This window comes from Somniosus microcephalus, chromosome 5, assembly GCF_052327205.1.
Source record: "Somniosus microcephalus isolate GS21.2 chromosome 5, FLI_Smic_1.0, whole genome shotgun sequence".
In the NCBI taxonomy this organism is placed as follows: domain Eukaryota; kingdom Metazoa; phylum Chordata; class Chondrichthyes; order Squaliformes; family Somniosidae; genus Somniosus; species Somniosus microcephalus.
In genome coordinates this window covers 53352843-53497021 of record NC_140991.1, presented here as the reverse complement: position 1 = coordinate 53497021, position 144179 = coordinate 53352843, and the positions used below count along the sequence as shown (strand labels likewise).

Genomic DNA, 144179 nt, shown 5'->3' with positions numbered 1-144179 from the left:
CTTCTGCCATGGTGGTGAGTGAGCCGATCAGCACGAGAAGCAAGTTGGCCACGGTGACTGTGAGTAAAGGGAAAATAAAAAAAATAAACGGAGGATAAGGGCGGTGAACTCGACCACGGTCGGGGGAAAGGAGCCGGACAGAAGTCGGGCCCAGAGGCGCTGAGACTGGGGCAGCGTGGAGCACGGAAGCCGCGGTACAAGCGGGCTGGGAGACGCAACGGCGTCGTGAGACAGCTAGACCGCAACCGGCGAAAAAGGCCGGGCAGCTACCGAGGCCACGAGGCGCTGCGACCGGGATCGTAAGGCGCGGGAAGATATAAAAATAAATAAACCGCAGTGAACTCAGCCGCAGCCGGGGAGGAAAGCACCGGACTGCGAGAGGGCTGGGAGGCGCGATTGGAGTGAAAAAGGCCGGGCAGCGACCGAGGCCACGAAGCGCTGCGACCGGGATCGTAAGGCGCGGGAAGATATAAAAATAAATAAACCGCGGTAAACTCAGCCGCAGCCGGGGAGGAAAGCACCAGACTGCGAGAGGGCTGGGAGGCGCGATTGGAAGCCGCTGAGGGAGAGACAGAGCCCGAGCGAGCGGGAGAGACAGCGCCCGAGCGAGGGAGACTGAGCGAGATCCAGCCCAGCGGCTGAAACTGTTCGCCGTCAACGGGTTGTACCCAGCGCCGGTTGCCCTGCCGAGAAAAGGGAACAAGGAACGCACTGAAGCCGACGCGCAGGCTGCGAACCCCGAAAGCCAGCGGTCGTCGCCCGAGGGAAAAGCTTACCCCTCCCGCCAGGGGAAGAAACGCGGGAAGCCGCCAGTAGGCGGGGAAGAAGACAGAAGCGGGAAACCGCCATTTTGAAAGTGGGCGGGGAAAGAAGACAAGCGCGGGAAACCGCCATTTTGAAAAAAAAAGTTAAAGAAATATTTCGTTGGTGTTTCTCAGGAAGAGTGTGAAGATGCCTAAGCGTAGTAACATCAACGGTTTCGATTCCGATGTGGAAGATTGGGCCACGTATGTAGAACGCATCGAGATATATTGTAAAGTCAATAAGATAGCAAATTATGACAAAGCTCTAACCTTACTAAACTCAATGGGTGCGAAGACATACGGGTTATTGAAGCATCTTCTATCACCAGCTAAACCGACGGATCAGTCTTTCGCTAATATTGTTGCTGTCCTGAAGGATCATTTTAACCCCGCACCGCTGATGTTAGCGGAACGATCAAAATTTTACGTGAGAACGCAACGAAAAGTGGAAAGCAACGCGGAGTACCTGGTTGAACTGCGTAGGCTAGCAAAATACTGTCAGTTTGGGGTAAATCTGACAGAGGCACTGAGAGACAAGTTCGTGTGCGGGATGTCGAAGGAAGGAACACAAAAACGACTGCTCGAAGAGAACGATCTTACACTTGATAAGGCTGTCCTTATTGCAGCATCGCACGAAGCTGCAGTGAGAGGCACGGCGGAAATGCAGCGGAAGACAGCGGTACTCAGTGTGGATCAAATGACTTCGGGTACAACGAAATGTTATCGTTGTGGGAAGACAACACACGACCAGAACCAATGCTGGTTTAAAAACCAGGAATGTAGAAAATGTGGCAAGCTTGGTCACATAGCTAAGGTATGCCGGTCAGGAAAGAAGACCAGCAATAATAAGTCACCACAGAAGAAGTACAGAAAGGTACATAAGGTGACTGGGAAGAGTCCAGATGAACAGAATTCGGACTCAGACTCCAACAGCAAGGAACTGGGTAGTCTGAGGATTCACAATGTGAGTAAAGAAGCTGACCGACAAACTATCTGGGTCACACTACAGATTGCAAAAGTCCAAGTGAAGATGGAAGTGGACACCGGATCGGCGTTGACGGTCATGAATAAGCAAGATTACAAAAAGTTATTCAAACATATTCCCCTACGGGGTACGGAGATAGTATTGCAGACATACACGGGGCACAGAGTATACCCCATCGGAAAGATAGAAGTCAAGGTGAGATACAAGGACAAAGATCACCAAGGGATGGACATGTATGTGCTGCCCAAGGGAGGTCCACCACTTCTGGGATGGGAGTGGATCAGGAAAATAAAGATAGACTGGCATTCACTAAACACAATGACGGTAGATTCCGGAAAGGAAGATGTCAAACCTGAACGGTTGTCCAGAATATTGGACGAAGCTAAAGAGGTATTCCAGCAAGGACTGGGAACACTGAGAGGAATTAAAGCAAAAATCAAGATTGCAGAACATGCAAGCCCAAAATTTTTCAAAGCCAGATCGGTACCTTACGCGATACGACCTGCTGTGGAGGCAGAACTGGAGGAGCTTGAACGTTCAGGGGTACTGTCTAAGGTGGACTGGAGTGAGTGGGCCACGCCGATTGTTCCCGTCATGAAGTCTTCATCAAGTAACAAGCCAGGGGGACCGGGAAAGGTCCGCATCTGCGGAGACTTCAAGATCACAGTTAATCCGGTGCTTCACACGGTACAATACCCGCTCCCGCGGATTGAGGATATCTTTGCTTCATTGTCTGGCGGGAAACACTTCACCAAGATAGACCTGGCACAAGCATACTTACAAATGGAAGTCGAGGAAGAGTCGCGCCAGTATCTCACAATCAACACGCACAGAGGCTTGTATCGTTATAATAGACTGGTTTTTGGAGTAGCTTCGGCTCCAGCAATTTGGCAGAGGGCCATGGAGCAGGTCTTACAGGGTATTCCAAGCACGCAGTGTTACTTGGACGATATCCTGATTACGGGAGAAGACGAGGAGGAACACCTCACAAATTTGAAACTGGTGCTCACCAGGTTGAAGGAATATGGCCTTCGAGTTAATCGCCAGAAATGCGAGTTCTTCCAGAAACGGATCTCGTACTGCGGTCATGTCATTGACCAAGAGGGGCTGCACAAGTCACCTGACAAGATAGAAGCTGTCGTGAAGGCCCCCGCTCCGGAAAATGTATCACAGTTGAGATCGTTTCTGGGGTTGATTAATTATTACCACAAGTTTCTGCCAAATCTATCCATGGTGCTGCATCCGCTGAATGCTCTGTTGCGGAAAGAAGTACCATGGAAGTGGAGCGAGGACTGTAAGAAGACCTTTCGCAGAAGCAAGGCGTTGATTACCTCTGAGGAAGTGTTGGCTCATTTCAACCCAATGTTACCTCTTCGTCTAGCTTGTGATGCTTCCCCTTATGGAATTGGAGCAGTACTTTCACACAAGTTACCAAATGGCTCGGAAAGGCCAGTCGCATTTGCGTCCCGATCATTGACCTCCGCTGAGCGAAATTATGCTCAGATAGATAGGGAGGCCCTCAGCCTTGTGTGGGGAGTAAAGAAATTCAATCATTACCTGCAGGGCAAGAAGTTCACATTACTGACAGACCACCAGCCGTTGGTGTCCATATTCAACCCTAACAAGGCCGTTTCCACTATGAGAGCGCAAAGGCTACAGAGGTGGTCCGTGTTACTTGGGGCACACCAATATGACATTGAATACAAAAGGTCCAAACAGCATGGAAATGCTGATGGGTTATCGCGCCTACCGTTGCCAGTAGTAGAAGAAGCGGCTACAGTGGACCCGGTAGAGATGTTCCACTCATCCATAGTGGAATGTCTACCAGTAACAAATTCGATGATCGAAAATGAAACAAGAAATGACCCGACTCTCTCACGAGTCTACGATTTAACAGTGGAGGGATGGCCAGCACATGGCGAACCAACGCTGCCCGCATTTTCGCAAAGAAAAGAACAACTGTCAGTGTGCCGAGGAACCTTGATGTGTGGATCTAGAGTGGTGATTCCACCCAAACTTCAGCAGAAGGTGCTAAAGGAGCTTCACGAGGGGCATCTGGGTGGAGTGAAAATGAAGAACCTAGCAAGAGCGTTTGTGTGGTGGCCAGGTATTGATGGAGACATCGAAGAAATAACCAAGAGCTGTCTAGGATGCCAGAAGGTCCAAAACGCGCCACCACAAGCTCCTCTGCATCCATGGGAGTGGCCCTCATCTCCTTGGCAAAGGGTACACGTCGACTTTGCTGGTCCATTTATGGACTCAATGTTTCTAATCGCGGTGGATGCACACTCCAAGTGGCCGGAGGTAATCAAGATGTCCTCTACCACCACGGAAAAAACCATCACAGTATTAAGGACCATATTTGCCAGGAATGGGCTGCCGGAACAGATCTGTTCTGATAATGGACCGCAATTTGTGTCCGAAGAATTCAGGAAGTTCTTAAAAAGGAATGGGGTCAAGCACTACACGTCAGCCCCATACCATCCCGCCACCAATGGATTAGCTGAAAGGTTTGTCCAGACCTTCAAGAAGGCCATAAAGGCCATGGGTAATGAAGACATCAACCTACAACATAAGGTAGATAACTTCTTGTTGGCGTACAGGAATGCAACACATGCGGTCACAAACCAAACTCCCGCCATGATGTTTTTCAATAGAAGACTAAGATGCCGGCTGGATTTGATTAAGCCAAACATCAGAAGGGATGTAGAGAACCGGCAATTTCAGGGCATGAATGAAAGGCCAACTAGATCCTTTCAGATAGGTCAACAAGTTTTGGCCCGGGACTACCGTACCGAGAAATGGCAGCCTGGAACTATTGGGAAAAGGCTAGGGCCGCTGATGTATACCGTGGACATTGGTGACAGCATAATAAGGCGCCATGTTGACCAGATCATAGGGTCATCCACAAAGGACCAACCTACTCCACAACCTTACACAGCTAATGTTGAAGCAGAGGTACCCAGAGCACCTACCTCCAATCTGGTAATACTGGAATCAGATGAACCTGACACTGTCCTTCAAGCCGAATCGACCTTGCCAGAAGAACCTACTACCCCGCCGAAAACTACTACACCACCGAGGCGTTATCCGGACAGAGTCAGGAAGCCTCCAGAGAGACTGAATCTGTGAACTGTTTTGCATAAGTTGTATATATGTTATGATGTTATGTTAATGGGGAATAAGTATGTTGTAAGCTAAAAAGGGAGGATTGTAGTGTATGTAACTGTTCTACCTTTAAGAGAACTATTGTATGTAACCGTCCACCTTTAAGAAAACTATTTTAGGTGTGGCACTACTTTATCTTGGCTGCTGTATACTGTAATACCGACGGTGACCACACCGGTATATAAGTGCTGTGTCAGGATTTATTGGGCAGATTCGCCCTGACCTTCGAATAGTAAAGTCCTGTTAAAGTTACTCTTGTAGTCTGTGTATTAATTCGCCATAATACCTACAGACTTTACACATAGAAATATTAATTGACTTGCAGTGGCAGGCTCAGTAGGGATGGGAACAGGCTCCATTAAATTTAACTGCAGAAGGTGCCAACCACAACATATTGTGAGAAGCAAGGTTTTAGAGCAAGAATATCAACTACAAATCCATTGAAATAATGGCCCTGATATTTACGGGGAGACAGGGAGGGTGCGGAGGAATCAGTAGCGGTTGGAAAACCAGGCAAGGCCAGGGATGTGGAGGCCTTGCCCATCTTATCGGCAGGACCTCATTAGTGTACTGTAGGGCTGACAGCCTGGCCTGGATAGTACACTCGCAGCAGGAGCTGACGACTTTTGGGGGCGGTTCCCGGCACTGAGGAGGGAGCATTGGTTCTGAGCCATGATCGCGAGGGCTGGGGAGGGGTTTGAGATCAGGGTTGGGGGAGGCCAAACGCTTCCTTGAGGGGCCTTCCTCCTGGCCCACAAGTAGTGCTGAAAGAGCCAATTACCTTAGGGAGCTGGCAGCTCCTGCCTCAGATCAACTGCCGGGAATCCCATATGTCGGGCCTCACTTACTGTGAAATTTATGTGGCGGCATCGATGGCCATGAATTTGGTGAGTGAATTAGGCCCCTACTTGCCTTTTGCAGGAGCTTCATCCATGGCCTGATTTCTGCACTTTAAAATTTAAAGGGGGCAGGGGGAGGATGGTGGTTAAAATTGAGTCCAATATTGCTGGAAAAAAAGTCCTCAATTTTAGAAGGAAACAATTAAAACTTCTCCAAAAAGAAAGACCTGGGAGATAAAAAGTGAGCATTTCCACATGGCATCTATAAAGTTTAACATTTGCTAGCTAAAACACAGGGCTCGGATTGAGAAAGGGCCGTTTGGCCCTCCTAACTCATTCTTATTTTCTAAATAGATTACCTGAATCTCACCAAACTATTTTATCACACCTATAAAGTGGAGAGAGTTGCAGCATCAGAACAATTTTGAAAGCAACAAATAATGTAGCTTTGTTTTAATTAGTTGCCTGTTCATTCAGAATTACAACTTACATGAACGAGCTACCTCTTTGACCAAACTTTTGCCCACCTGTTCTAATATCTCCTTGTGTGGCTTGGTGTCGAATTCTATCTGATAACAGTCCTGTGATGTGCCTTGGGATGTCTTACTACGCTGAAGGTGTAGTATAAATGCAAGTTGTTGTTGTTGTGTTCTTCCCAATAGAAAGAATGCTTACGTCCATCAGTGTCAGCTGTGGCTCAGTGGGTAGCACGGTTCCCGCTGAGTCAGAAGGTTGTGGGTTCAAGTCCCACTCCAGGGACCTTGAGCACATAAAGCTAGGCAGGCACTCCAGTGCAGCAATGAGGGAGTGCTGCACTGTTGGAGGTGCTGCCTTTTGGATGAGACATTAAACCGAGGCCCCGCCTGCTCTCTCAGGTGGACGTAAAAGATCCCATGGCACTATTTCGAAGAAGAGTAGGGGAGTTATACCCGATGTCCTGGCCAATATTTATCCCTCAACCAACATAACAAAAACAGATTATCTGGTCATTTTCACATTGCTGTTTGTGGGAGCTTGCTGTGCGCAAGTTGGCTGCCGCGTTTCCCACATTACAACAGTGACTCCACTTCAAAAGTGTGTTGTTGGCTGTAAAGTGCTTTGAGACGTCCAGTGGTCGTGAAAGGCGCTATAGAAATGCAAGTCTTTATGTTTTAAAAAATCTGTTCCCACCTGCTTGCCTTCCATCAATCACGCTAACCTCCCACCTTCGTCTCCCCATCCTAATTTACAAAGGCACCCTTCTCTCTTTTCCCACTCATCCAATTTACGGAAACACTCTTCTCTTGCCACCAACGCCCCCCTCCCCTCCCCACCTAGTTTACAGAACCAATCCTCTTCCTATTTCTTGGCAACTCCTTCCTGCAGTTTTGCTCGTGGATCCAACTCTGCTGCCCACTGTGGCCACGAATTCCTGCTCTCGCAAAAACCATGGTGGGATCAGGAATTTGCGGCAATGTTGGCTCCCCAAGCAAAGCCTGCAGTGGCAGGAAGCAGTCAAGAATGGTGGTGAGTGGTGACTCGAGGAGCAAAGGTCGATGATTTTTTGTGGGTGGATTTTCTGGTGCAGACTTAACACTTTTTGGTCTGGCTGAGTAATCCAGATCTGTTGTTTTTTTAAACCCAAGCTTAGTGTCACCTAATCATTATTTCCTGATTTATCGTCTGCTGTTTTCAATCTTAATGGTGTCTTGCATTTACGGGGCTTGGCCTTCACCCAGCATGGTCAATAAAAAAACTTGTCAAATGCAGTATAATTGAAATCACCTTGTTTTAAGGCTTTTCATAGAATCATAGAATCTTACAACACAGAAGGAGGCCATTCACCTCATCGTGCTCGTGCTGGCTCTTTGAAAGAGCTACCAATTAGTCCCATTCCCCTGCGCTTTCCCCATAGCCATGCAATTTTCTTCCCTTCAAGTATTTATCCAATTCCCTTTGAAAGTTGCTATTGAATCTGCTTCCACCACCCTTTCACGCAGCGCATTCCAGAGTATAACAACTCGCTGTGTAAATAAATGTCTCCTCATCTCACCTCTGGCTCTTTTGCCAATTAAATCTGTGTCCTCTGGTTACTGATGTTCCTGCCTATGGGAACAGTATTTACTCTGTCAAAACCCATCATGATTTTGAATGCCTCTATTAAATCTCCCCTTAACCTTCTCTGCTCTAAGGAGAACAATCCCAGCTTCTCTAGCCTCTCCACGTAACTGAAGTCCCTCATCCCTGGTACCATTCTAGTAACCCTCCTCTGCACCACTTATTTCTGTCGCAGCTTAGCCATTTTGAGGTCCAGAGTTGCTGGTACATTCACGGAGTACTCTTTCAATCAATCATTGCACAAATATATGCAGTTCTTTCTCTGAGAAATGTGGCATTGCTGTAGCTTTTTAAATGAGCAAATATTTATTGCTAGTGTATAAACAATAGTGATTAACGAAGGTCAGGTGAATCATTTCTAGTTGTTAGGGAGATGGACCAGAATAAGTTCATCTGGTTTATCATTGGATATCCTAACTTACCACTGGCAAAAAATTATCATGTAGGAATGCAGGCGACACCTTTCCCACGATCAAATTGCGTGCATATTTACCATCGAAAGTGCCTTGCTACCCAACGGAGAGTGCTTTCCCTCCAGTGTTTTTATCTGTTCCCTTATTATTTTCTAACTGCAGTGCCACATGCAGGCTTCAAGTAAATACTCGTTTCTGTATGGCTGAGGTCTAAGGTGCCCTGGGCGAAAATGAAAATGATTGCTAACGTTGCATGACTGAAGTGCCTCAGGTGAAAAATCAGACGAAAGTAAAACATGAAGAAGACAGATATGCAAAGTATGCCGCCTGACAGTCATTAATAATCCAAAGATTAGAGGTTTACAGTGAGCCAGGTCACAGAGCGTAACAGCAATTATTCAAAAATTTGACTAATAATCCAAAGCATCAGCCCAGAAATGGCACCTTGTGTGTCAGTTACAATTCAGGTCCCCAAGCCAGCTTCGCGCACACCTAATGATAAAGTGGCGCAGCACTGTGCTTGTACAGCTACAGGAGCTGCTGCCAATAAAACTTAGGTGAAGGGTCCATAACTGAATATTTAGGTTAACCCCTCATATGCTACCCGATCAGCATTCGAAATATGAATCTCTTTTCTTTATGATGAAAATTTCTTTTCTTTTTTTTACAGAAAAAGGAAGGTTTGGTGAATTTTTGTCCTCACTTAGTTAAGGGACATCAGTGCTGTAATGATCAGTAACATGTCATTCTAGAATGGTACACTAGGTGAAGCTGTATGTTTAGTAGTGGGCTACCCACAAGGCAGTATTCAAGATGGATGTCTGTACACTAGTCCACATGGCTGAATAAATGACTAACTCAAGCTAGCTATTCATAATGAAAACGTCTATATATTTATGAACATAACATGGTACCAGGATTGGTAATATCTGCTGAATATTGTGAAATGCGACATGGAGAATTTGAAGCCACTGGAGGGTTTGAAACTCACGGGGAATGTTGACTGCAATTGGCGGACCTTCAAACAACAATTTGAACTCTATATTGCTGCCATCGGGTTTGGTACGAAGCCAGACGCAAGGAAAATAGCATTACTGCTCATGGTTGCAGGCCCGCAGGTGATAGAGGTATTTAATACATTTGTATTTGATCAAGAGGAGGACAGAGAAAAAATGGACGATGTGCTAAAGAAGTTTGATACATATTGTTCTCCCAAAAAGAACGAGACTTATGAGAGGTACGTGTTCCGTTCACGGACACAGCAGCAAAATGAGACTTTTGATAGCTTTGTGACCGATCTGAAACTGAAAGCACAGACATGTAATTTCTCTGAACTGAAATCATCCATGATTCGTGACCAGATTGTGTTTGGTATTCATGATAAAAAAGGTCAGGGAATGTTTGTTGAGAGAAACCGAACTAACATTGGAGGATGCTGTGAAAATATGCCATGCCAGTGAGCTAGCTCAACAGCACGCAAAGACTTTCAGTGAAATTAATAATGATGTGACTGTAATGAGTGACTGTGCTGCTGTCGGTGCTGTGTCCTACAAAGGGAAGAAACATGGGCAGAACGGAAATGCAAAGCAATCGGCGGATGGCATTTTTAATTGTAAACGCTGTGGTTACCAGCACCAGTCAAGACAATGCCCAGCGTTTGGGAAAATGTGCACAAAATGTAATGGAAAGAATCACTTTGCCAAACAATGCTTTTCAAAAGTAAAAACAAAGGGCAACAAGTCAATGTGATTGAGGACACTGATTTAAGTGAGACATTTTTTGCAGGAATGGTGTCATGTGACAATATAGAAAAGGATACAGAAAATGTGCAGCCCTCAGGAATGGACAATGCTGAACATAAAGTTAATGCAGTAAAAGAGGACAAATGGATGATGCCACTGCAGGTAAATGGAGCATTAGTTACATTGAAACTAGACACTGGGGCAAAAGCAAACTTAATCAGTATGAGTGACATTAAAAAAATGAAAGAAAAGCCCAAAATACAGAAAAAGTCAGTACTACTGAAGATCTATAATGGACAGAAAATAGATAGCTTATGTGTATGCAGACTTAAAGTGATAGTCAAAGACAAAGTGCATCATCTCATGTTTTCTGTTGTGGCTGAAGGACTTGATTCATTACTGGGTAACAAAGCTTGTGAGGATTAGAACTGGTCAAGAGAGTCTACCGTATAAACTGTGCCATAAGCAGACCAGATGACTTGGTGGATTCTGTAGTGAGTAATTTCCAGGATGTGTTCAAAGGATTTGGAGTTCTACCATTCACTTACAAGATCCAGCTAAAGGAGGATGCTCAGCCAGTGGTACATGCTCCATGGAGAGTTCCAGCACCCCTGCGTGACCGGCTCAAGAAAGAACTGGACAGAATGACCACACTAGGAGTCATCAGGAAAGTCAAAGAGCCAACAGACTGGGTTAACTCCATGGTATGTGTAAAGAAAAAGAACAATGATCTAAGAGTATGCATGGATCCAAAGGACTTAAATGCAAACATAAAACGTGAACACTACCAGATTCCCAAGCAAGAAGAAATCACCAGTGAAATGTCAGGTGCCAGATACTTCACAAAGCTCGATGCCTCACAAGGGTTTTGGCAACTAAAACTGGATGAAGAGAGCACCAAATACTGTACCTTCAACACACCATTTGGCAGGTATTGTTTCCTCAGAATGCCTTTTGGGATAATATCTGCATCTGAAATCTTTCATAGAGCAATGGAATACACAATTGAAGGTCTAGAAGGAGTTCGGGTCTATGTTGATGACATCATCATCTGGGGCTCCACACTGAAAGAACACAAAGAGAGACTGACTAAAGTGCTACAGAGCATACGCCGGAATGGACTGAAGCTCAACGAAGCCAAGTGTCAGTTTGGCGCCCAGGAAGTCACTTTCCTAGGAGATAATCTATCTGGTAAAGGAATAGAGCCAGATATGGAAAAAGTAAACGCCATACTCAAAATGCCCCAACCCACTGACAAAAAAGGAGTGCTACACATCATGGGGATGATAAACTTCATTGGAAAGTTCATTCCTAACTTGTCAGCCAAGACAGCCTGTCTGCGAGACCTGCTACATAAAACAAATGAGTTCGCATGGACAGAAAGACATGAACAAGAGTGGATGAACCTTAAAACAGTGCTGACAACCACACCTGTACTCACCTTCTTTGACCCAACAAAGAGAATCAAAGTGTCAACAGATGCATCAAAAGATGGCCTAGGCGTGGTCTTGCTACAAGCAGAGGGTAAAGATTGGAAGCCTGCTGCCTATGCCTCCAGGTCTATGACTGACTCTGAGTGTCAATACGCCCAGATTGAAAAGGAATGTCTAGGCTTGGTAGTTGGACTAGAAAAGTTCCATGGCTACATATATGGACTTCTCACCTTCACAGTGGAGGCAGACCACTGCCCACTGGTTGCCATCATAAAAAAAAATCTGAATGAGATGTCTCCAAGGATTCAACGACTCATGATGAAGCTGCAAAGATATGACTTTGAACTGATCTACACACCAGGCAAACACATAATGCTAGCAGATGCACTATCCTGAGCACCCACAATGAGTCATGTGAGCTCTACTGAGGAAGATGTGGATGTTCATGTGAGTATGGTCACTGCTGCGCTGCCCGTGTCAGACACAAAATCAAAGCAAATAGCAGAAGAAACAGTAAAAGATACAGTGTTACAAACAGTAATAGAGAACATTCATCATGATTGGCCAAACGGTTCCTGTCCAAAGTACCATCACATCAGGTCAGAGTTAAGTGTCGCAAGTGGACTATTACTAAAACAGAAAAGAATAGTCATTCCACAGGCTCTACGTCAAGACATGCTCAAAAGGATTCATGAGGGACACCTCGGAATTGAAAAATGCAAAAGGAGAGCAAGAGACACTGTTTATTGGCCTGGCATAAATAAGGACATTGAGAACATGATAGGCATATGTGAGACATGTCAGAAACACCAAAACAAACAAGCAAAGGAACCAATGATAGTAGCTGACTTACCAACAGCACCATGGCAAAAGGTTGGTATGGCCCTCTTTCATTTGAATGGTAAAGACTATCTATTAGTAATTGACTACTATTCTAATTATCCTGAGATGGCGCTGCTCTCAAGCACATCAGCAAGCAGTGTCATAATGCATGTTAAATCCATCTTTGTCAGACATGGGATTCCCAGGATTGCCGTTAGCGACAATGGTCCGTGCTTCAACTGTAAGGAGTGGCAACAGTTTGCAGCACATTATGACTTTCAACACATCACATCCAGTCCTCTGTATGCTCAGTCAAATGGTAAGGCAGAGAAAGGTGTTCAAGTTCTCAAACAGCTACTGAAGAAAGCAACAGAAAGCAAGTCTGATCCTTATCTCGCCCTGCTGAGCTACCGAGCCTCCCCTTTAGACTGTGGTTCTTCACCTGCTGAACTCCTAATGGGTCGCAAGTTGCGCACAACGCTACCCTGCTGTGCAAAAGAAAAGCAGAGTAAGGAACTGAGACAGAGACTTCAACTGTTAAAGCTGAAACAGAAATCACACTATGACAAGTCATCCAAAACTCTGAAACCATTGACAAGGGATGATGTTGTCAGGATTCAGGATCCAGGTGCATGGAACAGGAAAGCTACAGTTCTTGAGGAAGTAGGACCACGGTCATACACTGTTAGAACTGAGGAAGGACAGATTCTCAGGAGGAACCGCCGTTCCCTCCTGAAAACACAAGAAACTATCCAAGAGCAAATCGATGACAATGCCGCAACTGAATCTTGTCACTCGCCACCAGAACAATCTAACACAAACACACATACAGGCTCTCATGCAAACACATCAGACTTACCTGTGCTGAGAAGATTCACACATGAAGTAAAAAAGCCTGATAGACTTAATCTTTGAGTACAAAGAAAACTATAATAAAAGAATGAAAAGCTTAAGAGTTCAGAAAGTAAAGCTTTGAAAATGTGTTGACTGCTGTGAAGATGTTTATGTCGTTATGATTGATTGATATTGATTGATATTGATTTTGTTTAACCTCTAAGGAAGGGGGATGTAATGATCAGTAACATGTCATTCTAGAATGGTACACTAGGTGGAGCTGTATGTTTACTAGTGGGCTACCCACAAGGCAGTAGTCAAGATGGATGCCTGTACACTAGTCCACATGGCTGAATAAATGACTAGCTCAAGCTAGCTGTTCATAATGAAAACGTCTATTTATTTATGAACATAACAAGTGCTAGAGACTGAAACCCTTTTACAGGGTCAGCGTCGAGCACTCCGTGTTCAGATACAGCACAGGCTAGATGGAGAACAATGTTCTACCTGTACCCTTCCAGAGCAAAGCCTTATGCTACTGCGGGAGGACAACCTTTTGGAGCAATGGCTGGACCTTTGTGACACAACCAGTGATGGGCTGCATCTGATTAAGCTACTTTTGAGCCAGGCAAATGATGACCTAATCCCATGTCCAATGCCCAATCTATTTTGCAGTTCTCTGCAATCCTTGAACCATGCCATTTACACATGCTGCATTTCTGTTCTGCCCTCACTTTCTCCCATCTCATGTGGTGCTGTTGGTCCATGCTACAGTACATTGGGTTCCTGAGGCAGAACTTCACTTGAGGGGGAGAGCAGCACTCCTGGGGGTGGGAGTCATGTGTTACGTGGTGTGCTTCTGTTGAACAAGCCAGCACCACTATTTGAAGCTTTTTTCCCCCTAAAATGCCTGCAACTCCACTGGCAGATCAATTGTTTCTGTTGGTGGGGTTTCAGTGATAAGAACCTTTGCACCCAAGAGACTTGAGTGCAAAATCTAGGCTGACACTCCAGCGCAGTACTGAGGGAGTGCTGCACTGTCGAAGGTTCCATCTGCCCTCCCTGGTGGATGTAAAAGATCCCATGAAAACTATTTCAAAGAAGAGCAGAGGAGTTATACCCAGTCTCCTGGCCAATATTACCAGCACAGATTAGTTGGGCCAAATGGCCTGTTTCTGTGCAGTATATTCTATGTATAGTCTATGTAATTATCCCTCATACAACATGACAAAAACAGATTACCTGGTCATTATCACATTACTGTTTGTAGGACCTTGCTGTGTGCAAATTGGCTGTTGTGTTTTCTACATTACAACAGTAACTACACTTCAAAAGTACTTAATTGGTCGTAAAGTGCTTTGGGATGTCCTGAGGTCATGAGAGATGCTTTATAAATGCAAGTCTTATTATTCCTTCTTTTTTAGCAGTGATCACCACATTTATTTGTGGCACTGTGTAGGAGGGATCAGATAGGCAGAATATTACAGGCCAAATAAAATTGGGGAGTGGGCTGGATTTGGCCCATGGGCTTTGGGCTGGACATGCCCAAAAAACTACATTTACTTAAAAACTTCCAGAGTTCGGAAGCACTTGAACATGACTAAGGATTACATTTCAGCACAAGTGCTGGGTGTTGGCACCCAATATTTTAGCCTCACTTAGTTTGTCTTCATTAGTCATTCTTGTGGTTTTCCTAAGGGAGGCAGACAATTTAATGCTGAATTAGTAATGAATTATAGGTGGTCTAGTGCCACGATTTGGACCAGTTAGAATTTGAACAATGCAGCAGATACGTTGTACGTTTTGATATTGGTCCAGTGTCGAGCTCTTTTGATGCAAAAGTACCGGTGCTGGCATCAACTGATACCAATGTAAATGGACCACATCCAAGATAAGGTTTTGCATCATTTTTGTGTTGCCTTGGCCGCAATACAATTTTTATTTGAAACTCAAATAGCCTCCTGCACCATCGTTCTACCTCCATTGATTGATCGAACAGCGATAGCTTTCCTATAAGTTCTACGTGTCAGCTGTGGCTTAGTTTGCCTTTGAGTCTGAAGGTTGTGGGTTCAAGTCCCACTCCAGAGACTCGAGCACAAAAATCTATAGCTCTATTTTGAAGAAGAGCAGGGGAATTTTCCCCGGTGTCCTCGCCAATATTTATCCCTCAATCAGCATCACTAAAAACAGATTATGTGGTCATTATCACATTGCTGTTTTGGGACCTTGCTGTGTGTAAATTGGCTGCCACGTTTCCTACATTACAAATGTAACTACACTTCAAAAAGTACTTCATTGGCTGTAAAGTGCTTTAGGACATGGTCATGAAAGGTGCTCTATAAATGCAAGTCTTTTTTTCTTTTCATCAGCGCTACATTTGCATCTATGCAATGAGTAATTATAGCTGTGGATGTCTGTTAAATGAATTTTTCTTAATTTGCCAAGGTGTGTCTAAATTTCTCTGGGGTAGAAATTCGGTATGTTAGCGCCTCCTGTTAGTGCCTGACAGGGGTGCTAAGGGGTTATCGCCCGGGCACGGCGAATGCAGCGACGCCCACGAACTTCAGTGCCGGTTAGCACCTGGGGCTCTAGCGCCTCCCAGATCATGACATCATAAAGTGCGCAGTGCCCCGCTAACGCCCCAGATGGAAAATTGGCTCTCGCCCCCTGCTTTATCTCCTCGTGCCGACAATGCCAGCAAGAGGAGGCATTGTGAACTCGGGAGCGGTAATTAAAGGGAATGCTTTTCAGCTAGCGCAAACTTTATTATTTGCACCAGTCTGGTGCCTGCGCAAACTTTGTACTGTTTCATTGGTGCAAGATGTCCAGGCCCTCCACTTTGTGAGAGTGTTTGGGGCTGTACTGGCAGTTGCCCAGGTTGCATTACAATACAGAACTGATGACAACTAGCTTACATAAGAACATAAGAATTAGGAGCAGGAATAGGCCACTTGGCCCCTCGAGCCTGCTCCGCCATTCAATATGATCATGGATGATCTTGGGCTCAAAGCCACTTCCCTGCCCGCTCCCCATAACCCTTCACTCCCTTATCTTGCAAAAATCTGTCTATCTCCACCTTAAATGTATTTAATGACCCAGCCTCCACAGCTCTCTGGGGCAGAGAATTCCACAGATTTACGACCCTCTGAGAGAAGAAATTCCTCCTCATCTCAGTTCTAAAAGGGTGACCCTTTATTCTAAAACTGTGCCCCCACATTCTAGATTTCCCCACGAGGGGAAACATCCTCTCTGCATCTATCTTGTCAAGTCCCCTCAGTATCTTATATGTTTCAATAAGATCACCTCTCATTCTTTTAAGTTCCAATGAGTATAGGCCCAGCCTGTTCAACCTTTCCTCATAAGTCAACCCCCTCATCTCTGGAATTAACCTAGTGAACCTTCTCTAAACTGCCTCCAACGCAGTACTCGAGGTGTGGTCTCACCAATACCCTGTACAGTTGTAGCAGGACTTCCCTGCTTTTATACACCAACCCCTTTGAAATAAAGGCCAACATTCCATTTGCCTTTTTAATTACTTGCGGTACCTGCATGCTAACTTTTTGTGTTTCATGCACAAGGACCCCCAGGTCCCTTTGAACTTGAGCATTTTGTAATCGCGCTCCATTTAAATAATAATTTGCTTTTTTATTTTTCCTGCCAAAGTGTATAACCTTGCACTTTCCCACATTATATTCCATCTGCCAAATGTTTGCCCACTCACTTAGCCTGTCTATATCCCTTTGCAGATTCTTTGTGTCCTCTGCACAACTTGCTTTCCCACCCATCTTTGTATCATCCGCAAACTTGGCTACATTACACTCGATCCCTTCATCCAAGTCATTAATGTAGATTGTAAATAGTTGAGACCCGAGCACCGATCCCTGTGGCACCCCACTAGTTACCTTTTGCCAACCAGAAAATGACCCATTTATCCCGACCCTCTGCTTTCTGTTAGTTAGCCAATTCTCTATCCATGCTAATATATTGCCCCCAATTTCGTGAGCTCTTATCTTATGCAGCAACCTTTTTGTGGCACCTTATCAAATGCCTTCTGGAAATCCAAATAGACCACATCCACTGGTTCACCTTTGTCCACCTTGCTCGTTACCTCCTCAAAGAACTCCAGCAAATTTGCTAAACATGATTTCCCTTTCATAGAACCATGCTGACTCTGCTTGACTGCATTATGATTTTCCAAATGCCCTGCTATTGCTTCCTTAATGAAGGACGCCAGCATTTTCCCAACGACAGATGTTAGGCTTGTGCAGCATCATTGGCCCTTCCCTTTAAGTGAGGGAAGCAGCCTCTGTGATGAAAGAGTGCCGTTCACAATGCGCTCGAAATTCCTTAGTGCTCTGCTGCTACCATCCCGCTCTTGGACTTTAGCGCCCTAAGAGAAGTGATTTAGCGCTCCACTTCCCTCTTGGAGCCCTAAAAGTGAATTTTGTGGGAGTTGAGAATGATTAACGCCTGGCGCTAATTTTTCAACTTTCAAAGTTTTAGCGCTCCAAACGGGGCTATACCGAATTTCTCCCCCTATTATTATTTCTGCCAGGTAATGGTGATGAGCAGGTAAAAGTGCAGGCTCGATGGGCCGAAATGGCCTCTATCTGCACTGTGGGGTTTCTGTGATTCTGTGAATAGTTACCACTGGAAAGAGACAAGTTGAATAATTAAGTTGTATGTCAGAATTACCGACTTATATTGCATGCCGTAAAATGCCAATGTAGATAATCCACTTGGTAGATGTATTTTCCTGATGGTCCCTCCCTCCTCTCCAATTCAGCTAATGTCCTCTCCTTGGCAGTCCTTTCAAGTAAGAGCTGGGGAGTTTCAATAAAGAAGTCAACTGCTGAAACCATGCCTCTACTTAGCTCCCCACCCAGACTTTCCACTTAGCAGTTGCTGCATTTCTGGGTAACCGGGACACCAACTGATAGATATTTCAATATGATGATTACTGCAGTATATGGTCAGCAGGTCGATTGGTTACCAGCAATAATTAATTGTTTGCCAGTCACTTTTGTACAAAGTGTTGCGTGAGTTGTGTTATTTCTCTAACATGGCAGAGTCACAACCTGGAATGTTCACTTTCTGCAATGTCATGATGTACATTGGAAATCTTGCACAACAGAACTTTCAGAATGTTTCATTACGAATTCCAAATAAATTCATACTCTTGATGAGCCAGTTGCTTGTGGTGAATATGTTCCTTGGTTAAGAGGAACCAGCGACACTGGGCCAGCTCAATGTAACCAGCAACAATCGGGGAGTGATCCCAGTGTAGCGCACGAGCCTAATGAGGTCTGTGGCAGGAACACGGGAAATTGGTCCGCTGGCCTCACTTGTTTATTATCGGTGGTCGCCAGTCAACGGTCATGGCCCCAGAGGTCCCGGGAGGCACTAAGATTGGTTGGCTCAGACATTAGGCGAGGTCGCAGGAAGAATCCGCAAGTGGGGGAGGCAATCAGAAGCGGGGTGAGCAGTTGCTGGCAGCGGCCCACATATTTAATGTGGAGCCAGGAGGAGCAGGAGCGCTTCTCCCGGCTCCACAATAAAGAGAGTAAAAAAAAATGTAAACTTAGCCTACCCTTTAAGGACCGCTGGTTGGGCTGCTATGCGCCTGAGAATACTGAGCGCAGCTTGCATGGCTCGTGATGCGGTCAGTCACTGACAAATTTTGCAAAGTGAGCCTCAAACAGGCTAGGCTCTCTATTTGTGTATGTAAAGGGACTAAAGTCTGTTTCAGGCACGAGCCCTGGACGCCTTTACCAATATGGTGGGCACGCACTTCCAGCATGGAACGAATTGGTGCACGCTGCCTGCTATATTGGTTGCTTAGGCATCCGTCTTATGCCTGTAAAATGGGCACCCCACCATCAAATTGCTAGGCCACTTCAGATTGCAGCACCAAATGGCATCACCTGAAAACAAGGCCCCGAGAAATGAACGTTCCAACATTTTTATTTTAGTTGTTTTTGCACCAGAGCTTTCTGACAGGTTGAACTACAGGACATTAACAATTAAAGGATATGTTTGAGAGACAATGATCTAACCACCCAGCTCGAAGAGGAAATTGTTGCTTTGGGACCTCGAGTTATAGGAAAAGATTTAGGATAAAGTAATAGCCCACATGATCACTGTCAGTGACTGGTGATGATAGAACGAAGCAGATGCACGCCAGAGTGCAGCCGCAGGATGTTCCATCTGCTGTCATTTTGTAGCCCTTTGAGGGCCTTTCTAACGTTCCTAGATCAAAATACAGGGGGCATTGAATTAAAGGGGCACCAGCTCTCTGGAAAAGAATTGTTTGGCTGCAGTTTCTCAATTTTCTTACATAAATCATATTAAAACAAATCTTGTCACTCGTGCTGGGATGGTTTGCCAGGCAGGACAGCTGAGGCCTGGATTCTGGACTCATTTAAGGCAGCTGGAAGCTGTCATGTGAAGAGGGTAGTGGTGGTGTTCCTCAAAGATGCAATCAACTGGTTCGAAGCACCTTCTCTATTATGTCGGTGTGTAATTGAGACACGGACTGCAGGAGTTGGTTATAACAGGTCTTTACTGAGTGGAGACAACCTGGAACTACAATGCAAAAGTTACTACACAGGCTTATATACAGGGGTGGTCACTACTGGTACTGCAGTATACAGGGGCTGCAGAATATAGTTCCTTCTGCAAAGTACATACACTACAATTCCTCCCCTTTTAGCTAAACAGTACATAACATTCGATCAACAATTAAATAACATATTTACAATTACAGTTGCTAGATACATTAGTTGAAGTTAAGCAATTATAAGTTCAGTCTTTGAGGAGGCTTCCTGATTCTGTCTGGATAACGCCTCTTTGGGGTATCAGGTTCTTCTGGCAAAGTTGAGTCAGGATCAACGTCGTTGTTTGGTTCGTCTGCTTCCAATATCACCGATTCTGAGGTAGATGCAATTGGTACTTCGGTTTCATCACCAGGTGTATCAGATCGTGGTGTGGAGTTGACGTTTCCCAGTGACTCTAGAATCTGGTCAGCATGGCATCTTACAATGCTCTCTCCAACGTCCACGGTATACATTAGAGGTCCTTGCCATGTACAGATCGTTCCTGGCTGCCATTTCTCTGTGCGGTAGTCCCGGGCCAAAACTGGTTGACCTATCTTAAAACTCCTGGTCGGCCTTTCATTCATATTCTGAAACTGCCTGTTCTCCACATCTCTTCTGATGTTTGGCTTAACCAAATCCAAGCGGCATCGTAGTCTTCGATTGAAGAACATCATGGCTGGAGTTTGGTTGGTAACCGCATGTGTCGCATTCCGGTAGGCAAACAAGAAGTTATCCACCTTGTGTTGTAGGGGTATATCTTCATTACACATTGCCTTGATAGCCTTCTTGAATGTTTGAACGAATCTCTCAGCCAATCCATTGGTGGCTGGATGATATGGGGCGGATGTGTAATGCTTAACACCATTGTTCTTTAAGAACCTCCGGAACTCTTCAGACACAAACTGTGGTCCATTGTCGGAGCAAATCTGTTCAGGCAGCCCATTTCTGGCGAATATGGTTCATAAGACTGTGACAGCTTTTTCTGTGGTGGTTGAGGACATTTTTATTACCTCTGGCCACTTTGAATGTGCATCCACCACAATTAAAAACATCGAGTCCATAAATGGTCCAGCAAAATCAATGTGCACCCTTTGCCATGGAGATGAGGGCCACACCCATGGATGTAGAAGGGTTTGTGGTGGGCCGTTTTGGACCTTCTGGCATCCTGTACAGCTCTTGGTCATCTCTTCAATTTCTCTATCGATTCCCGGCCACCACACAAACGCTCTGGCTAAGTTCTTCATTTTTACCCCTCCCAGATGACCCTCATGAAGCTCATTGAGCACTCTATCCTTCAATTTGGGTGGAATTACTATTCTGGATCCACACATCAAGGTTCCTCTGCACACTGACAGCTGTTCTCTTCTCGGCGAGAATGCTGGCAGCAGTGGTTCGCCATGTGCTGGCCATCACTTCACCGTTAAATCATAGACCCAGGAGAGTGTCGGGTCATTTCGTGTTTCCTTTTCTATGTTTGCATTCATCACAGGGAGACATTCGACTATGGTCGAGTGGAATATCTCCACTGGATCCACTGCAAGTTCTTCTTCCACCGTCGGCAACGGTAGGCGCGACAATCCATCAGCATTCCCATGCTGTTTAGTTCCTTTGTACTCGATGTCATATTGGTGTGCCCCTAGGAAAAGGGACCACCTCTGTAGCCGTTGTGCTGTCATTATCGGGACGCCCTTCTGAGGGTTGAAAATGGAGACAAGAGGTTGATGATCAGTTAGTAGAGTAAATTTCTGACCGTGCAGGTAGTGATTGAACTTCTTCACCCCCCACACCAGGCTGAGGGCCTCTCTGTCAATCTGGGCGTAGTTACGCTCGGCTGAAGTTAACGAGCGTGACGCAAAAGCTATCGGCCTCTCTGAACCATGAAGGAATTTATGTGACAGTACTGCTCCAATGCCGTAGGGAGACGCATCACACGCCAGTCTTATCGGTAGTGATGGGTTGTAGTGAGCCAATACTTCTCTTGAAGTGATTAGGTCCTTACTTTTCTGAAAGGCCCGCTTACATTCATCGCTCCATTTCCATGCTACTCCCGTTTGTAGTAGGGCGTTCAGTGGGTGTAGAATTGTGGACAAATTCGGCAAAAACTTATGGTAGTAATTCACCAATCCGAGGAATGACCTCAGTTGCGACACATTTTCAGGCGCTGGAGCCTTAACTACCGCTTCAATTTTGTCAGGGGACTTATGTAACCCCTCTTCATCAATCACGTGGCCACAATACGATATCTGTTTCTTAAAAAACTCGCACTTGGGGCGATTGGCTCGTAGCCCATGTTCACTTAGTCTAGTGAGCACCTGCTCTAGGTTGGCAAGGTGTTCACTGTCATCTTCACCTGTCACTAGGATGTCGTCCAAGTAACACTGAGTCCCCGGAATCCCTTGCAGGACTTGTTCCAGCACTCTTTGCCATATCACCGGAGCTGATGCTACTCCGAATACCAGTCGATTATACTGGTAAAGACCTTTGTGAGTGTTTATCATGAGATACTTCCTAGAGGATTCTTCAACCTCCATCTGCAAATATGCTTGCGTTAGGTCAATTTTTGTAAAACGCTTCCCTCCAGATAGTGAGGCGAAGATACCTTCTATCCTCGGAAGAGGATATTGTACTGTGTGAAGGACTGGGTTCACCGTCACCTTGAAGTCCCCACAGATGCGAACCTTCCTTGGCTCTTCAGACTTATTGTTTAACATTTTGTTCATGACAGGAACGATGGGTGTCGCCCACTCGCTCCAGTCTACCTTAGATAACACGCCTGCATTCTCCAGATTCTCCAGCTCTGACGGTTGGGCGAATTGCATATGGTACTGGTCTTGCTTTGAAAAACTTGGGAATTGCATTCTCTTCTATTTTTATCGAGGCGGTTACGCCTTTAAGAGCTCCCAGTTCTTGTTGAAATACCTCTTTGGCGTTAGCTAAGATTGTTGACAATTGTCCAGGAGTGATGTCGTCATCCTTTTTACCAGCCACCGTCAGTGCCTGAATGGAGTGCCAGTCTAAACTTATCTTTCTGATCCATTCACGTCCCAATAACGGTGGTCCACCATCTTGCAGTATGTACAGATACAATTTCTGTATTTCCTTGCCGTTGTATTCGACAGGCACCCTTATTTTTCCTCTGGGGTATACTTTTTGCCCCATATACGTCTTCAAGACAATGGATGTCTCTTTCAAGGGTATGTGTGAGAATAGCCGCTCGTAGTCTCGTCGATTCATGATGGTTAGAGCTGATCCTGTATCCAATTCCATTTTGACTTGGGACCCTGCTATCGTGAGGGTGACCCAAATGGTTCGGTGATCCTCTTTTGCGATTACGTTGTGAAGTTTGAGACAGCTTAGCCTCTTGTTCTCGGATTCACTATCACTCATCTGGTCTTCGGAACTGCTGTCCGTCATCTTTTGTACTTTCCTGTACGGTTCCTTAGTAGCCTTTTTGTTGTCGTTGGTCTTCTTCCCAGACCTGCAAACTCGTGCAATGTGTCCCATCTTTCCGCATTGCCTGCATATTTTGTCCTTAGACCAGCAGTCCTTCTGGTCATGGGTTGTTCTGCTGCAGCAATAACATTTTTCACATCCCCGTGTCATTTCGTGGATGCCATATTCCTGTGGCTTTTGCCGTATTTCCGCAGCTCCCCTTGCTGCTGCTTCGTACGATACTGCCACGCTGAAAGCCTTATCTAGCGTCAGCTCTTTCTCTGAGAGTAACCTCTTCTGGGTTCCTTCACTCAGGAGTCCACAGACAAATTTGTCCCGTAGGGTATCTGCCAGTCCTGTTCCGAACTGGCAGTGCTTTGATAGCTTGCGTAGTTCCGTAAGGTAATCAGCATTGCTCTCATCTTTATGCTGATTTCTCCTGTGGAATTTAAATCTTTCTGCTATCAGCAGCGGTGTAGGATTTAGGTGTTCCTGTAGGATAGCAACAATTTCGTTAAAACTCTTCGCCTTCGGTTTGGCTGGAGTAATCAGGTCCTGCAATAGGCCGTACGTTCTTGCGCCCATTAAGTTTAGCAGTACCGATGCCTTTTTCTCATCGGCTACTTCGTTTGCCTCATAATATACCTCGACTCTTTCCACATACGTGGTCCAGTCTTCTATTGCATTATCGAAGGCAGTGATATTGCCAGTCTTCGGCATCTTGGAAATCTAAGATGGCGCCTCCCGCGCTTTGCCTTCTGCCCCGATTTAACAAAATGGCACCTCCCGCGCTTTCTGTCTTCTCCGCTGTTGCTAGCGCTGTTGCTGGCATTTTATGCCTTGATGACGATGCCCTATGGTCTTCGCGCACTTCCCCCCCGCGCTGCTGCTAACGCCGCTCTCCGCGATTCCCGTGGCAAACTGCAGCTCCTCGCGGTTTTCTGCGCTTTTAATTTTTTATTATTTCCCCGTTGTCGGAACAACCCTGCGGGACACTTGCCTCCCTCTTCTCGGGTCTGTACGCTGCCCGGGTTCGTAGCACCGGCCGCGCCCTGTGTGCTCCACCCTCTCTCTCTCTCCTCTTCCCGACAACACTGCTCGGCCCCGTTGCAAGCCACCCGATTGAGCTCTAGACTGCCGCAGCCCAAGAAGGCTCAGTGTACTACCTGCCACCAGCCCGATTAGCTGAAGCACCATCAGCAGGATAACCAAGCCCCGCTCTCGACAGCCTCTCCTGCAAATCTTCAACTCCGATGAATCAGAGGCGGATGCCCACGGTCGATGCCCGTTTCTTCTGTTTCTTTCTTTCTTCTGGCCTCGACCTCTGATAACTTTGCTTCAGGGATGGATCCCCATGAGGTGCTGCAGACTGTAGGTAAGTTCGGATCTGCTCGTCGCCAGTATTATGTCCCTGTGTAATTGAGACACGGACTGCAGGAGTTGGTTATAACAGGTCTTTACTGAGTGGAGACAACCTGGAACTACAATGCAAAAGTTACTACACAGGCATATATACAGGGGTGGTCACTACTGGTACTGCAGTATACAGGGGCTGTAGAATATAGTTCCTTCTGCAAAGTACATACACTACATTCTCCTTCAAAACATACCTCGTGATCTTGTGACATTATCATAAGGAATGGTTGTTTTGGCTTTACCCTCTTCCCAAACATAAGGTTTTCCAGACAGATGTTCATTGGTTCTGTTTGGGTTTTTAAAAATTATTGTTTTGCCAACTGTTTTCCCTTTTTTTCCCTTTCTATCCTGAAGGTGCTGACTGTTACTGTGGAATGGTTCCAAGGCACCTGCAGCCATCTGGCACCACCTCACCCAAGTACCCAAGTGGGCCTAGACAGTAAATAATAGCAGGCTGCTTGACTGCAGAAAGGATCCTAGTTGAGCCCAATCTTGCTCTCGCTCAAACATTCACAAACATACATTTTCCAGATTGAGCTACTGAATAGTGAGGAGCCTGGCTAACATTTCCTCTCCCTTGCCCAGGGCGTTGAAGTCAATTGTAGAGCTTCAACTGCTGCTCTGGGTGGGATCAGCTCACTCAAACATATCAGAAATCAAACCTGGGTGTGGTCTGTATTGTTAGCTGGCAATGACTTTACTCACTGGGGCACCAGGGGAACAGTTACTGTACTGTTTTCTACCAGCACTGTACTTGGGTAGGAAACTCTTTGTGGACATCTTATAAGATTCTTTTATTGGATTAACTACATATTAAACCTGGTATTAAAAGAAAATGGGCTAGAAATTGGACAACTTAGTGCCTCCCGTTATCGCCTCCAGGGGGCGATAATGGGGCGCTAATCACTTACCGACTGGGTGAGAAGATTGACTCCCGCTATATTCGGCGGGAGGTTTGCGGCGGCGGTATGGCGTTGCGCCCCGATCTCCTTCACCCGGAGATCGTGACGTCATCGCCGTGCGCATCGCCCTGGTAGCGCCCCAGACCTGAACTTCAGTTCCATCCCCTGCAGCATCGCCGGACGAAAAACCGGCAGCTGTAGGAGGTGTTCATCGAGGACCGGGTAAGTTTTTTCCTTGCAGAGCCTGCAGCGATGGCCCTTCCCTTTAAGGGAGGGAAGGAGCCTTCCAACACGGCAGTGCTGCACGGCCTATTGTGCAGCGCTGCACACCTACCGCCCTCCGCCTGCTGCCTGTTGCGCTCCAGGAAGGAAGTGGAGCGCTTGATTTAGCGTCCCACTTCCTTCCTGGAGCGCAAAACCAAATTTTTTAAAAGTTGAAAAACATTAGTGCCTGGTGCTAATTTTTTCAACTTTTAAAAGTTAGCGCCCTAAATGGGACGATACCGAATTTCTCCCCCAATTATTCTTTTGCACTTGTCCCAGCAGATTGAACACGTTTGTTGCCAATGGTGTATCCTATGTGCAAATGCTGGGGGCAGTAGATTGTGAAAATGAATTCAAAAACTCTGGCAGCAGAAAAAATAGCCATGAAACCAAATGGGTCGCTCATGTCCTTTCAGGAAGGGAACCTGCTGTCCCGGCCTGGACTGCCCTACATGTGACTTTAGTCCTAGACGATGTGATTAATTCTTAATGTGCTCTGAAATGGTCTAGCAAGTCATTCAGTTGTAAAAACAATTGCTTTAGGGTAACTCAGGATGGGTGATAAATGTGGCCTTGCCAGCGGTGTCCACAATCAGAGAACAAATAAAAATTAAGTGACCATAAAAATTCTCTTTGAAAATTCAGTGTAATTCATTTATTTCTGCAGATGTGTCTTGCACTAAGAATGCACACTGCAAGAATTCAATTCATATAATTATAATGCAAGTACTGGTTTGAGTCCATTACTCGTTTAAAGCAATGCAGTACTGAGTTAAACTGATTGCACTGTGTTTCTAGTCAGGAAAAACAGACAGATCTCTATGTACGAATGCAAGGACTGCTTCGCATCAGTGCTAAATGTGCAGTATAATTGGCCTTTTAGCCGATATATTTATAAAATTGTTTTCCCTTCAGTACTGATCATTTTTTAAATGTCAGTGAGTCTACACTACGAATCTATCAAATAAGAGCTTCAACTCCAATGGGTTCACTAGGGTTTGCTTACTTGTTTCTTTAAAAGTCAATGATGTCACGGCAGTGCAGTGGAGCAGTTTCAGGCAGATAACATTTTCACAACTCAGTACCTAGGGAAGCTCAAAGGATCACGGGAAGCACTTTTACTTCTGAGAACTGTGAACTGTCAACGGGTAGCCAGAGGGAGAAGGAGGAATCCATTAGACTGAGCTTGAGATGGGCATAATGTGCGGATACAGTCGGAGCTCTGTGACGGCACTTCATTATTCCCTGGCAAAACAGAGAATGCTGACAGAAAAGTCGGTCAGCAAAAAAGCCGAACATTTCCAGTGACGAACCTGCACATGTATGTTTGTCTCAATATGCAAACCAGGCTGTGTGAAGGAGCGCACAGTCTGTGTTAATGAGGCTCCGCTCCAACCCTGCAGCAAGGGAGCTAGTTCACAGCTGTACAGGAAGAAGCTCCTTCAGGCACACACAGCTTCTTCAGGAAAAGATTTGTTTCAGGCTCAGGCATGTTAATAATTTCTTCTTTAATTAAATGTTAACGACACTGGAACAGTTCATTTCAAGTATCTGTTTTTATTTCTTAAATTTCTACTGTGGATCCAACTAATCTCTATCCAAAAAAAAGCACTCTTATCGTTAATCCTAAAATCTTTAACCCTTTTTTTCTCCTAAAGGTTTTAAGAATTTTTTCATTGTTTTAATAAGAATTGCCCATCTGACGTTGGCTCATTATTTACTTTAAGGATTAACTGTCTCGAAATATCAGTTATCCATTTCTAAACCAAACCCAACAATTATTACAGTCACAGCCTATCAAATTAAAGAAAAAGAACAAACAGGATCTCATAAGTCTGCTAAGTGCTTTCTACCGCATATCCAATGCTCTTCCAATTTAGGTAATCCTGCAGATTGTCTTCTCTGGAGGTGGCATAAGCCTCTCTTTTGACTTAGTACCACTAACCTGCTTCTTCCTTCAACATTTGATGTGTGTATGGTCTGTGCATAATTCTATAACTAAAATCCATATGTAACAAGTAGGACAAGTGGCAGACAGTGGTGTGATCTTTTTTGCTGTAGGTGTATTATAGCTGCTATCAGACTCAGTTACATAAGGCCACATGCAGACACGGCCATCGAAAGAGAAAACGTGGAAAAGCACAGCAGGTCACTTAGCATCTGGACGAGAGAGAAAACATTTAACTATAAAGGTGACATTTTGGCTAAGCCCCTTTATCGGGATGCTTTCATTTTTCTGATTAAGAGGGTCCCATCCAAAATGGCAACCTATCTTTCTCTTTCAGAAGCTGACAGGTCTACTGTGCATTTCCAGCTACTTCTGTTTATATTTCTGATTTCTACCATTGATTCCAGCATCTCCTCCAATTGGTGAAACTACATTTCAGTCTAAATGTATAGGTTTCTCTTAAACAGGATATAAAACAAATGAATGTACCATTAACCTTTTTAATGAAGCCTATAGTGGTTGTATATATCTATTTGTGTATCACCACATATGCAAATAATTTCCAGCTTGGGAAAGTAACTGATCTGAGCACTTACATTGTGCGTAGTGCAAAATAAGATTTTTGTATGGATCTTGATGGTTCCTGGCGGGGGGGAGGGTGATATTCGACTTGGGCAGGGGGCACAGATTGGGCGGAGTCACATCTGCTGCCAATTATATGCCCTGCTATTGAAGTCAATGGAACGGGGCATATAACGTGCGGCAGGTGCGATACCACCTGTTTTACATCTGCGCCCAAGGCGCATTTCATCCCCTCGGTATTTTGAATTTATTAAAATATGGGAAAAAGGGTTGAAAATTTGGCCCGGTACAGGAACAGCTCACAGCAGTGACACGAGTACCTACATTTGCACCTGTTAGTAAGCTTGCCCAAGGGCTATAGATCACAGGGATAAAATCAGGAGATACAGGGCAGAGCATTGCTGGCACAGCCAGAGGTAGGACCAGGAGGCTGAGAAGGAGTAACATACAAAAAGTTCAAATGTCCTGTTACATTAGGGGGAAAAATTCAGTATCGCCCCATTTGGGGCGCCATTATCGGCCTTGCGCAAAGTTTAGCGTCTGGCGCTAATTATCGCCTCCGACGGCAAATTTGGCTTTTATCGCCCCTGGAGGTGATTGGAGCACTAAATCAGGCGCTTCACACCTGTCTTAAGGCGCAAAGGCCGAGCAGCAAGGCGCTACCACAGAGCGCTGGCGAAGCAAGGAAGGGCAAATCAAAATGAACCTGCAAAGTGCTGCTCAGTACTCAAAACCTCTTCACACAGCGTTGAATCTCTCCAGAAGTCTCTCTCTCTCACTCTCAGAACGTGGTGCAAAAATGTCACCAACAAAAAAAGGCAGGAAGTGGTCACCTCTAAATAGCGCTCCCCCAGTCCCTTCCTGACTGCAAAACGCTCCCCTCAACCTGTTGTTGCTAGCGGCAGGTGGTAAGGCAGGGGGCGCCACTCAATATCTGGTCCTGGGCGCTACCGGGGCGTTGCGCACTCGACTGACGTCACGATCTGCCGGCACAGGAGATCGGGGCGGTAGTGTTTAGCGCTACCGTAAAATGTCTAGTTAATTTTGCGAGCTCCGCAAATATCGCCACGCCCGGGCGCTAGTTGCTTTGCGCCCCATTAGCACCCTCTTAAGGTGCTAACGGGAGGCGCAAACCACTGAATTTTCCCCCCAGACTTCCTTTATTACAGTTAGAAAGATTTGAAGAGAGAGACTTAATGGGACCCACAGATAATACTTCAGTGTAGACTGATGGGGGTGAAATTGGTTTTGGACAGTAACACAATATAGGCGATAGCGAATTTTCAGCCTGTTCCACACCCTGTCTGATTTTCTTTTGCATTGGCATCAATAGGAAAAAAAAATTGGGTGGGGTGTAAAGTGGGTTGCCATTCCCCTTCGCCCATTTTGGGCTATTGCCCAAGACCAATTTCACTTCCACAATGCCTTTACATCGTTATATGGGCCCTGGGGGGACATCATTCAAAGAGATTCACAGCTTCTGTGTGTCACTCATCCCTATTTACTTCCTGCTAACTCTCCAAGCAAGGCCCGTTGGAAACTGGAGACTCAGGATTCCCATAGCTAAAAGGGTGAGAATCTGGATCTACTTGTTTAGTTATAAGTGGAAACCCAACAGTCGCTCATGAGACCCACAAAAAATCTGCCTCCCCAGGCAGTTACCGTGCATCTGCCTTCAGTGAAAGATGACCTTGATACTAACTTAGCTTGTCAAACGGATACTGTTGAGAACATGTTTAATATGCTTTTTAGTGCCTTGGCAAGCTGGTCTATAAACTGATTGCCCAATTGAAGTAAGAGCTTCTCACGCATGGGCCTACTCAACACACCCCGTGTTTTGTTTATTTTACACTGAGGACTGGATTCGCCTTTGAATTCTTGCCCATTTTGGGGTGGATTTGGCAACAATATTGGCGCAGAATGGATTTTCAAAGATTATTGCCTTAACACTGCCACTAAAATACTGCACCTGAATTATCTTCCAAAAGAATTATCAATTCTCTTTAAGGCCCACTGGTGTTGTGTATGTAATATGTGTGCTACTTTGAACCTATGGACAGGACTGCACTACTTGTTGGGCGTAGTGATACGCAGTACCACTCCTGGCCATAGGGGTATAAATAGTACTGTGGGTACTGATCTCCCCTCAGTTCCCGCCTGTGGGCATGAAGTAAAGACCTATGTATAGTCCCTACCTCCAACCAGTAAAGACCTGTTTGAGTTATACGTTTAAGTCTTTGTGTTAATTGTTCAATACAATACACATACTTAACACTGGCGACGAGTCAGGTTCTTACCCTGCGGCAGTTGAAGAGAGGTTTCAAACATCACCACCCCACTAGAAGCGACAGGCTTTAGGACTCTGAAGCCTCCATCAGCGACTGAGCATTGGAGTGCAGCAAACATCCTGACAGCTTCCAGCGACTGACAGAAGTCTTTCTGCAGTTTCCTTGTTCAACCTAGGTGGTGGGGTAAGCCGTGCAGTGTTGGCTGCAAAGACAGGGCTGGGGAAGTTGGAGAAGATAAGGGCGATCGCAATCCCTGATAAGAGCCGCGGTGAAACGCGCGAGCGGGTAAGCCAGAGCCCGGGAGGGAGCGAGCAAGCAAGAGCCGCGCGAGCGGGTGAGCCAGAGGCCGGGAGCCGCTTCAAGTGTGAGGCGCAGCGCGGGCCAGCGATCGGGACCAAAGATAAGGGCCGCACTCGGGGGCTGAAGGGAGCCGGCGTCGGGGGACGGGTGAAGACTGCCAAGCGCGGGAAAACCGCCATTTTGTGGGCGGAGGACGATGGCAAGAGCGGGAAGCCGCCATCTTTGATAACAAGTAAACAAAATAAAATCTGAGAAATTGCAAATCTACAATGCCTAAACACGGGAATATTAGCACCTTTGATAGTGACCTCGAAGATTGGGCCATATATGTTGAAAGAGTAAAAAATTATTGTAAGGCCAATAAAATTCATGACCAAGATAAAGCTTTAACATTATTAAATTTAATGGGTGCGAAGACATACGGGCAATTGAAACACCTGTTATCACCAGATGAACCGGCGGATAAGACGTTCGATGAGATTGTTACTGTCCTGAAAGATCATCTAAACCCCACGCCGCTGATGCTAGCGGAACGATTTAAATTTTACGACAGAAGGCAGCTACAGCATGAAAGCAATGCTGATTATTTGCTGGAATTGCGTAAATTAGCGAAATATTGCCAGTTTGGAACGGGACTGACAGAGGCACTTCGAGACAAATTTGTGTGTGGTTTATTTAAACAGGATACACAAAAGCGACTGCTCGAGGAGAATGAGCTGACGCTTGAGAAGGCGGTCACTATGGCAGCAGCACACGAAGCCGCAGCGAGAGGCATGGCAGTAATGCAGCTACGGTCACCGGAGCTCAGTGCACACAAATTGGGTGTGAGTTCTGGCAAATGTTATCGTTGTGGAAAGACAACGCATGATCAGAACCAGTGTTGGTTTAAAAACCAAGAATGTAGAACTTGTGGTAGGCTTGGACATATAGCTAGAGTATGCAGGTCAGGGAAGAAGACCAGCAACAAGAAGTCACCGCAAGGAAAATACGCAAAGGTACACAAGGTGACCGAACAGGAGTCCGATTCAGACGCTAGCAGTAATGAACTGGCTAGCTTAAGCTGTAATGAACTGGCTAGCTTAAGAGTACTCAACGCTGGTAAGGGTGCAGACCTCCAGACAATTTGGGTCACTCTTCAGATAGAAGGAGTCCAAGTAAAACTGGAATTGGACACTGGATCGGCATTGACGGTCATAAATAAGAAAGATTACGGAAAGTTATTCCAACATATTCCCCTACAGGATACGGGGATTATATTGAAAACATACACGGGGCAAAGAGTGTACCCCATTGGGAAAATAGAGGTTGCAGTGGTCAACAAGGGCAAAGACAGTCAAATAATGGACTTATATGTGATATCTGAAGGAGGTTCTCCACTACTAGGACGGGAGTGGATTAGGAAAATGAATATGGACTGGCATTTCCTACAAACAATAACGAGTGAGAACTCGGTGAAGATAGTCGGCCCAGACTCTGGAACGGATGATGGTAAGCCCAACTCAGGTGCAAAAGACAAAGTTTCAGCACAGAATTCCACTGAGCAACAACAACATAGTTTAACTGTGGATTCTGAGTCTGGCAAGTCTACTGATGTGCCCATTTCTGAGGGACACCGGGCTCGAACTCAACTCCATTTCAAACTACAACAGCAATTAGAACAAATGCTTCGCCGTTGTGAGCAAGAGTTGAATGCAACAAAAGAGTTCTTTGATATAGAGTTGGAGAATCTGGAAAGACAACAGAAGCAGCTGATGGAGAAAATGGAGCAGGAGCACACAAAACGTCTGATGTCAGAGGAGTTAACGGTCAGCCAACTCCTGCATATGCTGAAGGACAGGACTCTGAAATGGGAAAAACTTGAACACGAACTTCAATATTCAAACGAAAGGGGTTCGGAGCTCTCAAAGGTTATTGGAAGAGCTGAGGTGGCAACACAGACTGAGATGACTGCAACAGAGCAGCCCTTGGATGCCAAAAGTACGCTGACTCACGTCAACGTAGAACAACAGACCGCTGAAACAGCTGCTCCGGTAGAGGGATTGAATAGTCCGATCAATCAATCTCCAAAAGAAGTTGAAGTAGTAAAATCTCAAATGAGGTCATTAGTAAACGACTTGCTGAAAGCCCAGAAAAAGCTGAATGAAGAGGTACGCATGAAGAAGTCTCTTCAGGAAAGATGTCTGGACTTGGAACAAAAGCTGGCTAACGCCCAGCTGGGTATGGAGGAAATAGAAGACCCTCTCGCTGGCCTAGATCAGGACGACACCGAATATTACTATGTCCTGTCCTGCCCAACTTGTAACTTCGACTCCCACCATACAGAAATCATGGAGGAGCACCGAAAGTCTACGGAACATCGGGAGAAGGTGGCTCTACTACGGAAAAAGGAGGGAGAGAAGGAGGAACTGCGCATGCAGCTGGCAGCTGACAGTGGAGCCCAGAGAGTCTCCAAGAAGCAGAAAAGGAAAAGTCGAAACAGAAGATGACCCATCTGAACCATTATTACCTCTATCAGATCACACACGTGGTCCCTCCGAACGGAGCCAATTCAGTTCGGAAGTTCAAACTGTTAAATCCATGGAAGGACTATTGAATGAGTCACTCCAGCAACGTGAACCGACTCCACCACAGAGATTGAATCTGTGAACTGATTTCCGCAGAGACTGAATCTGTGATCTGTTTTGACATGAAGTTATCTATGTATCTATGTTATTCTGTTATGTAAACCTGAAGTTATATATGTATATATGTTATTACGTTATGTTAAATGGGGAGATGACTGTAAAGCTAGGAAGGGAGGAATGTTGTGTATGTAATATGTGTGCTACTTTGAACCTATGGACAGGACTGCACTACTTGTTGGGCGTAGTGATACGCAGTACCACTCCTGGCCATAGGGGTATAAATAGTACTGTGGGTACTGATCTCCCCTCAGTTCCCGCCTGTGGGCATGAAGTAAAGACCTATGTATAGTCCCTACCTCCAACCAGTAAAGACCTGTTTGAGTTATACGTTTAAGTCTTTGTGTTAATTGTTCAATACAATACACATACTTAACAACTGGGATCCTGATCCACACGTGTAAATGAGGATGAAGGGGTGTAGCTAACTCCTCTGACCCATTCCCCCCAACTTTCATATCAAATAATAATCACCACAATGTGAATGGCAATATGAGCTGCAGGAACATATCCCTGAGGTGGATACCACATTGGGGAGGCCATTTTGTGTGCTGCTGCTGAAGATTGGTGATACTTTTCCTGCATATTGATCTCTTGCATACTCTGGCGATTCAGTCAGGACTTTTAGTGCCACTTTTACTTAGCTCTGTTTTGCACTGGGACATGGATTTCCCAATGAGAATCCCTCTCTTCATAAGCCATGTAGAGGAGGAGGAACCTGAGGACATGGATGAAGCTAGTTTGGAGACTCTTAAAATAAGGCATTGCAGAAGGCATTTCTTCCCTACATACACCCACTCACCAGGCTCTACAGACCAAGAAGGTTTTTTTAGGTTTTTCTGACCATCAGTGCCTTAGAAGGTTGGGCATCGCTGAAGGTTAGTGGTGAAATATGCCAACTGTTGGCTGGAGACCCGCAGCCCACCTCCAGCAGGAGAATAGCACTGTCTGTCCCAGCCAAGATCATAACTGCCTTGAATTTCTTTGCAACTGGCTGCTTCCAGACAGCAGCAGCTGGTCTTTACAACACTAGTTCGGCCAGTCTGTTATGCCAATCATCTTATTCTGTCCGTCAATGTCAGATAGCCAGAAAGCTGCCATGATGTTTTCATCGTATGACAAAATACTATGCCAACCCTCATAACCCGGGGCCATGTGTTTGTGTGATTGATTGGCGATCACGGTTATCCCCGACAGTCATAACTTATGACTCAAATAAGGTTTCCACAGACAGAGGGGGACAACAAATGTAATGAGGTCAAATCCACTACAAGAAATAGGATAGCGTGGACCATAGGCATTCTCAGGTCTCATTGTGGGTGAAAATGAGACCTGAGAATGCCTATGGTCTGCTCAGTGAAAGTCTCAGAAATCATTGTGACATCCTGTGTACTCCATCATATTGTGATGTAGAAATGCTTTGCTGCTTCCGGAAGCTGGAGATCAGGATGATGAAAAGGGGATGGAAGGACCTCTCTGCCCTTAGCATGAGGAGGGTGCACGGGAAGGACTGATGTGAAACAGAAGAGTCAGCAGGCAGAGAAAGGACACAATTGATAGCTCAGTAAAATCACTTCACACCTGCCTGTTCTCCACCAACACCCTCACAAAGTCCCTCTCTGTCAAAGACTTCTGCCAAGTTCTTTCAGAAGACAGAAGTCTACATATCCCATCACCTCTTTCTGTCTGTTTGCCTAATGCAATGCCTTCTTCCGACAGACTGAGGGTTTTGAGTGATGGCCGAACTCCTCCCTAAGGTGCATGTCTCATGCAATGGTTATGGCTAAGTTTTTCTGTGAGTGAAGACAATGGAAATCCAGCACTCTCTTTCCCAAAAAGCGGTTGAGGCTAGGACAATTGAAAATTTCAAAACTGAGATTGATAGATTTTTGTTAGGCAAGGGTATTAAAGGTTACGGAACCAAAGCGGGTAGATGGAGTTAAGATACAGATCAGCCATGAGGGGCTGAATGGCCTAATGCTGTTCCCAAGTTCCTAAGACTAGTGGACGATATGTACTGGCACCAGTGTCTAGACTTACCGTAGGCCACTGAACCTCTTTCAGCACTGAGTGGCAGTGCTTGGGATAGCGGAGGTAAAACAGACGGACTTTGCCACTTACCTCCATTCAGCCTTGGGTTTCCTGCACTCAGTGCTCAACAGACTTGCTCTATTGACCCTCATTTCATCTGGAAACACCTCCACAGATGCATCAGAAAACCTGGGAGCCTTTGCTGCTGCTGACGCCCCTCCCTCACTGCAGCGTGTCGCCTCATCCAGTGTGGCATTACAGCTCCAAAACTAACCCCGCATGATTGATTAAGACCCTGGAAGGAGATGGCAGTTGGTTAGCGCTGAATTCACGCGGACAGGCAGCATTCCTGCTCCACCGCTAAGAGCATAAGAACATAAGACGTAGGAGCAGGAGTAGGTCATTTGGCCCCTCGAGCCTGCTCCGCCATTCAATAAGATCATGGCTGATCTGATCTTGGTCTCAACTCCACTTCCCTGCCCACTCCCCATAACCCTTGACTCCCTTATCGTTCAAAATCTCTCTATCTCCACCTTAAATATATTCCATGACCCAGCCGCCACAGCTCTCTGGGGTAGAGAATTCCACAGATTCACGACCCTCTGAGAGAAGAAATTCCTCCTCACCTCCATTTTAAATGGGCGACCCCATATTCTGAAACTATACCCCCTCGTTCTAGATTCCCCCACGAGCAGAAACATCCTCTCTGCATCTACCTTGTCAAGCCCCCTCAGTATCTTATATGTTTCAATAAGATCACCTCTCATTCTTCTAAACTCCAATGAGCATAGGCCCAACCTGCTCAACCTTTCTTCATAAGACAACTCCTTCATCTCAGGAATCAACCTCGTGAACCTTCTCTGAACTGCCTCCAATGCAAGTGCATCCCTCCGTAAATAAGGAGACCATAAACTGCACGCAGTACTCCAGGTGTGGTCTCACCAATACCCTGTACAGTTGTGGCAGGACTTCCCTACTTTTATACTCCATGCTACTTGCAATAAAGGCCAACATTCTATTTGCCTTCCTAATTACTTGCTGTACCTGCATGCTAACTTTTTGTGTTTCATGTACAAGGACCCTCTGATCCCTCTGTACTGCTGTAGGAATTGACGAATTCCTAACTAATAACTGAGGTTGACTCAGGAGATCAATCAAACAGGTCTTTAATGTAAAACTAAACGAGTTCAAACAGTTTGATGAGATCGATACAGGAGAGCTACGAAAACAGGTCTTAACAAGATGGAGATTCCACGAGGACTGCCCGGGCAGTCACGTGGTTTGCGGCGTGACGTCATCGCGTTTGCCCGCGTTTTCCCACGCTCTTAAAGGGGCCACGCCCCATGCATACAAACACTATATACAAAACGAAATAATGTCTAACACAATGGCACAGGCTTAGGCTGGTGTTAGAACATTGTTAAAGGGAATTATGTACAGTTGCCCAGAGTCGTTCAGTGGCTCTGCCACATGTGCCCCCCCAGAATTCACTTTAATGGACAAAGTCAAACGGCGAGGGGGTCTGATGAGCCTGTCAGAACGACTCCTGTACTCCTGAGGTGGAGGCTGCTGGGCGGCTGGCGGTCTGGCGGGCGGTTGCGCTTGGTCTGCCGTAACGGCGATGGGTGGCCGACCTCGTCTCGGCGGTTGTGCTGTCTCGACGGGGCGGTCGAGGTCCAGATGTGCTGGCTTTAAGCGATCGACTGAAATGTGGTCTGTTTACCACTGACATCTACTGTGAAGGTTTTGTCCCCGGCCTCCTACACGCGGAAGGGGCCAGTATGTGGGGCCTTGAGTGGATCACTATGAGCATCGTGGCGAATAAAGACGTATTCTGCCTTGTGAAGCTCCATTGGAACGTGCGAACTCTGCAGCCTGTGGTGCGAAGTGGGCACCGGCGCGAAACATCTGGCCGCCTCTTGGTGACTAGTAAGCTGGTCAGACGCGGACCAAGGCTTTGTCGATTCTGGTAGGAAATCCCCTGGGACTCGCAGCGGTTGACCGTACACCAGCTCTGCAGATGATGAGTGAAGGTCTTCTTTGGGGGCCGTGCGAAGGCCCAACAGGACCCACGGTAGCTTGTCTGCCCATCCAGCGTCCTGGAGGCTGGCCTTCAGGGCAGCTTTCAGTGACCGGTGGAAACGTTCACAGAGACCATTCGCCTGTGGGTGGTAGGCTGTGGTGCGGTGTAATTTGACATCGAGTCCTTGGGCCACTGCATTCCACAGTTCAGAGGAAAACTGTTGTCCCCTGTCAGAAGAAATATCAGCGGGCACTCCGAAACGGGCGACCCAGGTGGAAATGAATGCCCTGGCCACGTCCGCCGAAGTAGTGGATGATAGGGGAACCGCCTCTGGCCATCTGGTGGTGCGATCAACCATGGTCAGGATGTGTGAAAAACCATGGGAGGGTGGGAGTGGACCCACCAGGTCCATATTGACATGGTCAAACCGTCGCTCCGGAACTGTGAAGGTGGCCAAAGGAATTTTGATGTGACGCTGTACTTTGGCTTTTTGGCAGACCACGCAGGTGTTGGTCCAGTCGCGGACATCCTTGTGCATGCTGTGCCATACGAATTTCGCTGACATCAGCTTCTGAGAGGCCTTCATTCCTGGATGTGACAACCCATGTATGGCGTCGAACACTTTGCAGCGCCAGACGGCCGGTACGACAGGGCGAGGGTCCCGTACGGAGACATCACACAAGAGCGTGGTACCTGTCGCATGGAACTTGATGTCGGCCAACTGGAGGCCAGTGACGGTGGTTCTGTAGGCCTGGACTTCTGGGTCTGAGGCTTGATCCGCTGCCATGAGGGCGTAATCGATGCCTAAATGAACCGTATTGACGGTCGCGCGGGAGATGCAGTCAGCCACCAGGTTGTCCTTACCGGCCACGTGCTGTATATCCGTGGTGAACTCGAATATGTAGGTCAGTTGACGTTGCTGTCAGGATGACCACAGTTCGGCGGTCTTGGCCATGGCGAAGGTGAGCGGCTTATGGTCCACGAAGGCGGTGAAGGGACGTCCTCCCAGGAGGAAGCGAAAATGGCGGATGGCCAGAAAAAGAGCGAGCAACTCCCGGTCGAACATGCTATACGCTCTCTCGTTCCGCCGTAGTTGACGGCTGAAGAATGCCAACGGCTGCCACGTCCCGTTCACCCACTGCTCTTGCACGGCGCTGATTGCGTAGTCTGACGCGTCGGTGGTGAGGGCGATGGTGGCTCCTGGTAGCGGGTGCACCAGCATAGTCGCATTGGCCAAGGCGCTTTTGGTGTCGGCAAATGCCCGGGCCCTGTCAACCATCCAGTCTATCGTATCTTTGCCAGTCTTGCCCCTGAGGGCCTCGTACAGGGGCTGCATGAGTAGTGCTGCCTTAGGCACGAAACGGTGGTAAAAGTTTACCATGCCTAGGAATTCCTGCAGGGCCTTAATGGTTTGCGGGCGTGGAAAGGACGTCACCGCCTCTACCTTCCCTTGTAAAGGAACCGCTCCCTCTGAAGTGATGCGATGCCCCAGGAAATCAATTTGTTGCAGGCCAAACTGACACTTAGCCGGGTTGATAATCAGGCCGTGTTGGCTGAGACGCCGAAAAAGGGTGCGAAGGTGACAGATGTGTTCTTCTTTAGTGGGACTGGCAATGAGAATATCGTCCAGGTAGACGAAGGGGAACTTGAGGTCCCGCAGCACGGAGTCCATCAGGCGTTGGAAAGCCTGGGCGGCGTTTTTTAACCCAAACGGCACTCTTAAAAACTCGAAAAGGCCGAATGGGGTGATGACTGCAGTCTTCTGTATGTCTTGGGGATGAACGGGGACCTGGTGGTAGTCCCGAACGAGGTCGACTTTCGAGAAGACAGTGTTCCCTGCCAAATGGGCGGAGAAATCCTGGATGTGGGCGATCGGGTACCGATCAGGAGTGGTGGCGTTGTTTAGGCGTCGATAGTCGCCGCATGGCCGCCATCCGCCGCCAGGCTTCGGGACGATGCGGAGGCATGAAGACCAGGGACTATTCAACCGGCGAATAATCCCTAACCGTTCCATGATCGCGAACTCCGCTTTTGCGACCGCCAGCTTGCCAGGTTCCAGGCGCCGGGCCCATGCGTAGACCGGGGGGCCGTTGGTGGTGATGTGGTGTTCCACACCATGTTTCGTGGCTGTGGAGGAGAATGTGCGTCTGGTCAGGTCGGGGAATTCGCCGAGCAGGCGAGCGAACTCATCCGGAGCTGGAAAAGCACAGGCGACGGTGCGCGACATAGTGTTACTGCAGTAACAAGGGATAGAATGAAAAGTTCCCGCATTGATCAACCGCCAGTTCCTCACGTCAACCAGGAGACTGTTGGTGGACAGGAAATCCGCGCTGAGAATGGGTTGCGAAACCTTGGCCGTCACAAACTCCCAGTAAAAACGTTGGCCCTGAAACACAACTGCACCCGCCGTCTGCCAAAGGTCCGAATCGCTCCGCCATTGGCCGCTTCAAGGGCGAGGCCGTGAATCCCGGTCTGCACATCGAGGGCAGACGTGGGTAATATGCTGCACTGCGCCCCGGTGTCGCACAGAAAACGACGACCGGAGAGAGTATCGGTGATAAACAGCAACTTGCCCGCGTTGCCAAACGCCATCGTGGCCGCGGGGCGCCCATTAGACCCGTTCCTCGGTGGTCGTAGTTGTTTTTTTGGGGGGGAAGCTGCAGGGAGGGCGGCAACGCCTCGCTTTCGCGATGAACTGCGCGTGGTAGAAACACAGCCCAGCAGGCTGACGAGCTGGGGCGGCGTCTGTGGGGGATGGGCGCCTCGTGGCGGCGCAGTCCTGCTGAGTATCCGCGAAAATTTTGTCCGCCTCTGCCGCGAGTGCTGCGCAGTCCTCAACTTCGGATCTGGCCAGGGCGGCTTGCACCTGTTCTGGTAGCTGGCTGAGGAATATTTCACGGAATAGGAAGCATTCCGGTTCGGAACCGAGGAGTGTGAGCATTTGGCTCATTAACTCCGAAGGCTTGGAGTCCCCGAGCCCGGGCATAGCGAGCAATCGACGGGTGCGTTCCGCTTTAGTGAGCCCGAAAACTTGCAGCAACCGCACCTTGAGGGTTTCATACTTGCGATCTGTTGGAGGGTTTTCGAGGAGGCTGACGATCCGCGAGGCGTTAGAGCTGTCGAGTGCGGAGACCACATAGAGATATTTGGTCTGATCCGCAGCGATGTCCCTCAGGGCGAATTAGGCCTCGACCTGAATGAACCACGAGGTCGTTTGCTGCTCCCAGAACTGCGGTAGCTTCAGCGAAACGACGTTTGCCTCCATGCTGTGTCCTTTTTGTGAAAAACGTTCACAAAAAACGGGGTCACCAATGTAGGAATTGAAGAATTCCTAACTAATAACTGAGGTCGACTCAGGAGATCAATCAAACAGGTCTTTAATGTAAAACTAAACGAGTTCAAACAGTTTGATGAGATCGATACAGGAGAGCCACGAAAACAGATCTTAACAAGATGGAGATTCCACGAGGACTGCCCGGGCAGTCACGTGGTTTGCGACGTGACGTCATCGCGTTTGCCCGCGTTTTCCCGTGCTCTTAAACGGGCCATGCCCTGTGCATACAAACACTATATACAAAACAAAGTAATGCCTAACACAATGGTACAGGTTTAGGCTGGTGTTAGAACATCGTTAAAGGGAATTATGTACAGTTGCCCAGACTCATTCAGTGGCTCTGCCACACTGCAGCATTTTATAATCTCTCTCCATTTAAATAATAATTAGCTTTTTTATTTTTCCTACGAAAGTGGATAAACTCACATTTTCCCACATTATACTCCATCTGCCAAATTTTTGCCCACTCACTTAACCTATCTATATCTCTTTGCAGATGTTTTGGGCTCGATTTTGCCAGGCCCGAGGAGGCAGAAATGGAGGCATGTGGGGTGTTAAAATTGCAAAAAGTGGCGGGCGGGCCCGACAACGCCTCCATCCCTCCTACAAGCAATTTTCCCAAATGCGTGGTTTCTGATCCCGTCTCCGTCCCGCCTCCAAGAGGCCTTTCTGATTTTAATACTTTTCCCACGTGATGCACGCCCCCTCTGAAACACGATGGTGAAACCTGGCGAGAGCACAATTGGATTTCTGACTATCAGCTGCAGCTCCACCATTAAATAGGAGATTTGATCAGTCATCATTTGCAGGTGGCAGGACTTTGTTGTCTCAGGTCTGGGGGAACTTTTAGCAGGCATAACCATAGCTGAAAAGTTTGGAGCCTGTCACCCATCTCCAGTGTGACCTCCTGGGAAACCCCTCTTGTCACCTTGACTGAGCACTTCCTCAACTGAGGCATATATCAGAAGCATGGGAACCATTTATTTCCTTTCCTCCTGGACATTAGATTCGGACGAAGACCAGCTGTGGCAGCAGCAGAGCCATGAACAGCAGCAGCACCAACAGCAGCAGCAACAACAGGAGCGCCAACCTGCTGCTCACCCACCTGAAGCTGCACAGGCCAGAAGGCACCAGCGCATGGAAGCCCATCGGCGCAGGATTTACCCCCCAAACAGGGTCTGCAGACAGAGGATCAGCTACCTCAACATGACTGAGCAGCAGTGCCAAAGGCGGCTCCGACTTTCGCGAAAGGTAGTGGGTGACATCTGCGCAATGGTGCAGCAAGACCTGGAGCCCAGAGGAGCAGGTGGACACCCCTTACCAGTGGCTGTCAAAGTCACCACCGCACTCAACTTTTTTGCCTCAGGTTCATTCCAGGGATCAGCAGCAGGCATCAGCGGCATCTTCCAGGCGGCCGCACGCACTTGCATCACGCAGGTAACCGATGCCCTCTTTGCCATCGCACGCAATCACATCCATTTCTCCAAGGATCAAGCAAGTGTCACGGCGCGTGCGGTTGGATTAGCTAATCTGGCAGGCTTTCCAAGGGTGGAGGATGTCGTTGGCTGCACACATGTGGCCCTTAAGGCTTCCATCGCAATCTAGGTATTTTTGTCAATCGCAAGGGCTTCCACTCCCTCAATGTGCAGCTGGTGTGTGACCACAAGAAGGAAATTTTGCATGTTTGTGCCAAGTACCCTGGCAGTTGCCATGACTCCTTCATACTGCACCAGTCTAGTGTGCCTCCGCTCTTCAATCCGCCAGACCAACTTAACGGATGGCTATTTGGAGACAAGGGCTATCCCCTGAAGACGTGGCTAATGACGCCATTCAGGAGCCCATCCAATGAAGCTGAGGAGCGCTACAACTCCAGCCACATTGCCACCAGATCCATAATCGAGCAAACCATCGGCTTGCTGAAGATGCACTTCTGATGCCTGGATAGATCAGGTGGAGCCCTACAGTACTCAGCAGCCAAGGTCTCCAGAATCGTCGTGGTTTGCTGTGCACTTCACAACATGGCACAGTGTCGTGGCTTGCAGATTCCTGAGGACCATGTGGCTCCTCACATATCCTCCTCAGATGAGGAGGAGGAGGAGGAGGAGTGTGAAAACGAACATCTTGCAGAGGCCCATCAACCAGCGGCAGCAGTATGCGAGAACATTGCTGCCCGGGATGCAAGGAACGCACTCATCTTGGCCAGATTTGCTTAGCCTAGCCAATCAAGCACTTTTGCCTCGCAGCTTCTTACCAGAGCATCGACAATGGCCAAGAACCAGTGGATTCCTAGCACTCTGACCACCATACTGACAATTGCAAGTAATCCTAAGCCCTCAATGTGGAAGTCCCATTAGCAAAATGACACACGCCACAACTGCAACAGTTGCCATCAGAATTTTTATTTACAATAACCAACTGATGGCTTTTCAACATTAAACATCACATTTCACCCAAGTGACTACCATTGTGCAGTATCTTTCTCTTACGCGTGCTCCTACATAGTAGTTCCCCCTTGGCATCAGCAGATGTGGAGGCCCTTTGCTCACTTTCTTGCTGCTCGTGTCTCGACACCTTTGGCGGGCGTCCTCTGGGGTTGTGAACCTATGAGGGCTCGGCAACAGTCTGCTGCTCCTGCGGCTCTGCAGGGGTTGAGACGCCAATCTCAGTTGGGTGGGGACTCTGGTGGGGCTCTGACCGAGGACTTGGCAGTGGCATGGAAGTGTGAGTGCTTGGAGAGGAGCCCCCACTTCCTTGTTCTCTGCCACCAACATCCCTCTCATGGGTCAGGTCCACCTCAGCGCTTGCAAGTGGCTTGAGAGCACCTTGCTGCACATCAGGGGGGCCATGGGGACCCGTATCTGCACTGGCAGTCCTACTCAGAAGGACTTCCATGAAGGTCTAGTTTGTCTGTTCAATAGCTGACCATCACTCCTCCAGAGATGTCAGTCTATTCTGAACACTCACAATGTTTTCTACACTCTGGCGACTTAACTTCTCTATGGTCGTAGCCATTCTCTCGTCTACTATAGCCATCCTTTCCACGGAGGTTGCCATCCTTTCCGTGATGCTGCGTTCATGCGCCAATGACTCCACAAAGGCTCTGCTCATGTTCACGATGGACTCCTCCATTCGCTCCACACTCACAGCGACCCTGGAGACAAAACCAGCCAGAGACTCCTGCATCTGTTCCTGGAGTTCCAGCATCGCTGATCTTATGGATGGACCCAGAAGCAGAGGGTCGACATGCTGCTGAGCTGAGCTGGCAGAGTCCTGCGCCCTCCAACTAGGACTCTCCACTGCTGTCCCTGTCTCCACAATTTGCTGATGCTCACTTGTGAGCTGTGATACACCAGGTGACAACACTACTCTATGTCCCGAAGGTCCCACCGAGGTGTGAGTGTCTGCGCTGGTGCTGGGTGCGCTGAATTCTGCTGACGCTGCGCCCTCAGAGGTTGCAGCATCCTCTGAGGAGTCTGGAGGCTCAAGCTGTTCCACTTGGGTAGTGGAGATGGGTGCTTGCGATGGTCTTGTGGGGGAGTAAAGGAAAAAGTCAGAGATGTGATGCCAAGGTTACATGCACATTGCATATTGCAGATGATCATAAGTCCATCTGTTAGAGCTTCAGAGTCATTATCAGCGACTCATGCAGTGTCAATGAGAGAGATGGAAAACTATTCTGTCACCAGCTTTCTCTGATGCACCCGTCTGTCCGTCCCCCACTTGCGCATCATCCTCAAGTCCCACTATCTCCAGGACCGCCTCCTCCCAAGGGATGAGGTGGGCTACTGAGGGTGGCCCTCCTCCTGTCCTCGCTCTTTCCCTCTTATTGTGAGCTCTCTTTTCCTGCAATGAGGGAGACAAGTGGAGTTTGAATGAGAATGAAGGAGTGAGTGTAGAGAATCCATAGCATAGATGCTTAGAAGAAGACAAAGATGGAGTGAGGTGGCAAGACCAATGGTCCTCCCTGTGTTTTGTAAGTTGTTTTCATAGCATCACAGTGATAGGGAGTGTGAGGGCTGCATAGTCGAATAGTTAGTTGAATGTGACCATAGAGAGAGAGGGAATGGGTAAGGGTGCAGGGATGTCAGTGTCAAGTGGGATGTGGAGGAAGAGGTTGCTAAAGCTGAGTATTGGTGAGGAGAGGCAATGGGGGTCAGATTGAGAGTGATGGGAAAGTCATACTCACTTTTCCAGTGCGCAGATGGTCATGGTCAGGTTCTGCGGATCAGCGACAATGAGTTGACCTCCTGGGCCACCTGGATCCACACAGCCTTCAATCTGCTGGGGAGGCTTCTTCCTCCCTGAAGATGGGAAGAGCACCTCCTTATTAGCTCTTGCTCCCTCCACCAAAGTTTGCAGGGCGACGTCATCAAATCTGGGAGCAGACTTAGGTCTCCTGCTGCTCATTTTGCCTCCAGGTCCCTCTCACAGCAAAGGCCAAAAAGTTGGCAGTCTGCAGAAGAAGCAAGGCTTGTTGCAGACCTTAAATGCAGCAGCAATGATGACGTCATCGGAGGCAAGTTTCAGACTGAAAAAACTAATTGGGCCATGGGTTCCCACACGCTGGAACTCAATTGCCCATTTAGGTGAAAATTGCCTCATTCTCCCACAGCGATTTGGAATTGCTTGGATAACACGAAAAGCTGATGACATGACCCCAGCCCGCCCCATGACAAAATTGAGCCCAAAGGTTTGTGTCCTCTTCACAACTTGCTTTCCCACCTATCTTTGTATCATCAGCAAATTTGACTACATCCAAGTCATTAATATAGATTGTAAATAGTTGAGGCCCGAGCACTGATCCCTGTGGCACCCCACTAGTTACAGTTTGCTAACCAGGAAATGACCCATTTATTCCGACTCTCTGTTTTCTGTTAGTTAGCCAATCCTCTATCCATCCATGCTAATATATTACCCCCAACAGCATGAGCTCTTATTTTGTGCAGTAACCTTTTATGTGGCACCTTATCGAATGCCTTCTGGAAATCCAAATACACATCTACTGGTTCCTGTTTATCCACCTTGCTCGTTACATCCTCAAAGAACTTCAGTAAATTTGTCAAACCAGCTAACAGGTGGAGAATTCAACACAGAATGACAGAAATATCCAACGCTATTTAAAAAAAAAATCATTTATGGGGATGTGGGTGTCGCTGGCAAGGCCAGCATTTATTGCCCATCCCTAATTGCCCTTGAGAAGGTGGTGGTGAGCCGCTTTCTTGAACCACTGCAGTCTGTGAGGTGAAGGTACTCCCACAGAGCCCTATAGGTAGGGAGTTCCACGATTTTGACCCAGCGATGATGAAGGATCGGTGATATACTTCTAAGTCAGGATGGTGTGTGACTTGGAGGGGAACTTGGAGGTGGTGATGTTCCCATGCATCTGCTGCCCTTGTCCTTCTAGGTGGTAGAGGTTGCAGGTTTGGGAGGTGCTGCCGAAGAAGCCTTGGTGAGTTTCTGCATTGCATCTTGTAGATGGTACACACTGCAGCCACGGTACACCGGTGGTGGAGGGAGTGAATGTTTAAGGTGGTGGATGGGGTGCCAATCAAGCAGGCTGCTTTGTCCTGGATGGTGCCGAGCTTCTTGAGTGTTGTTGGAGCTGCGCTCATCCAGGCAAGTGGAGAGTATTCCATCACACTCCTTACTTGTGCCTTGTAGATGGTAGAAAGGCTTTGGGGAGTCAGAAGGTGAGACACTCACCGCAGAATACCTGGCCTCTGACCTGCTCTTGTTGCCACAGTATTTATGTGGCTGATTCAGTTAAGTTTCTGGTCAATGGTGACCCCCAGGATGTTGATGGTGGGGGATTCGGCGATGGTAATGCCATTGAATGTCAAGGAGTGGTGGTTAGACTCTCGCTTGTTGGAGATAGTCATTGCCTGGCACTTCTGTGGTGCGAATGTTACCTGCCACTTATCAGCCCAAGCCTGAACGTCGTCCAGGTCTTGTTGCATGAGGACATGGACTGCTTCATTATCTGAGGAGTTGTGAATGGCACTGAACACTGTGCAGTCATCAGCGAACATCCCCATTTCTGACTTTATTTTGGAGGGAAGGTCATTGATGAAGCAGTTGAAGATGGTTGGGCCTGGGACACTGCCCTGAGTAACTCCTGCAGTGATGTCCTTCATTCATTTTAGGAAATGGATCCTCGATGGTATCACTTTTTAAATTAAATTTGTCAGCAGAACAATTAATTTTATGACATTGGGTAATTCGGTCAAAACTCTGTTGAGGGGGCGGGTCGGCTAATGGAAGAATAGTAACATGGGCTGCCAGTGATAGAGAAAAGGAACAGGAAGATCAGTTACTAATTACATTGATTTCCTGTTGACATCATCAGCTGGTATGTTACTTGTTTATTTCATTAAAGGTTGTGGTTGTATTGCTGGTCGACTGCTGGCCTGAGACCGATAGCTGCGGAATGATGCTAGTCGGCAAACACCTGTGATAACACCTGGCTGATAATTGCACTCTGACGGCTGTAGGGGGTGGTGTGTGGGTCAGCTTCCCCTCTGACTTCTGAGCGGTTTGAATCGCTCCCACTCCCTTGATTCGAGACCTTGGGCTTATTTGGGGGTTGTGACAAAAGTGCAGGAGACAACTGGTTTTGGTGCAAGAAACATTGATCTTTATTCAAGAAAGAAAATATAACACAGCAATCTTCTACTCTAATAAAAATGGGGAACACTTCAATACATACGAGGGAAAATACAGTCGAGAAATACTTCACCCCTCCCAATCACACTTCCTCGCTAAGTTAGACTCTAGAGGATCAGGGATAATGCTCACAAAAACAAATCCTTCACAGTTGAGCTGGTTCACGGTTTTGGGGTTTGCTGGATGTGTTGGTCAGTGTCTGCCATACCTCATACGTGGTAGAGGACTTCGACTATCTGCTGGTCAGTCTTCACGAGTCCGCTGATGCGGTAGGGTGCGTTTTGGATCTATGGGGTGAGTACCCACTTTTCTTCGGTAGAGATAGGGTTTAGAGTTCCTTTTAAGTAAAAATCTTACCCGGGGTAAGTCAGGAATAGATTGTAGAGTGGAAACTTTTGAATCTTTGGTTTTTCTCCTGAGTTGTTTTTCTTTGGTCGAGGTGGCTCAATATTACCGGATTGGTTGGTGGTATTATTTTGTTGGTAGTTTCGTAAGGCTCTTGTTGCCACGAGGTGTCCGATGATGTCTTCGGTCACTGAAGCTGTTGAACTTGGGTGTACGGTAGAATGCTGCCCCATTTCGATGCTTCGGTTTCTCTTGTGTGTTGCTTCTGGGGCGAGCTTTCTGAGAGAGAACTTCTTGAGTTGTCTCGAACTTCTGGAGAGTTGACTTTCTTTAGAAAACAGGCCTTTAATTATACTAATTGGGGCCTCCTAATCTGCATGCCAAATCAGTCCCAGTTTATTGTTTGATTTGAGCGGGCTCGTTAAGGTAACTTGATTTAAAAAATGTGAAAAATGGTTTTGGGATGTTGTACTGTTTAGTCAATGAGTTGTTGATCGCCTAGTTCATTGTCATAGTTATATTCAGGTTTCGAGTATCCTGTCTGAGCCTGAGATTGGAGAGGTGATTTGCATTATGCATGTTTTGGATGGGTCCTGTGTTTTGGGTGGTGACTGCTCCTTCGTGGATCGATTGTTAGGATGAATTGAGGTTACACTGTTCCCCAGAAAATTTGATTTACTCCAATATCCAAACTGTCTTTACAGAGGTTGACCCCATTTCTTGTTGCAGCCTTTTCTCCCTGTACAGGTCCAAACATGCCTTTTTTATTTTATCATCCTGAAACTTGTTTAGAAAGAGTCCAATGTCATTTTCTTTAGGGTTTTCTTCTAGCTTTGGGGGATCTGTGAATTTTGAGAATCTTACATGGCCACAAAGGACTTCTGTTCTTGCTAATAATTTTGCCTGATAATAAATTGGGTCTGTGGGCGGGAGAGTCTGGTTTCTCAAAATACTCTGAAGTAAGTGCATAAAGTGTGGGAGATCTCCACGAATTGACATTAAGTTGGCAGTACAACCTAAAACATATCCACTGATTTAGAGTTTGAAAGACTCCGCTCCTGGCATCCGGCCTCTCTAGATGGGATTACTGTAAAGTCTGTAAGTTGTGCAGTAAATAACTTCAGAGACTTTAGGAGTACAAACAAAACAGGTCTTTACTATTCAGAGGTCTGGGCGATTTCTGCCCTAGTTAACGTATCACAACACTTATATACTGGTGTGGTCACTATCGGTATTACAGTATACATGAGCCAATAAATAGTGCCACCCTGAAGTAGTGCTCTTAAAGGCGAACGGTCACATTCTATAGTTCCCTTAAAGGTAAACGGTTACATACACAACACTCCTCCCTTCCTAGCTTATTACTTACAGAATCCCGTTAAACATACAATCTTCAATTTTATATAAACAGGTTGCAGATATACTCTCGATGGAGTCAACGTCATATAACAATTTACAGATATACTCTCGATGGAGTCAACGTCATATAACTTCATGTTTAACATAACATAATAACATATATAACTTCATGTCAAAACAGATCACAGATTCAATCTCTGTGGAAAACAGTTCATAGATTCAGTCTCTGTGGAAAACAGTTCATAGATTCAGTCTCTGTGGTGTAGTCGGTTCACATTGCTGGAGTGACTCATTCAATAGTCCTTCCATGGGTTTAACAGTTTGAACTTCCGAACTGAATTGGCTCCGTTCGGAGGGACCACGTGTGTGATCTGGTAGAGGTAATCATGGTTCAGATGGGTCATCTTCTGTTTCGACTTTTCCTTTTCTGCTTCTTGGAGACTCTCTGGGCTCCACTGTCAGCTGCCAGCTGCATGCGCAGTTCCTCCTTCTCTTCCTCCTTTTTCCGTAGTAGAGCCACCTTCTCCCGATGTTCCGTAGACTTTCGGTGCTCCTCCATGATTTCTGTATGGTGGGAGTCGAAGTTACAAGTTGGGCAGGACAGGACATAGTAATATTCGGAGTCGTCCTGAGCTAGGCCAGCGAGAGGGTCTTCTATGTCCTCCCTACCCAGCTGGACGTCAGCCAGCTTTTGTTCCAAATCCAGACATCTTTCCTGAAGAGACTTCTTCACGTGTTCCGCTTCCTCTAACTTTTTCTGGGCTTTCAGCAAGTTGTTTACTAATGACTTCATTTGTGATTTTAATACTTCAACTTCCTTTGGAGATTGATTGATCGGACTATTCAATCCCTCTACCGGAGCAGTTGTTTCAGCGTTCTGTTGTTCAACCTTGACATGAGTCAGCGTACTTTTGGTATCTAAGGGTTGCTCTGCTGCCATCTTCTCAGTCTGTGTTGCAACCTCGGCTATTTCAATAACTTTTGAGAGCTCCAAACCCTTCTCCTCTGACGATTTAAGCTCATGTTCATGGCCCATTCTTACGGTCTCTGTGTTTCTTACAGTTCCCTTTTCTTCCACTGAAAAGATTTCCAGTTGCATCTGTTCTTCAAGTCGTTGGACCTCGGCCATTGCCGCTTCATATTTATTTTGTGTTTCCTTTAATAATTTAACGAGTTCTTGGACACCCTGTATTCCCTGTTCTGGTATGTCTTCCACCACTAATTTTTTTCCTATGGATTGAATCCCTAACGATGAGTCAGCCTTGGCCTGAAGCTCATCAAACATTTCCTGCAGACTTTGTAATTCTTGCTTATGGTCAACCTTTAGTCGTTCATGTTCTTTCACTAACACGAGCTTTTCGGAAGTTGCCAAGTTAACCCCTTCCAGGATTGTAGTCCGAGCCTGTTCATACTGTTCTTTCAACTCGTTACACTCTGCTTGCAACAAGTCGTAGAGGTGAACTGGAATACCATCCTGACTTCCTGAAGATTCCTCTTCCTTTGGATCGTTCTGTGTATATTCTAGTTCCTGAACAGCCTCAGGGAGATGTGATTGGTACTTGGCCACGATGGCTCTATGGTCGCTCTCTGCTTGAGCGAGCTGTCTCTGTTGTCTTTCCAGGGACTCCCATTCGGTGTCCCAGAACTTTTTCACCTTTTCCATCTCTTGTAGGAGACGGGCACTCAACTGTTCTAATTGTCGTTGTACTTTGACATAACGTTGAGTTCTAGCCCGGTGTTCCTCCGTAATGCATCTGTCTGTAGCTTGAACAGACTCAGAATTCTCTGTCTTTATGCACGCCATCGATTTCCCAACCTTAGTCCGTGAGTTCATGTTAATCTTGTTTTTCATACATAAGCTGGACTTATCGTCTTCCGGCTCGGAGTCTGAGCTGCTTGTCTGCACCGAGTCCTCACTCGTCATTGCTTGTCGGTAGTGCCATTCCATGTCTATTTTCTTGATCCACTCCCGTCCCAGAAGTGGTGGTCCTCCCTCAGGTAGTACGTACAGATACATTCGTGGGTGTTCTTTACCCCTATCTCTCACCTTGACTCGTATTTTTCCCAGGGGGTATACATGATGCCCCGTGTATGTCTGTAATACGAATTTGGTATTTCTTAAGGGTATGTGAGAGAATAGCCGGTGATAGTCCTTTTGGTTGATGACGGATACAGCTGATCCCGTGTCCAGCTCCATTCGTACTTGGACTCCCGCTATTTTTAGTGTGACCCAGATCAACTGTAGATCAGTTACTTTACCCACATGGTGGATTCTCAGACTATCCAGCTCCTGGCTGTTTGGGTCTGAGTCTGAATTTTGTTCGTCTGAACTCTTTTCAGCCACCTGATGCACCTTGTTGTACTTTCCTTGTGGTGGTGGCTTCCTTTGCTTGTTGGTCTTCTTTCCGGACCTGCATACCTTCGCGATGTGACCCAGTTTGCCACATTTCCTGCACTCTTGGTTCTTAAACCAGCACTGATTCTGGTCGTGCGTTGTCTTTCCACAACGGTAGCATTTGGGAGTGCTTGTTGTAATTTGGTCCACCCCGAGTGCCGCCGCCTTTAGCTGCATTTCCGCCGTCCCTTTCGCTGCGGCTTCGTGCGATGAAGCTATGAGGACAGCCCTGTCCAGTGTGAGGTCGTTTTCTTCCAGAAGTCGCTTCTGCGTTCCTTCTTTGGCCAAGCCGCATACGAACTTGTCCCGCAGCGCCTCTGTCAAATTCCCTCCAAACTGGCAGTATTTCGCTAGCTTACGCAGTTCGACTAAGTATTCCGCATTGCTTTCATCTTGCCTCTGGGTTCTGGCGTAAAATTTAAATCGTTCAGCCAGCATCAACGGTGTGGGGTTCAAGTGATCCTTCAACACTGTTACGATCTCTTCGAAGGTCTGGTCCACTGGTTTAACTGGTGCTATTAGATGTTTCAAAAGCCCGTATGTTTTTGCTCCCATCGAATTTAACAAAGTTATTGCCTTGTTGTCATCCTCAATTTCGTTGGCTACGCAATATATTTCTATGCGTTCCACATACGTGGCCCAGTCTTCTATTTCTGCATTAAAGTCATTAATATTTCCTCGCTTAGGCATCTTCTTCTCTTTTTGAGAACAGTACAAGTATTACTTTACTTATTATTAATTTTCTTCTCTCTTCTTGAGAACACACCAGCCTTTCTGAAAAATCTTATTACTTTTCTGAAATTCTTAATAATTTCCAAGATGGCGGTTTCCCGCTTCTTCCTTCTTCTTCGGCGGTTTTCCCGTGAAAAATGGCGGCTTTCCCGCGCTTCTCGGCTCTCCCCGCCCACTTTAATGGCGGTTTTCCGCTTCTTCCCCTGGCGGGAGGGGTACACTTTCCCCCGCGGGCGACGGCCGCTGGCTACCGGTCCCCAGCCTGTGCGTCGGCTTCAGCGCTCTCCGCTGGCTTTCAGACCCCCAGCCCGCGCGTCGGCTTCAGCGCTCTCCGCTGGTTTTCAGATCCCCAGCCCGCGCGTCGGCTTCAGCGCTCTCCGCTGGCTTTCAGATCCCCAGCCCGCGCGTCGGCTTCAGCGCTCTCCTTCCCGCGGCAGGCAACCGGCTCCGGGTACCCCCGATGACGGCGGACAGTTACAGCCTCTGAACTGGCTCTCGGCCAATTCCCGATTTCTCGGCTCTGTCTCACCCGGCCTGCTCCCGGTCTCAGCGCCTCTGGACCCGACTTTGTCTGGCTCCTTTCCCCCTCGACCGTGGTCGAGTGTACCGCCCTTATCCTCTGGTTTTACTCCTTCCTTATTTTCTTTTACTGTTCCCTTACTCACAGTCCGTGGCAGCCTTGCCTCTCTTGTCGATCGGCTCGCTCCTCACTGTGGCAGAAGGGACCGTCAGTGCCTGTTGCAGATGGAAGTTTTCAATGCCAAAATCTTCCTCTTTGCTATCGCTGCAGCCTCGAGTTTTCACCCAGCAGAACGACGAGGGCGGGTGCCTCACTTCGACGCTCCTTAGTTGCTTAGGAACTACTGTTGCCGCAGGGTACGATCGGCCTCGTCGCCATTGTAAAGTCTGTAAGTTGTGCAGTAAATAACTTCAGAGACTTTAGGAGTACAAACAAAACAGGTCTTTACTATTCAGAGGTCTGGGCGATTTCTGCCCTAGTTAACGTATCACAACACTTATATACTGGTGTGGTCACTATCGGTATTACAGTATACATGAGCCAATAAATAGTGCCACCCTGAAGTAGTGCTCTTAAAGGCGAACGGTCACATTCTATAGTTCCCTTAAAGGTAAACGGTTACATACACAACAATTACAAGTTAGGAATAGGACCAGAATACTATAGGGCCAATTCTGTGACCTGTGCTCTCAACTTGTAAAACTCCAAGTTATCCATTATATTGTGAATCAAAGCATTGATGAGTAACATCTTAACCAGTCAACTTCCCATTTAGATTCAAAGATCCAATCGGATCAGTGGATTTTTGATTTAAACACCGTTGAGACAGATAAGCAGATTTTCATACACCTCCGGCCAGGGTAAGATGCTATAGAGCACATATTGACATAGTAGCGGTTCATATTGAACATAATCAAAGCTGCTGACAAAGAAGGTGCTATTGCTGTTTGGTAGATCGACATTGGTTGAAGCCGAACACTAAGGGTGCAATTTTGCCAGCCCTGGGGAGGTGGGTATGGAGGCGGGACTGCCGGGAAAATGGCAGAACTTGGGGGCGGGTGCCCATCCTGCCCCCAACCCGCCTCCGTGCCATTATCCCAGGAGGCGGGTAGCCGACCCGTGCCGGGTCCCATCTCCTGGAGGCGGGATGGGGATTACAGCCATTTAACTGCCTGTTAACAGGCAGTTAAGAGGATTATCCCCATTTTTCCAATAGAGGCGGGGCTTCCTGACATCGGGAAACCCCGCCAGGGTCATCGAGGCGAGCAGTGGGTCTGCGGGGGTCGGAGGGGTGCAAAAGTGCACTGTGAAGGTCAGTGATGGGTGCAAGTGTGGCGAGGTAAGTATGTGAGGTGAGTGGAAAGTGATAGAAAATGTTTACTTACCTTTGTTTCTTCCTGCAGGTTTCAAGAGTTGGGGATGCGGAGAGTCTCGCATACCACTGGCAGAGATGACAGATGGCTGCTACATTCTCCGATGCAACAACCATCTAATTTCTGCTAAAGAAAGAGGTTTGATGAGTCTTGAATACAAGACCTCATCAAACAACATAGAATGTCACTGTTTGACAGCAATTCATCTGTCAAAAATTGTTGACGTTCTCTGTAACCGGCTTCCCCTTAATTGGCCTGCTAAACCCACTGAGCGGGCTTAAAAAGGCCGAACAAGGGAAAATAGCATGGGTTGGCCAGAAGTCGATGGAGGCTGGACTAAAACCTGACAAGCAGTAGTCCCACCTTCAACTCACCCCCATTGGCAAAATCGCCCCCTACCTTTCTGATATCCACTTACTTTCTCCAGATAAAAGATTTGCTATGGAGACCAGCAAACATCCCAGCTATGCCTGTCTTTTGGTAGGATATGTGAAACACTCTGTTCCATTCCTACTCAGGTGCCCCATCGAGAAACTAGTCAGTGTTGGGCCTGCCCGGCTCAGGATTCTTCATCCGCCCCAACTTTAGGCTTGTTGAAAAAAAAATGGTGTTCTCAAACATCATGTGGAGCAAGGAGGAGTCGGAGGCTTCTCTAATTCCACAGGAGTCGGGATCGTCAACCCTTGTAACCCGCTCCAATCCCATCTCCCGGGATTTACCTGAGGGCCTCTGCCAGAGAGGCAGCTGGTCCGGCATTGGGGTCTTCACTCGGATGAGCTGCCTTTCAGGAGGCGACCAGCGGTGGAAGCTCTTGCCGAGGATGTTGATGAAGCCCCAGGACCAATTTTGATCGATCCTCGGGTCTCTCGGTTCAGGTGGGGGCTGGTCGAGTCTGGGCCTGAAAACGGGCCTAGACTAATTTCTGGTCCATGAGTGCAATTTGCTCCCGGATCACCAATTGTGCCCAAAGCGGAAACTCTTAGCCAAGCAGCTTTTCCTGCCTTTCTGAGGACTGTGGTTGAGGCACAGTATTGAGGCAGAGTAGAGGGAGCTTTACTCTTCATATAACTCAACCTGAGAGTGCTTGGTGCTGACATAAATAAAAGTTTCAAAAGTGTTACAAAAATGCGTTTGTAAGCGGTTTGTGTAAATAAGGAAGAAATAGCTGAAATAAAAATGGGAAAATGCTGGAAATACACAGTATTTGTGTATCAGTAGCTGTAAAGAAAATAGAGTTTTGAGTGTGAAGAAATCCTTTGTCAGAACTGAAAAGGGATTTTAATCAATTTAGAAGAAAATAGACTGAAATAAGGGGGAGGGGAGGGAGAAAGGTGAAGTGTCAACAGATACACAAAAGGGAGTAAATGGGTTGAACGGCCTGCAAACTGCTTAATAGATCGCTGTTAGATGATATTAAAGATCATCAGTGAAATGATGAAATGAAAAAAAAGACAGAATAATGTGCACGGTGAAGGGCAAAAAGACATGAGAGAGGCCCACACAAACAAAAATGTGAACCAATAGGAAAAATAGAGAGATGGAAGAAAAAGCAATATGCAAAGGTCACCGATCTGAAATTAAAACAGCAAATGCCATCAAAATACAGTATTGCACTTGTTTCCCGAATTGAATTTTTTGCTCAAGTTTCCACTCAAACTAACTTACATATTGCCGAACGTAAAATCTTCCTTGAACCAGCTGTTTTAGAACGTTACTTCATTACTTCATTCAAAAAAAATTGCATTAAAAAATATTCCGTGATATATTTAAGAGTGGTAACCAGGTGCAGTTTTATTAATACAGCTGAAAATGGGTTTATCAACAAATAAGCATTTTTAATAACAGTGTCAATCCACCACCTGTGAGTAACCAGATTTTAAATTACTAAAAATTACTTTACAAAAACTATACAGAAGTATTTACTACTTGCAACTGTACTTCTTCTTCTTAGGCAGTCCCTCGGAACCGAGGATGACTTGCTTCCACATTAAAAATTAGTTCTCAGGTGACTGAAGAGTCTAATACGGGACCTACAGTCTCTGTCACAAGTGGGGCAGATGGTGGTTGAAGGGGCAGGTGGGTGGGGTGCTTGGGTTGACGTGCGCTCCTTGCGTTGCCTGCGCTTGGCTTCCGCTTGCTCCCGGCGAAGAGACTTGAGGTGTTCGGCACCTTCTCGGATGCTTCTCCTCCACTTTGTGCGGTCTTGGGCCAGGGATTTCCAGGTGTCGGTGGGGATGTTACACTTCTTCAAGGAGCCTTTGAGGGTGTCCTTGAAGCATTTCCTCTGCCAGTCTGGGGCTCTCTTGCCGTATCGGAGCTCCGAGTAGAGCGCTTGTTTTGGGAGTCTCGTATCAGGCATGCAGACAATGTGGCTCGACCATCGGAGCTGATCGAGTGTGGTCAAAGCTTCGATGCTGGGGATGTTGGCCTGAGCAAGAACACTGACGTTGATGCGCCTATCCTGCCAATGGATTTGCAGGATCTTGCGGAGGCAGTGCTGGTGGTATCTCTCCAGTGCTTTGAGGTGCCTGCTGTACATGGTCCATGTCTCTGAGGCATACAGCAGGGCGGGTATCACTGCTGCTCTGTAGACCATGAGCTTAGTGCCGGGTTTGAGGTCCTGGTCTTCAAACACTCTCTTCCGCAGGCAAACAAAGGCTGCACTGGCACACTGAAGGCGGTGTTGGACTTCGTCATCGACGTCTGCCCTTGTTGACAGTAGGCTCCCAAGGTATGGAAAGTGGTCCACGTTGTCCAAGGCCTTGTCGTGGATTTTGATAATCGGGGGGCAGTACTGTGTAGTGGGGGCAGGTTGGTAGAGGACCTTTGTCTTACGGATGTTTAGTGTAAGGCCCGTGCTCTCGTACGCTTCGGTAAAGGTGTTGATGATGGTTTGGAGTTCGACATCCGAGTGAGCGCAGACGCAAGCATCGTCTGCATACTGTAATTCGACGACAGAGGATGGGACGACTTTGGATCTGGACTGGAGGCGACGGAGGTTGAACAGTTTCCCGTTTGTTCTGTAAATTAGCTCCACTCCAGCGGGGAGCTTACTAAGGGTGAGATGGAGGATTGCAGCAAGGCAGATCGAGAAGAGCGTTGGTGCGATGACACAGCCTTTCTTGACCCCAGTTCGTACGTGAATTGGGTCTGTGGTGGATCCGTTCGTCAGGATCACAGCTTGCATGTCATCGTGAAGCAGGCGGAGGATAGTGACAAACTTTTGAGCGCAGCCGAATTTGAGGAGGACACTCCATAATCCCTCATGATTGACAGAGTTGAAGGCCTTTGTGAGATCAAAGAAGGCCATGTACAGCGGTTGGGGCTGTTCCCTGCATTTCTCTTGTAATTGACGTGTGGTGAAGATCATGCCCATTGCGCCCCTTAGTGGGCGGAATCTGCATTGCGACTCTGGGAGGAGCTCTTCGGCCACTGAGAGAAGGCAATTGAGGAGGATTTTTGCAATGACTTTCCCTGTGGCAGACAGCGGGGAAACTCCTCTGTAATTACCGCAATCGGACTTGTCACCTTTCTTGAAGATGGTTACAATTACGGCGTCTCTCAGATCCCCTGGCATGCTCTCCTCCTTCCAGATAAGAGAAATGAGTTCATGAATTCGCACCAGTAGTGCTTCTCCGCCATGCTTTAGTGCCTCGGCGGGGATTCCATCTGCTCCTGAGGCCTTGTTGCTCTTCCATTGTCGGATAGCCTTTTCAATCTTATGCCAGGCTGGCGTTGTGCTGAGGTGGTGGCAGGTAGCATGCTGCGGGATGGAGTTGAGGACACTCGCATCGAAGACAGAGTTGCGGTTAAGGAGATCTTCAAAGTGCTCCTTCCAGCGGGCACTGACTGCCTCTCTGTCCTTGATGAGTACCTCTCCATTCTTGGCCCACAGTGGGGTAGGGCCTTGGGTGCTTGGGCCGTAGATAGCCTTGACTGTGCTAAAGAATCTACGCATGTCATGGTTGTCAGCTAGCTGCTGGGTCTCCTGCGCTTTCACCACCCATCATCTGTTCTTTAGGTCGTGAGTTTTTTGTTGGACCTCGGCCTTCAGGCGTCTGTAGAGCTGCTTTCTTGTTCTCGAGTTCTGTTGCTGTTTCCAGATCAGGAATGCCTTGTGCTTGCAGCTTATTAGCTCCTGGATCTCCTGGTCATCCTGGTCGAGTGACCGAGCATCTCTTCACAGGTGCTGATTATGGAGGCCTTGAGTGCAGATCAGGTGCTGTGGGCACTCTGTGTCTCTGCATCACTGGGAGTTGTCAGGTTGTTTGTGAGGCGCAGGCTGAATAGGGCTTTCTTAGAGGGGGCTTTGAGTGCTCCAGCGTTAATTTTCCTGCGGCATTGTTTCTTTCGCTGCCGCTGTTTTGGGGTTACATTGATGGAGATGACAGAGCGGATTAGGCGGTGGTCTATCCAGCAGTCATCAACTCCTGTCATGGCGCGGGTGATGCGGACGTCCTTGTGCTCCCTTGCGGGTGAAAACAAGATGGCTCCAGTGCTGGCAGCTCCCTAGGGAGCTCCTTTGCCATCCTTGGCCATCCGTTGCCATCCTTTGCTCTTTTTTCCCCCCGTCTCCTCTCTTCTGCTGTTTAAGTTCCCCTGGCTCTAATAGTGGATGCATTTCATCCCTAACTGCAAGTTCAAGCTGCAAGGTTAAAGTTACCTGAGCCCACTGCCCATCCCCTGACCATGCCTGTTCTTTGTTCTCAGTGAGCACTGGCTCTTCACTTAAACCTCGCTCCCAAATTCCCAGACCTCTCTGCCATCAAGACTACGCTTCTCTACTAGACTAGTGATCTAGTGACTAGTGGATTGCATGTGGAGTTCGGGGCCAGGGATCACGAGAATATCAGTGCTAATTTGATCCTGTGAGAGACAACATCATTCATGTCCGAGGCCGGGACCCAGGAGCAAGGACGAGGCCAGCAGTGAGGTCAATGCCCAGGAGTGGCGCAGCGTGGACCAGCAGCGGGGTCGGGGCCCAGGGAAGGTGCGGCACGGGCCAACGGCGAGGTCGGGAGGACCACAATGCATTCGACGAAACCCAGGCAGAGAGGACCTGCGGGAAGGAGGGAGGAGGACAGTAGCATTATGTTTGTGTGTGTGCTAGGCTGTTGTAGCAGAGCCTGGTCTCCAATCGTCTTGGATCGCCTTGCCATTGGATCAAGACCTTGCTCTGTCAAGCACGTGTCGTAGTTGGTGTGCAACGGCCACCCTACGTTAAAAGAATTCACGCACAGGCATCTTCCACCCTTTAAAATGAAGTTTGGGACCTGGAACATCAGGACCCTCATGGACAACCCCAACGGTGACAGACCAGAACGCCGTACTGCTATCGTTGCCCGGGAGCTCAGACGTTTCGACATTGACATCGCAGCCCTAAGTGAGACCCGGTAGGCAGCGGAAGGCCAGCTCAAGGAGCAAGGTGTTGCTACACCTTCTTCTGGAAAGGCAAACCTGAGGAAGAACGCCGCCTCCATGGGGTTGACTTCACCATAAAAAATGAACCGGTTGGGCGTCTCAGAGACTCCCCTAGTGGTATAAATGAGCGCCTCATGACTCTTCGGCTCACCCTAACCCAGAACCAGTGCGCTACGGTCATAGAAACATAGAAATATAGAAGATAGGAGCAGGAGTAGGCCATTCGGCCCCTCGAGCCTACTCCGCCATTCAATGACCATTGGCTGATCATCCAAACTCAGTACCCTGTCCCTGCCTTCTCCCCATATCCCTTGATCCCTTTAGCCTTAAGAAATATATCTAACTCCTTCTTGAATATATTTAATTAATTGGCCTCAACTGCCTTCTGTGGTAGAGAATTCCACAGGCTCACCACTCTCTGGGTGTAGAAATTCCTTCTCATCTCTGTCCTAAATGGCTTACCCCTTATCTTTAGACTGTGACCCCTGGTTCTGGACTCCCCCACCATCGGGAACATCCTTCCTGCATTTAGTCTGTCTAGTCCTGTTAAAATTTTATAAGTTTCAATGAGATCCCCTCTCATTCTTCTAAACTCCAGCGAGTATACGCACAATCGACCCAATCTCTCCTCATACGTCATTCCTGCCATCCCAGGTATCAGTCTGATAAATTTTCGCTGCACTCTCTCCATGGCAAGAACATCCTTCCTCAGATAAGGCGACCAAAACTGCACACAATACTCAAGATGCGGTCTCACCAAGGCCCTGTACAACTGTGGCAAGAATCCTTGTTCCTGTACTCAAACCCTCTCGCTACAAAGGCCAACATACCATTTGCCTTTTTAACCGCCTGCTGCACCTGCATGCTTACCTTCAGCGGCTGGTGCACAAGGACACCCAGGTCTCGTTGCACTTCCCCTTCTCCCAATCTATTGCCGTTCAGATAATAATCTGCCTTCCTGTTTTTGCCACCAAAGTGGATAACCTTGCATTTATCCGCATTATACTGCATCTGCCATGCATCTGCCCAATCACCCAATCTGTCCAAATCATACTGGAGTTCTCGGCATCCTCCTCACAGCACACATGCCCACCCAGCTTTGTGTCATCTGCAAACTTAGAGATATTACATCTAGTTCCCTCGTCTAGATCATTTATATATATTGTGAATAGCTGGGGTCCAAGGACCGATCCCTGTGGTACCCCACTAGTCACTGCCTGCCACTCGGAAAAAGACCCATTTATTCCAACTCTTTGCTTCCTGTCTGCCAACCAGTTCTCTATCCAAGTCAGTACCTTGCCCCCAATCCCATGTGCCTTAACTTTACACGCTAATCTTTTATGCGGGATCTTATCGAAAGCCTTCTGAAAGTCCAAATACACCACATCCACTGGTTCTCCCTTATCTATTCTACCACTTACAACCTCAAAAAATTCCAGTAGATTAGTCAAGCACGATTTACCTTTTGTAAATCCATGTTGGCTTTGTCCGATCCTGTCACTATTTTCCAAGTGCACTGCTATTACATCTTTTATAATGGGCTCTAGCATTTTCCCCACTACCGATGTCAGGCTTACCGGTCTATAATTCCCCGTTTTCTCTCTACCACCTTTTTTGAACAGTGGGGTAACATTAGCTACCCTCCAATCCATGGGTACTGTTCCAGAGTCTATAGAATTTTGGAAGATGACCAGCAATGCATCTACTGTTTCTAGGGTCACTTCCTTAAGTACCCTAGGATGTAGATTATCAGGCCCTGGGGATTTATCGGCCTTCAATCCCATCAATTTCCCTAACACCATTTCCCTACAAATACTGATTTCATTCAGTTCCTCCCTCTCATTAGACCCTATGTTCCACGACATCTCTGGGAGGTTATTTGTGTCCTCCTTTGTGAAGACAGAACCAAAGTATGTATTTAATTGGTAAGCCATTTCTTTGTTCCCCATTATAAATTCCCCTGATTCTGACTGCAAGGGACATGTGCTTGAGTTCACCAATCTTTTTCTCTTCACATATCTATAGAAGCTTTTACAGTCAGTTTTTATGTTCCCTGCAAGCTCACTCTCATACTTTATTTTCCCCCTCTTAATTAATCCCTTTGTCCTCCTTTGCTGAATCCTAAACTGCTCCGAAGCCTCAGGTTTACTGCTTTTTCTGGCCAATTTATATGTCCTCTCCTTGGATCTTATGTTATCCCTAATTTCCCTTGTTAGCCACGGTTGAGTCACCATTTTTGTTTTATTTTTATGCCAAACAGGTATGAGCAAATTTTGTAGTTCATCCATGTGGTCTTTGAATGTTTGCCATTGCCTATCTACCATCAACCCATTGAGTAACATTCCCCAATCAATCCTACCCAACTCACGCCTCATACCATCATAGTTTCCTTTATTTAAATTCAGGACCCTAGTCTCTCAGTCAACTACTTCACTCTCCATCTTAATGAAAAATTCTATCATATTATGATCGCTCCGCCCCAAGGGGCCTCGCACAACAAGATTGCTAATTAATCCTTTCTCATTACATAATACCCAGTCTAAGATGGCCTGATCTTTAGTTGGTTCCTCGACATATTGGTCCAGGAAACCATCCCGTATACACTCCAGGAATTCCTGCTCCACAGCATTGTTACTAATTTGGTTAGCCTAATCTATATGTAGATTAAAGTCACCCATGATAACTGCTGTGCCCTTATTGCACGCATCTCTAATTTCCCGTTTGATGCCATCCCCAACCTCCGCAATACTGTTTCGGGGTCTGTATACCACTCCCACTAACGTTTTCTGCCTCTTGGTATTTCTCAGTTCTACCCAGATTCCACATCATCAGAGCTAATATCGTTCCTTACTATTGTGTTAATCCCCTCTTTAACCAGCAATGCTACCCCACCTCCTTTTCCTTTTTGCCTGTCTTTCCTGAATATTGAATACCCCTGGATGTTGAGTTCCCAGCCTTGGTCACCCTGGAGCCATGTTTCCGTAATCCCAATCATATCATATCCGTTTACCTCTATTTGCACAGCTAATTCATCCACCTTATTATGAATTCTCCTTTCATTAAGACACAAAGCATTCAGGCTTGTTTTTTTAACACTCTTAGACCTTTTAGAATTGTTATTTACTGTGGCCATGTTTGATTTAAACCCTTGATTTCTCTGACTGCCACCTTTGCTTTTCTCCTTCCTGTCTTTTGCCTCTATCCTTGTTTCCCTTTCCTCTGTCTCCCTGAACAGGTTCCCAACCCCCTGCCATTTTAGTTTAAACCCTCCCCCAGAGCACTAGCAAACACTCCCCCTAGGACATCGGTCCCGGTCCTGCCCAGGTGCAAACCGTCAATTTTGTACTGGTCCCACCTCCCCCAGAACCGGTTCCAATGTCCCAGGAATTTGAATCCCTCCTCCTTGCACCATTCCTGTAGCCACGTATTCATCTGAAATATCCTTTTATTTCTACTCTGACGAGCACGTGGCACTGGTAGCAATCCTGAAATTACTACCCTTGTGGTCCTATTTTTTAATTTACCTTCTAACTCCCTATATTCAGCTTTTAGGACCTCATCCCATTTTTTACCTATATCGTTGGTACCTATATGCACCACGACAACTGGCTGTTCACCCTCCCCCTCCAGAATGCCCTGCAGCCGCTCCGAGACGTCCTTGACCCCTGCACCAGGGATGCAACATACCATCCTGGCATCTTGTTTGCGGCCGCAGAAACGCCTATCTATTCCCCTTACAATAGAATCCCCTATTACTATAGCTCTACCCCTCTTTTTCCTCCCGTCCTGTGCAGCAGAACCACCCATGGTGCCAGGAATTTGGCTGCTGCTGCCTTCCCCCGATAAACCATCCTCCCCAACAATATCCAAAGCGGTATATCTGTTTGAGAGGGGGATGGCCACAGGGGACCACTGCACTACCTGCCTGCACCTACTACTCTGCCTGGCGGTCACCCATTCCCTTCCTGCCTGTGCAGCCTATACCTGCGGTGTGACCAACTCATTAAACGTGATAGCCACGACGTCCTCAGCATCGCGAATGCTCCAGTATGTATCCATTCGCAGCTCCAGTGCTGCAATGCGGCCTGTCAGTAGCTGCAGCTGGATACACTTCCCGCACACATAGTCGTCAGAGACACAGGAAGTGTCCCTGATTTCCCACATAGTGCAGGAGGAGCATACTACGGCACCGAGCTGTCCTGCCATGACTTACCCTTTAATTAATTCAAATTAACTTAAATCAAATCAATACCACCAATTAAATGATATACTCAAGGGCCCTTGGTTACTAGCACTAGAAACTATAACCACAAAAAATTAAGACCATCTAAACTTCATAAACTATGAACCTTAACTGTCAAACTAACCTGGCTGTATTCACCCAATCAGCTGCTCCCTCCTGCCTGCGTCACGTTTTGAATCATGACGTGGCTCTGGAACGCCGCCGCCGGTCTGAAATTGGTAAGCTTTTCTCAGAAAAAGCCCACGAAAGTGAGTTTAAATACTCACCGGGCCTCGGGTCTCTGGTCTCACCGCTCCCACACTAGCCTCTGTAAGAAAAAGCCCGCGAAAGTGAGTTTAAATACTCACTGGGCCTCGGGTATCTGGTCTCACCGCTCCCACACTAGCCTCTGTAAGAAAAAGCCCACAAAAGTGAGTTTAAATACTCACCGGGCCTCAGGTCTCTGCTCTCACCGCTCCCACACTAGCCTCTGTAAGAAAAAGCCCATATGTACGCCCCAACACTGGAAGCCACAGACGAGACCAAAGAGGAATTCTACTCCAGCCTCAAACAATCCCTGTCCCGAGTCCCAACGGGTGACAAGCTGATCCTCCTTGGAGACTTTAACGCCAGAGTTGGAAAGGACACTGACCTCTGGGGAGGTGTGAACGGCAGAGAGGGGGTAGGGAAAGCCAACTCCAACGGTACCCTCCTCCTGTCGAAATGCTTAGAACATGGCCTTGTCATAACCAACACCTTGTTCCGTCAGAGAGACAAGTACAAGGCTTCATGGCAGCACTCTTGCTCCAAGCATTGGCACCTGCTGGACTACGTCATCGTCCGAGCGAGGGACCGCAAGACCACAACTGTACAGGGCGCTGGTGAGACCACATCTGGAGTACTGTGTGCAGTTTTGGTCTCCTTATTTAAGGAGGAATATACTTGCATTGGAGGCAGTTCAGAGAAGATTCACTAGGTTGATTCCTGAGATGAAGGGGTTGTCTTATGAAGAAAGGTTGAGCAGGTTGGGCCTATACTCATTGGCGTTTAGAAGAATGAGAGGTGGTCTTATTGAAACATATAAGATTTTGAGGGGGCTTGACAGGGTAGATGCAGGGAGGATGTTTCCCCTCGTGGGGGAATCTAGATTTAGGAAGCATCATTTCAGAATAAGGGGCCGCCCATTTAAAACGGGGATGAGGAGGAATTTCTTCTCTCAGAGGGGCATGAATCTTTGGAATTCTCTACCCCAGAGAGCTGTGGAGGCGGAGTCATTAAATATATTCAAGGCAGAGATAGGCAGATATTTGAGCTACAGGGGAGTCAAGGGTTATGGGGAGCGGGCGGGAAAGTGGAGTTGAGGCCATGATCAGCTCAGCCATGATCTCATTAAATGGCGGAGCAAGCTTGAGGGGCCAAACGGCCTACTCCTGCTTCTATTTCTTATGTTCTCATGTTCTTATATTGGTGTACAGTAGTCAGTTTCTTAGTAAATGAACAAAAAAATATATTTGAAAGCTTTTATAAGGTGCCTATTAATACCCTGGCGCCTAAACATCAGCTTAATTTTAAGAGCCTCTTCGAAGGCCCGCAACTGGGCGCAATTAGCTGAAAGTTGCCATGGTGATTAATTCGAGCGGGGGGAGGGGGACAGTTTTGTGGGAGGGGCTGGCTCCCAGCATCAATGTTTTTTAAACCAGCGCAAAATATCATGGACGCTCGATTTGCCCTGGACGGAACTTGCACTTGAAGTTCCTCGAGCTTTTGTGTTTGTTTGGCCAATTTTGGGCAAATTGTGCCAGTGCAATCGAGCGGAAACTCTATGCCCTTATGTTTTGTTTTAACTTTCTTGCCATTCATCTGGAAAATGAATATAATCAAACTTATAAACAATAGCACAGCACAAATTTCACAGAATTACTTACACAGATTGATGTAAGAAAACTACTAAGCATTTGGTTTGAGTATAAAACAAGGCTTTAATCAACTGTTTCACAACCATGAGTTCTAGTTACATCACTAGTTCCTGGTTACAAAAACGTCCTGAGCAAGCTGGGCCCACGCCCGAGTATTTATACTTTTCTTGGATGGCGCCACCAGCTGGCCGCCCAGTGTTATCTCATGAGTCATTTCTACATGAATGGTAAGATTCATGACACAGATTGCTATTAAATTTACAAAACGAGGGGAAATAGCTCTCCCACTGAATAAAGGCATTATCGTTCCACTTTTCTACCTTTAATTATTCTCTCACAAATACTTTTCATTTCAATTAACATTTATCCACAATCCAACCTTTGATAATGCAGGCTTTGGAATGACCTGAGACAATTTAAATAATATTTACACCTTTTCACCAGTGTGTGTGGTTTGACTTGATTAGCCAGAATCCTTGTTAATCAAGTTTATTTTGGCTTCATCAGATGTGGTCAGACTGTGGAGTCAGCAGTCTGCTTCAGTTGTGAATCCTTCTGAAGATTGCTATAAATATAATGGAATACTCATGGCTTTGCTACAAGAATTATAGTTTTCATAATCAAAATAGTCTATGAACCACAATATATTAGCAATTAACTCATGGAGGAAAATGGCCCTTTTCCTGGTTTACCAGCCATGTCTGACATTGGTTCTAAAATGTGACATAATTCTACGACAGTTTAAACTTGCATGTTATTTCAATGTATGAATAGCTGCAACCCCTAAGAAAAGGGAAGCAATCTAACTCTGCTCCTTTCATCATTAAATGGGATTACATTTCACTAAAACTGCTAATTTTTTTTCTCCTGTTAATCAATTTGCTGAATAATTCCCTTACAAGCTTTGCTCTTGTTGAGGCAAAGAATAAATGAGGTGCCGAGACATTTTTCGCATTCAGGTGAGGATGAGCATTCCAGGTCAGGGTTCCTTTCTTTTGTTTCTTTGCCTTATTCCTTCTCTGCTGAAGGAGATAATTTGAGCTGGTGTTATGGTTCCTTGGATAGCACTGCGGCCCTCTGGTACCTTGTCTAAGTGGTCTTCCTTCATTTGTGATTCATTTATAGCAAGTGTTCTCAGGCATGCCTGGCCTTGTGTTCAACTGGCATCTAGCAGGACCTGCTGGACAGTAATCATGGGTCGGCACCCTCTCTGACTGGCTCTCAGCACAGAGCAGAGATGGAAGTCAATGGAAAGGAAAATCGCTCAAGGTGTATAAAGGGCGACCAATCCGCTACTGCCCATTTTGCACCCCTGACGAAGATGAATTTTACCCCCGCTTGGTCTATATGGCTCAATGGTGCATTTGCTCATTAAGGCACCTGTGGGTGAGCGTTAGTGCAGACTATAAATGACACTAAACCGTCTTATAGAGAGAAATACTGCCATATACTAGGTACTTATTTTACCTCTTAATAACTATAGTTATGATTGGCCTACCTAATAAGCCTTTTGAAGCTGAACAAACCAGTGTGCTGTTCACTGAAAGCACCAGATTAGGGGTTGGAAATTCCTTTAGGCCCGTTTTCGGGCCTGAAAACAGTACCACGCACGGAGCTTGAGCCCCAAACTGGATGCCCAAGGTTGCCTCAAAATTGGGCCTCGGACCTTGTTAACATTATTTGGGCGAGCTGCCAGTACCTGTCGTGCCCATTTTATGAAGATCAATGTTGGGCACTTGCCTCGCTGGCGGTGGCCCAAAGGTAAATTGCGCAGGGCGGGGGGTGGGGAGGCGTGAGGAGAACAGTAGCGGGGGGAGGGTGTGCAGCGGGGGGGGTGGGGGGCGGGGCGATCACAAGCCAGCAATGGCCCTCAGGAGTGCTGTGGGGCAGGGGAGAATACTCCTGCTCCTCCTGGCTCCACATCAACACTGGAGAAAAAGTAACTCACCTTTTCAGTGGCAGCCGCTTGCAACCGAATGGCAGTAAAAATAAATTGAAGAGTGCAGCTCCAAGAAATTCCTTTCCCACAGGTGAAAACCTGGTCGGTTTTTGATGCACGTTTTAAGTAAGTGAGCCAAGGCCACTGCTTGTGTGGTGCAAGAAAACTGGAATTTTACAGGCTTCCCATTTACAGCTGATTTGCATTGTCTTAGATTTGAAATGAAGCTCTCTTACATTCACTAAGGCAACCAGTTAGGGATATTAGCACAAGCATGGAACTACAGCAACAACTTGCATTTTTATAGTGTTTTTAACATGGAAAAATGCCCCAAGGCGCTCCACACGAGCGGAATCAGACAAAAATCAGGCTGGCAGTTGGCAAGTTTTCTGCCCTGCTCACACAATTCCTGCCAACAGGAGCACCTGTTTTGCACTAATTGCTGTTTCTAATATTAACACCGTTGAGACAGAAGGGGAGAGACAGACAGAGAGAAAGATGCAAACAAGGCAGACTGGGAGTTATTTTTCCTTTATTCCAATTGTTATCTTTTAAAAAAATCACATTTTGAAAGGAAATAAAACCTCTTTGGGGGAAACAGGTAGGTGGTGGGAGGTGAACTAGATTGACCTTGGTCTGTTTTTTTTTGACTAGTAATTCCTATTTTTCATTGTTCATTAACTTCTTTAGTCAAAGGCCTCAGCCTCACCCAAAGGCATGGGCATGGACTTAATATTTTTGCCCAGAGACCCTTACCCCAGTTTCAGTGCAGTGCCATCTGCTTTAAGGAGACCCGTGGACAACATCCAGCACAGAAATGACCTCAACACTGGCAATCATAGAATCATACAGCGCGGAAGGAGGCCATTTGGCCTATCGTGCTTGTGATCCCAGCTCTGAACTTTTGGGGGCGATTTTGCCAGCCCTGGGGAGGCGGGTTTGGAGGCGGGACTGCTGGGAAAATGGCAGAATCTGGGTGTGGTAAATGTAAAGTCTGTAGGTATTATGGCGAATTAATACACAGACTACAAGAGTAACTTTAACAGGACTTTACTATTCGAAGGTCAGGGCGAATCTGCCCAATAAATCCTGACACAGCACTTATATACCGGTGTGGTCACCGTCGGTATTACAGTATACAGCAGCCAAGATCAAATAGTTCCACACCTAAAATAGTTCTCTTAAAGGGGGACGGTTACATACAATAGTTCTCTTAAAGGTAGAACAGTTACATACACTACAATCCTCCCTTTTTAGCTTACAACATACTTATTCCCCATTAAACATAACATATATTCACTTCATGTAAAAACAGTTCACAGATATAGTCTCTGCGGAAAACAGTTCACAGATTTAGTCTCTGCGGAAAACAGTTCACAGATTCAGTCTCTGCGGGAAACAGTTCACAGATTCAGTCTCTGTGGAGGCGTCTCCTGTGCTTCTTGACTCGGTCCGGACAACGCCTCCGTGGTGCAGCAGTTCCTTGTGGTGTAGTCGGTTCACGTTGCTGGAGTGACTCATCCAATAGTCCTTCCCTAACTTAACAGCTTGAACTTCCGTCACTTCTGAACCAGCATTGTTGACTTTTACAAACAGCTAGATTGCCTTGGGAAGTTTCTCTACTTCCCAACTGATTTGGCTCCGTTCGGAGGGACCACGTGCGTGATCTGGTAGAGGTGATAATGGTTCAGATGGTCATCGTCTTCTGCTTCGTCTTTTCCTTTTCTGCTTCCTGGAGACTCTCTGGGCTCCACTGTCAGCTGCCAGCTGCATGCACAGTTCCTCCCTCTCATCCTCCTTTTCCCGTAGTAGCGCCACCATCTCCCGATGTTCCTTAGACTTTAGGTGATTCATCATGGTTTCGGCACTTTGGGAGTTTTCAGCACAAGCTGGGCAGACCAGGTCATCGTAATATTCAGTGTCGCTCAACAGGTCATGGTAATATTCGGTGTCGTCCTGAGCTAGACCAGCGAGAGGGTCTTCTATTTCCTCCTTACCCAGCTGGACGTTAGCCAACTTTTGTTCCAAATCCAGACATCTTTCCTGAAGAGACTTCTTCATGCGTTCAGCTTCATCCCGCTTTTCCTGGGCTTCCTGCAAGTTTTTTACTAATGACCTCATTTGTGATTTCAATACTTCAACTTCATTTGGAGATTGATTGATCGGACTATTCAATCCTTCTACTGAAGTAGCTGTTTCAGCATTCCGTTGTTCTACATTGACGCGAGTCAGCGTACTTTTGGCATCCAAGGGCTGCTCTGCTGCAGTCTTCTCAGTCTGTGTTGCCACCTCAGCTATTTCAATAACTTTTGAGAGCTCCGAACCCCTTTTCTTTGAAAATTGAGGCTCGTGTTCAAGTTTTTTCCATTTTAGAGTCTTGTCCCTCAGCATATGAAGGAGTTGGCTGACTGTTAATTCTTCGGCCATCATCCGTTTCCCATTAGCTGCAGGGCTGTTTATAACCTTGCCCTGCGGCTCCTTTGCTGTTTCTACTTCGCCATCATCCGCAGCCTCCACCATTCGAATTTCCACAATTGAATCGTCCGGTGATGCTGCACCCAACTTCAGTAGAAGCTCGGAAGTCATGTCGACCAACTCAGCCTTTTCTGCCTGCAACCTGCTAACAAGCGCCTTCAGTTGCTGAACATCATGTTCCACCAGATTAGAGTACGCACCTTCAGAACCCGAATCAGCTTTGATTCGTTTGGCCTCCTCGCGCAGACGGTTTGTGTGCTCCTGCTCCCTTTTCTCCCTCAGCTGCTTCTGTTGTCTTTCCAGATTCTCCCATTCGGTGCCCAAGAACTTTTGCATTGCTTTCATCTCTTGCTCGAGACGGCAACTCAATTGTTCTAATTGCTGTCGTAATTTGCAATGGAGTTGAGTTCGAGCTCGGTGTTCCTCAGTAATGTATATGTCTGTAACCTGGACAGACTCAGAATTCGCTGTCAAACTATGTTGTTGTTGTTCAGTGGAATTCTGTTCTGCAACTTTGTTCTCCTCTGGGGCATAAGCATTTATGCACGCCTTCGTTTTTCCAACCTTAGTCAGCAAGTCCATTTTAGACTTGTCTTTCGTACTTGGGCTGGTCTTATCGTCATCCGTTTCAGAGTCTGAGCTGATTGTCTGCACCGAGTCCTCACTCGTTATTGCTTTTAGGTAGTGCCATTCCATGTTTATTTTCTTGATCCACTCCCGTCCTAGAAGTGGTGGTCCTCCCTCAGGTAGTACATATAAATCCATTCCTGGGTGTTCTTTGCCCCTGTCTCTCACCTTGACTCTTATCTTTCCCATGGGGTATACTTTATGCCCCGTGTATGTCTGCAATACAAACTTAGTATCTCTCAAGGGTATATGTGAGAATAGCCGGTTGTAATCCTTTCGATTTATGACTGATAGGGCTGATCCTGTGTCCAATTCCATTTTCACTCGGACTCCGGCTATTTTTAGCATGACCCATATAGTTTGTAGGTCGGTTTCTTTACTCACATTGTGAATTCTCAGACTACCCAGTTCCTGGCCGTTTGGGTCTGAATCCGAATTCTGTTCATCTGAACTCTTCTCAGCCACCTTGTGTACCTTGTTGTATTTTTCCTGCGGTGGCTTTTTTTTGTTGTTGTTGGTCTTCTTCCCTGACCGGCATACCTTAGCTATGTGACCAAGCTTGCCACATTTTCTACATTCCTGGTTTTTAAACCAGCATTGGTTCTGGTCGTGTGTTGTCTTCCCACAACGATAACATTTCGATGTACCCGAAGTAATTTGATCCACACTGAGTACCGCTGCCTTCAGCTGCATTTCTGCTGTGCCTCTCACTGCGGCTTCATGCGATGCTGCAATAAGGACAGCCCTATCAAGTGTAAGATCGTTCTCTTCGAGCAGACGCTTTTGTGTTCCTTCCTTCGACAACCCGCACATGAATTTGTCTCTCAATGCCTCTGTCAGATTTTCCCCAAACTGGCAGTATTTCGCTAGTCTACGCAATTCGACCAAGTATTCCGCGTTGCTTTCCTCTTTCCGTTGTGTTCTCGCATAGAATTTGAACCGTTCCGCCAACATCAGTGGTGTGGGGTTCAAATGATCCTTCAGGGCAGTAACAATATTAGCGAAAGTCTGATCCGCCGGTTTAGCTGGTGATAGAAGATGCTTCAATAGCCCGTATGTCTTGGCCCCCATTGCGTTTAATAAGGTGAGAGCTTTATCATCATCTGCTATTTTATTGGCCTCACAATATATCTCAATACGTTCTACGTACGTGGCCCAATCTTCCACCTCGGAATCGAAGTTGTTGATGTTACCATGCTTAGGCATCTTCACTATCTCTCACTATCTTTCTGCGAAACAACAACGAATTTGTTCGTTAACTTTTTTTTTCCAAAATGGCGGTTTCCCGCGCTTGTCTTCTTCCCCGCCTACTGGCAAAATGGCGGTTTCCCGCGCTTGTCTTCTTCCCCGCCTACTGGCAAAATGGCGGTTTCCCGCGCTTGTCTTCTCCTGGCGGGAGGGTAAGCTTTTTCCCTCGGGCGACGACCGCTGGCTTTCGGGGTTCGCAGCCTGCGCATCGGCTTCAGTGCGTTCTTTGTTCCCTTTTCTCGGCAGGGCAACTGGCGCTGGGGACAACCCGTTGACGGCGAACAGTTCCAGCCGCGGGCTGGATCTCGCTCAGTCTCCCTCGCTCGGGCTCTGTCTCTCCCGCTCGCTCGGGCTCTGTCTCTCCCTCAGCGGCTTCCAATCGCGCCTCCCAGCCCTCTTGCAGTCCGGTGCTTTCCTCCCCGGCTGCGGCTGAGTTCTCCGCGATTTATTTATTTTTATATCTTCCCGCGCCTTACGATCCCAGTCGCAGCGCTTCGTGGCCTCGGTCGCTGCCAGCCTTTTTCACTCCAATCGCGCCTCCCAGCCCTCTCGCAGTCCGGTGCTTTCCTCCCCGGCTGCGGCTGAGTTCACCGCGGTTTATTTATTTTTATATCTTCCCACGCCTTACGATCCCGGTCGCAGCGCCTCGTGGCCTCGGTAGCTGCCCGGCCTTTTTCGCCGGTCGCGGTCTAGCTGTCTCACGATGCCGTTGCGTCTCCCAGCCCGCTTGTACCGCGGCTTCCGTGCTCCACGCTGCCCCAGTCTCAGCGCCTCTGGGCCCGACTTCTGTCCGGCTCCTTTCCCCCGACCGTGGTCGAGTTCACCGCCCTTATCCTCCGTTTATTTTTTTATTTTCCCTTTACTCACAGTCACCGTGGCCGACTTGCTTCTCGTGCTGATCGGCTCACTCACCACCGTGGCAGAAGGGACAATCAGTGCCTGTTGCTGATGGAAGGCTTCATGTCTGAATTCTTCCTTCTTCCTTGCTCTGCAGACTCGAGTTTTCTCTCAGCAGAACGATGAGGGCGGGTGCCTCTTCTCGACGCTCGTTAACTGCTTCGGAAGTATTGTTGCCGCAGGGTAAGATCGAACTCGTCGCCACTGTAAAGTCTGTAGGTATTATGGCGAATTAATACACAGACTACAAAAGTAACTTTAACAGGACTTTACTATTCGAAGGTCAGGGCGAATCTGCCCAATAAATCCTGACACAGCACTTATATACCGGTGTGGTCACCGTCGGTATTACAGTATACAGCAGCCAAGATCAAATAGTGCCACACCTAAAATAGTTCTCTTAAAGGGGGACGGTTACATACAATAGTTCTCTTAAAGGTAGAACAGTTACATACACTACAGTAAACCACTGTTATTGTTGTTGTTGTTGTTGCACACTGTTGTACCTATGCATGCCTCAGCATGTCTCTGCTGGCTCCGCCCCTGGCTCCACCCACTGGCCCAGGTATAAAGGTGACCGCTCGGCAGCCCCCTGCCTTCTTGGAACCCAGTCAACCACAAGAGACATGCTCTGTTCTTTGCTAATAAAAGCCTTTAGTTACTCTCTTAACTCTCCGTCTTTTATGAGTAATTGATAGCGCATCAATTTTATTAGCAAAAACAAAATGTCGACAACAAACGCTGAGCAGCAGGCTGCTGCACCAAACGCTGAGCAGCAGGAGCTGCTGCGAGCCCTCAGACCAACATGCCTGGACCTAGACCCCCAAGAAGCGGGTTCGGCTACCAAATTCGCGCATTGGCTGCGTTGCTTCGAGGCCTACCTGCAAGCCTCAACTGTGACCCTGGACGAAAACAAGTTGGAAATCCTGGCCTCAAAGGTGAGCCACCAAGTTTATACAATAATCCAGGACGCGACGACCTACGGGCCGGCTATCGATCTGCTAAAAGGGCAATACGCATGCCCGGTAAATACGGTCTATGCCAGGCACCTCTTAAGATCCCGCAGGCAGCAGCCCGGGGAATCGGTGGAGGCCTTCCTACGGGCACTACGGATACTCGGCCGAGGCTGCGATTGCAAAGAAGTATCAGCCGCAGCACACACGGAGGGACTGATCCGAGATGCTTTCGTTGCGGGTCTAAGGTCCAACTACTCCCGGCAGAGACTGTTGGAAAAGGGAGAAATGGACCTGAGAAAGGCAGTGTCCCTCGCGCTCTCGCTCGACGCGGCCCACAGGAATATGGACGCCTTCTCCCCTAACCGCTCCGCAACGTGGACGCCACAACCTTGGGTCATGGGACCGCCACCTTCAACTGCTGCTGCGATGTCCAAGGCAGAGAAATGTTATTTTTGTGGCCAGGCAAAACACCCCAGAGCACGCTGCCCGGCGAGAAACGCTACCTGCTCCGGCTGCGGGAAGAAAGGACACTATGTCAGTGCCTGCAGCGCCGCGTGTGAACCGTGAGGGCAGCCATCTTGTCCGCCATCTTGGGCTCCCCCAGCCGCGTGGGGATCGGGATCATGGGCGCCGCCATTTTGTCCGCCATCTTGGACGTCTCCAACTTCAACCACGGGGGACCCGGACTCAACCACCGCCTCATCTGACGACCACATCGACTCGCTTGACCATACGCTGGCCTCCATGACGCTGGACCAATCTCTCCCTCATCAACTGTCCAGGTCCATGATGGACATTACGGTAAACGGCCGCGCCACTACCTGCCTTTTTGACAGCGGGAGCACGGAGAGCTTTATGCACCCCGACACGGTGCGCAGTTACTCTCTCCCGGTCCTGCCGACGCGCCATCGGATCTCTTTGGCTTCCAAAGCCCAGTCAGTGGACGTCGGTGGCTACTGTGTAGTGACCCTTTCAGTAAGGGGCACAGAATACAAAAATTTTAAACTCCTGGTCCTGCCCCATCTCTGCGCTGCCGTTCTACTGGGGTTGGATTTTCAGTGCCACCTTCAGAGTGTCACATTAGCGTACGACGGACCCCTCCCCCCACTCACAGTCTGCAGCAAGCAGCTTTTAAATCGCCCGCCGCGCACCATTTGCAGCCTCTCCACCCTTAAAGTTCCCCCCCCCCTCCTTGTTCGCTAACCTCACCCGCGACTGTAAGCCCATCGCTACCAAAAGCAGGCGTTACAGTGCCGGGGATAGGAGCTTCATTAAATCCGAGGTAGCGAGACTCCTGAAGGAAGGGATTATTGAAAGTAGCACCAGCCCATGGCGAGCACAAGTGCTGGTAGTGAAGACTGGCGAAAAACAGCGCCTAGTTATTGACTACAGCCAGACGATCAATCGCTACACCCAGCTAGATGCATACCCACTCCCCCGCATATCTGACATGGTCAATCAGATAGCACAATACCGGGTGTTCTCAACGATTGATCTAAAGTCGGCATACCACCAGCTCCCCATCAGGGCTGAGGACCGCCAGTACACAGCTTTTGAAGCTGACGGTCGTCTCTACCACTTCCTCAGAGTTCCCTTCGGCGTCACCAACGGGGTTTCAGTCTTCCAACGGGAGATGGACCGGATGGTTGACCAGAACGCGCTCCAGGCCACTTTCCCCTATCTAGACAACGTCACCATCTGCGGCCGTGACCAGCAGAACCATGATGTTAACCTAGAGAAATTCCTCCGTACGGCCCAGCGGCTGAACCTAACATACAACAAGGACAAATGTATGTTTCGTACCAAGCGCCTTGCCATTCTTGGCTGTGTAGTGGAGAACGGAGTCATCGGCCCCGACGCCGACAGGATGCGCCCCCTTATGGAGCTCCCCCTCCCCCACTGCCAAAAAGCACTGAAGAGATGCCTAGGGTTTTTCTCGTACTATGCTCAGTGGGTGCCCAACTATGCGGGCAAAGCCAGACCCCTCATCAAGTCCACCTCCTTCCCCCTGGCAGCAGAGGCCTGTGCAGCCTTCACTCTCATAAAAAGAGATATTGCGAGGGCCACGATGCACGCAGTGGATGAGTCCATCACTTTCCAAGTGGAGAGCGACTCATCCGACTTTGCCCTAGCTGCAACCCTTAACCAGGCGGGGAGACCCGTGGCCTTTTTCTCAAGGACCCTCCAGGGCCCCGAGATTCGACACTCCTCTGTCGAAAAGGAGGCCCAGGCCATTGTGGAAGCGGTGCGACATTGGAGGCATTACCTGGCCGGAAAACGATTTACCCTGCTCACTGACCAGCGCTCAGTAGCTTTTATGTTTAATAATAAGCAGAGGGGCAAAATCAAGAATGACAAGATCTTAAGGTGGAGAATCGAACTCTCCACCTACAATTACGATATCTTGTACCGGCCCGGGAAACTCAATGAGCCGCCAGATGCCCTATTACGTGGTACATGCGCCAATGCACAGGTTGATAGACTGAAGACCCTCCACAATGACCTCTGCCACCCGGGGGTCACCAGGTTTTTTCACTTCATCAAATCCCGTAACCTGCCCTACTCCATTGAGGAGGTCAGGACCATGACCAGGAACTGCCAAATCTGTGCCGAGTGCAAACCGCATTTTTATAGGCCAGACAGAGCAAGCCTGATCAAAGCCACGCACCCCTTTGAACGGCTGAGCGTCGATTTTAAAGGGCCCCTCCCCTCCTCTGACCGCAATGTGCACTTCCTCAACATAATTGACGAGTACTCCCATTTCCCGTTTGCCATCCCTTGCTCAGGCATGACCAGTACCACGGTAATTAAATGTCTGAATGACCTCTTCGCCTTGTTCGGTTTCCCTAGCTATATTCATAGCGACAGGGGCTCATCCTTTATGAGCGACGAACTTCGTCAGTACCTGCTCGTGAGAAGTATTGCTACAAGCAGGACCACCAGCTACAACCCCCGGGGGAATGGCCAGGTGGAAAGGGAGAATGCGACGGTCTGGAAGGCAGTCCTTTTAAACTTGAAATCTAAGGGCCTTCCGACCTCTCGCTGGCAGGAGGTCCTCCCTGCGGCGCTCCATTCCATTCGGTCACTGCTCTGTACAGCCACCAATGCCACCCCTCATGAGAGAATGTTCTCCTTCCCCAGGAAGTCCACATCGGGGATCTCGTTACCGACATGGCTGACTTCTCCAGGACCCGTCCTACTGCGGAAGCACGTGAGGTCCAATAAGACGGACCCCCTGGTCGAGAGGGTGAGCCTCCTCCATGCCAACCCTCAGTATGCTTACGTGGTGTACCCGGACGGGCGGGAGGACACAGTCTCCATATGAGACCTCGCACCTTCGGGTGCCCCCGAAACACCTCCTTCGCCACCCACCACTACCCACGCCTACCCCCAGTACGCTTACGTAGCGTACCCGGACGGGCGGGAGGACACAGCCTCCACACGAGATCTCGCACCTTCGGGTGTCCCTGAAACACTACCATTGCCATCCACCACTACCCACAACCCAACCCCGCTAGACGGCATGCCGCAGCCTCAGGACCCGTCATTGACCACCCAACCACTCAATGAGACGCCTGATTCAACGTTGGATGCTGCACCATCACCGCCGCCACCACGACGATCAGGACGGCATACAAGGCCACCTGATTGACTTACTTACACGAACCTTTAGTACACTTCACCCCGCCGGACTCAATTTTAAACAAGGGATGAATGTGGTAAACCACTGTTATTGTTGTTGTTGTTGTTGCACACTGTTGTACCGATGCATGCCTCAGCATGTCTCTGCTGGCTCCGCCCCTGGCTCCACCCACAGGCCCAGGTATAAAGGTGACCGCTCGGCAGCCCCCTGCCTTCTTGGAACCCAGTCAACCACGAGAGACATGCTCTGTTCTTTGCTAATAAAAGCCTTTAGTTACTCTCTTAACTCTCCGTCTTTTATGAGTAATTGATAGCGCATCACTGGGGGCAGGCACCCATCCTGCCCCCAACCCGCCTCCGTGCCATCTTCCCAGGAGGCGGGTACCTGAGACGGGAAGGGGATTAGTGCCAATGAACTGCCTGCTAACAGGGAGTTAACAGGCAGTTTTTTGGCTAATCCCTATTTTGAGCCCTGAAGTGTGGGCTTACCGACAGCTCCGAAACTCGCCAGGGTCAGCGAGGCGGGTCGTCAGTCTGCGGGGGTCGGAGGGGTCGAAATGTCCGGTGTGCAGGTGAGTGATGGGTGCATGTGTGCAGTGGTAAGTGTGTGAGGTGTGTGTAAAGTGTTTTAATAAGTTTTACTTACCTTTACTTCTTCCTGCAGGCTTCCTCCCTTCATGTCTCGGGAGGCCCTCAGCTCACCGGCACAGAAAGCAGAATGGCCGCTGAACTGTCAAAAGCTGCAGCCTTCTGCTTTCTGGTCAGGAAAGCTTTCTAATTGAGTCTTGAGTAAAGACTCAACTCAGAAGACAGATTGTCGGTGTTTGACAGCTTCACAGAGCTGTCAAACGTTGACATTTCATCTGTCGATAGCTCTTGACAGATGAAATGTCAATCACTGACATCACCAGTAACCAGGTGTCCCTTAATTGGCCTGCTGAGCCCGCTGGGCGGGCTTAACAAGGTCAATCAAGGGAAAATAGTATGGTTTGGCCACAAGTCGATGGAGGCGGGACTAAAACCCGAAAAGTGGGAGTCCCGCCTCCAAAAGCTCCCAATTGACAAAATGCAGCCCAAATGTCTGGCTGTTTTCAGACGAATGCGGGGGGAACATCAGCAGAATCAGACAATTTACTGTCCACAGATGTATGAAACGTGGGATGCATTCGTCTGTAGTGCCAACACCTTCATCTCCATTCCCACTGAGCAGCAAAAGCAGCAAGCTGACCAATTTTACAGCACACTGGATTCCCCAAGGCACAGTCATTAACGGGACCAATGTGGCCATCAGGGCCCCTAGGTCTCCTTTACCTCGTTTCGCCCCAACATGACCTCAAGTGCAGTGTCTGTGAACCTGGACATGCGTGTGCATGGACCTTTTATTTTGCAGGAATTTGGCAGATCTAACCCCATCCCCTTGTCTTGCAGGTGAGAATGCAGCTGTTTGAATAACTGTTGCAGCCCTTTAAGTTCCTGGCAGCTGCGGTCAGTCTGCGAGCAGTCCTCTGTGCGGGTGGGAGCTCGCAGAATGGATCATTTATTTGGGAAAAAAAGAACTATTGCGTGAGTACAGTCCGAATTAGCAATTGCATTGCGCCCTTTCAGCCCAACTGCACGTGATCAGGAATTTCTACCCTCAAAGTGCAGATGGATATTTTTTAATTCCTAAAATTAATTCTAAGTAAAATGTAGCAGAAATAAAAGAAAAACTTGCATTTATATAGCGCCTTTCATGACCTCGGGACATCCCAAAGCGCTTCACAGCCAATGGATTACTTCTGAAGCGTAGTCTCTATTGCAATGTAAGAGTCATTACCGTCTCCTTCAGCCTGTCTGTCTGTACTGAGTTAGCTGATCGCAGCTGCAGTGGCAGTTAGGGTGCTATAATTAACCTGAAATAGGGCAGATGAAAATCGACCAGAATTCTTGTTCTTAGTGGCTTCTGCTGGACAGTGCACATATTTAGATGACAGATGTGGACAAGCTAGAGCTGGGCTGTGAAGTCCCCATTGGCATTCATTACCACTCACTATATAACAACAACTTGTATTTATATAGCGCCTTTAACGTAGTAAAACGTGCCAAGGCGCTTCACAGGAGTATTAGAAGACAAAAAATTTGGCACCGAGCCATATAAAGATGAAATTAGAGCAGGTGACCAAAAGCCTGGTCAAAGAGGTAGGTTTTAAGGAGCGTCTTAAAGGAGGAAAGGGAGGTAGAGAGGCGGAAAGGTTTGGGCAGGGAATTCCAGAGCTTAGGGCCTAGGCAACAAAAACCACGGCCACCAATGGTTGAGCGATTATAATCAGGGATGCTCAAGAGGGCAGAATTAGAGGAGCGCAGATATCTCGGGGGGGTTGTGGGGCTGAAGGAGATTACAGAGATAGGGAGGGGCGAGGCCATGGAGGGATTTGAAAACAAGGATGAGAATTTTGAAATCGAGGCATTGCTTAACCGGGAGCCAATGTAGGTCAGCGAGCACAGGGGTGATGGGTGAAAGCTTACACATGAAGAATGGTCACTTGATTGAGGTAATAGCAGGATGCCAGCATGAGTCAGTACCTCAGCAGAGGAGTAGAGTCAATACCTTAGAGGAGGAGGAGGAGTGAAAACCATAGCAAAAGTTAAAAAATCCCTCCATTATCAGCCACGGTCTCAATAATAAATGATGCAAGTCACCTCTCCATTTAATCAGTAGTTATTTATTGCCTGGTATATTGCTGACATAAAGAGATTAGCATTTAGTTAACCTTTAACTCACGATGCTGGGTATGAATGCCAATATTATTTGGTTTACACTACTCTCTGCAAGGTCAATATAAAAATAACTTACAAACACTAGAGTGAGATAATAGGTGTTACATTTTTTGTGGTGGTGAATAAAGTATCTGATTTGCATTAAGCTTTAGACCAATTTACTGCCTGGTAGAAACTGGTACATTTAATGTGGAACTTCAATTTGGCAGGAAATATGCTAGTTTGCAATTTCCCGTGGAGGTTTAACAAGGTGATATGTCTTTCATGCTGCTGTCAAGAAAACAGTAATTTAGCCAGTTACTGGGGAATGGAGTCAATTAATTTGAGACGTGCTGCTGTTTCCACCTAGTTATAGTTGTAGGAATCTGGAGATTAAGTACACTTGGACAAAGTGTAAACTGTAACCCAATGGTGTAAAAAGTCCCAGACAAAACAATGGAAGCACATCTCTCACTGACTGCAGCCTCTGTGTTCTTCCTACACTGTGGAGCCCAATATTGCACTCAGTATCTAACTGAGGTTCGATTAGCATTTTACATTTGCTCATCATTACCTCTTAGCTTTTATATGCTATGTTTTTTGAGATTAAAACCTCGATTTCCGTTTTTTGAGACGTTATCAACTTGAGGTGCTGCCTTTAATATCCGGTGAACTTGTACCCCCAAATCTCTGCTCCTCAACATCACTGAGCCTATTCAGAGTATGATTACTGCTGCTATTGTTTTTAAATGAAAATGTATCATTTGAAACTTACTGACATTGAATTCCATCTGCCACGGTTTAGCCCATTCCACCATCTTATCAATATCCCCTTGCAGCTTCCTTTAGTCTTCCAAAGAATTAACTATGTCTCCTATTTTGGTATCATCTGCAAATTTTGACATCATACAATCCAGGCCATATCCAAATCATTTATATACACAGTGAACAGGAGTGACCCTAGAACTGAAACCCACTTCCAACCACACTGAAAAACCGCCCTTAACTTTGGAAACCTCCTGTTGGTCAGTCTCAGAGTAGCAGTGTTGGCGGCCTGGAGGAGTCCAGAGTTGGCACCTTGACATGGTGGGAAGGATTGCACACTCCTATGACTCTGAAGGCTATGTCGGTGGGAGTATAACTCTTGGTGGGGCCGCCGGAGCCAGACCAGTTGAAAGGTAGGAGATAGACTAAAGCCAGTCCACTGGCCCTCTTGAAGGGGAGTTGTGAGCCAGGTTAACGAACTGTCCATATAAAAATGTATGGAAATAACCCAAAGGTAAGACGAGTCTGTTAGAGACTGGCAAATAGAAACATCAACTGCTGGATGTAAGGCAAGGTGATACTCCGATTGGAGTCAAATATCTTGCACTGGATACACAGCAGTGGAAGAAATGGATTGCCTCACATGTCACTTCACATAGGAGATTCTAACTAACATTCTACTTTCCATAGTGATTTTAATAGGGGATGTAGGGTGTGAAAATTGAAACAATGCCCCACATCACTTCTTGGCTGCGTAGGTAAGCAAAAGGGCTACAAACCTACTCCTAAGCAATTGTAATATGGTTGACCAAATAATTAGGCTCAATCCAATTTTTCAAGAGGGAAAACACCTGAGCCTTTGCTCATCGACTCCTCTGATTATTCTGACAAAATTGTGATCTTGACTGCAGCTGTGTGTGCACAAGCTTATACCTGAAATCCAGGGCACAGCTCACACCAATGCACTGTTGCGCTGCCCATGACTAATCAAATTCCTCTTGTCGCTATTTTCACAGATGTTTCAGTCCTGATGCATCTGTTGACATAAAGCAATTTGACATGAGTGTGTTAGGTATTCCTACACTAGCATCACCAACAGTCATTCCCCGGTTAATAGCCTTACGTTGGTGCGATGACACAGCCTTGCTTGACCCCAGTTCGTACGTGACTTGGGTCTGTGGTGGAACCATTGGTCAGGATCATGGCTTGCATGTCATCGTGAAACAGGCGGAGGATGGATCTCAAACCTCAGGACCTCAAACCCGGCACTAAGCTCATGGTCCACAGAGCAGCAATGATACCCAACCTGCTATATGCCTCAGAGAAATGGACCATGTACAGCAGGCACCTCAAAGCACTGGAGAGGTACCACCAACGTTGCCTCCGCAAGATCCTGCAAATCCATTGGCAGGATAGGCATACAAACGTCAGTGTTTTTGCTCAGGCCAACATCCCCAGCATCGAAGCTTTGACCGTGCACAATCAGCTCCGATGGACGGGTCACATTGTCTGCATGCCCAATACGAGACTCCCAAAACAAGCGTTCTACTCGGAGCTCCGGCACGGCAAGAGAGCCCCAGGTGGGCAGAGGAAATGCTTCAAGGACACCCTCAAAGCCTTCTTGAAAAAGTGTAACATCCCCACCGACACCTGGGAATCCCTGGCTCAAGACCGCACAAAGTGGAGGAGAAGCATCCGGGAAGGCGCCGAACACCTCGAGTCTCTTTGCCAGGAGCAAGCGGAAGCCAAGTGCAGGTAGCGCAAGGAGTGCATGTCAACCCAAGCACCCCACCCACCCGCCCCTTCAACCACCATCTGCCCCACCTGTGACAGAGACTGTAGGTCCCGCATTGGACTCATCAGTCACCTGCGAACTCATTTTTAATGTGGAAGCAAATCATCCTCAGTTCCGAGGGACTGCCTAAGAGAGAGAGAGAATAGCCTTACGAAGCGGATAATCATTTATTCCATTTTCGGTTTCTCCCCTCGGCCCCCCCTTTCATGAAAATGGAGAGTCCCACATCCGAGTAGTCCACAGGTGCTGAAGTCAGTGGTCGTTTTTTTTCTCTTTAAGCTAAGACCAACCCCGTCCTCACATGTGAAGTTCCAAGAAGAGTCAGCCAGAAGCAGAAACTCTGGCCAATGTCCTGAGGCTTATTGCTGTACTCACGCCCAACACCAACACACAGCATTACTAACTTTCCTCTGCAACCGGCTATCTGTTTCTCTCCACCCCCGCGCAAGTCAGTGCTATGGGAGATCCTGGCTACGATTCCCAACAGGAGATTATGTACGAAACTGCACAGTTTTTGAGACAATGCAGTAACATAAGACTGTAAAGAGCACAAAGTCAAGGACTCATTCCAATGCATTTTTCCACAAATGAAAAAACTGACAGAAATGATTTCATGCTCCCACCGGCAACTACTGCCTGGGCTACGAATGACAACCAGGGTAGTTTGTTTATTTTTAGAGATCCTTGGGGGAGAAATTGGGTATCGGCCCATTTGGGGCATTAACTTTTTAAAAGTTGAAAACATTTAGCGGCAGGCGCTAATGTTTATCAACTTTAAAAAAATTTGGGGTTTGCGCTCCAGGAAGGAAGTGGGATGCTAAATCAAGCCCTCCACTTCATTCCTGGAGTGCAACAGGCTGCAGGCGGGGCGGAAGCTATGCAGCGCTGCACACTGGGCCGTGCAGCACTGCCGCTTTGGAAGGCTCCTTCCCTCCCTTAAAGGGAAGGGCCATCGCTGCAGGCTCTGCAAGGAAAAAACTTACCTGGTTCCCGACGGCAGCCGCAATCCGGTCCGATCAGCCCGATGCACTGCAGCAGAGTGCCGGGCTGAACGATCGCTGGCGAAGACAAAGAAAAAAAAAACGTGAAAGAGCGTTTCAGAATGTTTTTCACTTACCTTGGCCACCTCACCTTTAAGCATCGCCCCTGAAGCGCCTGGCCTCCCGACGAACGCCTCCTGCAGCTGCCGATGTTTTCGCCCGGCGATGCTGCAGTGGGCAGAACCGAAGTTCGTGTCCGGGGCGCTACCGGGGCGCTGCGTATGGCGATGACGTCATGATCTCCGGGCGAAGGAGATCGGGGCACAACGCCATTCCGCCGCCGCAAACCTCCCGCTGAATATAGCGGGAGTCGATCTTCTCGCCGCGCCCAGTCGGTACGAGATTAGCGCACCGTTATCGCCCCCCGGAGGCGATAATGGGAGGCTCTAAGGAGGCCAATTTCTAGGCCAGTGTGCCTTCACTCGCGGGTCTGCACAAGGCAGAGTAACCACTGTCTCCGAAAAACCTGAGCTCAACAGACTAGGGCTTGTGTATCATCAGCACATCTCTAAATCATCACAAGTCCCCCATTTCAACATTTATTCGAAGGTGGAATGTTTTTCTAATTAAGTAATAGTATCCATTTCTGGACTATTGTAAACTTATTAATGTGTCTGTGTGCAGCTGTGCCTTGTGCAATATTTGGCAATTCGAGATCCGGAATGTTGGGAGAAGTTACAGCGCAATACGCAAATATTTTAGGGAATAAAATTGGAAATAACAGAACGTAGCATTCTCATCTGGTGCATCGTATTACAGCGCTTGGCACTGTGTCTTCAGTTCTACCACTGAAGCGGGGCTTTCTGTACCTTTATTTCTGTCGAACTCATTTTCTGGATTTGTGATCCCAAGTGTACAGAGATTTCCATTCCTAATATAGGCATTCAAAAGTTTCAGGTTTGATCTTTGCTGAGTTAGCTAGACAGCTGGATGGGATGCAACAATTGGACTCAACACCCCTGGGTCAGGGAGGTGGGAATGAGTCAGGTTCACCCCTCCTTTTTTATTTATTCGTTCATGGGATGTGGGCGTCGCTGGCAAGGCCAGCATTTATTGCCCATCCCTAGCTGCCCTTGAGAAAGTGGTGGTGAGCCATCTTCTTGAACAGCTGCAGTCCGTGTGGTGAAGGTACTCCCACAGTGCTGTTAGGGAGGGAGTTCCAGGGTTTTGACCCAGCGACGATGAAGGCTAGTCTGCAGTCCCTGCTTCTCCCAACGTTCTGCAGCATGCTTGGTCCACATCTTTGGCCCACCTGGCACTGCGGTTCGTACAAGCCAGCCAGGAGTGGCCAGGCTCATCTCAGTTCAGCAGAACCTTCTGCCCACAGTTCATTGACCCAGACATCCACCGAGACTGTGGTCACTGAGGCCCTCCAGCGCTGACCCAACCAGAGTTTACGTGGTCAGTGGGAGGCCACCTAATTTGCAGTTAGATCTCTGGTGCCTTCCTGCCAATATAGCTGGACAACCTGGTGCCTTGCCATCTCTTGGGGAAGGGGTGTGGGGCTTAGGGATGGCCATATCCCTCCATACAGATTCCATCAGCTCCATTTGTAAGGGGGACAATTTTGATTTACTTTTCTTTTAAAATTATTTTTTTTTGAAGGGAGGGGTTGGGGGGTGGTGGGAGTTCAAGGCCCTCTGGTCTGGATGCCCGCCCCCACGTGTGACCAACTATTAGTTCTTCTTAGGCAGTCCCTCAGAACCGAGGATGACTTGCTTCCACATTAAAAATGAGTTCGCAGGTGACTGATTAGTCCAATGCGGGACCTACAGTCTCTGTCACAGGTGGGGCAGACGGTGGTTGAAGGGGCGGGTGGGTGGGGTGCTTAGGTTGACGTGTGCTCCTTGCACTGCCTGTGCTTGGCTTCCGCTTGCACCCGGCAAAGAGACTCGAGGTGTTCGGCGCCTTCCCGGATGCTTCTCCTCCACTTTGTGCGGTCTTGGGCCAGGGATTCCCAGGTGTCGGTGGGGATGTTACACTTTTTCAAGGAGGCTTTGAGGGTGTCCTTGAAGCATTTCCTCTGCCCACCTGGGACTCTCTTGCCGTGTCAGAGCTCCGAGTAGAGTGCTTGTTTTGGGAGTCTCGTATCGGTAATGTGGACAAAGTGGCCCGTCCATCGGAGCTGATCGAGCGTGGTTAAAGTTTCGATGCTGGGGATGTTGGCCTGAGCAAGAACACTGACGTTGATGCGCCTATCCTGCCAATGGATTTGCAGGATCTTGCGGAGGCAGCATTGGTGGTACCTCTCCAGTGCTTTGAGGTGCCTGCTGTACATGGTCCATGTCTCTGAGGCATACATCAGGGCGGGTATCACTGCTGCTCTGTAGACCATGAGCTTAGTGCCGGGTTTGAGGTCCTGGTCTTCAAACACTCTCTTCCTCAGGTGACCGAAGGCTGCACTGGCACACTGAAGGCGGTGTTGGACTTCGTCGTCGACGTCTGCCCTTGTTGACAGTAGGCTCCCGAGGTATGGAAAGTGGTCCATGTTGTCCAAGGCCTTGTCGTGGATTTTGATAATTGGGGGGCAGTACTGTGTGGCGCGGGCAGGTTGGTAGAGGACCTTTATCTTACGGATGTTTGGTGTAAGGCCCATGCTCTCATACATTTCGGTGAAGGTGTTGACGATGGTTTGGAGTTCGACCTCCGAGTGAGCGCAGACGCAAGCGTCATCTGCATAATGTAATTCGACGACAGAGGGTGGGACAACCTTGGATCTGGACTGGAGGTGACGGGAGTTGAACAGTTTCCCGTTTGTTCTGTAAATTAGCTCCACTCCAGTGGGGAGCTTACTGAGGGTGAAATGGAGCATTGCAGCAAGGAAGATCAAGAAGAGCGTTGGTGCGATGACACAGCCTTTCTTGTCCCCGGTTCATATGTGAATTGGGTCTGTGGTGGAACTGTTGGTCAGGATCACGACTTGCATGTCATCGTGAAGCAGGCAGAGGATAGTGATAAACTTTTGAGAGCAGCTGAATTTGAGGAGGACACTCCATAATCCCTCATGGTTGACAGTGTCGAAGGCCTTTGTGAGATCAAAGAAGGCCATGTACAGTGGTTGGTGCTGTTCCCTGCATTTCTCTTGTAATTGACGTGTGGTGAAGATCATGTCTATTGTACCCCTTAGTGGGCGGAATCCGCATTGCGACTCTGGGAGGAGCTCTTCAGCCACTGGGAGAAGGCGATTGAGGAGGATTCTTGCGATGACTTTCCCTGTGGCAGACAGCAGGGAAACCCCTCGGTAATTATCGCAATCGGACTTGTCACCTTTCTTGAAGATGGTCACAATTACGGCATCTCTGAGATCCCCTGGCATGCTCTCCTCCTTCCAGATAAGAGAAATGAATTCATGAATTCACGCCAGTAGTGCTTCTCCGCCATGCTTTAGTGCCTCGGCGGGGATTCCATCTGCTCCTGAGGCCTTGTTGTTCTTTAGTTGTCAGATGGCCTTTTCAACCTCATGCCGGTCTGGGGTTGTGCTGAGATGGTGGCGGGTAGCATGCTGTGGGATGGAGTTGAGGACACTCGTGTCGAAGTCAGAGTCATGGTTAAGGAGATCTTCGAAGTGTTCCTTCCAGCGGGCACTGACTGCCTCTCTGTCCTTGATGAGTACCTCTCCGTTCTTGGCTTGCAGTGGGGAAGGGCCTTGGGTGCTTGGGCTGTAGATGGTCTTGACTGTGCTAAAGAATCCACGCACGTCGTGGTTGTTGGCTAGCTGCTGGATCTCCTGCGCTTTCTCCACCCACCGTCTGTTCTTTAGGTCGCGAGTTTTTTGTTGGACCTCAGCCTTCAGGCTTCTGTAGAGCTGCTTTCTTGCTCTCATGTTCTGTTGCTGTTTCCAGATCAGGAATGCCTTGCACTTGCGGCTTATTAACTCCTGGATCTCCTGGTCATTCTTGTCAAACCAGTCTTGGTGTTTCCTGGTCGAGTGACCGAGCGTCTCTTCACAGGTGCTGATTATGGAGGCCTTGAGTGCAGACCAGACTCTGTGGGCACTCTGTGTCTCTGCATCACTGGGAGTCGTCAGGTTGTTTGTGAGGCGCAGACTGAATAGGGCTTTCTTAGCGGAGTCTTTGAGTGCGCCAGCGTTAATTTTCCTGCGGCATTGTTTCTGTTGCAGCCGCTGTTTTGGGGCTACATTGATGGAGATGACAGAGCGGATTAGGCGGTGGTCTGTCCAGCAGTCATCAGCTCCTGTCATGGTGCGGGTGATGCGGACGTCCTTGCAGTCCCTCACTCGGACAATGACGTAGTCCAGCAGATGCCAGTGCTTGGAACGAGGGTGCTGCCATGAAGCCTTGTACTTGTCTCTCTGACGGAACAAGGTGTTGGTTATCACGAGGCCATGTTCTAAGCATTTCGACAGGAGGAGGGTACTGTTGGAGTTGGCTTTCCCTACCCCCTCTCTGCCAATCACACCTCCCCAGAGGTCCGTGTCCTTTCCAACTACTGTCCACCCGGAGGCTGGTACTTCTCACCTAACTGGGCGCACCAACCTCCAGTGCTACACTGGGGCCCAAATGAACTGGGAAAGTGGGAACGCCCGGTGCAGGGACCCCCCACCCATGGCTCCGCTCCCCAATGACATTTGTATTGAAGGGAGCGGACCAAGGTTTTGTCCCTTACAAGATACATTGGCAAATTCCAGGAAACAGCAGAGACTTGGAGCGACCAGGGGCTTGCTAATCTCTAGTGGGTTCCGGGGGAGTTATGGAGGGAGACTGGCGGAATCCCTGTGGATTTTCACGGCTATAATGTTTAAGCATTTTTACAATTTTAACTTTGTCAATCCCCTTGCTAATCTTGAAAAGTTGAAATAGGCACACAGGAAGATAGACAGACAAATGCTCGTGTGACATTTTGACTAAGGAATGGTGAGAAGCTTAAAAATACTACAAACAACATTACACCTTGAAGAAGTTCTGCTCTTCTCTTCGACGGAATCTTTGTTTGGCTCTTCAACCTTGTTCATCAGTTCTGTAGAAGGGTTTCGACCTGAAACGTTGACTCTATTTCTCTCTCCACGGATGTTGCCTGGCCTGCTGAGTTTTTCCAGCATTTTCTGTTGTTACTACAAACAACATTGGCCCAGAAATTCGGGTCTCCACGGGTGAGTATGCATGGGGTACTCACCCGTAGGTCCAATGGAAGTGCCGGTTTCCTGCATGCACTGCGCATGCACGGGAAACCGACACTTCCGTTCCCCTGAAAGAAGGGGTTCAGAGTTCGAACGCGCGCGCAGGAGAGGCTGCGCATGCGCATTTAACTTACGTTTTTTTTGCAGGTTTTCCCGGGAGTGTAAGTCTCCAGAAGTTACACATTTAAAAAGCAGGCATAAGGCCTGCTTTTTACAAGGTAAGTGGTGAATTAATTAAAATTAAAACATTTTTTCCACAGGTTTATTATTTTTAAATACTTTAAAGCAAGGTAAGTTTATTTTTAGCCCCGTTAGAAAATAAAATTATTATTTTCAAAAATTTAAATTATTGTTTAAAATAGTTATTTCATGTAATTCATAGTTTATTTAAAAAATGTGATTTTTAAAAAATGTATTTGAAGATTTAGTGATGTTTTGGGGCCTGTAGTATTTATAAGTTTTGACAGCTCTTCCTGTCAAACTTATGAATGGGCATTCCCTGCTCCGATTGGCTCCCCATGGCCCATGTGATCCCAGGGGACGCATCGAACTAACTGCGCCCCTGGGATACGCAAGCACTGCGCGCCGGCAGTTGGAGCAGGCCCAGGATCGGAATTCCACAGGGGACCACAGCTCAATGGCCGGCGCGCAAGGTAAGTGCAGTTCGGGGGCTTGCACCCGCGGGAAGCCTCCGACCCAAATTTCTGGGCCATTATTTGATTGACTTTCGATACAATGTAGTGGTGAAAAACTGAAGTACCGTACAGGATGACCCAGTAGTGAAGGGACACTAAGCGAAAAGGCCCATCTCTTCAAGAAAACACTGATAAATGTCAAACGTGTTATAGGGCCATTGTGAAAACAAAACTAATCACTTAACATCAGCTGCATGTAAACAGTATGGAATGAACGATTCACCTGTTTTATCAACCAGATTCAAATTAGCTGACAAAACAGGGCTTAAGGTCAAGGTTCTCTATATAGGTAGCTGGTAAACAAAGTGAAAGAGAAATAGAAAAACTAGAAGTGCTTCACAGCCAGAAATAAAACAGGACATAAAGGGTGCCTGTTGGGGATCTGCACCAGCCAATTTCCATAAGTCAGACCAGTTGAAGGAACATCAAGGCGTGAGAAACTAGCAATGCTAATTGCTTATTAATCACACTTTCGACTCTATCTGTAAAATAGTAACTTACTGAAATTGGAGAGTTGCAGAATAGGTTACTAGTTTAAACTGATCCCCGTCACTTTCTCATTGAACAATGTCCCCTGTCATATGAACGGATGACATTTGCTCTGAGCGGAATTGTACAGAGTCCACTGATTCTTCTGTTAAATGTGACATGAATTGCAAATGCCTTTTTTTGCTGTTTTTTCACATGCTGCGGCTTGACTCCAGTGCTCTTCCCACAGTCCCACACACCCTGGCCTCTGCCACAGCTGTCTGTCTGGTGTCTGGTTCAACCAACTAGAGAGCAGTGAATACAGCAAAGCAATTGTTAATTCACAGAATGGGGGCAGAAATTGGTATGCGTCGTGCCCGATTTCTGGGCTCAAAAATCAGGGTCAGGGGAACCGATTCCGGGCAGCGGTCCGATCCCCCCCACCCCACAAAGCCGGAAGCGCAACGTCTGCCAAGTGCCTGCTAATCAGGGGGCCTAACTCCTGTTTCAGGACCCCAATGCCAAATTGGGTAATAAAAACTGAGCGGATCATGCACCGTGCGTTCTGCACTCAGTTTTTCCTGGGTCCACAGTGGCCCAAACAGCGGCCGAAACCGGCGGGCGGCCTCGGAATGCATAATCGGCGGCGACAGCTCGCCGGTTAAATGTGGATGTGGCCGACTTTGGCACGGGCCTCGCATAGGCTCGTGATTGATCGCTCTTCTGACTTGCTAGCTGCTCCAGCAATTTCTAGCCCGCTAGTCTATTAGTACTGTTTGCGCTGGAATGAGTGAGACCTCAATGTTCCTGGGTTCACAATTTCATATTTTCTGAAGGGGGCAAGGTTGTTGGAGAAACACGTATGTGGAAACAATTCTGATCTGAGGGTATCTGATTCTCCATGTGGGATATGTGGGAATGATTATGCGACACTACTTCACTGATGTCATTGTCGCGCGGCGGCACATAATTGGAGGCTTTGAAAAGATGCATTGTAAGAGCAGAACCTTATACTCCATTTATGATGAGGAAGCACATTGCTCTTAACTAAGAAATTCAGATTTAAAATTCAAACTGTTTTTGTGATACTGTGCCAGGGAGCCTGCCTGGGGTTGGTGAGGCAGGCGAGGAGGCAGGATGATGGGGACAAGGGGGGGTGGGTGGGGGGGACGGAGGGGGTTTGGAATAGGGGGACAGGCAGGTGGCTGCTACAGGCTTTGGCCACTGACAGCAATGGAGATGGGTCACTTCTGACAGGCAACTGAGGAGGATTTTGTGGGGTCGGGGTGTGCAATCAATCATCTTGTGATTGACTGCACTCCTTAACAGGAGTCTTTAAAATTTAAATGCTGTCCCGCCCACCACGGCGATGCTGGATGCCAGTTACATATGAGCATTCCTTCTGCTTACCGTAGCTACAGAGATAGTGACATCACTCCATCATTACGATACAATTTGAATGTGCTTGCCTGTACTGTACTTCAGAGGGTTTATTCAACAGCCATTATCACTTCCAGTGGAAAATCCCAGAAGTGTCAGTGATCGTGGGGTGTCAGTTGTCCAGCTGATGTTCTGCCCTCACCCCCATCAAATCATGTCCATTGTTGCTTTAATATTTCCATACCCCCTTCTTGGTTGGTTATCATTTTGGGGAGGAAAAGAACCTCAGAGGCTTCATTCTCATTATTATCAGTATAATGGTACAAATGACGCAGCGATGATCCTGCAGTACAGTGACATTTTGAGTATGAGAGCGATGTTTTCGCGACTTACATCGTCAGTTAGCAAAATGAATAAAGCCTTTCCCACAATGTGATGACACTCATTCAAGGCACATTATTGCAGAAGGAATACTTTTTCCATAGATTTATGCCCATAAGTGCTCCTAGTGTGAGTGCCACCAGTCTGCCTTTCTCTCCAGTTATTTTTATTTCTCCATTCTTAAGGTGGCAAACTCTGAACTTCACACAGAGCTGTTGGTGTTTAAGTGATTGCGTAACGTGACCAGTTCTTATAGGAGAGCAAGAAAAGAAGGAAAAAAATGTGCATTTCTAGAGCGCCTTTCACGACCTCAGGACGTCCCAAAGCGCTTTATAGCCAATGAAGTACAGTCACTGCTGTAATGTAGGAAACGTGGCAGCCAATTGCACACAGCAAGCTCCCACAAACAACAATGTGATAATAACCAGATAATCTGTTTTAATGATGTTGATTGAGGGATAAATATTGGTCAGGACACTGGGAATAACTCCCCTGCTCTTCCTCAAAACAGTGCCAAGGATTTTTTACTGGAGTGTCAGCCTCGATTTTTGTGGTCAAGTCTCTGGAGTGGGACTTGAACCCACAACCTTCATGATTCAGAAGTGAGAGACTACCCACTGAGCCACAGCTGACTCTTAAGCAAAGAAAGAAAAAAGACTTGCATTTCTATAGTGCCTTTTGTTGTGTCCGAGAGTAATAAGACACCAGACTGCAGGGGAATGGTACAACAGGTGTTTACTCAGCGTGGCTCGCTCTGGAACTGAACTGTACAGATTACTACTCAGTGCTATATACAGGTGTGGTTACTGCCGGTACTGCAGTATACATGAGCTGTAAAAGGTAGTTCCCCCCTTAAAGGTATATACATTACAATTCCTCCCCTTTTAGATTAACAGTACCATAACACTCATTTAACAATTAAATATCAAACTAATTACAATTAACACTTTTAACATACAACGTTAGCTGAAAATAGTCCATTTATATATTCAGTCTTTGGGGAGGCTTCCTGATCCTTTCTGGATAGCGCCTTTCCCGAGTGTCTCGCTCTTGGTGCGGAGGCGATTCTGGCACCCTGTCGTCGGTTGGGACATCAGCTTCCGATGCTACTGTTTCTGGGGTAGATGCGACCTGTACGTCGGGTTCGTCACCAGGTACGTATGGGCGAGACATGGGGTTGACTTGTTCCTGTGACTCTAGGATCTGGTCAGCATGGCGTCTCACGATGTTCTCCCCAACGTCCACTGTGTACATTAGTGGGCCCTGCCGTGTGCATATCGTTCCTGGCTGCCATTTTTCTGTTCAGTAGTCGCGGGCCAAGAGTGGTTGCCCTACATTGAAGCTCCTTGTTGGCTTCTCATGGATGTGCTGGAATTGCTTACTCTCAACATCCCTTCGTACGTTTGGTCTGAGCAAATCCAGGCGAGATCTTAACCTTCGGTTAAAGAACATCATGGCCGGGGCCTGGTTGGTGACTGCATGTGTCGCATTCCGGTAGGCGAACAGGAAATTGTCCACCTTATGCTGCAGCGGAATGTTGTCATTGTACATAGCCTTTATTGCCTTCTTAAAGGTTTGTACGAACCTCTCAGCCAATCCATTTGTGGCTGGATGATACGGGGCGGATGTGTAATGCCTTACCCCATTCTTCTTCATAAACCTCCGGAACTCCTCGGACACAAACTGTGGTCCGTTATCGGAGCAAATCTGTTCTGGCAAGCCATTCCTGGCAAAAATGGTCCATAGGACTGCAATAGTTTTCTCCATGGTGGTGGAGGACATTTTGATGACCTCAGGCCATTTCGAGTGCGCATCCACGGCTATTAAAAACATTGAGTCCATGAATGGACCAGCAAAATCAATATGCACCCGTTGCCATGGAGATGAGGGCCACTCCCATGGGTGTAGAGGGGCCTGTGGTGGTGCATTTTGGACTTTCTGGCATCCTGAGCAGCTCTTGGTCAGGTCCTCGATTTGTTTATCGATTCCCGGCCACCACACATAAGCCCTGGCAAGGCTTTTCATTTTTACCCCTCCCAGATGACCCTCATGAAGCTCATTGAGCACTTTTTCCCTTAACTTGGGTGGTATTTCCACTCGGGATCCACACATCAAGGTCCCCCGGCACACTGACAGCTGTTCTCTTCTTGTCGAGAATGCTGGCAACAGTGAGTCGCCATGTGCTGGCCATCCCTTCACCGTCAAATCATATACCCGAGACAGTGTCGGGTCATTTCGGGTCTCCTGTTCTATACGAGCGTTAGTTACCGGTAGGTATTCAACTATAGTCGAATGGAATATTTCGACAGGATCCACTGCTGGTGCTTCCTCCGCAGTAGGCAGTGGCAGGTGTGATAGCCCATCAGCATTTCCATGCTGTTTCGTGCCCTTATATTCAATCTCATAGTGGTGCGCCCCTAGAAAGAGTGACCATCTTTGTAGTCGTTGCGCAGTCATCACCGGAACGCCCTTCTTCGGATTAAAAATGGAGACAAGAGGCTGGTGGTCAGTCAGCAAGGTGAATTTCTGCCCGTGCAGATAGTGATTGAACTTTTTCACTTCCCACACTAGGCTGAGGGCCTCCCTGTCAATCTGGGCGTAGTTACGCTCGGCTGAGGTTAGTGATCGTGACGCAAAGGCTATTGGCCTCTCTGAGCCGTCCGAGAATTTGTGCGACAGCACCGCTCCAATGCCGTAGGGTGACGCATCACACGCCAACCGAATTGGTAGTGCTGGGTTGAAATGGGCCAATACCTCTTTCGATGTGATTAGTGTTTTGCTCTTCTGGAAAGCTCGTTTACATTCATCACTCCACTTCCATGGCACCCCAGTTTGCAGTAGGGTGTTCAGTGGGTGTAGTATTGTAGACAAATTTGGCAAGAACTTATGGTAGTAGTTTACCAGCCCGAGGAACGACCTCAGTTGTGACACGTTTTCCGGTGCTGGAGCCTTGACTACTGCCTCAATCTTTTCTGGGGACTTATGTAACCCCTCTTTATCGATAACGTGGCCACAATATGAGATCTGTTTTTTAAAAAACTCGCATTTGGGGCGGTTAGCTCGGAGACCATATTCCTTCAATCTAGTGAGCACCTGCTCCAGGTTGGCGAGGTGATCACTGTCATTTTCGCCCGTGACCAGGATGTCGTCCAAATAACACTGGGTCCCTGGGATCCCTTGCAGGACTTGTTCCATTGCCCTCTGCCAAATAGCCGGAGCTGATGCTACCCCGAATACCATCCGGTTGTGTTGGTAGAGACCTTTATGGGTGTTGATTGTGAGGAATTTTTTTGATGCTTCTTCTACCTCCATTTGCAGATACGCCTGGGCCAGATCAATCTTAGTGAAGCGTTTCCCTCCAGATAGAGAGGCGAAAATATCTTCAATCCGCGGAAGTGGATATTGTACAGTGTGAAGGACTGGGTTCACTGTTACCATAAAATCCCCACAGATGCGAACCTTCCTTGGTTCCCCAGACGTGTTGCTCAACGACTTTTTCATCACAGGGACGATGGGTGTAGCCCACTCGCTCCAGTCTACCTTGGACAGTACTCCTGAATGTTCCAAACTCTCCAGCTCTGCTTCGACGGCTGGGCGGATTGCATAAGGTACCGGTCTGGCCTTAAAAATTTTGGGCTTGCGTTTTTTTTGATTTTAGTTGTTGCTGTCATGCCTTTTAGTGTTCCGAGTCCTTGCTGGAACACTTCTTGCGCATTGGTTAGGATCTTTGACAGTCGCCCAGGTGTGACGTTGTCATCCTTTTTGGCAGCCACAGTCAGTGCTTGTATGGAATGCCAATCCAGCTGTATTTTCCGGATCCATTCATGTCCCAGTAATGGTGGTCCTCCATCTTGCAATACATACAGGTCTAGTTTTGGTGTTTCCTTACCATTATATATAATGGTCACCCTTATTTTTCCTTTGGGGTAGACTTTTTGCCCCGTGTACGTCTTCAAAATAATTTTTGTGTCTCTCAAGGTTATGTGTGAGAATAGTCGCTCGTAGTCCCGTCAGTTTATGACTGTTAGGGCTGATCCTGTGTCCAATTCCATTTTTACCGGGACTCCTGCTATCTTGAGAGTGACCCAAATGGTTCGGTGATCCTCCGTTGTGATCACATTATGTAGTTTCAGGCAACTCAGCTCCCTGTTTTCAGAGTCGGTATCACTCTTTTGTTCATCTGAACTATTCTCCGTCACCTTATGTACCTTCTTGTACTTTTCTTTTGGAGATTTCTTATTGCTGGTTTTCTTTCCCGACCTGCAGACTCGTGCTATGTTTCCTACTTTTCCACACTGTCTGCACACTTTGCCTTTGAACCAGCAATCATTGTGGTCATGTGTTGTTCTGCCGCAGCGATAGCACTTCTCTGTCCTGTATGACATTTTGTTTGTGCCATATTCTTGCGGTCTCTGTTGTATCTCTGCAGCGCCCCGTGCTGCTGCTTCATATGATACCGCAATGCTGAAAGCCTTGTCCAGCGTAAGGTCCTTTTCAGCTAAAAGCCATTTCTGGGTTCCTTCACTTTGAAGCCCACACACAAACTTGTCCCTTAAGGTATCTGCCAGTCCCGTTCCAAACTGGCAGTGTTTCGATAGTTTGCACAGTTCTGTTAAATATTCAGCATTGCTTTCATCCTTATGCTGGTTCCGTTTGTGAAACTTGAATCTTTCTGCTATCAGCAGCGGTGTGGGGTTTAAATGTTCCTGTAGTATTGTCACTCTGTCTCCAAAACTCTTTTCCACTCGCTTCGTTGGGGTTACTAGATTTCGTAATAAGCCATACGTCTTTGCACCCATTAAATTTAACAATACCGGTGCTTTCTTGTCATCTGACACCTCATTTGCCTTGCAGTATACCTCTATTCGTTCGACATATGTAGTCCAATCTTCGACTTCATTGTCAAATGCGGTGATACTGCCACTCTTCGGCATTTTGGGTGTGGTTTAAAATGGCTTAAAATGGCATCTCCCGCGCTTTCCTTCCTCCCCCGCTGCTGCTAACGCCGCTCTCGGCGGTCCTCGTGGCAATGGCAGCACCCTGTAGGTTTCGCGCGCTTCTCCTGCACTGCTGCCAACGCCGCTCTCGGCGGTCCTCGTGGCAATGGCGGTGCCTCGCGGGTTTCTGCGCGTCTCTCTCCCTCTCCTCGACGCTGCTCGGCCCCTGAACACCGGCTGCGCCCTGTGCGCTCTGCCCTCTCTCTCTCTCCCCCGTCGACGCTGCTCGGCCCTTTGCAGCGCCGCTCGGTCGGGCTCTAGCCCGCCGCTGTCCGGGAAGGGTCTGCGCACTACCTGTTGCCAGCCCGTTTCGCTGGACCACCGCGACTGGAAAGCCAAGCCTGGCTCTCAACAGCCTCCCCCGCAATTCTCGAGTCTCTGCTGGATGACTGGGCGGTTGCCCGTGGTCGACGCCCGTGTCTCTGGCCTTGACCTCCAATCTACTGGTCTCCAGGAACGAATCCCTGGGAGGTGATGCAGAGTTGCAGGTAGGATCAAATTTGTCTCGTCGCCAATGTTGTGTACGAGAGTAATAAGACACCAGACTGCAGGGGAACGGTACAACAGGTGTTTACTCAACGTGGCTCACTCTGGAACTGAACTGTACAGATTACTACTCAGTGCTATATACAGGTGTGGTTACTGCCGGTACTGCAGTATACATGAGCTGTAAAAAGTAGTTCCCCCCTTAAAGGTACATACATTACACCTTTCACTACCTCAGGACATCCCAAAGCACTTTATAGCCAATGAAGTACTTTTTGAAGTGTAGTCACTGTTGTAATGTAGGAAATAAACAGGCGCATTTGCTTCAGTAATGGCTAAATTATGCCCTGTATGGGCAGCACGGTGGCATAGTGGTTAGCACTGTTGCCTCACAGCGCCAGAGACCCGGGTTCGAATCCGACCTCGGGCGACTGTCTGTGTGGAGTTTGCACATTCTCCCCGTGTTTGCGTGGGTTTTCTCCGGGTGCTCCGGTTTCCTCCCACAGTCCAAAGATGTGCGGGTTAGGTTGATTGGCTATGATAAATTGACCCTTAGTGTTAGGGGGATTAAATACATGGGGTTACAGGGATAGGGTGGGATATGTGTTGGTGTAGGGGTTACGGGGATCGGGTGGGATATGTGTCGGTGCAGGATCGATGGGCCGAAATGGCCTCTATCTGCACTGTGGGGTTTCTGTGATTCTGTGATTCTGTGAATACATGCCTTTCAATAAACAGGGGATCCACCAAATTGAGCTCTTTCTCCAGAGCTGAACAGAGAAGTTCATAGGAGTGACATAGGCCAAGTTTCCACCTGGAACATGCCCACTGCTTAACATCAGCATGGGTGTCATCAGTCTGTTAATCTGTTCAAACCAGCTGTGAATCACTTCTTTACCCCGACACAGGGTCTTTTTCACTGATTGCACCTGGGGTTACACTTCTTGCTCAAAAGAAAGTACCAGAGACTCATCCCGAATTAACTGCTTACCATTTTCAGGACTTATTGACACTAAGATTTCTGATTAACTAATGCTCTCAACCCTAGTTTTGAAGTAAAGCAGCAGGTTCTGGTGATTCACAACTCACGGCATATCTCCTAATCCCCTGAACTTGCTGGCCGAGTTGCACATTAATAACTACGTGCGTCATTAACATGCCATTATTTTTCCAGCAAGTTCGGCCCAATATGTTTGATATAATGCACACACTCTACAACAGAGTAGCAGAGACTTGAGCCCCTAAGGTGGAAGGCAAACAGGCAGTTTATATTTAGCTAATCTACATACTGTAGATGGTGATGAATTTATTGAACAGGCTGACTGAGATGCAGTGGAGGTGGATAATGTGGACAAATTCAGGACAATCTTCACAAACAGATAAATACAACACTAATGGCCTTGTGGGCACCTGGAGTCCCCTCATGGACACCTCATTTACAAGATAATTATGGATGAGGAAGGCCATTCGGCCCATCTTAGTTCATCGATCAAGAGAGAACCTAATTCCCCTCCCCCGCCACTATAATATACAAGATCTATAACTGCATCTATGAAACCATTCAGAAATAGAGTTACAGGTATTCAAAAATGGCAGTGGTTTCCACGACTACCACTGTGTTGGATGTTCCTTCATTTTGGCCCCTCAGACTTTGTCTTCCTTACCAATTCTGTGAGATGATGTCGGCACAATTTATTTTAGAATCAAACACACGCAGCCACAGTTTGACAAAATCAAAGTGATGTATGGCAAAGGATGTTAATTCCAAGAGAAAATTTGCTTATTAGCAGTGTCACCATTTTAATAGATGATAAGCAGAAAGTTACCCCATCGAGGATGTCTGTAGACTGCTTAAGCAGTAATGGGTACTCACCAGCTCTGTCTTTGCCAAGTGGAATCTTTGCTATTCCGTCACATCTTAAAGGAACACTGTCTTGACAAAAATTTGTTCACAGAAAAAGTAAACCATTTAATTGCTAAAACATAAATTGTATTGAAACACTTAATCATATTTGTGGTAGCCCAGAAAACATAGAAACATTGGCCCAGAAATTCGGGTCGGGGGCTTCCCATGGGTATAAGCCCCCGACCTGCACTTACCTTGCGTGCCGGCCGTTGTGCTGTGGGCCCCCGTGGAATTGCGATCCTGGGCCTCCTCCAACTGCCGGCGCGTAGTGCTTGTGTATCCCACGGGCGCAGTTAGTTCGATGCGTCCCCTGGGATCACGTGGGCCATGGGGAGCCAATCGGAGCAGGGAATGCTTCATTCATAAGTTTGACAGGAAGGGCTGTCAAGCTTATAAATACTATAAGCCCCAAAACATCACTAAATCTTCAAATAAATTTTAAAAAAACATCATATTTTTAAAATAAATTATAAATTACATGAAAACTATTTTAAACAATAATTTAAATCTTTGAAAAAAATAATTTTATTTTCTAACAGGGCTAAAAATAAACTTACCTTTCTTTAAAGTATTTAAAAATAATAAACCTGTGGAAAAATGTTTTAATTTTAATTAATTCACCACTTACCTTGTAAAAAGCAGGCCATGTGACTGCTTTTTATATGTGTAACTTCTGGAGACTTACCCTCCCGGGAAAACCTGCAAAAACAACGTAAGTTCGATGCGCACGCGCAGCCTCTCCTGCGCACGCGTTCGACCTCTGAACCCCTTCTTTCAGGGAAACGGAAGTGCCGGTTTCCCGCGCATGTGCAGTGAATGCAGGAAACCGGCACTTCCATTGGGCTTACGGGTGAGTACCCCATGTGTACTCACCCATGGAGACCCGAATTTCTGGGTCATTAAGAACATAAGATGAACCAGCCAGATGGACTACAATCGAATCCTGCATATTCCCATCTTTCTACATTGGTTGCTGAGCTGTCTCTGTATTCTACATCAAGTCATGGATGAGCCAGAATTTCCTTCAACTAAACACTGGCAAGGCCAAAGCCATCCTGTTTGCTTCTTTATCAGGTGCGGCATTTGCCTTGCAGGGGCCCCTCGCAAAGGCTTGGTTTGGGGTCCCTCTATGCTACTGGACAATGATACCAAATACTACCTACTTAATCTGGTGTCAGATCCATACATGTTTACAATCGGTAATATAAAAATAGTGGACAAAATGATCAGGGATCAGATATTATCATCGTGAAAGTGACTAGCTCAATGCCCCGTGCAATTGCATAGGCTTCACAGTCCTAACGTTTCCCGTGTTCTTGCCAGAAAGTGTGCACCGTCGCTCCAGTTCCACCCTGTCTTTCTTGCTGTTTGCTCAGGCTGTACTCAAAAGTCCACAACCTGAATGTGCTTCTCAAGTCTGAGCTGTGCTTCAAAACCTACATTCACCTCCAAAACATCACCTATATCTGTCCTTAGCTCATCCCCACCACTGTTAAAACTCTCATCATACCTTTGTCACCTCCAGAATTGACTTTTATAATGTCCTCAAAGCTGTTCTCCCAAACTTTACCCTACACAACTCCAACTCATCCAGAAGTTAGCTGCTCGCACCCTGTCCTGTACTAAGCCCCAATCTCCCATAACCCCTATCCTTGCCAACCTCTATTGATTCCCTGTCTCCCAGCATGTTGATTTTAAAATACTTACTTACAAATCCCTCCTTAGCTTTGCTGCATCCTATGTCTGCAACTGTCTCTAGTTCTAAATCCCAGTTTACACCTCCGCTCTTCTGAGTCTTGTGCATCTTCCCCTCCCTCCTGTCTGCACGATTGGTGATGGGATCTTAAGCTATCACGGTCCTTCAGTCTGGAATTATTTTCTTAAATGCCTCCACCATTAGATATCCCTACTGACCTTCAAAAACCTCTTAAAAGGTACCTTCTCCCAATTTGCGCTTAATTTCCAACTCCCAAATCCCTCCACAAAGAATATTGAGATGTTTTGGTATGTTAACAGTGTTATATAAGGGAAACACAAAAGCGAAATACTGCGGATGCTGGAAATCTGAAATAAAAACAGAAAATGCTGGAAATACTCAGCAGGTCAGGCTGCATCTGTGGAGAGAGAAACCGTTAACATTTCAGGTCGATGACCCTTCGTCAGAACTGGAAATAGCTGGAGATCGAATGGGTTTTTAAGCAAGTGCAGGGGCAGGGAAAGGGGGAGGGGAAGAAAGAACAAAAGGGAAGGTCTGTGATAGGATGGAAGGCAGGAGAGATTAAGAGACAAAAGGGATGATGGTGCAAGGCAAAAGGAGGTGGTAATGGGACAAGTTAAGAAACAAAAGATGGCTCTAGATGAAGTGTGAATGGCAGAATGAAAGACAGCTGCCATGTGGGAGAGAGAAAAAAAAAAAAAAAAAAAAAATAAAATAAATGGAAAAAAGAATAGGGGCAGAGGTTATGGTCTGAAATTGTTGAACTCTATGTTGTGTCCAGAAGGCTGTAAAGTGCCTAATCGAAAGATGAGGTGTCGTTCCTCGAGCTTACGTTGAGTTTCATTGGAACAGTGTAAGAGGCCGAGGACGGTGAGGTCTGAGTGGGAGTGGAGCGGAGAATTAAATTGACAGGCAACTGGAAGCTCGGGGTCCCCCTTACGGACTGAACAGAGGTGTTCCGCAAAGCTGTCACCCAATCTGCGTTTGGTCTCCCCAATGTAGAGGAGACCGCATCGTGAGCAGCGAATACAGTATACTAGATTGCGAGAAGTACAAGTAAATTGCTGTTACACCTGGAAGGAGTGTGTGGGGCCCTGGACAGTGGGAAGGGTGGAGGTAAACGGGCATGTGTTGCATCTCCTGCGCTTGCACGGGAAGGTGCCGAGCGAAGGGGAATGCTGAAAGGGGAGGTGAGGGGAAGATGTGTTTTGTGGCGGGATCACGTTGGAGGTTGCGGAAATGGTGGAGGATGATCCATTGAATGTGGAGGCTGGTGGGGTGAAAGGTGAGGACAAGGGGAACCCTATCGTGGTTGTGGGAGGGAGGGGAAGGGGTGAGAGCAGAAGTGCGGGAAATAGGACGGACACGATCAAGGGCCGTGTCAACCACAGTAGCGGGGAATCCTCGTTTGAGGAAAAAGGAAGACATGTCGGAAGCACTGGTACGGAAGGTGGCATCGTCAGAGCAGATGTGGCGGAGACGGAGAAACTGGGAGAATGGAATAGAGTCCTTACAAGAGGCGGGGTGGGAGGAAGTGTAGTCCAGGTAGCTGTGGGAGTCAGTGGGCTTGTAGTGAATGTTTGTCCATAGCCTATCCCCAGAGATGGAGACAGAGAAGTCGAGGAAGGGAAGGGAAGAGTTGGAGATGGACCATATGAAGGTGAGAGAAGGGTGGAAATTGGAAGCAAAGTGAATGAATTTTTTTAGTTCAGGGCGAGAGCAGGAAACAGCCATCAATGTACCGGAAAAAGAGGTGAGGGAGGGGACCTGAGTAGGACTGGAAAAAAGAATGTTCCACATATCCCACAAAAAGGCAAGCATAGCTGGGACCCATGCGGGTTCCCATAGCAACACCTTTCATTTGGAGGAAGTGAGTGGAGTCAAAGGAGAAGTTGTTCAATGTGACAACAAGTTCAGCCAGGCGGAGGAGGATGGTGGTGGATGGGGACTGGTTGGGCCTCTGTTCAAAGGAGAAGTGGAGCGCCCTCAGGCCATCCTGGTGGGGGATGGAGGTGTAGAGGGATTGGACATCCATACTGAAAAGGAGACGTTTGGGGCCAGGAAACTGGAAACTGTTAAAGTGACGGAGGGTGTCGGAAGAGTCACGGATGTAGGTGGGAAGAGACTGGACAAGGGGAGAAAAAGAGGTAAAAAGAGGGAGGAGGTCCTACAAGCTGAATTTAGGGAGTTAGGAGCTAAATTGAAAAGTAGGACCTCAAAGGTAGTAATCTCTGGATTGCTACCAGTGCCACGAGCTAATAAGTTTAGAGAGAGTAAGATAGATAAGCTAAATACGTGGCTTGAGCAGTGGTGCAAGGGAGAGGGATTTAAATTCTTGAGGCATTGGAACCAGTTCTTGGGGAGGAGTGACCTGTACCAAGGGGACGGTCTACACCTGAACTGTGAGGGAGCCGATGTCCTCGGGGTAATATTTTCTAGGGCGGTTCGGGAGGATTTAAACTAATTTGGCAGGGGGATGGGAACCTAGGTAGTGGAAAAGAGGGAAGTCATATGAAGTCAGAAATAGATGGTAGAAAGGTGAGAAGCAATAAGCAAAGGAGAGAAACACAAAGGGCCAAACTAATTCATAATGAGAGTGTGAAAAAAGCAAGCCTGAAGGCTTTGTATCTTAATGCTAGAAGCATTAGGAACAAGGTGGATGAATTAGTTGTGGAAATAGAGGTAAACAAGTATGATTTGATTGGGATTACAGAAACGTGGCTGCAGGGTGGGCAAGGCTGGGAACTTAACATCCAGGGATATACAATATTTAGGAAGGATCGGCAAAAAGGTAGGGGAGGTGGGGTAGCATTGCTGGTAAAGGAGGGGATTAATGCAATGGAAAGGAAGGATATTAACTCGGATGAAACGGAATCTGTATGGGTAGAAATGAGAAATAGCAAGGGGAGGAAAACGTTAGTGGGTGTGATATATAGGCCTCCAAATAGTAATATGGAGGTGAGGGAAGGCATAAAAAGGGAAATTAGAGAAGCGTGCGATAAGAGCACAGCTGTCATCATGGGTGACTTTAATTTACATATTGATTGGACTACCCAAACTAGTAAAAATTCTGAGGAGGAGGAATTCCTGGAATGTTTTCGGGACGGTTATCTGGACCAATATGTCGAGGAGCCGACTCGAGATCAGGCCATTTTAGACTGGGTATTGTGCAATGAGAAGGGACTTATCAGCAATCTTCTTGTACGAGGCCCCTTGGGTCAGAGCGATCATAATATGATCGAGCTCTCAGTCGAGATGGAGAGTGAGGAAATTGAATCAGAGACTAAGGTCCAGAACTTAAATAAAGGGAATTACGAGGGTATGAGACGGGAATTGGGTAAGATTGATTGGGTGGTGTTTCTGGGGGGATTGACAGTGGATAGACAATGGCAAGCATTCAAAGATAGAATGGAAGAATTCCAGAACATGTTTATACCGGTTTGGCACAAAAATAAACCTAAAAAGGTGACTCAACCGTGGATAACGAGGGAAATTAGGGACAGCATAAAATCAAAAAAAAGGGCATATCAACTGGCAAAAAAAAGCACCAGACCGGAAGATTGGGGGCAGTACAAGATACAGCAAAAGAGGACAAAGGGATTAATCAGGAAGGGGAAAATAGAATACGAAAGTAAACTTGCAGCAAACATAAAGACAGACTGCAAAAGCTTTTATCGGTATATCAGGAGGAAAAGACTGGTAAAATCCCAAGTCGGTCCCTTGCAGTCCGATTCGGGAGAATATATAATGGAGAATAAGGAAATGGCAGACCAATTAAACTCATACTTTGGTTCTGTATTCACAAAGGAGGACACAAATAACCTCCCAGGAATATCGGCAAACATAGGGACTAAGGAGAGGGAGGAGCTGACAGAAATTAGTATCTCTAGGGATATGGTGTTGGGTAAGTTGAGGGGACTGAAGGCCGACAAATCCCCGGGGCCTGATAAACTACATCCTAGGGTACTTAAGGAGGTGGCCCTGGAGATAGCAGATGCTCTAAGGATCATCTTCCGGAACTCCATTGACTCGGGAACAGTACCCGTGGATTGGAGGGTAGCTAATGTTACCCCAATATTTAAAAAGGGGGGTAGAGAGAAAGCAGGGAATTATAGACCAGTAAGCCTTACATCGGTTGTGGGCAGAATGCTAGAGTCCATTATTAAGGATAAAATAGCGGAGCACTTGACAAATGGGGAAAGGATCGGACAGAGTCAACATGGATTTACAAAGGGTAAATCGTGTTTGACTAATCTGCTGGAATTTTTTGAGGAAGTAACTGGTAAAATAGATGGGGGAGAGCCAGTGGATGTGGTGTACCTTGACTTCCAGAAAGCCTTCGATAAGGTTCCACACAAAAGATTATCATGCAAAATTAAGGCTCATGGGATTGGGGGCAAAGTATTAACGTGGATAGAGAACTGGCTGGCGGATAGAAAACAGAGAGTTGGAATAAACGGCTCGTTTTCGGAGTGGCAGGCAGTGACCAGCGGGGTGCCGCAAGGATCTGTCCTGGGACCCCAGCTGTTCACAATATATATAAATGATCTGGATCAGGGAATTGGATGCAATATTTCCAAATTCGCTGACGACACTAAACTAGGAGGAGGGGTGGGCTCTGATGAGGATGTCAGGAGGCTACAGTGCGATTTGGACAGGTTGGGGGAATGGGCGGATACGTGGCAGATGCACTATAATGTGGATAAATGCGAGGTTATCCACTTTGGGGGTAAAAACAGGAGGGTAGATTATTATCTAAATGGCAATAGATTGGGAGATGGGGAAGTGCAGAGGGACCTGGGTGTTCTTGTGCACCAGTCACTGAAGGAGAGCATGCAGGTGCAACAGGCGATTAAGAAGGCAAATGGTATGTTGGCCTTCATATCAAGGGGGTTCGAGTATAGGAATAGGGATACCTTACTACAGCTGTACAAGGTGCTGGTGAGACCGCATCTGGAGTATTGTGTACAGTTTTGGTCTCCCCATCTGCGGAAGGATGTTCTTGCCATGGAAAGAGTGCAACGGCGATTCACCAGGCTGATACCTGGAATGGCGGGAATGACCTACGAAGAGAGATTAAATAGTTTGGGCTTGTACTCACTGGAGTTTAGAAGATTGAGAGGGGATCTCATCGAAACATATAAAATTATGGCAGGCCTGGACAGGCTGAATTCAGAGAGAATGTTTCCAATGGCCGGGGAGCACAGAACCAGGGGCCACAGTCTAAAAATAGCGGGCAAATCATTTAAAACAGAGATGAGGAAGAATTTCTTCACTCAAAGAGTGGTGAGCCTGTGGAATTCCCTGCCACAGAGGGCTGCGAAGGCTAATTCAATAAATATTTTCAAGAGAGAATTGGATATATTTCTGAAGGCTAAGGGGATTAAGGGTTACGGAGAAAAGGCGGGGACGGGGTACTGAACTGGTAAGATCAGCTATGATCTCAGACGAAGATCAGCCATGATCTCATTGAATGGCAGAGCAGGCTCGAAGGGCCGAATGGCCTACTCCTGTTCCTATCTCTATGTTTCTATGTTTCTATGAGATAGGAAGAGATAAATTCCGTGGGGCAAGAACAGGCTGAAACGATGGGTCTACCAGGGCAGTCCTGTTTGTGGAAGCTGTCTTTCATTCTGCCATCCACTCTTCATCTGGAGCCATCTTTTGTTTCTTAACTTGTCCCATTACCATCTCCTTTTGCCTTGCACCATCTCTTAATGTCTCTTAATCTCTCCTGCCTTCCATCCTATCACAGACCTTCCCTTTTGTTCTTTCCTCCCCTCCCCCCTTTCCTTGCCCCTGCATTTGCTTAAAAACCTGTTCGATCTCCAACTTTTTCCAGTTCTGACGAAGGGTCATCGACCTGAAACGATAACTCTGTTTCTCTCTCCACAGATGCAGCCTGACCTGCTGAGTATTTCCAGCATTTTCTGTTTTTATTTTATATAAGGGAAAGTTGTTTTTATATGAAAAATCCCTTTTGCCTTATTGACTGGGTCAGAGGTGATCAAAAATCAAATGATCTGTGCGTAGCACTCTCCTTGTAATCTGTCGGAGGCTGATTTGTGCAAAAAATACTCATCTTTTGATACAATTGAATGCTGTCCCATCTGGCAGGCAGGGTGAACAGGCCAAAAATGACACCAAACCCAATATGTGCATCTTCACGCTAGTGTCCTGATGATATTCTGAAACATGACACAAGCACAGAGATATAGGAGCTAGTTACACATATTTATTGGCCCTAATCTGATGGCAACTGTAGTGTATGTACTTTGAAGAAGGAACTATATTCTGCAGCCCCTGTATACTGCAGTACCAGTAGTGACCACCCCTGTATATAAGCCTGTGTAGTAACTTTGTATAGTAGTTCCAGTTTTGTCTCCACTCAGTAAACACCTGTTATAACCAACTCCTGCAGTCCGTGTCTCAATTACACACGGACGTAACACTGGCGACGAACAGATCCGAACTTACCTACAGTTCTGCACCACCTCATGGGGATCCATCCCTGAAGCGAAGTTGTTAGAGGTCGAGGCCAGAAGGAAGAAAAGAAAAAAAATCAATCAGAAGAAACGGGCGTCGACCGTGGGCAACCGCCTCTGATTCATCGAATTCGAAGATTTGCAGGAGAGGCTGTCGAGAGCAGGGCTTGGTTATCCTGTCTATGGTGTTCCAGCTAATCGGGCTGGTGGCAGGTAGTACACTGATCCTTCCTGAGCTGCGGCGGGCTAGAGCTCGATCGGGTGGCTTTTCAACGGGGCCGAGCAGCGTTGTTGGGAAGAGGAGAGAGAGAGAGAGAGAGGGTGGAGTACACAGGGCGCGGCCGGTGCTACAAAACCGGGCAGCATACAGACCCGAGAAGAGGGAGGAAAGTGTCCCGTAGGGTTTGCTCTGACGACGGGAACAGTAATTAAAATAAAAGGAATTAGAAGGGCAGAAAGCCGCGAGGAGCTGCAGTTTGCCACGGGGACCGCGGAGAGCGGCGTTAGCAGCAGCGCGGCGGGGAAGTGCGCGAAGGCCATAGGGCGTCGCCATCAAGGCATAAAAACACCAGCAACAGCGCTAGCAGCAGCGGAGAAGACAGAAAGCGCGGGAGGCGCCATCTTAATCCAGCGGGGAAGAAGGCAAAGCGCGGGAGGCGCCATTTTGTTCAATCAGGGAAGAAGGCAAAGCACGGGAGGCGCCATCTTAGATCGCCAAGATGCCGAAGACTGGCAATATCACTGCCTTCGATAATGCAATAGAAGACTGGACCACGTATGTGGAAAGAGTCGAAGTATATTGCGAGGCAAATGAAGTAGCCGATGAGAAAAAGGCATCGGTACTACTAAACTTAATGGGCGCAAGAACGTACGGCCTATTGCGGAACCTGATCACTCCAGCCAAACCGATGGCGAAGAGTTTTAACGAAATTGTTGATATCCTACAGGAACACCTAAATCCTACACCGCTGCTGATAGCAGAAAGATTTAAATTCCACAAGAGAAATCAGCATAAAGATGAGAGCAATGCTGATTACCTTACGGAACTACGCAAGCTATCAAAGCACTGCCAGTTCGGAGCAGGACTGGCAGATACCCTACGGGACAAATTTGTCTGTGGACTCCTGAGTGAAGGAACCCAGAAGAGGTTACTCTCAGAGAAAGAGCTGACGCTAGATAAGGCTTTCAGCGTGGCAGTATCGTACGAAGCAGCAGCAAGGGGAGCTGCGGAAATACAGCAAAAGCCACAGGAATACGGCACCCATGAAATGACACGGGGATTTGAAAAATGTTATCGCTGCGGCAGAACAACCCATGACCAGAAGGACTGCTGGTCCAAGGACAAAATATGCAGGCAATGCGGAAAGATGGGACACATTGCACGAGTTTGCAGGTCCGGGAAGAAGACTAACGACAACAAAAAGGCTACTAAGGAACAGTACAGGAAAGTACAAAAGATGACGGACTGTAGTTCCGAAGACCAGAAGAGCGATAGTGAATCCGGGAACAAGAGACTAAGCTGTCTCAAGCTTCACAACGTAATCGCAAAAGAGGATCACCGAACCATTTGGGTCACCCTCACGATAGCAGGGTCCCAAGTCAAAATGGAATTGGATACAGGATCAGCCCTGACCATCATGAATCGACGAGACTACGAGCGGCTATTCTCACACATACCCTTGAAAGACACATCCATTGTCTTGAAGATGTATACGGGGCAGAAAGTATACCCCAGAGGGAAAATAAGGGTGCCTGTCGAATACAACGGCAAGGAAATACAGAAATTGTATCTGTACATACTGCAAGGTGGTGGACCACCGTTATTGGGACGTGAATGGATCAGAAAGATAAGTTTAGACTGGCACTCCATTCAGGCACTGACTGTGGCTGGTAAAAAGGATGACGATGTCGCACCTGGACGATTGTCAAAAATCTTAGCTAACGCTAAAGAGGTATTTCAACAAGAACTGGGAACTCTTAAAGGCGTAACCACCTCGATAAAAATAGAAGAGAATGCAATTCCCAAGTTTTTCAAAGCAAGACCGGTACCGTATGCAATTCGCCCAGCCGTCGAGGCAGAGCTGGAGAATCTGGAGAATGCAGGCGTGTTATCTGAGGTAGACTGGAGCGAGTGGGCGACACCCATCGTTCCTGTCATGAAGAAAACGTTAAACAATAAGTCTGAGGAGCCAAGGAAGGTTCGCATCTGTGGAGACTTCAAGGTGACGGTGAACCCAGTCCTTCACACAGTACAGTATCCTCTCCCGAGGATAGAAGATATTTTTGCCTCACTATCTGGAGGGAAGCGTTATACAAAAATTGACCTAGCACAAGCATATTTGCAGATGGAGGTTGAAGAATCCTCTAGGAAGTATCTCACGATAAACACTCACAAAGGTCTTTACCAGTATAATCGACTGGTATTCGGAGTAGCATCAGCTCCAGCGATATGGCAAAGAGCGATGGAACAAGTCCTGCAAGGGATTCCGGGGACTCAGTGTTACTTGGACGACATCCTAGTGACAGGTGAAAATGACAGTGAACACCTTGCCAACCTAGAGCAGGTGCTCACTAGACTAAGCGAACATGGGCTGTGAGCCAATCGCCCCAAGTGCGAGTTTTTAAAGAAACAGATATCGTATTGCGGCCATGTGATTGATGAAGAGGGGTTACATAAGTCCCCTGACAAAATTGAAGCGGTAGTTAAGGCTCCAGCGCCTGAAAATGTGTCGCAACTGAGGTCATTCCTTGGATTGGTGAATTACTACCATAAGTTTTTGCCAAATTTGTCCACAATTCTGCACCCACTGAACGCCCTACTACAAACTGGAGTAGCATGGAAATGGAGCGATGAATGTAAGCGGGCCTTTCAGAAGAGTAAAGACCTAATCACTTCAAGAGAAGTATTGGCTCACTACAACCCATTACTACCGATAAGACTGGTGTGTGATGCGTCTCCCTATGGCATTGGAGCGGTACTGTCACATAAATTCATTGATGGTTCAGAGAGGCCGATAGCTTTTGCGTCACGCTCGTTAACTTCAGCCGAGCGTAACTACGCCTAGATTGACAGAGAGGCCCTCAGCCTGGTGTGGGGGGTGAAGAAGTTCAATCACTACCTGCACGGTCAGAAATTTACTCTACTAACTGATCATCAACCTCTTGTCTCCATTTTCAACCCTCAGGAGGGCGTCCCGATAATGACAGCACAACAGCTACAGAGGTGGTCCCTTTTCCTAGGGGCACACCAATATGACATCGAGTACAAAGGAACTAAACAGCATGGGAATGCTGATGGATTGTCGCGCCTATCGTTGCCGACGGTGGAAGAAGCACCTGCAGTGGATCCTGTGGAGATATTCCACTTGACCATAGTCGAATGTCTACCTGTGACGAATGCAAACGTAGAAAAGGAAACACGAAATGACCCAACACTCTCCAGGGTCTGTGATTTAACAGTGAAGGGATGGCTAGCACATGGCGAACCACTGTTGTCAGCATTCTCGCCGAGAAGAGAACAGCTGTCAGTGTGCCGAGGAACCTTGATGTGTGGATCCAGAGTAGTAATTCCACCCAAATTGAAGGATAGAGTGCTCAATGAGCTTCATGGGGGTCATCTGGGAGGGGTAAAAATGAAGAACTTAGCCAGAGCGTTTGTGTGGTGGCCGGGAATCGATAGAGAAATCGAAGAGATGACCAAGTGCTGTACAGGATGCCAGAAGGTCCAAAACGCCCCACCACACGCCCCTCTACATCCATGGGAGTGGCCCTCATCTCCATGGCAAAGGGTGCACATTGATTTTGCTGGTCCCTTCATGGACTCAATGTTTTTAATTGCGGTGGATGCACATTCAAAGTGGCCAGAGGTAATAAAAATGTCCTCAACCACCACAGAAAAAACTATCACAGTCTTACGAACCATATTCGCCAGGAATGGGCTGCCTGAACAGATTTGCTCCGACAATGGACCACAGTTTGTGTCTGAAGAGTTCCAGAGGTTCTTAAAGAACAATGGTGTTAAGCATTACACATCCACCCCATATCATCCAGCCACCAATGGATTGGCTGAGAGGTTCGTTCAAACATTCAAGAAGGCTATCAAAGCAATGTGTAATGAAGACATACCCCTACAACACAAGGTGGATAACTTCTTGTTTGCCTACCGGAATGCGACACATGCGGTTACCAACCAAACTCCAGCCATGATGTTCTTCAATCGAAGACTACGATGCCGCTTGGATTTGGTTAAGCCAAACATCAGAAGAGATGTGGAGAACAGGCAGTTTCAGAATATGAATGAAAGGCCGACCAGGAGTTTTAAGATAGGTCAACCAGTTTTGGCCCGGGACTACCGCACAGAGAAATGGCAGCCAGGAACGATCTGCACATGGCAAGGACCTCTAATGTATACTGTGGTCGTTGGAGAGAGCATTGTAAGACGCCATGCTGACCAGATTCTAGAGTCACTGGAAAACATCAACTCCACACCACGATCCTATACACCTGGTGATGAAACCGAAGTACCAATTGCACCTACCTCAGAATCGGTGATATTGGAAGCAGACGAACCAAACAATGACATTGATCCCGAATCAACTTTGCCAGAAGAACCTGATACCCCAAAGAGGCGTTATCCAGACAGAATCAGGAAGCCTCCTCAAAGGCTGAATTTATAATTGCTTAACTTCAGCTAATGTATATAGCAACTGTAATTGTAAATATGTTATTTAATTATTAATCAAATGTTATGTACTGTTTAGCTAAAAGGGGAGGAATTGTAGTGTATGTACTTTGAAGAAGGAACTATATTCTGCAGCCCCTGTATACTGCAGTACCAGTAGTGACCACCCCTGTATATAAGCCTGTGCAGTAACTTTGTATAGTAGTTCCAGTTTTGTCTCCACTCAATAAACACCTGTTATAACCAACTCCTGCAGTCCGTGTCTCAATTACACACGGACGTAACAGCAACATCTGACACCCAGAGGTCTGTTGCTGTTGGAAGTACAGAGGTTGCTTCCTTTATATTTGCAAATGCCATCAATGCTAACAAAATGAGGCATTTATTGTCGGCGGGCTCACCTAATGTAAAAAGGCAACTAGTTGGACATGGCTAAATGGTCGATAGATATTAAAACAAAACTTTGGTATTTTGCTTTGGCATTAGGTGTCCATTACGCTGTTAATCTTTGGAAAGGTTACCCTAGTCTTCTATGTAAGAATATTTGATAAGGCCTTTAAGTAGGCAAACCCCAAGTCCTGTAGTTCACAAACGGGGTGTGCGATGGCCATTATAGGTGGCCTATTGAAAGCAGTTCAATAATTATTGCAGTTTCCAATTACATTGCCGAATCAATTTGATAATAATAGAGGCCTGGTGATACTTGTCCTAAAATTAGAATGCTGCTTCTGTACTTGCACAAATCTCTGGGGAAGCTTCATACAGATCAGCAAAGCAAAAGGGGCATTACTAATCTATATGGAGAGGTTGACAGATCAGACCATTCAAGTTCAGACCTAAAATGACTATCCCACACCATAAGCTGCCAACAGGAGCTGTTTATATTTGTTTCTGGTGTCATTTATAGTACTGGGTGGCTGCCTTTATAAACATTGGCACCAAATATCCCTTTGTGTACACAGCCATGGTGGCACTTACATTCTTCACCCCGTCCACACCAGAAGTGAATCCAAATCCAAATTGGTCTGAATTGGAAATCTTTGAATCTCCCCATAACAGAGTGTAAATAGGCCAAATTCAGGTTCTGTCCAGAATTCAGTTGGATACTCATCCATACAATTACATTTATTGTACAAATTTACAGTTGTATGCACAAAACATAGGGAAGTATAAGCTAGCAATGGTGAGCAGGCTGTTCATTTATGCTAGACTAGCAGAATGAATTACACAATGACCTGCCCTCTATGTTGTTTTGCAAACTGTGCTGCAGACTTGGTTGGGGACTGTGGGAATTCCATGGGGGAGAAGATTTGAAATTACTCTGCTGGTGAGAATTTTTAATTCCTTCTACTGCAGGCATCATATCAGGTTTGTCAGTAAAGTGCCTCAGGTACAGGTGAGGATTCTGTCATCACATAGCGATATCTACAGTTTGCCCTATTCCTGCTGAGGGACTGGCTGCTCTCGAAGGCTAACATTTCATTACTACACAACCAACGTCTCTGTTCAGGCACTCCAACGTTTATATTTTGCACTTCAGTTGCCTAGGCTCTAAGCTCTGGAATTTTCTCCCTAAACCCCTCTGTCGCTCTACCTCTCTCCTCCTTTAAAACACTCCTTAAAACCTACCTCTTTTGACCAAGTTTTTGGTCAACTGTCCAAATGCCTCCTTATGTGGCTCGGTGTCAAATTCTATCTGATAATGCTCCTGTGAAGCTCCTCGGAACATTTTACTATGTTAAAGGTGCTACATAAATGCAAGTTGTTGCTGTTGTATGTTAATTCCCTCTTCTGCAGGCATCATATCAGGTTTGTCAGTAAAGTTTGTCAGGCAAATCTCATACTTATAACCTGGCTTGTTTTTGCTCCAAACTTGTCTTTAACAGAGCTCCATCAGGACTAGGGAAAGTTTATTAGAGGTAGTTGATTTCCTCTGGCGTTGCACACGTCAAAAACCAAGGGTCATGCAGGGTTAGAGGGCAAGGGGAAAATTGGCCCAAGCCGGAGAAAGGAGAAAGGGGGAGGGGGTATGAGGAAGAGGGAAGAGAGGGAGGACAGTGAAGAGGAAAGGGGGAAAGTGGTGAGGAGGGGAAAGGAAGATGGGGAAAGGAGAATCAGGAGGGAAAGGGAATAGAATAAGGGGGTGGGATGTGGAGCAGTAAAGGGGTGAGGATGGGAGGCAGAAGAGGAGAGGAGAGAGAGTAAGAGGAGGAGGAAAAGGGGAGAAGAGTAGAGGGGATGGAGGAGAAGCGGTAAGGGGAAAGGGAGAGAGAACAGGGTGGGGAGAAGGAGAGGGGAGGGATTTCATAGAATCATAGATATTTATAGCACAGAAGGAGGCCATTCAGCTCATCGTGTCTGCACCGGTCGAAAAAGAGCTCTCCAGCCTAATCCCACTTTCCAGCTCTTGGTTCTTAGCCTTGCAGGTTACAGCACTTCACGTGCATATCCAAGTACTTTTCAAATGTGATGAGGGTTTCTGCCTCTACCACCCTTTCAGGCAGTGCATTCCAGAGTCCCGCCGCCCTCTGGGTGAAAAACATTCTCCTCAACTCCCCTCTAATCCTTTTACCAATTACTTTAAATCTATGCCCCCTGGTTTTGACCTCCCTGCAAAGGGAAATAGGTGCTTTCTATCCACTCTATCTAGGCCCTTCATAATTTTAAACACCTCAATTAAATCTCCCCTCAGCCTCCTCTATTCCAAAGGAAACTACCCCAGCCTATCCAATCTTCCCTCATAGCTAAAATTCTCCAGCCCTGGCAACATCCTCGTAAATCTCCTTTTTACCCTCTCAAGTCACATCTTTCTTGTAATGTGGTGACCAGAACTGTATGCTGTGTTCTAGCTGTGGCCTAACTGGTGATTGATACAGTTCTAGCATAACCTCGCTGCTCTTATAGTCTATGCTCTATGACTCTATGGGGGAGAAATTCGGTATCGCCCCGTTTGGGGCGCAATTAGCGACCGGGCGCAAAGTTTAGCACCTGGCGCTAATTATCGCCTCCGACTGCAAACTTGGCTTCTATCGCCCCTGGAGGTGATTGAAGCACTAAATCAGGCGCTACACACCTCTCTTAAGGTGCTAACGCCGAGGAGCAAGGCGCTACCTCACAGCGCTGGCGAAGCTCATGTGATGTCAGTCAGCAATGGAACACAGACACACTGACGCCAGCCAGTTCTTAAAGGGGAGGGTCAATTTTGCTCTCCATCCACACCCTGCTCATTGCAGCCTTGAATCTCGGCCTGGAGAGACCTGTACATCAAATCTGCTGGAAAGAACAATGGAGAGGCCCAGGGAAAGAGCTCAGAGTGCAGCCCCCATAGTCTCTTCTAAATCGCTGCAAGGAAGGTCAAATCAAAAATAACCTGCAAAGTGCTGCTCAGTACCCAAAACTCCTTCACACAGTGTTGAATCTCTCCAGAAGTCTCTCTCTCAGAATGTGTGGAGCAAAAATGTCGCCGACAGAAAAAGGCAGGAAGCGGTCACCTTTAAATAGTGCTCCCCCAGTCCCTTCCTGACTGCAAAACGTTCCCCTCAACATGTCATTGCTATCGGCAGGTGGTAAGGCAGGGGGCGCCACTCAATATCCAGTCCGGGGTGCTACCAGGGTGTTGCACGCTTGACTGACGTCATGATCTGCGGGCGCTGGAGATCGTGGCGGTAGTGTTTCGCGCCGCCGCAAAATGTCTGGTCAATTTCGCGAGCAGTGTAAACATCGCCGTGCCCAGGCGCTAGTTGCTTTGTGCCCCATTAGCGGCCTCTTAGGGTGCTAACGGGAGGCGCAAAGCAACCAGATTTTTCCCCCTATGACTTGAGGGGAAGGGGAGATGGAGTGAGGGGAAGGGGAGAGATGGATAGAAGGAGAAAGGGTGGACAGGAAGGAAGGGGTCAAGGTCACAAGGGGAGAAGGAAGGGAGGAGAGGAAGACAGTGAAAGCAAGATGGGGAGAAGAACTGGGGATGGAATGAGGCTGATGGTATGAGGGGGGATGGGGAGAGGAGTGGAGAAGGAGGGGGAGAAACACGAGTGGAGGGGAGAGGGAGATGAGGGGGAGGAAGAGAGGGAGACAGCAGGGATGCCAGGAGGGGGAGAGGGAGAGAGGAAGAGCTGGTGAGAGAGTAATGGGGTGGGTGCGAGGAGAGGCCAACAAATTGCTTGGGGGAGCTTGAGATGGATAGAATGTTCCTCACTGGTGCGAGAAATGCTGCACAGTTGGGGAAGATTTCTTGGGGGAAGCGGTGGGGGTTCTGTGTTATTTATCCTCCATGTTAGTTGAATTTTTCCAAGGGTGAAGTGGAGGGTAGAGTTTCAAGAGAGAATGCAAAATGGCAGTGGCAAGTCCCAGAATGATGTTCAGAGGGTGGGGTGACTGAGTTGGAGGTACTGAGGAACTGCCTGTGGCTAAATAGAACATGATGCTCAGTGGGGGAAGGGAGGTGGGGAGAGGAATGGTCTAGCTGTGTGCAAGCACTGAGGTGGCGGGGTGTGGGGGGGTGCGGTGGTGGTTGATGCCTGTGCCCCTTATTAATCAGCCTTTCACCTGAATTGCGTATTCAGTCCAAACATGCCATCAATCCTCGTTGGAGGGTTGAAGCTCTGTTAAGCGTGGCTATTTTAGTGCCTTGATGCATCAGCTCATGGTTGAAATCTTCAGCAAGGATGCCCTCTGCACTCTGATCAGGGTACCATCCATTCGGCCTTCAACAATGATAGTCAAAAAGAAATTGTTTCTTTAATTACAGCTCTTCCAGGAAATGAGCAGGTAAGCATGGGAATTAAAGACAGTGATAGTTGCATTTGAATTTGCTTGGATAAGCACAGAGCTTATGGTTGATAAATTCCAGGAAGGGGGGTTCACAGTCAATACAGTGGGGCTGTCACGTAACGTTAGTTTTTAAAGGAGTTACATAGTATGACCTTCATTATGCCACCTTGTCAGATGGACAGCAGCAGCTCCTGATGCTACGGCCCAGCAAGAACATTTAGCTTTCAGAAAGAAGCTCACAAATCAGCAGTCTGTCACGAGGTACATTTACAGAACTCACCAGCTGAAAATCATGTTTGAATTTTTTTTGTAGCCAGAGTTCCATCTTTATTTTTTTTCAAGTTACGGAAGATTGAAATTTCTCTTCTTTAAGTCTCTTTTTCTCCCTTCAACTTTCCCTTCCAATTTTCTTTCCTCACTTCTTCTCCTGCCGGTGTTGACTCCTTCACTGGAATATAGCTTCAGGGTCACTCTACAATGTTTCGCAAGTGGGTTCCATTCTGTCAGCACTCAGCATCCACATGCATGAACATCCAGTAGGGGCCACCTAGTAGCAATCACGAGTGGATTTTACGCTTCCTAACCCAGTAACTTCATTCTAAGAATAAAGGTCATCGCTGAATTTGGCCCAACTGTTCTTTTGAAGGCAACAGCTTGTGCTGGAGTTCGCTTCCACAAAGACTGACAGCCCTCTGGTACCTCACTTATGCCGTCATTCTTCATGTCTGCGTATGGTGACTGTTGCCAGGCTATTCAATCAGAAGGAGGGGGCTGGAAGGCATAACTATCGAGATCAATCCTATGTTTACCTGATGTGCGGACACGTGCTTTTTCCAGGAGTTATCTTTGGACTGTGATTAGCAATGGGAACTCAGGGTGATTTTTTTTGCTGGACACTAAGGAGAACTCCTCTGCTCTTCTTCAAATAGTGTCATGGGATCTTTTACGTCCACTTGAGTGAGCAGACGGGACATCAGTTTAACGTCTCATCTGAATCAAGCAGTGCATTGATTGTCCAAGCCATTAGGAAGCATGTATTATCTTATATGGTAAATATTCTTCTATAATTTTGCTGTCCCTAAGATGAAACACTGAAACATCTACTGACTCATCAGATGTTTAACAACACCAATAAAAAGAAAAAAAAGATCTGTACATGCTGAGATAAAAACAGAAACTGCTGGAAATACACAGCAGGTGTCTCAACATCAAAGAGCAAAACGATCCAGCTAATGTTTCAGACAGAGAAACTTTGTCACAACTGGAAAGGGAAGGCAGACGTGCCCCTTTAAGGGACATAAATGAAAAGGGGCAGGAAGAATTGCATGTAATTCATCGTCGCTGGGTCAATATTCCTGGAACTCCCTCCCTAACAGCACTGTGGGAGTACCATCACCACACTGACTGCAGCGGTTCAAGAAGGCGGCACACCACCACCTTCTCAAGGGCAACTAGGGATGGGCAATAAATGCTGGCCTTGCCAGCGACGCCCAGATCCCATAAGTGAATTAAAAAAATGTAAAGTCATCAGTGAAATATGCTAAGTAGTAAAAAAAAATCCAGCTAATGAATTTAATAGTCTGGAATAGAATTTTGCAGAGGCACAAAAGTGCTGGATGATATAGAAAAGTCATCTCAGTTAAGTTGTGAGAATGGGTGAGTAAACAGGGAGCGTAGTGGAATGCGAATGAGAGGAACTGGGAGAAACAGCTCAGGTTTGAAGTTGTGAAAGTCAATGTTCAGACCAGATGACTGCAGAATGTCCAGGAATACAAATAAAATACTGGCTGGGATTTTATGCACCTGCGATCCACAACCCACACTTTTCCACCCATTCATTTCAATCATGGGCTGGGGAGCAGCAAATCAGGCCCACTATGCCTGAATTTCCATTGAGTTTGGTTGGAGTAGTGCATGAGGCCTAAGATGGAAAGATCAGAGTGGCAATGTGGGCGGGGTGGGTGGGGGAGTTGAATTAACAAGTCACAGGGAGGTCAGGATCACGATCGTCGACAGAATGGAGATGTTTGAAAAAGGTAGTCATTAAATCTGTGTGTGCGCTTTCCTCGCTGCATGAGAGACTGCACCTGTAATGAGCAGACCGTCAGTGTTTCATGATGACATCACTATTTTGGGGCCCAAATCTGCTTGTCAGAATTTGATGAGCAAATTTCGTGTGGACCAGGCCCCTCTCCCCTCGGCTCCACTTCCACCAGAGTCCTGCAGCAGGTTCTTGGAGCATGAGGGAATTGTTGAGGCAGAGACCATAGCATCTTTTAAGGGAAAATAGTATAAACATTTAGAGCAGAGGAAGATACAAGGCTATGTGTAGGGAACAGGATTGAATGGATTAGTCAGAAGGTTGTGGGTTGAAATCCCACTCCAGAGACTTGAGCATGAAATCAAAGCGGACACTCCAGTGCAGTACCGAGGGAGCTGCACCGTCTTTTGGTGCTGGCTTCTAAACCGAGGCTCCATCTGCCCTTTCAGATCCCACGGCACTTTTCGAAGAAGAGCAGGGGAGTTCTCACCGGTGTCCTGGCCAATATTTATCCCTCAACCAATATCACTAAAATAAATGATCTGGTCATTATCACAGTGATGTTAGTGTGACCTTGCTGTGTATAACTTGGCTGCCGCGTTTCCTACATTACATCAGTGACTATCCTTCAAAAACTACTTTATTGGTTGTAAAGTGTTTTGGGATGTCCTGAGGTCGTAAAAGGCGCTATACGAATTCAATTCTTTCTTTTCATTGCTCCATTAAGTATTTGTAAGCTAATATCACAAATGGTACTTTCTGGGCTAGTGTTCCTTGTGTTCTCACATCATGCGACCAGCCAGTGGCATTTTAATAACTGGAACTATAATTAAACTCCTATTACATATTCCTTCAGCAGTAACGGGTGAACACAGATACTATAAGAATAATAATATAAACTGTAAATAATATCTTGACACTTCGTATGAGTTTAAGAGAATAATCCAATCTCACGGTTCAGGATAAGCGTAACCCCCCTCAAACTTTGCTCCTTGCAGTTGGTGACGTAATCTAAACCCCTCGAGTTTATTCTTGCCTTGTCTTTCACCGAGTGGTATTCAGTATGCTCTCTGCATGTTCCTGCCAGTTCTCCTGTTTTTTATTTGAACGTGATAAACTCCCAGAGCCTTTCAACCAAGGGTTGTCTGGTAATCTTTTTTAATAGCTCAGACCTCCACACGAAAGCTTCTCATTTCTGAATGATGAAAGAGCTGCTAGATATGAAGGGACATTATCACCGCAAGCCTTGATTAGATGCTTTCGTCTGTGAACTGAGGTGCAGGGCTGTTCTGCAGGCACTCAACATTAAGCACACCAGCTAATTATTAGGTCAACAAGCAGGCCCAGGGGGTCACTCAGTATCAGTCCAATAATCTTGCTGTTATTGCCACATGTGGTTTCAGGTGTCCCTAACTACTATCTGCCTAGTTTTACACAGGTTTGGAGAGATATCTTTCAGTGCTGTTAATGTCTCATCTGTGAAAACGCCATAGGTACTTTGCATTCCCCAGTTGTTTCCCTCCTGTGTAGCGGCAATGAACACCACCCCCACCCCACCCCCTGTGTATCATTTTCCCTCCTTTTACAACCAGGTGATGGGCACACTGGGGCCTGCTGCGGACTGCAGGGGCTCGGTTGCTGTTTGGAAACACAGGGGACCGGCTGAAACCTGCTACAAATCCAACATTTGTACACCCGTTTCTTTGTGGAAACCACTTAAAATGATCGGGTTAACGTTAAAATAGCAGAGAGAGGAATTTGATACAGCTGCATTAGGCCTTCACATGATAACATCACCAAGACTAATTTCTATCCTTGTGGGGTAAAATTTAACTTTGATGAGGTTCCAAACAGACTGTAGCGGATTGGCCATCCATTATACGCCCGCAAGATTGTCTTTACCATTGACGTCAATGGTAAGGAAAATCAGGTGGGGTGTCCAACAAGTGGCCAGTCCATTACCGCCAATTTTGCACTCCTGTGTGAAGTTGAATTTTGCTCCCTATGTCTCTAACTTATCTAGATTAATCTAACCTGGATAAATTTCATGGATTATTTAAATATTGGGAAAACTGAAGCCATTGCTTTTGGTCCCCGCCACAAACTCCATTCCCTAGCCACTGACTCTATCCCTCTCCCTAACATCTGTCTGAGGCTGAACCACACTGTTCGCAACCTCGGTGTCATATTTGACCCTGAAATGAGCTTCCAACCACATATCCGCGGCATAACTAAGACTGCCTATTTCCACCTCCGTAACATCGCCCATCTCTGCCCTTGCCTCAGCTCATCCGCTGCTGAAACCCTCATCCATGCCTTTGTTACCTCTAGACTTGACTATTCCAACGCACTCCTGGCTGGCCTCCCACATTCAACCCTACATAAACTTGAGGTCATCCAAAACTCGGCTGCCCGTGTCCTAACTCGCACCAAGTCCCGTTCACCCATCACCCCTGTGCTCGCTGACCTACATTGGCTCCTGTTTAAGCAATGCCTCGATTTCAAAATTCTCATCCTTGTTTTCAAACCCTCCATGGCCTCGCCCCTTCCTATCTCTGTAATCTCCTTCAGCTCCACAACACCCCGAAATATCTGCGCTCCTCTAATTCTGCCCTCTTGAGCATCCCTGATTATAATCGCTCAACCATTGGTGGCCGTGCCTTCTGTTGCCTAGGCCCTAAGCTCTGGAATTCCCTGCCTAAAACTCTCTGCCTCGCTACCTCTCTTCCCTCCTTTAAGACGCTCCTTAAAACCTACCTCTTTGTCCAAGCTTTTGGTCACCTGCCCTAATTTCTCCTTATGTGGCTCGGTGTCAAATATTTTGTCTTATAATACTCCTCTGCAGTGCTTGGGATGTTTTACTATGTTAAAGGCGCTATAGAAATACAAGTTGTTGTTGTTGTTGTGAGTTCCCCACTGTAATTTTAACAGAAACTCTGGAGAAACGGCATAAACAGATGTAATTCATTAATTATATATTGACGTTTAAGAATTAAATCTTGGGCTCCAAGTGATTACACTAGTTAATTTTTTCTTGCTGCAAAGATTCAAGCCGATGGTATAACAGGAAAGGTAGCAGCGTAGATAGAAAGTTGGTTGGCAGATAGGAAACAAAAGGCTAGTGGTGGGAATTTTAACTTAACTTGCTCGGCAGGAAACTGGAACTGGAAAATAAAGTCGGGCAGGCTGTAAAACAAGCAACCAGCGTGGGTTAGGTTAAAATGATCCCCTTTGTGTTAATAGGTGCTACTCAGACTGGAGAAGGAAGCTGCAAAGGGATATTGCTAAGATGGGGGAATGGCTAATAAAAGTGGCAGATGGAATTCAATGTTACTAAGTGCGATGGAATACATTTTGGTAACAAAATGACAGCAGTAACCATACTTTGAATGGAAGTAGGCTCGGTGCTGTGGAAGAGCAGAGGGATTCAGGGGAATGGGTTTGCATGACATCAAAGGTAGCAGCTCAGGGTGATAAGGCTGTAAAAAAAAATAATATAATTCTAGTTTTTATCATAAGAGGTATAGCTTTTAAAAGCTAAGAGGTAATGATGAGTTTATATACAATCTAATAAGGCCTCAGTTAGAGTATTGCGTGCAGTTTTGGGCGTTAGAGGGGGTATAGTGCAGGCTCACTAGGATGCTGGCTGGTATGACAAAATACAGATACAAAGTCAGACTTGAAAAACTGAAGTTTTTTTCAGGAGAGAAACACAGATTACGGGACAATGTGCTATCTTGAAAGGATGGGACAGGATAGTTAAAAGCAGCCTATTTCCAGTAATTGAAGGGTCAAAAATGAGTGGCCATAGATAAATGATTCAAAAAGAGATTTCGAACAGAGAGTTGTGAGACTGTGGAATTTATTTGCAAGGTTAGTGGTTGAAGCAGAAACTGTCAACAAGATTAGATAGGATAAGTGGATGGAGGGAAAATGGATGGAGGAAGATGGGAATAGGGCGGCGAAATGTGATTAAGACTATTTGCTCGCATGGAGGGTAAACGGCAACATGAACTGGTTGGACCAAATGGCCTGTTTCCATTTTGTAACTTATATTTATTTCTACATATTTCTATATCTTTCCTCTGGTAGTTTGCCCTTCTCAGGAATTGTGAGCAATCTTTTCTTGCATGACAAATGAATGCTTGTTATTGTCATTAACAAATTGTTTAATTTGACAACGAGTTGATAATTCTCGTCACTTCTTTTAGGAATTCCCACTGAAGTAGTCAGGCTTCAATGGGCAAACTTCCACGTACAGGTACTGTTACAGATCCTTTTGTGCTCAGGAAGATACCCATAGATTTTGAATGTAGTATTAGGATACATACAGGTCTACTATTTGAAATGTACAATATATATGTTAATAGCAGTGTGCAGCCATCACACTGACCATATGTGGTTATTAAACCTTGTCCTGCAATGACAGGGCTCCTGGGAGTTGGGTGTTGCCACTCACTACCTGTGCCACTTCCTTTCACATGGTCCTAGCTGCTGCATTGGCAGGCCTCTTATCACCCATTTCCACGATTTCATCCCATTCCCCATACCCAATTTCAGGTAAGATCATATTTACGTCACTCTCTGAGAAGTTTCAGGCTCTTTCCTTCCATCTTCTTTTTCAATCCACAGTTTGAAATTGCTGCATGTCGGCACTGCTTTAAGAGCACACCAGCTTTAAAAGCAGCACTTCCACCTTTTCCCGGGCTTCTTCTGACAACACTCCCTCCCCACCACCATGCCATTTCTGAGCCTTCTGACATAAAACATTACAGCCTTGGTCCAAACATGGACAAAGGAGCTGAATTCCAGAGGTGAGGTGAGAGTGACTGCCCTTGACATCAAGGCAGCATTTGACCGAGTGTGGCATCAAGGAGCCCTAGTAAAACTGAAGTCAATGGGAATCAGGGGAAAAATGCTCCACTGGCTGGAGTCATACCTAGCACAAAGGAAGATGGTTGTGGTGGTTGAAGGTCAACCATCACAGCCCCAGGACATCGCTGCAGGAGTTCCTCAGGGCAGTGTCATAGGCCCAACCATCTTCAGCTGCTTCATCAATGACCTTCCCTCCAACATAGGGTCAGAAATGGGGATGCTTGCTGATGACTGCACAGTGTTCAGCGTCATTCACAACTCCTCAGATAATGAAGCAGTCCATGCCCGCATGCAACAAGACTTGGATGACGTTCAGGCTTGGGCTGATAAGTGGCAGTTAACATTCGTGCCACAGAAGTGCCAGGCAATGACTATCCAACAAGCGAGAGTCTAACCACCGCCCCTTGACATTCAATGGCATTACCATTGCCGAATCCCCCACCATTAACATCCTGGGGGTCACCATGACCAAAAACTTAACTGGACCAGCCACATAAATGCTGTGGCAACAAGAGCAGGTCAGAGGCTAGGTATTCTGTGGCGAGTGTCTCACCTCCTGACTCTTCAAACCCTTTCCACCATCTACAAGGCACAAGTAAGGAGTGTGATGGAATACTCTCCACTTGCCTGGATGAGTGTAGCTCCAACAACACTCAAAAAGCTCGACACCATCCAGGACAAAGCAGCCCGCTTGATTGGCACCCCTTCCACCACCTTAAACATTCACTCCCTCCACCACTGGTGTACCGTGGCTGCAGTGTGTACCATCTACAAGATGCACTGCAGCAACTCGCCAAGGCTTCTTCGGCAGCACCTTCCAAACCCGCGACCTCTTCCACCTAGAAGGACAAGGGCAGCAGGCGCATGGGAACACCACCACCTCCAAGTTCCCCTCCAAGTCACACACCATCTTGACTTGGAAGTATATCGCTGTTCCTTCATCATCGCTGGGTCAAAATCCTGGAACTCCCTCCCTAACAGCACTGTGGGAGTACCCTCACCACACGGACTGCAGCAGTTCAAGAAGGAGGCTCACCACCTCCTTCTCAAGAGCAACTAGGGATGGGCAATAAATGCTGGCCTTGCCAGCGATGCCCAGATCCCCTAAACAAATTTTTTATAAATGTGAAGTGTTGGTGGAACATATGCTTTTATGCCACCTAGTAAATGTTCAAATTTCGCTGACCCTGGGATTTCCAACAGGGTTACCATGGATGAGTGGGTGGAAGTCCCGTGCCACAACACAACACTTACAGCGGCGGAATGCAGGAGCCTTAGAGTGCTGTGTGGAGTTTTAGCACTCCTTTATAGAGGGGACATGGAAACGACAGAAAAAGTGTCAATTCAGCAGAATGATACCAGGCATGGGAAACTAATTATTAGGAGAAACTTGAGATACTGGGACTATTTCTATTGGACCAGAGAAGGTTAAGAGGATACGTAATCCATTTTTTAACCTTATGAATGACTGCTAGAGTGAATAGGGAAAGACTATTTCCTCTGGTTGGGGATTCACTGAAAAGTGGTTAGCAATTTAAAATTGTCACTAAAAAGAGTGAGGGGAGATGTTGGGATAAATTTCTTTACACAAGGGTTGTTGGAGTTTGGAATCCCTCTGCCACAGGGAATAGTTGAGCCAAAGACTGTTGCATCTTTTAAGGGAAAAGTGAATAAATATTAGCGGCGGAGGAAGATGCCGAGCTATGGGGAGAGCAAGGAAGTGCAATTAGTTTTGGATTGCTCGAGAAAAGAGCCAGCACAGGAATGATGGGACAATTGGCCTCCTTCTGTGCAGTAAACTTCTACGGGTCTATGGGATATTCAGCAAGCACTTCTGACTCTCTCATAAGGTGAAACATACCACACTCCCAGGCCAGTGTGTAAAAGCTAAAATTAATAGTCAGGTAGAATGACGTACAGAAGCAAAATATTTAGAAAACATTAAAAATAGAATCAGTCCACACCAGTTACAATATACTTTTTAGGCATAGGTCCTACAGAGTTTGATAATTGGCAGGACTTGTGGCTGAAACACTCTTTTGTAGACCTTCATGATGTGAACTCCTTTCCAACATTCCTTCACTTTGCTTCCTCCCTCCCCGCTTTCAAAAAGCGACTCTGATTTTTCTTTTCAACCGCTTTTTACCCTCTGATCTACAAATGCCTTCTATTTACTCTTCTCCCTCTGGATCAATGCTCATTTTCATTTATCCTATCTGCAAAGAGCTCAGGCACAACTTTCTAACTCTAAGGGCACGATATAAAACTGAATTGGTGTCGAATCATCCAACTTTCTGCAAAGCAATGCCACCAGAGATCTGCTAGTGTTTGCGTGTATATATGTATAATATAAACTCTGCATTTGTCACACCTGTCTCCTTTCACTCTGGGACCAGTTACTTTATAACCCCAATAGACTGTACTACCATGCTGCCAATTAGCATTCTAACTTTCAAACTGTGGTCCAGAATGAGTGCACATGAAACTTTCTGTCCAATATTGACAGCTACTGAAAAGTAAAAACACAGTTGCCTGATTCAAAGCACTTCATAAAAGCAAATCAGCTCCCAGACTGAAATGTGCACTTCATTTATTTTATTGTCTTTCATGATAAGCAATGTTGGTTGATGCTGGTTTCAAGCCACGCAGTTTTCTTGGCCTTGGAAGGGAGTCGAAAGAGACTGAATGTCTACATGTTCAGTCTCCTGACCCACAAGCAGCTCACGATCAGAGCCCAGCTGCAATTCCTGGTACCAGACTCACATCGTGCCCTATAAACTGATCATGATTCATTAACAGATAATCAAACATTCCATCAAAGTTTATCCTTGTGAAATAAACTGAACAGTAAACACAGGCTGGCCTGTAGAATTCTGTATCGCTTGTGATTGTGTCGGGCGGCAGAAGAAGAAAATCAATAAGGAACCTGAGCAGAGTTAACAAACGTTTATCTTCCAAGGCCTTAAACATTAAACCGAACCTGCCATCTCAGTGCCAAAAGCAAAGCTGTATAGATGTCTTATCCGATCAAAGTACTAAAAAAAATCAGCAGTGCATCATTTTTATTTTGGTTTATGTGGGTCTTAGAATAATCAAAAATATAATCAGCAAATCCTTCCAAATAGTTGTCACAACATAAACTCTGCTGATGACTACTGAATGCGGAGCGAATAATCATTTTAACATTCGAATGTCAGTCGTCCCCTGTTTAGTCCATATGACATTGTACTGGTGACAATGGCCGGAATTTTCTGGGGTCCGTGTGGGCGCGAGCGGAGGCGGGTCAGGTGGGAAATTTGAAATAAGTCGGAGCGGGTCGGGAACCCACCGTCATCCGGCTCCCACGTGCCTTTCCCTCGGGCTTGTCTGCCAGTGCGACAGCCGAACGGCAGAGGCGAGTGACCTAATTCAAATCACAAAAGGTACTTGTCAGATCCTTAAGCGCCTTTTCAAATTTACCTGGATGTTCATGGGAAACATGCAGCTCAGGAACCACGTCTGTCAACCTGAGGCGGGAGTTCACTCGCCGTTGCTCCAGCTGATTAGTTAACAGCATGAAATGTTCCATAAAAGCGCTGACCTCACAACTGATCACTTTCCTTAGGCAGAAGCTGTTGCTGACTGCCTTGCCAGCACAGATTTAGCTCTCTCTCTCGGCTGCAAGTCTTTCCAGCAAAGTCTCCATCCAGTGTCACCTCATTGGAAGAACATCTCTCACTATTGACAGGTTGCTTCTCTCATCTCTACTTCACCTGCCGTCTATTCCATCAGCATGGGTGCCATTTATACTGTTTCAACTTGGCCCTCAGAATCGGACCACGATAAGCCCCAACACTAGCAGCACCAGGCACACCGGCAGCACCAACAAAAACATCACAAACTTTCTCCTCAACCACCTGATGCTACACAGGACAGAGGGCATCAGCACAGGGTTGTACCACGCCGGAGGCGTTACCCCAACACAGGGTATACAGGCAGAGGATGAGCTTCCTCAACAAGACTGAGCACCAGTGTCAAAGGAGGCTCAGGCTTTCGCGCCAGGTCATCGCAGACATTTGCACATTGCTTGATCAAGACTTGCAGCCCAGAGGAGCAGGTGGACACGCCTTACCAGTGGCTGTCAAAGTCACTAGCACCCTCAGCTTCTTCACCTTAGGCTCCTTCCAGGGATCTTCAGCAGACATTTGCGACGTCTCGCAGTCAGCCACCCACAGATGCATCACACAGGCCACCGATGCCCTGTTTGACAAGTCAGCCAATTATATCAACTTTGCCACTGATGAAGTCAGTGTTACTGAGTGGACACTTGGCTTTGCCACTCTGGCTGGCTTCCCATGGGTGCAGGGTGACATCAAATCCACACATGTGGCCATCAGCGCACCCCAGCATAACCCAGGAGTCTTTGTCAACCGCAAGGGCTTCCACTTCCTCAATGTGCAGCTCATCTGCAACCATAGAAAGATCATCATGTATGTGTGTGCCAAATTCCCTGGCAGCTGCCATGACTCTTTCGTCCTTCACCAGTCCAGCCTCCCTCAGCTCTTCGCTCCTCCAAACAGACTTTCTGGCTGGCTGCTTGGAGACAAAGGCTACCCACTGAAGACATGGCCCATGACACCCTTTAGGAGGCCAAGTACTGAGGCTCAGGAGAGATATAATGAAAGTTACATTTCCACCAGTTGTGTCATAAAGCAGTCAATAGGCATGCTCAAAATGCACTTCAGATGCCATGACAGATCTGGAGGAGCCCTTCAGTATGCACCAGCCAGGATCTCCAGAATCGTTGTGGTCTGCTGTGCCATGCATAACATAGCGCAGCAGCGAGGATTAGTGCTGCATGAGGAGCAAGGCTCTGAGCACACAGCCTCTTCAGAGGAGGAGGAGGAGGAGCTGGAGGAACCCATGGGCCAGATCCCACCAGCACCCGAGCACATTGCTGCCCAGGAGGCCAGGGATGGCCTCATCATGGCCAGATTTACACAAGAACATAAGAAATAGGAGCAGGAGTAGACCATTTGGCCCCTCGAGCCTGCTCTGCCATTCAATAAGATCATGGCTGATCTTCTACTTCAATTCCACTTTCTTGCACTATCCCCATATCCCTTGATTCCCTTAATATCCAAAAATGTATCGATCTCTGTCTTGAATATACTCAACGACTGAGCCTCCACAGCCCTCTGGGGTAGAGAATTCCAAAGATTCACCACCCTCTGACACCAACATTTCCCAATCTCGCACCATTAAAAAAAATACTCTGCTTTTCTGTTTTTCCTACCAAAGTGGATAACTTCACATTTCTCCACATTATATTCCATTTGCAATGTTCTTGCCCACTCACTTAGCTTGTCTATATCCCCTTGAAGCCTCTTTGCATCTTCCTCACAACTTACATTCCCACCCAGCTTTGTATCATCAGCAAACTTGGATATATTACATTTGGCCCCCTCATCCAAATAATTGATCTAGATTGTGAATATCTGAGGCCCAAGCATTGATCCTTGCGGTACCCCACTAGTTATAGACTGCCAACCCGAAAATGATCCGTTTATTCCTACTCTCTGTTTTCTGTCCGTTAACCAATCCTCAATCCATGCTAGTACATTACCCACAATCCCATGAGCCCTAATTTTGTTTTATAACCTCTTGTGTGGCACCTTATCAAATGCCTTCTGAAAATCCAAATACACCACATCCACTAGTTCCCCCTTATCTATTCTGCTAGTAACAACCTCAAAAAACTCTAACAGATTCATCAAACACAATTTCATAAATCCGTATTGACTCTGCCCAATCCTATTATTATTTTCTAAGTGCCCTGTTACCACGTCCTTAATAATAGATTCTAGTATTTTCCCTACTACTGATGTCAGGCTAACTGGTCAGTAGTTCCCCATTTTCTCTCTCCTCCTTTCTTAAATAGTGGCGTTACATTTGCCACCTTCCAATCCGCAGGAACTGTTCTAGAATCCATGAAATTTTGGAAAATGACAACCAATGCATCCACTATCTATATAGCCACCTTCTTCAAAACCCTAGGATGTAGGCCATCAGGTGCAGGGGATTTATCGACTTTCAGTCCCATTAATTTCTCCAGTACTTTCTTTTACTAATACTAATTTCTTTCAGTTCCTCATTCTCGCTAGACCCTTGGTTTTCCACTATTTACGGGAAGTTTTTTTGCATCTTCTTCCGTGAAGATTGACGCAAAGTATTTGTTTAATTTCCCTGCCATTTCCTTATTCCCCATTATAATTTCGCCTGTCTCAGCCTGTAAGGAACTCACATTTACTTTTGCTAATCTTTTCCTTTTTACATACCTATAGAAGCTTTTACAGTCTGTTTTTATGTCTCTCGCTAGTTTACTCTCATATTCTATTTTCCCTTTCTTTATCAATTTCTTGGACCTCCTTTGCTGAATTCTAAAATCCTCCCAATCCTTCGGCTTACTGCTCTTTTTGGCAACATTATAAGCCTCTCCCTTTGAGCTAATACTATCTTTAACTTCTCTTGTTAGCCACGGTTGGATCACTTTTCCTGTGGAGTTTTTGTGCCTTAAAGGAATGTATATTTGTTGTAAATTATGTATTAATTCTTTAAATGCTAGCCATTGCTTGTCTACTATCACACCTTTTAATGTAGTTTCTCATTCTATCTTAGCCAATTTGCCCCTCATACCTACGTAGTTTGCTTTGTTTAGATTTAAAGACCCTAGTGTCGAATTTAACTAAATCACTTTCAAACTCAATATAAAATTCTATCATATTATGGTCACTCTTCCCTAAAGCTCCCTTTATACAAAAGTTATTAATTAATCCTTTCTTGTCGCACAATATTAGATCTAAAATAGCCTGTTCCCTAGTTGGTTCCTCAACATACTGATCTAGAAAACTACATTCCATGAATTCGTCCTCCACACTATTATTGCAAATTTGGTTTGCCCAGTCTATATGTAAATTAAAGTCCCCCATGATTACTGTATTACCCTTGTTACATGCACCTCTAATTTCCTGATTTATACTCTGCCCTACATTACAACTACTGTTTGGAGGCCTATAAACAGCTCCCACCAATGTTTTCTGCCCCTTTGCTGTTTCTTAGCTCCACCCAAACTGATTCTATTTCTTGATTTTTGGAGCTAAGATCCTTTCTCTCTACTGTCTTTATCCCATCCTTTATTATCAGGGCTACTCCTCCTCCATTTCCATTGTGCCTATCTCTTCTAAAAGTTAAGTATCCTAGAAGATTTATTTCCCAACCTTGGTCAATTTGCAACCACGTCTCCATAATGGCTATCAGATCAAACCTATTAATTTCTATCTCTGGTGTTAATTCATTAATTTTGTTGCAAATGTTTCACGCATTCAGATATAGTGCCTTTAGCTTTGACTTATTTCTATTTTTCCCTGATGTCACCTTAGTCACTGATGCCTTATTACCGTTGTTACTCTCACTGTCCCTTCCTGACCCACTCTACTTATTTTTACCCAAAACTCTACTCTGCTCTAGAGCCTTGACGTTTCTCTTGTTGCTATTAAATTTACTCTTGCCTGAATCCTCCCACCCCCACCTCCCCTTCATTAGTTTAAAGCTCTGTCTACTGCCCTAGTTATTCGGTTCGTCAGGACACTGGTACCAGCCCAGTTTAAGTGGAGCCCGTCCCAACAGAACAGCTCCCTCGTTCCCCAGTACTGGTGCCAGTGCCCCATGAACTGAAAACCCTTCCTCCCACACCACTCTTTGAGCCACGCATTTAAACCTTTAATCTGTTTGTCCCTATGCCAATTTGCACGTAGCTCAGGTAACAATCCAGAGATTATTACCTTTGAGGTTCTGCTTTTTAATTTGGATCCTAGCTTCTCAAACTCCCTCAGCATAACCTCATTTCTAGTTCTACCTATGTCGTTGGGCCCTACGTGAACCACGACAACTGGATCCTCCACCTCCCACTCCAAGTTCTCCTCCAGCCGTGAGGAGATGTCTTTAACCCTGGCACCGGGCAGGCAACACAACCTTTGGAACTCCCAGTTGCGGCTGCAGATAACAGTATCTATCCTCCTGGCTATACTGTCCCCTACCACAACTACATTCCCTTTCACTCCCCCCACTTGAATGGCCTCCTGCACCATGGTGCCATGGTCAGCTTGCTCATCCATCCTGCAGGCTTTTCCCTCATCCACACAGGCAGCCTGTTGGACAAGACCAAAGGCTGAGGCTCCTCCAGCACTGCACCTGGGGTCCCCTTACCTGCCTGAGTTGCAGTCACACCTTCCTGTCCCTGACCACTAACCAGACCTGTACCACTACCAAACTAAGGGGTGTGACTGCCTCCTGGATCAAAGTGTCCAGGTAACTCTCCTCATCCCTGATGCCCCGCAATGTCTGCACCTCAGACTCCAGCTCAAAAACTCTGAGTTGAAGTTCTTCAAGTTACAGGCACTTACTGCAAACGTGGTTGTCCGGAATCACAATGCTCTGCATAAACTCCCACATGCTGCAGTTGCAGCACATCACCTGCACTGCCATCCCTATATGACCTTGTTTTATTTAATTAAATGTAATTACATTTATAATTAGGTAACTTATTTTACAGTGTAGTTTCTTGACTACTTACTGGATCTACATTAAGTTATGGGTACTGAAATTAAATATCTACCTATAACACAAAGCACTACAAGTAGTGTAGGCAAAAAGCAGTAGCTCCTTCCCCCTCTTCTCCGAATTCCCACTCTTTCCAAATACCCAAATAAAACACTCTGTTTAAGTGCACTCCATTTTAATCCCACTCTGTGCACTGCAGACCTGTTAACTCTTGAGTTGTGAGACACCAGGTGGCAACAGTACTCTATCTCGTGTGGGATCCACCGAGGTGTGTGTATCTGCGCTGCTGTTGGGTGCGTTTATGTCTGGTGATGGTGCGTCCTCAGAGGCTGGAGGCTCTGCTGAGGAGTCGTCTTCCTCTTGCTCCTGGACAGTGGGGTGGTGGAGGGCTCTTGATGGACCTGTGGGAGAGTAAAGAGATGAGTTAGATATGTCATATCAAGAATGGATACAGATACCATTATGCAGGTGATGACCATTCAATGTCTGCTGACATCAGTCCCCATATGAGTGACTGATGTATGCCATGTAGCTGTATGATATATAATTCTGACACCAGGTTGCTGAGATGTCCCCCTCTGTCCATCTCCCATCTCCAGTTGCTCGGTGACTCCAGATATTTCTAAAGCAGCCTCCTCTGCTGTTGTAAGGTTTGTAAATGATGGAGGGCCACCACCGGTTCTCTCCCTCTCTCTCTTATTTGGGGTCTCATTTCCTGCAAGGAGGGAAAGAAGAGAAGGTGGAGTGAGAGTGATGGAATGAGTGTAAGGAATGGATGGGTTACATCTTTAGAGAGAGACTATGACGGAGTGGGATGCCAAAGCCAAATGACCTCCTTGTGTCTTGTTAGTTGTATTATTGCACTAGGATGAGGGTGAGTGTGAGGGGTGGCTAGTGAGATGGGGATGTGATAATGTAGATAGAGAGAGAGGGATGGGTAGACGTGCAAGGTAAGTTGGCGTGAGTAATGATGTGCAGGAGTAGGGTTGGGAAGCCAGAGTGATGGGGATGTGATGAGAGGCACAGCAGGATGAAGTTGTGTGTGAAATAACAACAGAAAATGCTGGAAAAACTCAGCAGGCCAGGCAACATCCGTGGAGAGAGAAATAGAGTCATTCAGGTCGAAACCCTTTGTGAAGTTGTGTGTGGCTTTGTACTCACCTTTCCTGATCTAATGAGATCATTGAAACATTTGCGGCACTGCACCCAGGTCCTCCTGCTGTTGACCTGCTGTTTACCCCCTCTGCAATGTCCAACCAGGCTCTTTTAGTTTGCTGGGGAGGTCTCTTCCACCTATTGGAAGGGAAGAGGACCTCCCTGCATGCACTGACTCCCTCCATAAGCATATGGAGGGAGTCATCGGAGAACCTGGGTGCAGCCCTCTGCCTCTGTGCAGTCATTTACAAAGTGTTTGCAGCACTCCAATGCTGTAGTGCACTGACTGCACTATGTTACTTTAACATTCAAATATAATATGGCCATGGCCCCTGTGGTAAACCACTTTATCGTTACACTATAGTTATCACTGTTGTATTGTTATCACCGTTGTATCACGATACGAGGTCGCCTCTTGTCGCGCTGTTATACCTGGGCTGACCACCTCCGACTCCGCCCATGGCTCCACCTACCTGCCCAGGTATAAAGGTAGTCGACTGGCTGGTATTCCTCCTTGTTGGACCCGATCACCCACGAGGGTGGGCTCTGTTATTTAGTCAATAAAAACCTTTAGTTACGTTCCTAACTCGTCGCCTTTTATTGGACGAATTGATAGGTATATCAATTTTATTGACTAAATTTTAAAGATGTCTACTACTGGCCAGCCAGAAGCCCTCCCAGAAGCACAGCCACACCAGCCGGCTTGGCTGCAAGCCCTCAAACCACCGTACCTGGATCTAAACCCACAGGCAGCAAACGCAGCCCTCAACTTCAAACACTGGCTGGACTGCTTCGAATCCTACCTGGAAGAATCCGGCGCCCCGCAGAGATCCAAACTAAGACTTCTGAACGCCCAAGCGAGCCCGAGAGTATACGCACTCATACAGGACACGACTACGTACGAGGCCGCTATCAACCTACTGAAACAGCAGTACCGCAGCCCGGTAAATTACATGTACACCAGGCACCTCCTAAGATCCCGCCCGCAACAGCCAGGAGAGTCTGTAGCTGAATTTTTACGGGCGCTAAGAGCACTCGGCAGGAACTGTGACTTTAAAGCGGTGACGGCTGTTGAAAATACGGAAGATAATATCCGCGATGCCTTTGTGAAAGGCCTACGGTCCGACTACTCACGGCAAAGACTGCTTGAAGCTAAAGACCTCGACCTGGACAAAGCTGAAGCCCTCGCTCTCTCCCTGGAGGTGGCCCATCAGGACCAGGAGGCGTTTTCCAGGTACTGCTCACGACCCTGGGACTCGGGCCCGACCCCTACCGCAATACCCTTCGCAGCGCCGCCCCCGGGACCTACCTCAGCGTCGGCGTCCCGGACCCGACCGGGCCCGCCACCCCCGGTACCGGCTCCGACATCGGGCACCCGCGATCGGGCCGCCGGCTGCTTCTTTTGCGGCCAGGAGAAGCACCCGAGGTCGCGCTGCCCAGCCAGGAACTCTACCTGCACAACCTGCAGGAAGAAAGGCCATTTCTCTAAGGCCTGCAGGAGCGGATCTTCAGAGGCCAGCAGTGCCTCATGCGAACTGTGGGGGCGGCCATCTTCTTTCACGGCAACTGAGGCCAGTATCCCCACACGTGAGTCATGGGGGCGGCCATCTTTGATCAAGGCAACCGACCCCAATAGTGCCTCATGTGAGTTATGGGGGCAGCCATCTTCTCCGCCATTTTGTCCTACCTCGTGGGAGACGCCATTTTACCCACCACGCCCGACTGCCACCGGGCCCCCGGACCCGACGACCGCCTCGCCCGCAGACGACAACGACTCGCTTACCTACACGCTAGCCTCCGTCACTCTGGATCAAGCCCGCCCACACCACCTGTCCAAGTCGATGATGGACATCAAAGTAAACGGCCACGCCACGACCTGCCTGTTCGACAGCGGAAGCACGGAGAGCTTCATCCACCCAGACACGGTGAGCCACTACTCCCTCCCTGTCCTGCCAACGCGCAACCGAATCTCGATGGCATCGAGGTCCCACGCCACGGACATTAGCGGCTACTGTGCTGTGACCTTGTCGGTTAAGGGTACAGAGTATAAAAACTTTAAACTCCTCGTCCTCCCCCAGCTCTGCGCTGCCGTCCTACTAGGGCTGGACTTCCAATCCCACCTCCAAAGTGTAACCCTAGCATACGGTGGACCCCTCCCCCCACTCACAGTCGACAACCAGCGAAGGTTAAACCGCCCACCGCGTAACACCTGCAGCCTATCCACCCTCAAGGTGCCGCCACCTTCCCTGTTCGCTAACCTCACCCCCGACTGCAAACCCGTCGCTACCAAGAGCAGGCGGTACAGCGCTGGGGACAGAGCTTTCATTAGCTCTGAGGTGCAGCGTCTCCTGAAGGAGGGCATCATCGAGGGGAGCAACAGCCCCTGGCGTGCCCAGGTCGTGGTCGTTAAGACCGGCGATAAAAATCGCCTGGTCATCGACTACAGCCAGACCATAAACAGGTACACCCAGCTGGACGCATACCCCCTTCCCCGCATATCTGACATGGTCAATCAGATTGCACAATACCGCGTATTCTCGACCATCGACCTTAAGTCGGCCTACCACCAACTCCCTATCCACCCCGAGGACCGCCAGTACACCGCCTTCGAGGCGAATGGGCGCCTATACCACTTCCTTAGGGTCCCCTTCGGTGTCACCAACGGGGTCTCGGTCTTCCAAAGGGAGATGGACCGGATGGTTGACCAGAACGGACTGCAGGCCACATTCCCCTACCTAGATAACGTCACCATCTGCGGCCGCGACCGGCAGGACCACGACGTGAATCTGGAGAAATTCCTCCGTACAGCCCAACGGCTGAACCTCACCTACAATAAGGAGAAATGTGTGTTTAACACCTCGCGCCTTGCCATCCTTGGCTGTGTAGTAGAGAACGGACTCATCGGCCCCGACCCCGAAAGAATGCGCCCCCTCATGGAGCTACCCCTCCCCCACTGCCCTAAGGCACTTAAGAGAACCCTGGGGCTCTTCGCCTACTATGCCCAATGGGTGCCCAATTATGCGGACAAAGCCAGACCCCTCATGAAGTCCACATCCTTCCCCCTTACGGAGGAAGCGTGCGCAGCCTTCTCCCTCATTAAGGGAGACATTGCCAAGGCCACTATGCACGCAGTGGATGAGTCCATCCCCTTCCAAGTCGAGAGCGATGCATCCGACTTCGCCCTAGCCGCCACCCTTAACCAGGAGGGGAGACCGGTGGCCTTCTTCTCAAGGACCCTACAGGGCCCTGAGATCCGACACTCGTCGGTCGAGAAGGAGGCCCAGGCGATTGTGGAGGCGGTACGACGCTGGAGGCACTACCTGGCAGGCAAACGATTTACCCTCCTTACCGACCAACGTTCGGTCGCTTTTATGTTTAATAACAAGCTGAGGGGCAAAATCAAGAATGACAAGATCTTGAGGTGGAGAATCGAGCTCTCCACCTACGATTATGATATCTTGTACCGGCCAGGTAAGCTGAACGAACCCCCCGATGCTCTGTCACGAATTACATGCGCCAGCGCGCAAAGTGATAGACTTCAGACCCTCCACAACGACCTCTGCCACCCCGGGGTCACCAGACTTTACCACTTCATTAAGGCCCGCAACCTGCCCTACTCCATCGAGGAGGTCAGGACCATAACCAGGAACTGCCAGACCTGCGCCGAGTGCAAACCGCACTTCTTTAGGCCGGACAGAGCAAGCCTGATCAAGCCCACCCGCCCCTTCGAGCGCCTGAGCATCGACTTTAAGGGGCCCCTCCCGTCCTCTGACCGTAATGTGTACTTCCTCAACATTGTTGATGAGTACTCCCGTTTCCCCTTTGCCTTCCCCTGCCCAGACATGACCAGTACCACGGTCATTAAATGCCTGAACGACCTCTTCGCCTTGTTCGGGTTCCCAAACTATATACATAGTGACCGGGGCTCCTCTTTCATGAGCGAGGAACTCCGTCAGTTCCTACTAGCGAGAGGTATTGCAGCAAGTAGGACCACCAGCTACAACCCCCAAGGGAACGGCCAGGTGGAAAGAGAGAACGCGACGGTATGGAAGGCCGTCCTCTTAGCCTTAAAGTCTAAGGGCCTCCCAACCTCCCGCTGGCAGGAAGTCCTCCCGACAGCGCTGCACTCCATCCGGTCACTACTTTGCACTGCCGTTAACGCCACCCCCCATGAACGAATGTTTGTTTTCCCCAGGAAGTCGACTACGGGAACCACTCTACCAACCTGGCTGACCTCTCCGGGGCCCGTCTTGCTGCGAAAGCACGTGAGGGCCCATAAAACAGACCCCCTGGTCGAAAGGGTGAACCTCCTGCACGCCAACCCCCAGTACGCCTACGTGGCTTACCCAGACGGGCGGGAGGACACTGTCTCCTTACGAGACCTCGCACCCTCGGGCACTCCGGAGACACCACCTTTACCCCCCCCCACCACCCCCCCAATTCCAGCCCAGGTAGACGGCATGCCGGAACCCCACGAGCCTTCGCCGACCACGCAGACACCAGCACTAACACCGGATAATGCAGCACCGCCGCTGCGACGATCGGAGAGGCTTACGAGGCCTCCGGACAGACTGACATACCAGAACTGGTAGTACACTTCACCCCGCCGGACTCAAATCTAAACAAGGGGTGAATGTGGTAAACCACTTTATCGTTACACTATAGTTATCACTGTTGTATTGTTATCACCGTTGTATCACGATACGAGGTCGCCTCTTGTCGCGCTGTTATACCTGGGCTGACCACCTCCGACTCCGCCCATGGCTCCACCTACCTGCCCAGGTATAAAGGTAGTCGACTGGCTGGTATTCCTCCTTGTTGGACCCGATCACCCACGAGGGTGGGCTCTGTTATTTAGTCAATAAAAACCTTTAGTTACGTTCCTAACTCGTCGCCTTTTATTGGACGAATTGATAGGTATATCAGCCCCTTTAAAGATCCCGACTGAAAACGCAAAGTTGTTTTCTGGAGCGGGTTGGAACCCGCCATGGCGACCGCCCGCACCCGACCCGCCCAGGTAAGGGAAATTCCAGCCGATGTGTTTCTACTGTTCCTACATAAGTGAGAAGTGCCATTGCTCAACAGCACACCAAGCAGTGCTCTTGAGTTGTAGCTTTTTTCACTCACGTAGGAACGGTAGAAGCTTAACTTTTAAAGCTTACCTGGAAAAGACTCGCAATAAGGTAAAAGCAAAGACCAGCCTCACTGAAAAACTCGCAGGCACAATATGGGGTGCTGATGTGTGCCCACTTCAAAGAGCGACTATAGCACTGGTGTACTCAACTGCTGAATAGCACAACAGTCTGGTCAGGCAGCTTACATACCAAATCTCTGGACACATAGCTTAATGCTGCAGTGTGAATCATAAATTAAACATTTAAATCAACATCCAATGGTTGCCTACTGTGCTCCATATACCCCCACCTAAAATTCAGTGAGGCACACATACAGCTCATGAATACAATCAAACCATGGCCAACCCGAACATACCAATTCATGAGGGCCTCCAAAATCTTCAATGTGACTGTGGACACCAGTTGCAAACTTTGGACCACATTGTAAATGTGTCCACTTCAATTGTTTGCTGGTGGCATCTCAGACTTACACCAAGCCATTTTCAAAGCTACACACTGGTTCACCAATCTGGGCTAGGATATTTGAATGTTTTTTTTTTCAAAAATATATACTTTATTCATAAAAATCTTTGTTCACGTACATGACAATACAGTCCACATCTGGTACAATACAAATTAACTGTGGTACATGGCACTCAATTTACAGAGACACGTTACAATACATTTTCATTACACATTTTATAAGTCATACAGCCCAAGGGGGTCAAGATACATTCCAACACTTGTCATGATGCATTACACTACAATCCACCAATCATATTACATATGGCATAATACAAATGAATGCAGTACATGGTGCTCTATTTACATCCACAGATTACAAGTGCTTTACAATTGACGCGCTATCAATTACTCATAAAAGACTGAGAGTTAAGAGAGTAACTAAAGGCTTTTATTAACAAAAGAATGAAGGTCTGCCTCGAGTGGTCGACCGGTCCAGAAATACAAAGGGCTGGGGAGCAGTCACCTTTATACTAGGACTTGTTGGAGGAGTCAGCCGAGGCATGTCCAGGCATGTACACAGTGGAATACAAACAGTGGTTTACCACATTCACCCCTTGTTTAAAATTGAGTCCGGCGGGGTGAAGTGTATTAAAAGTTAGTGTATTGGAGTCTCTCTGGAGGTCTTGTTTGCCGCTGTGATCGGCGTGGCGTCGGCAGGGGTAGTGGAGCTTCCGGCGTCGAGTCCTGCGTGGGCTGTGGCACAGGCGTGTCATCCTCGTAGATGTCGAGCGGGTCGCGGGGCCCAGGCCTGCCGTCTGCTGGGGCTGGATATCGGATCGTGGGGGGGGGGTGGTAGTGAGTAGTGGGTTACTGCGGCCCCCGAGGGTGCAAGGTCTCTTATGGAGACTGTGTCCTCCCGCCCGTCCGGGTATGCAATGTAAGCATACTGGGGGTTGGCGTGGAGGAGGTCGACCCTCTCGACCAGGGGGTCCGTTTTATGGGTCCTCACGTGCCTTCTCAGTAGGACCGGCCCTGGGGACGTCAGCCATGGCGGTAGTGATGTCCCCGATGTGGACTTCCTTGGGAAGACAAACATTTTCTCATGAGGGGTGGCGTTAGTGGCAGTGCAGAGCAGTGACCGAATAGAGTGGAGCGCGTCGGGGAGCACATCCTGCCAGCGGGAGGTTGGAAGGCCCCTAGACTTTAAGGCTAGCAGGGCGGCCTTCCAAACTGTCGCATTTTCTCTTTCCACCTGTCCGTTCCCCCGGGGGTTGTAACTGGTGGTCCTGCTTGTGGCAATACCCCTAGTTAGCAGGTACTGACGGAGTTCGTCGCTCATAAACGATGAGCCCCGGTCGCTATGGATATAGCTGGGGAAACCGAACAGGGTGAAGAGGTCGTTCAGACATTTAATGACCGTGGCACTGGTCATGTCCGGGCAGGGGATGGCGAACGGGAAACGGGAGTACTCATCAATAATATTGAGGAAGTACACATTGCGGTCGGAGGAGGGGAGAGGCCCTTTAAAATCAACGCTCAGGCGCTCGAAGGGGTGAGTGGCTTTTATCAGGTGGGCCCTGTCTGGTCTACAAAAGTGCGGTTTGCACTCAGCGCAGACTTGGCAGTTCCTGGTCATGGTCCTGACCTCCTCAATAGAGTAAGGCAGTTTGCGGGCCTTGATGAAGTGGAAGAACCTGGTGACCCCCGGGTGGCAGGGGTCATTGTGGAGGGCCCGCAGTCTATCGATCTGCACGCTGGCGCAGGTGCCACGCGATAGCGCATCCGGGGGTTCATTGAGCTTCCCGGGCCGGTACAAGATCTCGTAATTGTAGGTGGAAAGTTCGATTCTCCACCTCAAGATCTTGTCATTTTTGATTTTGCCCCTCTGCTTGTTGTTAAACATGAAAGCAACTGAACGTTGGTCAGTGAGCAGGGTAAATCGTTTTCCGGCCAGGTAGTGCCTCCACTGACGCACAGCCTCCACAATCGCCTGGGCCTCCTTCTCAACAGCGGAGTGTCTGGTCTCCAGGCCTTGGAGGGTTCGTGAAAAGAAGGCCACGGGTCTCCCCGCCTGATTGAGGGTAGCGGCCAGGGCAAAGTCGGACGCGTCGCTTTCCACCTGGAAGGGGATGGATTCGTCCACTGCGTGCATGGTGGCTTTGGCAATGTCTTCCTTGATACGGTGGAAGGCTAAGCGGGCCTCTGCCGTCAAGGGAAAAGAGGTGGACTTGATCAGTGGATGGGCCTTGTCCGCATAGTCGGGGACCCACTGGGCATAATAGGAGAAAAACCCTAGGCACCTCTTCAGGGCCTTGAGGCAGTGGGGCAGTGGGAGTTCCATAAGGGGACGCATCCGGTCGGGGTCGGGGCCGATGACTCCGTGTTCCACAACACAGCCAAGGATGGCGAGGCGGTTTGTGCAGAATATGCACTTCTCCTTGTTATATGTCAGGTTCAGGAGTTGGGCGGTGCGGAGGAATTTTTCGAGGTTTGCGTCATGGTCCTGCAAGTCACGGCCGCAGATGGTCACATTGTCCAGATATGGGAAAGTGGCCTGCAACGCATTTTGATCTACCATCCGGTCCATCTCCCTTTGGAAGACGGAGACCCCGTTGGTGACGCCAAAGGGAACCCTAAGGAAGTGGTGGAGGCGGCCGTTTGCCTCAAAGGCAGTATACTGGCGGTCCTCAGGGCGGATAGGGAGCTGGTGGTACGCTGATTTCAGGTCAATGGTCGAGAAGACGCGGTACTGCGCGATCTGGTTGACCATATCAGCTATGCGGGGGAGTGGGTAGGCGTCCAGCAGGGTGTAGCGATTTATTGTCTGGCTGTAGTCGATGACCAGGCGCTACTTCTCGCCGGTCTTAACGACCACAACCTGGGCTCGCCAGGGGCTGGTGCTGCCCTCAATAATCCCTTCCTTCAGGAGCCGCTCCACTTCGGTTTTAATGAAAACCCTGTCCCCGGCACTGTATCGCCTGCTCTTTGTGGCGATGGGCTTACAGTCGGGGGTGAGGTTAGCAAACAGTGGGGGGGGGGTGACTCTGAGTGTGGAGAGGTTGCACCTGGTGCGCGGCGGGCAATTTGGGAGCTGCTGGCTGCGGACTGTGAGTGGGGGTAGGGGTCTACCGTACGCCATCGTAACACTTTTAAGGTGGCACTGAAAATCTAACCCCAGCAGGACGGCAGCGCAGAGGTCGGGCAGGACCAGAAGTTTAAAATGATCGTACACGGTCCCTTCTACTACGAGTGTCACTACGCAGTAGCCGCCGATGTCCGCCGACTGGGACTCGGAGGCCATAGAAATCCGCTGGTGCGCAGGCAGGACTGGGAGAGAGCAACGCCGCACCGTGTCGGGGTGGATGAAGCGCTCCGTGCTCCCAGAGTCAAAAAGGCAGATTGTATCGTGGCCATTTACCTTAATGTCCATTGTGGAACTGGCCAGCTGGTGCGGTCTCGCTTGGTCCAGTGTAACGGATGCCAGCGTAGGGGTCGGTGTGTCGCTGCGGGTATCAGATGAGGCGGTGTTGGGGGCCTGCTGCGTTCCGGCTGTCGTCCAAGATGGCGGCGTCCATGATCCCCATGTGGCTGGAGGCGTCCAAAATGGCTGCTGTACCGGTGGTTCGCACATGGCCGAGGAGGCCCAAGATGGCGGCCCGCATGGCCCACACGCGGTGCTGCTGGGGTTCGGGGTGGCTTTGGCCCTGCAGACGTTAGCGTAGTGTCCCTTCTTCCCGCAGCCCGAGCAGATCGCGTTTTTCGCCGGGCAGCGCGCTCTGGGGTGTTTTGCCTGGCCACAGAAGTAGCATTTCTGGCCTTGGGGCACTGCTGTCTGGCCTTGGGACACTGCTGCGGTAGTTGGGCCATTGCTGGGGTGTGGCTGGGGTGGCACGGCGCTATGAGGCGGTCCTACCGTGTCCCAGGCTGTCATTCCCCGCGGCGTCCATGGTGCAGAGGAGTAGGCATCCATGCCCCGGTAGGCTGCATCCAATGATAGTGCGAGTTCAGAGGCCTTGTTGAGGTCGAGGTCACTCTGCTCCAACAGTCGCTGTCGGGTGTAATTGGATCTGTGGCCCGCTACAAAAGCGTCCCGGATAAGTTCCTCTGTGTACACGGCGGCCTTTACATCCTTACAACCACAGGCCCGGCCAAGCACAGATAGTGCCTGAAGGTATTCCACGGTCGATTCCCCAGGTTGTTGTTTACGACTCCCCAGAAGGTGCCTGGCGTACACTTCGTTCACTGGGCGCGTGTACTGGTCCTTGAGGAGCTTGATAGCGTCCGCGTACGAGGTCGCATCTTGGATGACCGAGTACACTCGGTGGTTCACTTTGGAGGTCAGGACATCCAGTTTGTCCTCGTCCGATTTGATTGCTGCGGAGGCGGTCAGGAATTTTTCGAAACACTTAAGCCAGTGAGTAAACTTGGTGGATGAGTCCGCCTCCCGATGATCTAAGTCCAGGCATGCTGGTGTGAGGATCTTCTCCATTATAAAAATTTTGTTAATAAAATTGATGCGCTATCAATTACTCATAAAAGACTGAGAGTTAAGAGAGTAACTAAAGGCTTTTATTAACAAAAGAATGAAGGTCTGCCTCGAGTGGTCGACCGGTCCAGAAATACAAAGGGCTGGGGAGCAGTCACCTTTATACTAGGACTTGTGGGAGGAGTCAGCCGAGGCATGTCCAGGCATGTACACAGTGGAATACAAACAGTGGTTTACCACAACAATTAACACACTTGTACATCATATGGCCCGAGGGGGGTTATTATACTGGTTTCAGCCCCTCGGTGCACACTGGCGGGAGGGCCTTAAACTGTGGCCCTTC

General features: G+C 47.7%; 1 pseudogene; it reads right to left on the bottom strand.

The window, feature by feature from the left end:
- Window positions 1-144162: 144162 nt before the first annotated feature.
- Window positions 144163-144179, bottom strand: part of LOC147117036 (uncharacterized) — a 2377-nt pseudogene continuing 2360 nt past the window's right edge.